This window comes from Cheilinus undulatus, linkage group 3 (genome assembly GCF_018320785.1).
Source record: "Cheilinus undulatus linkage group 3, ASM1832078v1, whole genome shotgun sequence".
Taxonomy (NCBI): Eukaryota; Metazoa; Chordata; class Actinopteri; order Labriformes; family Labridae; genus Cheilinus; species Cheilinus undulatus.
This window is the reverse complement of record NC_054867.1, coordinates 18,045,342-18,165,406: the sequence shown is the minus strand read 5'-3', so window position 1 is coordinate 18,165,406 and position 120,065 is coordinate 18,045,342. Positions and strand designations below refer to the sequence as shown.

Below are 120,065 nucleotides of genomic sequence, written 5' to 3'. Positions count from 1 at the left end.
TTTTAGAAAAAAAGGAAGGAAATTTGGCAAACACAGGATTTTTTTAATTTAAACTGTGACAGTAAGTCCTACTGGATGTATGAACAAGTTTCTTTTAAAGAAAAGCCACAAAAAGGACTAAATAACAAATAAAAGTGACTTAATAGATATTATTAATAGATAACTTAGGCATAGCGATTATAGACTGTGACAAGCACTCTGATTGGCTGAGGGTTTAGGCAATAAGGCAAAATGAATCAGCAGCGTTAGGAAAGTAGTTAGATATCACAATTTGGTAAAAAAAAATGACTTAGGCAGTTATGAGGCTAACGATATGTGTCTTTATCAGTGTTTTTAAAAAGCTGTTCACTGTCTGGTTGCATCAGAGACATGATTCTTTTAATACTGATTTAATATCAATTCTTAATACTGAATTTAAGATTAACCAAACTGAAGAGTTGGCAAGGTGGATATTAATATAATTCATACATTTAAAGAGGGACTAGTGTTAAAATAAGAATGTCAGCAAGCCCACAAACCAAAGAGACTAAGTGCTGACTGAACTCTAAATCTTCTTTTAAGTATGTAAGCTTGTGTCATAACAACACGATAGTTACTGATAGAGAGCAAATAAAGTTTGCTTAATATGCTTGTGCACATTATCTGAGGTAATTTCTTCATTTTGTCCTCTCCTGTAGATGGTGTAAGAATAATAATACGATCCTGTTTGAGTTATAAGAGACTACCTTTATATATTTTCATTTCAAAATCGCTCTAATTACCAGAATAAGCATTTCATTACCATGCAAAGTCCCAATTAGAGAGAAGTTTTTTTCTTTTTTAAATCCACAGAAACCAAAAAATTTGTATCCATTTGATTGAATTATCCTCCTCAGTCAAGTTAAATTGAAACACATCAGGAGTTCAGTTCTGGTTGCTTTTTTGATTGAATTTCAAACACATTTCTCTGTCATACATTTAACCATTTTATTGCAAAATGGATCTACAGTTTTACTTGAGAAAACTCTGCTCAAAAGATGCTCCCTGAGTTAGTCAGGTAGCATTCTTTGACTTTCCAGGGAGCAAACGGCTAGAAATCCCCAAATGAATAGATACATTTATGACAAAGCATAGTGAATACATTTAGTTCAAAAGCAAATAATCCATAGTAGCATGAATATGAATATGAGGGTGCAACAAGCTTTATGCCATAAAGGAGGAGGCTGGGGTGGAGGAGGTAAAGCTTTGCAAGCAACAGAGTGGTGCATCAGCATTAATGCAAGCAGGGATTAGTGGCAAGTACTTTGTATTTAAATACACCACTGTGTTGAGAGAAAGAGCTGTGATTGGTTGTGGGAGCTTGCAGGTGATAATTAAGAGCAGCTGGTTGTCAGCTGATCACGGCTGGGCGTATGACTACCATGTCCTGCATGATCTAACGCTGAGCTTAACTTACAAATTTTGAGAGATGGCAAAAATGCATACAAGCAGTTTATTACTGACAAGTTGGATAATACTACTGATATAATTAAATAGGTAATGGTGACTATTTAGTTCAAAGCTAAAATCCATCAATCTATTTCTTCTGTTCATCCGGGGCTGGGTCACGGTGGCAGCAAGTTAAGCAAGTGAGCCCAGACATTATACTCCCCAGCAACATTTTACAGCTTTTCTAAGGCGTTCAAAGGCCAGATTAGATATATAATCCCTCCAGCAGATCCTGGGTCTACCCTGGGGTCTCCTCACCATTGGACGCAACCAGAAGCCCTCCACATGCGGCCACCAGGAGTCATCCTAAACAGTAGACCAAACCACCTCAACTGGCTCTTTTCGATGTAAAGGAGCAGCTCTACTTCAAGATCCCTCTGGATGTCTGAACTCCTCACCCTATCTCTAAGGCTGAGCCCAGCTACTCTTCTGAGGAATCTCATTATGCCCGGCTGAAACTGCAATTTCATGACCATAGGTGAGGGTTGGAATAAAGAGTAACCACTAAATTCAGAGCTTTGCCTTCTGGGTAAGCTCCCTCTTCACTACAACGGTCTGGAACATTTGCAATGCTGTACTGATCTGACTGTAAGTGAACAAGACCACAAAATACTTGAATTCCTTCACTATGAGCAGGGACACCCTGCCCACCTGGATGGCGCAATCCACCGTTTTTCGACAGAAAGTCATGGCCTCAGATTGAAGGTGCTGGCCCTCATCCCAACCACATCACACTCAGTTACAAACCACCCTAGCGCATGCTGGAGGTCCCTGGCTAAAGAAGCCAACAGAACCACATCATCTTAAAAAAGCAGAGATGAAATTTTGAGGGCACTCAACCCAAAATCTGCCTCCCTTCGGCTGCACCTCAAGATCTTATCCATCAGAATCAGAGACAAGAAAAAGCCCTGGTAGAGGCCTGCATACACCTGGAACGTGTCCGACTTTGAGCCTAGGATGTGAACACAGCTCTCACTTTGGTTATAGGGACCTAATGGCTCACATTAGTGGCCTCGGGACCCCATGTTCCCACAGTACTCCCATGACTCCCTGTGGGACTTGGCGGTAGGCCTTCTCCAGGTCTATCAAACACATTTAGATTCAAGAAGCCCTAAAGAGCTGGTCCACTGTCCCATGACCAGGATGTAAGCTGCATTAAAAACTAAAATATTATTGCTTGAATTTGAAATTCAATTCATTTTTCATTCATTCATTTTTCTTAAACTCCATGGGCCCTTCAACAGGACTTGTTCCTGACAGCTTTCCCTTTCTCCCCTTTCATGGGCAGCCTTGCTCCTATGATTAGTCCATGTCCATTAACAGCTCTGCGCCATCCTTGGCTTGCAGAAAAAAAAATACAAAATCAATTCCAGATTACAGTTTAACAATAAGCCTACCGCATTCCATTTATGTTCTCCACCCTTAGTTACTCAAGGGATGCACTCTAGTTTTGGGTTAATTTAAGGTGACATATTTGTATTATCACAAGGGATTACACATCATTACCACAAACGGTCGCTTTCAAGCAGATGTCATTCGGCCAAATATAAAATACACATTCAGCTCTACTTCAAGTAGAGACCCTAATCAGGCCTTCTTTTCTCTGGGCCTTTCACCTCTCAGCCTCAGACAGAGTGCTGGGTAAGACGAGCCGCTGCAGATAAGTTAATTAGTCAGACTAAAGTACTCCAGAGAGGCAAAACAAGTCGACCATGGCTAGGGCAGAAACCGTTTTCATTAATATTTAAATTTTAAAAAACTGCACATAACAATGTCTTTTTTTATTTTTGATATTTGCAGCATTAATGGTGGTAAGTTAACTAAAGCAGTCCTGATGTAATGTCCTAATTAAGAAAAGAAAAAGGGTGATGCTTAATATTCAGGCTGTACTAGTCCTCTGAAATGGAAAACTGGCCTTTGATTATCTTGTTAATTATTGCAAAGGCAGTCAATAAACATTAAAAAAAGGAAAAGACAGCAGGGAGAGTTTGCTGAGGACTCTGTTACTCGATACAGGGGTCACAACCACAAGATCACTCCCAAATAGATGAGTTAAGATGAAGTGATTGCATTTCAGCCAGTCAGTAAGTAGGCAGAACAGAAAATAGGAGGATTGGGGTTGCTCTAGATACTTTATCCCAGGAGTGTCAATGACCCAATACTTACTTGAAATGACAAAAGGGAGAGAAGTGAGAGAGGGATTAGAAGCAGGGACAGTTATTTATTTCCATAAAGAAGAGAAAAGTTAAAGAAACCTTGTTCCACTTCTTTTCTTGATTGGAGCATGACCTCTGTCAATCACACTCATTCAGAAAACCTCACCTTTAGAAGCAGAGGTAAGAGGTGCTGAAAGTTTATCACATCCAAAAAGCCAATAAGGCAGACATTTATCTTAAAAAAACGCATTTTAATACTAGAAGTCTGCCATATTCATTTCAGGCCAATCAGAGCAACCAAAAAACAACATAGAAAGCATGCACAGTCCCAGGAAATAAACTGCATAACATGAGCTTGACAAGCAGTCATATCATTGCTCACTGTTAGTGGAGCCAGTCGGTAAATTAGACCCTCACTGAAGTTGGTTCAGATAAGAGCAAAATCCTCCAGACAGCTAAGTGGATATGGTAAAAGTCATCTGTACCTTGTGTTGTTAAATATTTTACTCTTTCTGTTCCTTTTTTTGGGTTCATTTCATGCCACAATCTTGGGTCAGTGCATCTTTTCTCCTCTCAGAATAAAAGCAGGTCTGTATTCAAACAGGACGTCAACACCCTACTTTAAGACTGAACAAAAAATCAGAACTGCAAATAAGAAATTAACATTTGACAGCCCTAGCTGTATCACACAGTACCATGTGTTTACCAAAGCCCTGCTTAATAGTGCAACAGCATTATAAACCAGAGACTAAGCAAACACTTGTAGATGTGCTTTTGGCATTCTTATCAGCACTTGAGAGGAAAAACACTTTGGCGGTTTCTAAAAGAGGAAAGTAAAGCAATCCTGTTTTCAGAGATAAGCAACGCTGTTTTACCAACATCATGTTTCCATTTATGGGCTGAATCATCTGTGTATGTTTGACAGAGGACGGGTCTGGTTTACCTCACAACCACTGAAATGAGGAACCTGATGCACTCCTCTTTGTATACAACCGAGCAGCTCTTAGCCTTTACATATGTAAGAATACAGAGGGGGCGAGATGACTGAGCAAGGAAGCTGAAGAGAGGGAAGGAAATGAGGACAGTTAGAGAAGGTAGATTTAGTGTTTTGTCTCTTGATGAAAGAACCATTTCTCCTTTTTTAGGGATTGTTTTTTCATCCCTCCCTCCCTCTGTCTGTTCCTCTCATTACTCACCCTGATGTTTGCCCTGGCACTGCTGGGATGGTAGAAATGGCCATCACAACAGGAACCGTCTGGGTCCCCTGCCCGCCTGGATACAGGCTGAACTCATACAGAAAAAAAGACACTTGTAGCTTAATAAAGTCTGCTTTGTCATGCATATTATCCCTTAAGACTGAGCAGTGGTATACAATACAAGGTGGCTTAACTGCGACTGGAATTCTTTTTGCAACAACTCCATGTATTAGGGAACAATGACAATTATTAGGCCTGCATTGAAGTCGTTCATGAGGTCAGGATACTGTATTGACCTTTGTTTTATATTTCTACAAACCGTGATGGCTAGATGGCAAGAAATTCTTGCTTCCCAAATCTGATGTGGTTACTGTTGAATGAGAGTGCTTAGCAAGGACAAAACACAGGAAGGACTCTCTCGAGTGTAAATCTGCTGGATATCAGCTTGCAGGATATCAGTTGGCAAAGGCAGAAGCTGGTTTATTAGGGAAGGGAGGGGCAGGCAGTGATTACTGATCAAAAGTCCTAGGTAGCTTTATCAGCTGGGGATTTCTATACTCTAGAACAAAATGAGGTCATCGACAAAGACGGATAGTTTTCCAGGAAGTCAAGCAATGGAAAAAGTCAAGTCATGGGATGGAAGTTTCAATTCTTTTTTGTATAAGTTAAATACTGAACACTGGACTAATTCAGTAGATCTAAGAAATATGGATTCACTGATCTCCAAATGATAGCCAATTTGAAATTCATGCTTGTTTGCAGGACTGTCCACTTCCTTACTCTTTTTGTGTTAAAATCAACTCTCATCGAGTTTTTGTGCCCAACATTTTTGTGGTTAGAATAGTTTCCTAACTTCATAGTCTCACTCTGCAGTCTTCATCAGTATCAGCCTTCGTCACCCTTCTCTTTGTGTCATTGTTATACCCTTTTTAGAGCTATTTTTAGCTCTGTGGGGCTGAGACAGTCTAAATATACAGGTCAGTTCTCTCTTATAGTCATGCAGTTTTTCGTGGGTGGGGGCTGATGACTAAGCACCACGTGGATCACTGTGCTTTGTGTAGGAGAGGAGGAGTGGGAATGTGAAAGAGCTGTGGGCAGGGCCCAGTATGGAAATGCATGGCTATTTGGATCAGCCCACAGAGTTTATCCTCACTAAACTGTGTGTGAGGAGGAGACAGATGGTAGAACAGACAGGCCAGGCCAGCTGTGAAGCCAGACATGCACACTGCATTGATTTTTGGTTTGCTTATTCAGCCAAATTCACATTTTTCTCATCAGAGGAAAAGGTTTGTTGGCAGACATTAACACTTAATGGGTTTCTGTGGGGCTCCAACCCAATCTCGTATGCTTCAGACACTTATGCATACCAATGCACTGTAAAACTGAACAAAATGTTGAAAATAATTACATCAAAGTTTCTTAGTAATGGAAATCTTTTTTGAGAATTCCTGATATGTCCATAAAGCTCAAAATATTAGAGGCAAACCATTGTTTTAAGTGACTGAAAAAAATGATATTTGTTGGGTAGCAGGTACTTGACCATTTTAAGTCACATCATCTCAGTTTTAGTTCTACATTTATGCTGACTTAATGTTTTATTTTTTATTTAACCTTTATTTAACTTTTATTCAACCAGTGTCTACTTCACTTGTTTAAGTTTAAACTACACTGTGGAAACTTTCCTACACTTAAAAATTTCATTTAAATCCAACTCAGAACTACATGTTTGAGCACTTTTCATAAAGCAACACATTCTTCATACACTGCAAGTTTCCCTTATTTCCATTTCATACTTTAATGTTGAACATTCATGCCACTCAACGGAGGCCAGCTGGCCAAGGTGATCACAGGTGACATCTAAAATGTGCACTGTCCTCCTCCATCATATTCTGTATTCCAGTCATTGTGTGTCGTTGTTCCCCTAAGTCGGGACTTATCTAACTGAGTTAGTAACTTCATTTGTGGTGCAAAGTGTCCAATGCCCAAAGGCATTGTGGGAAAACACTGCAGATTAGGAGATCAATAATGTCAAATAATTTGAGTACTTTTTCAAAAGCAATCAAACTAATTGAGATGGCTTTCTTAGAATTAAAAATGTGTTCTATCTACTCAGAAATATAGAGCTGAAGTACATTTTCTGGATTTTTAAGTCAACAAAATTATTTTTTAATAACCTTTAATTCACAATAAAAGACTGAAAGATGCATTTGATCCAGGCAGTATACTGTCACAGAGTTCAATACATCTTTCTTTCATTGTTCAAAATGGTCTCCACAGGGGGAGACTTGTTTAACTCAGCCAGTAACTTCATTCATGGTGCAAAAGTGTCCAATGTCCAAAGGAATTCTGGGAAAGCTCTGCAGATCATGATTGTAAAATAATTTGAGTACAATGAAAAAAATACTTAGAATTATTGATTACTGTTGAATTAAAACCTAAAATGTGTTCTATTAACTCGGGAAAAAAAGAGCTGATGTAGCTATTTTTGATTTTTAAGTTAACACAACTAATTTTTCTGAAAAAAAATCAGCTTTTTCTTCTTGAAGTGTGCCTGATGATACTAAAATGTGGGGTTTTAACAAAAGGCATAGGTAATTGTCTACTAGAAATAGTTATTCTGAATCAATTAATAAAATCATGTGTTTGAAATTATTTCGGGGGGGCAGTGGCTCACTATGTTTGAAGGACAGGAGTGAAAATAATACATGGGAAATCTGCTGCATGCAGTCGGGTGCCAGCATGTTAAAAGTTGTCCTGCATTTATGGTGAAATAGTTGGAAAACCCTAGTTAAGGATAAATGTTTTTTTTTTTCATTTTGATTATTAAATCTGTATTACCATAGAAAACTGAAGTGCACCAGTGGCTCAGTTATGCAAGTTTACAACTTTTTTTGATTCTCTAGTTTTAGATATGTTTATGCTGCGCTGTTCCTACAACATGCTAATTGCTAAGCTTCTCATGTTTGCATCTGGTGAATTGCTGGGAAAGCTCTGACAGGAAGGCTGTGGCTGTTTACTGAAGCAACTAGAGGCAGGAGGCGTCCTTACAGTTTAAAAGATCATTTGACAGGGATTTCAGGCCTGTGTATAAAAATAATAGTCATTAGATTTAACTGTCTTTTAAATCTTGCGCCAGCTAATTTGATATCTGAATTTAGCTGTTAGCCGGCTAGCTGTGTGCATCCCTGATTAAAACCATAAATTGGTTGATTACTATGTAGCAAAATGGCATGCATCAGATAAAGAAAAATGATTTATGGAGATAAAAACTGACTCTGCACAAATAGTGTGCTTTTTCTTACAAGCATTGGCCAATTGAGATATGATAAAATATTCTAATATTAGAAAATGCTCTTCTAAGAGCTGATGAGTGAGTGTTTTGGGGTATTCGGGTCTTTATGTTCCTGATTTAGGTATGTCCTGTAGTTCTCTGGCTTTCTTACTAAAAAGGTTTTGTTTTGTTTTATATGACTGCTTTTAGTTAAATTGGGAAAGGCATTATACTAGTATTTGGCCTCCAAATGACTGGAACCGCCCCTGGATTCAGTGTATAGGCAAGGCAATCTGTCAATCCAGTTCTGCAAGTCTAGAAAAGGAAAATAACTTAGTAAATACAGAGAAATAATTATACCCCCTTCTCTGTTGCTATAATGACGTGTGTTTGCTGCACGCGCAGGGCAGCCCTGTTATCTCTCTTCTTTGTGTGTTTGTGTCTGTCCCTGGGAATTTACCTGTTTGACGTCACACATTCACTCCTCTGCCCCGCGCTCTGCCATAGAGCCGCAGTACTGAGAGGGTCACACACAGAGGAACAGTGAGAGAGGAACAGAGAGAGCTTGAATTAACAGCAGCCGACTTGAACACTTCCTTAAACACCGTTGAAGATTTGTCAAAGCCGAAACTCCGGTAAACGCTTGGGTCAAGCACCTAACCGGTGCAAACTCTCGACTAAACGAGAACGTTTCCAGCTCAGCGGAAGAGGTAAGTCACAGTTTGCTGAGAGGCAGAGTTGTTCGAGGTTGGAAACATTTGAACTCGGTGTTGTTTGACAGTAGGGATAACAGAAGTTGGCTTGCTCTCTTGCATGCAGGGTCCCGGGTGTCAGCAGTCGCCTGTCTGGGCTTTAGCTCGGCTTTGATAAGTGTTTTATCTTACAAAAAAGTAAAACTTGCCAGCTAACCTCTGTTGACATCAGTGGTAGTAATAAATGACTGACCCAGCGGTGAGGGAGAGGACTGCTGTCGCGGAATGTCTCCCTCTCTCTCAGAGTACAGTTGTTATTGCGTAAGTATTGTTAAGCCATGTTTTACAGCTAGCAAGGTCGGTGAATGTACAGAAACTTTACCAGACTCCACTGAGACTGCAGAAACAGCATTAAAACATCACCGGCAGGGAAGTTTGTGTGCTTCATAAATTCCTCCAGCCGAGTGTGGTCTCCAATAGCAACAGAGGTCTGTGTTTCAGGGATGTAGTTATCCAACTCAGAGAAAGGGTTACAGGCTGACGTTTAGCACAATTGAACCACAATAATACACAGAAAAAACTGATATAACCTGAGCTGTTATCCCATTTAAGGACAGCTGTTCTTCAGCCCAAAGGGGGACAGCATTTCCGATGAAAGACCTCAGTCTCATGCCTTGAATGACCTTTCCTGGGTTAGTCTCAGTAAAATAGGCTATGACGTTTATAATATCTTTCAACTATGTGTACAAGTTTGGTCATCAGTGCTCTCAACCTTCATAGTAAATTAATTCAGTATGGTTTGTGGCAGTCTGCAAACTTTAGTAGGCCCATTTTGAGATCTGAAAATCTTCTGCGGCCCTCCAAAAAGCTGTGTATAACCATAACATAAGATTAAAATATTTGCCTTTTATTTATCATATTTTTGTTTCATAAACAGGGAGTTTCACTGCAAATGCCTTCTTCGCAGATACATTAACATTACTAGGAAAGTGTTTGTGTGGCCACAAAGTGCAATTGATGAGCCACTGACATTCATTTTGTTTTAATCTGGCATCTGCAAAGTCACTCAAATTTTCTTCTTTAATATTCAACTCTGGGAACGGACTTTGTGGAAGAGGAAACTCCTCCAAAGTAGCATTAATATCTCCAAAGACACTTAAAACTTCTTAAACTTGGGAGGCAAGCAGCATAGTAGAATGTTTAACAGAGGGTCACCAGCTAATCCAACACCAGTTAAACTGTGACATCAGTTCTGTGTCACACAAAATAAATGATACAAATGTGTCATGAGGTTTTTATGTTAAAATATCACCAAACTAAATACATGCCTCCATTTATGCCTGTCTGCTTAAATGATGAGGGACTAACATCATTCTGTAAAATTTTATGTTGCACAGTTTCAGCAATGTTGGTATCAGCATACCCGATACTAGCATCAGTATCACAACTACACTGTGTTAGATGTGCAGCTAACAGCTGTGAGATATATTAATATGTAGGCTATTTATAGGGATGCCCAATAATATAGGATGAACTGGCAGATAGCTAAAAATGTCATTGTGATGTTGGCAAAGCTGAAAAAATCTGCTGCTATTTATAGCTGATACATTAGCTGTAAATATTGGCAGGATGTATGAATGTACAATAATGCTTCACCTTATACTTAGTACCAAATACACACTTGGCCAAAAGCCTATTGAACATGCTGTCACAAAACCTGTATCCAGTCTGCATGTTGATAGGTTGGTTTTATTAGACTTGACTTGGAATGAATCCTGAGTTTCACCCTTTTCTTTCTGGTATGGTTCTACAGAAAGCTGCCAGTGTCACAATCATGACAAATGCAAAAAGTATGGTGCTCAGCAGCACTTGGCACATTGTGGTCTAACCTGTACTGGATCAGGTTTATGTTGTTCCACTGAGACTTAAGTCTACAACTTTGAATGTCAAAGGTTTGTCTCTCTTTGCACTCAGGTTTAGCAGCTGGACTTGCCATGAGGTGACTACCTCTTCACTCTTCATCACCTTTTGTGATTTTAGTCTATAGTTGAAAAATAGGTCACACATCAATACATGTTCCAGTAGAATGACTAAATAAGTGTCTGTGAGGAGATTAGCCTGCATTCTTGTGGCTATTCACAACGTTGGATCTTAAATCCACTGTAGCTGACATTACTTGTCAGCTACCCAACTACATCTCATGCATGATCCTATTTTGAAATCTTCCCCACAGCTTACACAAGTCTTGTGTCACACACTATATCACAATTCTGCATTAGGGGCAAGACTCTGTATCCTGCTGTTGTCTTATGGAGGCTTTGTGAGTGCAGGTAACTTTATCTGCCTGCAGTTACTGGTGTGTCAATATTGGTTTGTGGCTTCAGGAGCTGCTTGGAGGACACGCTTGGGACATCTGTTCAGTGCAGTTGCCCATGATGCACTGATCCCTCGATAGAACAGGCCATCACTGGCTCATTAACTTAAGCAATGATATTTGACTTTAGGAGTGTGTCTGAATAACTGATCTTTGAGGATGTTGTCTTCAGTATAGTAATGAGGAATGCCTTCCCGTCTAAATCTGACTTAGTCGTATTATTTGCGTGTGCCTAATCTTTGAAAATGCTCTCTTCTGTATTAAAAAATGCACACTTGGCTATTTTTGGATATTGAGTCACACCTGCAAATCCTTCTGAAGAATTTGTTTACATAATTAGTCTGGTAGCTAAGGTCACGTGGCAAGCCAACAATGCTGTTCTTACATGTTTGACATTATATAACAGACAAAAAAACACGAAGAAGCTGACCACAATTAACTTCAGCACCAATTCCAGTGGAGATTAAACAATACAGATACCTGTTTCAGTACCACAGGAGTATTGGTAGAATCTCAATAAATAATGGGCAATTTATTGGTTTTATTTGACTGAAACAGCATTTAAAATTCCTTCACACTGAATAGTTCAAAACTTTGTCTTGTAAATATGCAGTTTAGGCAGAGTGCAGGAGTTTGCTTGCAGTATTTGGTGGATACACTCACCTACACTGCAGCTGTCTTATGGAATATTTGTAGCTTAAGTTATTTTTGTTTGATTTAAAACACATTCATGAACTGAATGCACTCAGTGCATCAGTTACGTGGACATTCATCTCTGCAAATCCCAAGTGTTATTATGTATCTATTTTAGGGCTGTCAAGATTAATCGCCTTAGTTGCAATTAATTAAGGTCCAAAATTAGTGCAGTGATTATGCCAATTACACTAATTACATGCTCTATTGTCCCTTTTAACACAATGTTCTTAAGCCACGCCAGCGTATCCTTGCAGCTAAAATGATGAGTCCACCACCGCTTCTTAATATCTCTTTAAAATCTAAAAGGCTGCTTTGACAGCTCCTTGTCTTTTCAAACATTTACCTTTTTACTGTCCCCTTATTTCCATTTCATTCCATTACAAGTCAAGTAAAGTCAAATTTATTTATATAGCACATTTAAAAACAGCATGAGCTGACCAAAGTGCTTCACAGAGAAAGGCAAAATACAAATAACCACATATAAAATATAGAATGTCCCTTTTTCTGTGTTTGAATTCATGTTAAATTCTTCTACCCAAACAGGAAGTCGATACCCTTAGTTTGAGGCGGTCAAAAAAACTAAATTTTATAAAACCTTTTAAGATGCAAAAAATGAATGGGATTGATAAAGATTAACTACAGAAATTCTGAGATTAATTACAATTTATTTATTTATTTCATTACTTGATAAGTTTTGTGTGTGTGTGTGGGGGGGGGGGGTGTTACTTGACCAAGCTTAAATGGTGATATCATTTTTATCGCTGTTTGTAGCTATTTGAAGTGTGAACATGAGTAGATCTGATTTCATCATCTGTCGGTGAGACTTTTCAAAGAAACCTTTATGATATCTGTCAATAGTCTGTCTTGATGTCTCTCATACGGTGTCAGCTTTTAGGGTGTGCATGAACATCAGATTGTGAAGTTTAAACTAGGGCTGTTTAATCGTGGCAAAAATCCTTACCCCATCTAATTTATTGAGCTCATGATTATTCAGCACAGTTACTAATTGATTTTACAGCTGCACTACATGTTTTTATTGGACTGAATCATTCAAAAGCTTTGAAAAACAAGCAATGACTGAATAAAAATTAGTGAAATAACGCAATTATAACACACAATGAAAACAAATCAACAAAAATAATTACCTATATGGCAATATTACTACAAACACTGAAACATTTACCACATGACAAGGGACTGTAACATGACATTTGGTGCAGTAATTATTTAATCAATATTTGTTTTTGTGTTCTGAGAAGCTGAAATTGTTATTTAAATTAATTGCTTGATTAGTTGCCCAGCATTTGTGTGAGCAAGTAAAAATTGTGCCTGATTATAATGTGCCGTAAATAATTTAGGCCCACAGTGTGAGCTGATATTCCACCATGACTATTACAGAGTTGGCTTAAAATTGCACAGTGTGCACCTGGCTAAAGTACAGTATTAAACTGCTTTATTTAACATGTAACTCTGCTGTTATTAATCATATCTAGCAGGGATGTATCAGTATTAAAATCCCACAACACAATAAGATCTCTGTAACAAGTCTGTGGTATGGTATTTATTGCAGTATCTAAACCCCCAGAAAACACCAAATGAAGACTTAGAAAAAAAGTGACAGCATTTATTAAACATTAAGTGCACTTAAATATGAAAACATGTGCAAAAAAGTGCTGTAGGTATAAATTAGGCTTGAATATATGATTTGCCTTATGTTTCTTGAGTTCTTCATCAGTGGTGCCACTGCAGTCTGGCAGTATCTGAGTGGAGTGCAAAGGATGATGGGTATGCAAGGGCCGGTGGTACCTGTAGTTCCCACTTCCCTTTGCTCTGTTCCACTGAAAAAAAAACTATCCTTTGGAACCATCAAAAGCTCACGATAGAGCTGGGCAATTAGCCTAATTGAAAAATAATCGAAATCGACATTTAGAGCCTATAACCGACATACACCTGCCATGTCAATTTTTTCAATTTTTTCCTCTTTCCTTGGAAAAATTTGACTTTTTAAGAAAAAAATTTTCATTTCAGCTGATGTGTGTTTTGTTGTGACCTGTACATTCACCACGCTATGAAATAATAATGTATTATTATGTAACATTACGATGCATGAAGCAAATACTCTGAACTATTTCTTGAGTAAACCACTGGGCGGAGTGACACAGTGCAGCAACCATGTCTGGAGTGTAGTTTCGGCTTTGCATTTAGCTTTAAAAAATCTCAGTCTTGTAATGTTCCATGATTATTTCATAATGTGGTAAATGTACAGGTCACAAATTGTCCACGAGAGCGTTTTGGAGTTGTTGGATTGTGTATTTGATGAGTTTGATGAGGGAAAGCCGGAATACCGTCTGCTTACATTGAGTTGGCACAGCAGGTCCGAACTCGGCAGCGGCCATCTGAAAATAGCTTGCACAGACAACTGAAGGTAACAAACTTATTACTAAGACTATAGGGATTATGGCAATGGGCGAATTTGCCAAAATGTTGAAGTATCCCTTTAACACCAATATCAGAAAAAAAACAGACAATACCCAACCCTAATCATGCCACTGATTCCACTTAAATACCGCACAGGCAGGCACACGGATGACACACAATGCAGTTGCACCCACACACACACGCACCAGCATGCAGTGCAGCATAAGGAGCACGACTTTGCGAACTGTTAGCGAGGCAGAAATGGACACCACTTTTAATGCAGTTGAAGAGAAAAACAGCCTCTCTCTCTCTCACACAGTGACGGGATTATTCTGTGTGGGCATGGCAGGTTTGACACCAGGCCAAAGAGTTCGCTGATACTGGAAGGTGGGGAGAGAAAATCAGTAAAGCTTATCACACTAAAGGTTACACTAGGAATAAATGCCCATATGCAGTTATTTGCAGCGTGCAGCGATCAGGTGTTATGTTTATTTAAAGCTAAAAAGAAATGTCTCAGTGTCACTGGGAGAGAAGTATCACAACAGCAGCCAATTATCTGACTCCGACCTTGAACCAACAGCCTCACATCTGATCACATTCCTCCTCCAGTCTCACTCACTTTTCTCTCCTGTCCTGCTTTGACCTGATCCCCTTAGTGTGTGAGCAGGTGTGCCTGAGCATGGTAGAAAAAGAGAGACAAAGAGGTAAAAATGCAGGCTTTTATGCCTTTTTGCCTGTGGGTGCTGGTGTCTCCCCCGACGACTCCTGAAGTCAGCTGCGTGTTGACATAACCTCTGGTTGTGTGTTTGTTTGTGTTTCTGTGTGAATGTGTGCGTGGATGGGGAGGGGTTGTTAGAAATTAACCTTGGTGTGTGAAAGAAAGGCTTTGATTCTTTCCAGCCAGTCTCCGCTGAATTTCATTAAAGGCTGCTTTGTTCAAGGTTATTAGTGTGAGCGCGCCTAAGTACACGCTGTTACTGCTGTAATACACGCCACCTTATACCTCCATGAAAAACTTCAGGATTAAGGGCAGGGTTTGTTTCCTGAGAATTAGGTCTTTTTTTTTTTCCCTGGAAGAATTTTTAGTCATAGCTGGGAATGTGAAAGAAAATTACGAGATGGATGTGGCACAAAAGTGATTTCTGAAGGCACTGCATAGTTGTACTGTAATATTTTACATGTTTAAGATAACCTATAATGTTGAATCATACTAGCTAAAGTATTAAAGCTACTTTTTATTTTTAAACTCCATAGCTCAGTGGTCTTTACTTTGATTTACTTAAGATATTCTAAAAAAAAGCCTACCCAATGACATAATTTTCAAAAGATCTTTATAAACCTTCACCTTGCATATCTCAATGCAAAAGTAGATAGAAAACTACAAATAAGACAAATTAAGAGTACATACTTTTTACTGCCCTCCATATAAAAGACAGGAAGATAATACTTCAACACCTATCAACCATGATTTTGTACACAGCCTCTTTACATGATCTACTGTTTGATTTACAGAATCAGGATTTTTTTTATTTTGTTGAGTTTTCATAAGGAGTAGTTTTATGATTCAGTGCATGTTTACACAATACTATTAAAGCTCTTATTTAACAACATAATTAGTGTTACTGCAGGGTCTAATCATGCTTGTTTAGGATCAGTGTTATCCTGCAGAGTGATGGTTTCCAACCACTACCTCATAATAAGCAGTCACAAATCTAAAAAAAAAAAGTCAACCACTCAAATTTTTTAAAATGATTGATGTTGCAGTTTGGATCTTAGATGGAACAACAAAAGCACATCATAACAGAAAGACACTCAAGCGTACATTTTTATTTTATTTTATTCCATTTGAAAGCATAGAAATTTTGGACATTTCTCAAGGAATTACCTTGTTATCTTGAGGGAAAAAATGTGTTACCATGAGTGAAGGACAGAAATGATTTAAATCTCGAGGAAATAGACTATTTTTTATCACAGAAAACTAAATGAAATGTAGATGAATGTCTGCATAGGACTTTTTTACATCTTAGGCTTTTTCCTGCATTGTTTTTGCAGTCACACATTTGCTACATTTGACCAACAAGTTGAGAACCACTTTCATAGAGCATTTGTTTTGAGGTATTAACTTCCTGGTCAACAACTAGCTTCTTAAAACCAGACTGCTCTGGGTCTATTAAAGCCCTGTTTAACTTTTTACTCACTTGTGGTCTTTTTGTATCACTGCAGGTTGACTACAAATAGTGCTTTTCAATCAAAAGAAACCAGAACTTTTAGGCTCTTCCACATAGAGAAGAATTCAGGAGTATACACAAAAGTTTATGTCTGATCATCCACATGGAAACAGCGTTTCAGGAGGCCATAAACGGTACTATTTAAAATTGGGTCCCAGAGTGAACAAATCTGTATACGCCTTTGTCTCCGTGTGGACAGGCTACTGCGACTTTCTTGATTACGTCATACATAGCATAGCTTAAGCCACATGCGCGGGTCCAGCCAAAACAACAATTGTGGATTACAGGGTTGTGTTCATGCTGCAGAAGCTACTGATTATTATGGCTTTTACAGCAAAGGCTTTATAAGCACGCTCCATAATCTTCTTCTCTCTTTTTGGTGCATTTCAGTACAGTGGTTACAGCGCCACTCACAGGCTTGGCATATATACTACAGCATTTTCAGTGGTTCTGTGCTTTTGCAGACATTTCCTGAAACAATCCGATGTTTAAAAACGGTTTCAAAACAAAACGGAAATATATCGTTTTCGTCTTTGTTAGGACAAGGCCTTAGTTCTAGGAACTTCTCCTTAGGGTATTGAAATGAAGAATGCTTATCAGGCATTCTGATGCAGCCAGGTTTCAGGGAGGCAAAATAAACAATCAGTTCATTTACTTTTAATGATTTAGATGCAAGGGATCTAATCTCTAATGGTCAAAATGCAAATGTCATATTGTCTTTTTGCAAATTCTGGATTCATAGTTTGTATGAAACTTTTTATGATTTAAACCTTTTTTATTTTGGTGTATTGTAATGAAGGTTCTGAGTCAGGGACAGACACGGTCTCTATAATCTCTAATAAATAGCTAATGATAATCTTATCAGATGGCTGTGTTGTACCAGTCATCCAGGTCATGTTATGCCAAGCTTGATCCAAATGGGGTATCTGGACTTGGTTGTGGTTCTTAAAGACGTTTCGTCTCTCCTTTGAATATCATCTTCAGCTTTCAAACTGACTGTAGCCAGAGAGTAATGACAGCCTTAGTGGACTATTAAAACACTAATGATTTGGTGGTCACCTGAGAGTTGTTGGCAGAATCATTGACCTAGTCACCAATCAAAAACCTTCAGCACTGAAGCCCCCATAGTTCCTAGGCCTTTGGACAGTACTGCCTGCCAGAGCAGGGACTCTTTAAGGGGAATTTTTTTTTTTTTTTTTACCCAGAACTAAATCTAGAACCTGGTTGAAAAGCTCGGGGTTCCTCAAAAGGGTCCTAGTTTCTGGGGAAAGTGTCTACTCTTGACAAGCCTCTCAAAGTCACTGGAAAAGGAGCACAGAGTGGAATGACATGCACACCAACATGTTTTACCAATGTGTTTCCCACCTGGGGTTGGATTTCATATTTTTTCATCTTTATATAACTTTAGTATAGTGGATTTCTGCATACATTACAGTGAAGAGCAAGGGATTTGTCCCTACTGGTTTTTTGCATAACAGCTATAACAACTAGGCAGGCAGTGAGTCAGAAGATGTTTTGACGCTAACTCTAACACTGGTTGTATGATAACAACTGACAGCTCTATTATTGTTATGTAACTTTTCATTTTTAGGTTAAGGAAACAACAAAAGAATTTTCCCAGCAGATTTATCTGTCTCCTGCTTCTTACTGGTAGTCTTCAAAATTCTTTTTACTTCTTGCCTAACCAGTTTCTATCTCTTTGTTCTGCTTCCAACCCTTGGTGGGGGCATATGTTTGAAGTCCTGGTTAGTAAACAAACACCTGCTGATGTACCTGTATTAAATACTTGTTAAATCAGTCAGCCAGGTTAAAGATAGCAGAGTACAACCTCAAAGAACATTGAAATATTCTTTACATCAGCACCTGGGCTTGTAAAAAAAAAAAAAAAAACCTTGGTTCTGTGTTTTTTTAAATCAGATAATCAGTGATGCTGTCAACACTGATATCGCGTCATGGAGATTCAATGAAATAACATTATTTTATCTTATAACTGGTGCAAACACTGAGGCCTACATTAGATCACATCAGCATTGTGCATCAAACTGAACCAAAATGTGGTACCTCCAACAGTCAGACTGAATAAAAGTTGAGTTATGTACAATGTTATGGACAATGTGATCCTCATCTGCTTAGAACAGCACTGAAAAGTGCTCCAAAACTGTGCAGCATGCCCTGTTACTTGAAATATTAATCAACTGTTAAAATACAAAAACAGCTGTTGGACAACTGGAGTGTTGATATCACAGGGTTAAAAGTTCAGAGCTGATTTTAACTCTCAAAATATAATTTGTGTTAAAACATTTGCACTATGATTGAAGTTATCCATTGAGTTAGAGTTCACGTCTGTGGTTTTTGGTTGTCCCAAAAAAACACACAGAGCATAGTCTTCGTCAGTATGCATTGACTTCCTATGAAGATGACTCTCCACTCTCTGCTTTGTTCTTGCCACTGGAGGCCCGCCTTTCCACAGGTCGTCAACCGCAATTATGAAATTCACTTTGAACAAATTCATACCATTATTTGATAAAACCTTACCCAGCTCATATAGATTATACTTTTTAATAACAGCTCCACCCTCTACACCAAATTTTGTAATGACTTTTAAATGTGTGTTTGTAAGAGACTTTTAAATGTGTTAGTCCTTTATTTTTGTATTTTTAAGGAAATTTAAATCATAAAGGTAAATTTTATAATAAAACATGATGCTCTGTTTTTTTGTGCACACAAACTTCTTTTCCCTACTGCACAAATTAGGGCCCGGGCCCCCCAACCAAAAAGTCTAGATCCACCCCTGCTCTGAAACTAATGAATGCACGTTACGTGCGTCAGGTTAACAGTCAGCTGCAGGACAGAGAGGTCTGTTGATTGGACACAGAGGGCAACAAGAGCAACAATGGAGAAGTGTTGATTGGCTAGAACTCATGTGACATCTAGCCAATCAGACTGTGGTGTATATGGAACATTTGGTGAGACTATGGAGAGGGGGAAAAAAGGCAAGAGGGGAAGACATAATTTTCTGTGGATCCAAAGTAGAGCCCTTATTTATGTATTTATTTATTTTTTATTTTAAACATCAATAATTGGCCAGGCTGAATCGGTTGTCCCCTAATAATTATCAGTAACCATCTCTATTCCTAGTAGAATTCCAGTCTGGTAAGACTGGAATTCCAACTAATTTTAAGTATACAAGTCACAAGGGAGCTCTTAGAGCTTTTTTCTGTTTTGTTTGTTTTGTTTTTTTTTTTACATTTTTTTGTGGATTGCGATTTAAGAGGTGGTTTCCTGTTTTTCATTTTTGTTGTTAAAAAGATACAAGCAGATAAAATGGTGCCAAATGAAGAGCAATTTGAGAGCAGAAACACAGGCTCTTACTACTGAGCTGAACCAAATTATCTGGATCTCCAAAAAGAGCAGATCCCATCGCTCTAGTTACCACTTAGTCGAAATGCTCACAACAGATAAACATACTTGTTAATGAATTTTCTAAACATGTATACCAGAACCTGAACATGAATACAAATGAAGTCCAGCTGTCATAATTAATGGTTTATTAATTCAAACCACATGTTCAGCTTTTATTTCCATAAAGCAGAGGTGCAGTTGAGAACAAGATTGTCTGCTTTCCCTTTGAGTGAGACGTTTCAATCTGAGCTCACTGGAAAAACTTGTAGGGAGATTTGATGACATTCATTTCTGGAATGTATGTTTGTTTCCTGCTATGATGTGTCAAAATGTCATCTGTGAAAATTACTCGTTGCCCATATTTAGTGTACTTTGGGCTTTGTTTTGGTCTTTGTAAGTGTGCAGTATGCAAAAGCTGGGCTGGGTATTTACTAAATATCAGATAGGGATGCACGATATTATCGGCGGTATATCGTTATAGGCTGATTATAGCTTAAAACGTTAATTATCATATAGGCTGATAACAAAATATATCTGTACGATCTGTACGGCCGATAATGTGACATCATAATTAGGTGCTCATGATGACGCCAGACGTGCGTCAACAACAAACACAACATGTCTGCTGTGTGTGTGTGAAGTTTGAGGTGTGGGAACAAGACAGCAAAGTAGCTGTTTGCAACGCATGTAAAGTACATGTGATACGTGGAGGAGCATGACAGCAACATGCCTTTAACACCACCACTCTAATTTTGCATCTAAAAAACCATCACCCTGATGACTATAAGGACTTTCTTAAGATAAAGAATGACAAAACTTCGTGCCAGGGACAACTCCTCAACAGCCTCTACTTAAGTCATTCGACAAAGCTAAAGAATACAGCAGCGACTATCCAAAGGTAAGGAGCTGAACAGGAAAATCATTGAATTTATAGCTCTTGATAATCAGCCTTTCAGCGTGGTAGAAGAAACGGGCTTCAACGGGCTAATGATGCATTTAAAGCCCTGCTACGATATACCTAGCTGGCGTTTATAGCCTTACCTGAACTACAAAACTTTGTTTCCAGTCACGTAGAGAAGCTCCTCATTAAAGCTAAACATATTAGATTCACCACGGATATATGGACATGAAGTGTCTGTCCTGTTAGCATGTTGAGCCTCACTGCCTCAGTGGATATGAGGATTTCACTCTTAAAAAGCCCGTCCTACACTCACAGGAGTGCTCACTCAGCAGCCGCTTTTGATATAGAGAAAAAGAACGTGCATGTTGTACTACGTGACCGTGCGCAAAGCATTAGATTAATTTTAAGGTGTTTGCATTCATAACAAATTGAAGATATAGGAGATCTAGTGTGTTTTTTGGAAGAGTCACAGGGAATATTATTTGACAAATAACAATAGACATAGCTTACACGGGACTGTCTGAAGTGGTTATCAGAAATGCCTCAACAGGCCAGCAATGCAGGTAAACTCAAGTAACTTTTTGGAGGATATTTTCCCTTTAGCCTAGCAAATAAAACGCATGTTTTGATGAACTGAAGGTGGGAAAGAATTCTGCACAATCAAGATCATTTTGCTGTCTTCATTCTCAAAAGTAAAAAATATTATCATCAATGTCAAATAATCATCTTATGGGATTGTATTTAAATTTTTTCAAAATAATACTGAAATTTCTTACATTGCTTGGTTTTAAGCTCTAGTTGATTTGAATAAAACATCCTTTATAATTATGTTACAAAATAGTGGCCTTGTCTATAGCTGATCAAATGTGTCAAATAAGAATTATACCCCAGTAATGTCTTAAATTAGTTGTGAAGTTTCCACTAAAACTCTTCATGATGGGACAGTGGTATCCCAATATAAAACAGCACATGGCTCTTATGTATGATGTGAAGGAAACTCTGTTGTTCCTGCTCTCTCTGTAATTGCACCTGTCTTTGTTCAGACCTGCAGATAAAAGGCTGACAAACAGAAGGTCCCCAAACCTGCTCGACCTGTTGGATTACTTGTTACGCTAAATGACATCTTCACAGCATACCAAACCTTTGACTGGCTGGTGCTGCATTGATGAGTGCATGACTTTGATGACAGCTTATCAGTTTCAGACAGTCAGGCATCATCTTAATGCAAGTAATGGAAGATTGTTGTCATTATAAACGAAAGGTTATGTTTTTCTTGTATAATACTCTGTTTTTATGTCAATGCAAGTGGTATTCATGGCACGCTCCAGTAACGTGCATCTAATTTTTGTAGGTGTTTCCACATAGTCTGCCTTCTTTCAGTCAGAAGTCAATTAATAAATTCTTTAGAGTTATTTAAAATAAACTCTTATGTCACAAGCCGGTACCACAGCTTTACTGCTTGGAAGTCCCTACAGTCAGGACGGAAGCTACATGTTAATCTTTGTCATTTAAGAGAAACTTAAATCATCCTTAAGCCACATGTTCATGCACAAGTCAAACTCACTATGCCTCTATCATTTCTTGTCAAATCTGTTTCTGTCATTAAGTCTGATTCCTCCTCATAGCCGCCGGCCTGCCCTCCAGTGGGTTTTTTCCCCTCCATCTTGCTCTGTTCCTCTACCCACCCCTTCCCCAATTGCATGTGCTCATTTTTTCCACTTCCTCTGGGGAAACAAGGCTCTCTTTTCTATGTATTTCGGCTGGTGCATGTGTACATATAAAAAGTGCGTGTGTACAGTGTAGAGAAATTTGGAAACAGACTCTTAAAGAGTGCCTTTGTATGTGTGCATTTCGCTTTTGTTAAACTCCATTACTTTGATTTATGCTGCTTGTGTTTGTGAGTGCATGCGTGGGCTGTGTCATGAGAGCTCTGATAGTTTCTCGACCTTCTGGGCCTCCCTCAGACACAGTTGCTTGTTTAGCCTTCAGATCCCTGACGGAGCTCATAGGGTCAGTGAAAACAGCAGCAAAACAGAAAATGTGTCAATTTTATCCAAGTACGACACAGTCAAGGAGGACCACTTGAAATGCAGATTATCCAATATACACTCACTGAATTCTACTTTTGGAGTACTTGTTTAACTGCTCATTAATGCAAATATCTTATGAGAGAATCTCATATGGACAATTAATTATTTAGACTTGTAGACATGGTCAAGATGATCTGTTGAAGTTCAATCCGAGCACCAGCATGGAGAAGAGAGTTCGTTTAAGGGCTTTAAGAGTGCAATGGTTGTCTCAACTTCCCACAGTTATTTGAAAGAATAATTCCGATAAAAGATTACTGTTCCACATGTTGGTTATACTCATTTTATCCATAGATTTTGTCATGTGGTAAATTTTTCAGTGTTTGTTGTAATCAGCAGCATAAAGCAGGGTTTATGCAGGTCTGTGACGCATACTAGGGATGCACAATACTGGATTTTTGCCAATATCTGATATGCAGATATTTACAAATTAATTTTGGCCAAATTGGATATCGATGCCAATATTGAAATAAAGTTCAGTGACAGTCCCAAAATTTCAGTCCTTAAAGGAGGACATTTTTTGGGGACCTCTGAGACCAATATTAACATGTCTTAAAGGGTACAATATGTGACCATTAAGTAGTTTACTCCCTGGGGTGACACATGACTACATCATATGGCTTGTTTCTTTGATTGGCCTATAGTGAATTTGACAGACACAATGTTCATCCAATCACCCACAATTTTTTTGAAGACCATCTGTGGATTGTTTCCCAGATGGATATGATGCATATCCCATGCCATGGACATGTGACAAAAGAACTATATGATGTAAACACAGTTATTCTCCTACTTTTGTACAGTCCCATCAGCACAACAAAACAGTGGCAAATAGAGACAAAGTCTTTCTTTGAATCAAACATGATTTGCTCCTTGTGTAATGAAGAGTCGTGACCAAGTTGAGGAACTTAAAAGCTCACAAAAAGTCCTGTACCGAGGAAATTCAACAGCCTTGATAACATGAGAGCATGTTTCTTTTTAAAGGACACGAGGCCCGACTGGTAGCTATGTAAGTAAAGAAAGCTTCATCTTTTGTATTCGGTTTGGACAAGGTCCCCTTGAAGGGTTCAGCTGCTGAAGTTTAGTAAAAAAGAAAAAAAACCATTTTGTGAACACTGTGTCCCATAGCTGAAATAAACAGGCGTTTGATCTCTTGACACCTCAGGGCGCCTTCTGTTTTGTAACTATTGTGCTGAATGTTTTTTCAAGTCACATGCTTTTCTTGCTTATCACAAAATTTCATGTGTTACTTCCACAGTTAAATCACTTTATACCAAGACTCCACCACACTACACTGCTGAGTTAGAACATGTGGAACTAAGGCAGCTGGTGAAAAGTCTTGTTTCCCACTACAAGTAACACTGAAAGAGGAAGTGTCCGAGCACAAAAAGTTACAAATCTGTGAGTGGAGCAACACAGTTTCAATGAAGCAAGAGGAAGAACACTTTTCATACTGTGTTTTCTGTTTCAGTTTTAAACCTTGGTTTGTAAGCTTGAATAAACTCTTAGAATGAGAACCCCTTTACAAATGGCATAATGCATCTCTTTAAAATAGATCCAATAGTGCAGAGTTAGAAACAGCCTTCAGGCAGTTTGTGAATGTGGCAGAATGTGGCATGACACCTTTGCTGAGCACTGGTTTACCATCTGACTCCAGAAAATACTTACAACAAAGGGAAACACTTATACCTGACCAAACAAATCTGCAAATTGAGAGTGTTTATCTGCTCCCACATTTGCCTACACACAAGTCAACAAGACCGGTGCTTGTTACAAACAATATGCACTGTATAGGGCCCCAATTTTTCTTAAACGATAACATAGCTAAATATACAGCTAACCAAGTAGAGACATGGCAACAGGAGTATTCTACTGTGGCTTAAATGCACAATTTAAATAACCAAAATGTAGGCATTCAACTTGCAACAAGACACAAATGCTTTTCTTTTCAAATAAGACTTGTATTCTCTGCTTTTTGAGATATGATCCTATTAATTTTTCTTTTCTCTATCTCATATGCACAGTTTGAGATGACCACCCTTCTTTGTCCTCCTTATTTCTTACTGCCAGTTTCCAAAGTTGTGGCTTATTCTCTTCCTTCTTGTTTTAAGTGTAGGCCATGAGTATGAAAGTATAAGATGAGTGTTTGTGTGTTCACCTGTGTGATGTTCTAACAGGGAGTCTGTGTCCTTTTCCAGGTGGCTTATATGAGCGGTCACCATGGCGCCCTTCCTGCGTATCGCCTTCAATGCTTATGATGTTGGAGCACTGGGTCCTCTGTCCGACCCTCCAATCTGTGCCATCAAGATGAAGGAGTCTGTCAACACAGGTATGTACAGAAACACACATAAACGCACATTGTCATAATTCTGTCGAGACAGGAGAGTGGTGAGGAACAAAGTGTAACGAACCACGCTTGTCAACATCCACCATCTGCTGATCTCAAAAACCACACAACAATCCAAGCCTTTAACAGCTCATCACACTTTGTTCTGCATCTAGCCCCCTGCTGTGATTTTCTCAAGCATGATAAGTAAAAAATTTGCCCTCCACAGAGCGAGGAATGACCCTGGTCCAGAGGAAGCCAACCATGTATCCAGCCTGGAAATCCACTTTTGATGCTCACATCTATGAGGGGCGCGTCCTGGAGGTGGTCCTTATGCAGAGCACTGAGGAGCCACTGGCCAAAGCCACAGTCGGCGTGACTCTCCTGGCAGAGCGTTGTAAGAAATCAAAGACCAACAGTTCTGCTGAGTTCTGGGTGGACCTGCATCCTACAGGGAAGGTCCAGATGGCTGTACAGTTCTTCCTGGAGGACTGTGATGCAGGTAAAGCTTGCTGAAATTAAAGCACCTGAAAAAGGATCAGCATTTAATCTTTTGTATTTTCTAATTAAATTCAAATTGAAACGGATATGAAAACATGGAAACAAGAGAGCATATTAATCATATAGAAAAGAATCTTTCGCAGAATAGACAACACAGTACAGTGCAAGAATGTCTTTGATTGATTGATTGATTTGGTTTACATATCTGAAAAGGAGTGGGTGGTAGTGCTTGTTTATTAAATCCCTAAACTACTCCTTCTCCATAATTCATAGATCATTGCTATCCAGCTCTCTTATAATTATAAACCTCATCTTTTGGTATTTCCCTAACATACATATCTGTAGTCATAAATACCAATTTTCTTAGAGGTGCAAAATTTTTAACAGTACATTTTTAGCAACCACATAGCAACAGAAACATTTTATAGCAGTCAAACACCTTTTTCTTCATCCCTGTACCTTGTGAAAACAATTTCTTTATACCTCTTGAAACAAGGTTGTGTTTTGACATTGCTTTAGTTCCACATAGATATGTATAAACAAGCATGCTTTAAACTGACAGTCTTTGTTATTGTTAGGCGCTCCAAAATCAGCTCCTGATTCATCTGCTGTGATCTACCTCATTGGGACAATGGGAAGACTTAAGCGGTTGCTTAGCAACTTAAACAAGCAATCCAACAACAGTTATAATGAGCTTCAAATATTACTAAACACTGATTTGAAAAATGCGACATCACATCACATCACCTTACCTAACTTAACCCGACCTATTTTAAACAGCCACAACAGGAGATACAGAAAACTGTCTGTCCCAAAGCAGAAACTTTGTGTTCTTAAGAGCTCTTTTGCGTTAGGGCCTCGGTTCATAACTGGTGTGTCAGGACCTAAAAGTGGGTCTCAAGGTCATTTATAATAGGTCCCAGATTTGTGCCTTGAAAAAAACATTTGACAAAAAGTCTACAGATAATTTTTTCTTTTCTTTTTGAAGGATCTATCTTTATGTCTTAGATCCATCACATCTTTTGTTCCATCTCAGATCCAAAATGTCCCATTACTCGTTGAAAACATTTGGATATGATTGAAAATTTGAAGAAAATCTGGTTGTGATTTGTCTGTTAAAGAGGTGGTGGTAGGTCTTGACTCTAGACCACTGCTTTAGGAAAGAGATTTAGGGAATACTAATAAGACCTTTAAAAGTATGTTCCCTGACCGGGAATCGAACCCGGGCCGCGGCGGTGAGAGCGCCGAATCCTAACCACTAGACCACCAGGGAAAGCTGGGACAGTCCCTTGGAGATTATCTGCAAGACATGGCTGGCTTGAACAACACCCCCTCCTTTTTCTCCTTCTCCTCCCCCACTATTCTCATGCAGCCTTTCAGATGGTTCTCCCCCTTAGTGTTGATATGTGGTGCCCTCTACTGGCAGAAATGATTGCTCCTATGTTTTTTCTCTCGTTGTAGTTTGTTAGGACATTTACAGTACATCCTGTTAGTTTGGAGTCTATAAACTTTGGACCTACTGTTCCTGCAATAAACTGTCTTCTCGGGAACATTTCCCACAATGAGCATGTCCCATGAGGCCGATTACAATCTCACAGGATCAAGTAGAAACTTAGCCACAGGGCTAAGGGAAGTTTGAATAGCTTACTCCATTGATACAGTGTTCTTGTGTGTTCATCAGGGACAAAGCTGTACATTTACATACGGTACTTATTTTGTTTACGTTGCATTGCATCATAAGATATTTTTAATTGTGTGGGGTTTTTTTGTTTTAATGAACAGTATTACCTGTCTGGTTCATGCTATCACCAATACATGGAAACATTAAATTATTAGGGTATTTTTTGCCAAGATGACGCAATTCCAACATTTTTAGATCAACATTAGTGATCCTCCATAGCAAGATTTAGTTTAATATCATATTTCTGTCATTAAAAGCATAATTTTGTTTCATTTCTGCCTATAAGAGCAGAAGTTGCGTAGCCCATAGCTGCATATCTGCCCCATACCTGACAGTGATGTATTCAGCCATCAGCTCAGACAGGAAGTCTATGTTGGGCATCGCTGTCTGCTAGCATGAGGTGGGATGTTGTTGGGTTTATAAACTGGTTCTATTCAGGGAGAGTCTCTTTGCAGGGGGACTTAATCTTGGTGCAAAGTTCAGGGTTGTATTGGGACATGAGAGAGGGCTGTGTGTCTTGTTATGAAATCGTTCCATGCTCCATTAGTTGCCATCTACACTCTCCATAGGTTTCCTGAAAAGCAGCCCAAAGTATTCTTATGCATGTGTGAGCAGCCCTTAATGCTGTCTGACTCCCCCGTCTTCTTTCTCTCACCCTCTCACTCACTCCCACTGTCTTGGCTCGGCTCACTGAAGCGCTTTCCAAACATAAACATCTGTCAGTAGAATAGCTCAGAGGAAAGTAGTATATCTTCCCCACACATTACCGTTCTACATACTTTTCCTTGTCAGTCACTTGTCCCTTAAGGGCTACTTCTTTTTTTTCCAGTTGTCCCTCCCACCCTTACCCCAATCCTCCCTCCCATCTTCTCAGCTGTCTTCCTTATCTTCTAACTTCTTGTTTACCTCTCTCACACCTCTTTTGCTGCCATCCACAGGCGACTTTTGACCCCAGCCCATTGACTTGTTAGAGCTGTAACCAACCATTTAACAGCAGCTATACTGGTCTCCTACTAAAAAACCATTAAAGCTCAAGACTGAGCCCTATTCGCACAGGATTAGACTTACCAAGGGACCTTTGGTCATTTGTAATAATCTCTGAGGAGCCCTGTGCTTGTACTGTGCAAATTGGCCATGTTTGTAATTTGCAGGGCAAAAATTCCAGGGCAAATTACCTAACATATTTTAGCACAAACAGAGATCCACAGATAATAATAATCCCATGCAAATCAGCATCTCTGTAATTTAGAGGGGAAATTGTGGGTTTTTACGTTTTGAGCACCTTTTTCAGCTCCTTATTCTGATTGAAAATAAATGATAGAGGCTGGATAGGAGATTGTTAAAGTTTGACACATATAGCCTATTAATAGTGCTTTTCTGTCAGTTAATTATACCTTGTGATCAAAAATGACTTTATTCTATTTAATTATTCAAAATCTACTGTCCAGGTTCAGATGCTCTTACTCCTACAGCTTATTTTTTAATGTTATTATCAGCAGTAATATTTAGCCATATATTTTATGCATAACACAATTTACAATTTGAAATTTCTCAACATTCAGTGATTAGGCTTGAACACCTGACCTGTGTGAGGGCTGTTTTTTTGCATAATGATAAAAAAAAATATTAGAGTTCAGAATAATGAAATGAATAATTATACTTATTAGAATTAATAAGTATAACTTATTAGAATTGTTTTGTGTGTGAAATCTAAAAGTCTATTTGAACAGGGTGGATCAAAAGTTTGATTTATAAACTTATCTCTCCCCTTAGTACCAATTAAGCCATCATTGAAGACTTCTCTTGAGGATGGACTTACAACACTCAACAGAAGGAGAGGAGCATTCAAGCAGCCCAAGGTTCATGTCATCAAGAACCACGAGTTCACTGCCACCTTCTTTGGCCAACCCACCTTCTGCTCTGTCTGCAAAGAGTTCCTCTGGTGAGATGCCAACTCCCCCTGTTGATCACATTATGATAATAAATGACATGTTGATATGTTTATGTGTTCTTGAGCTTGTTAGCACATCAAAAACATCTTTCAAATTGAGCTTTTTGTGTCCAGTGAGTTTCACCCAAAGACTGTGGTGGTAATTTTCAGTACATTTGTGCCTGAGCATTACTGAGGCAGAGGCAGCCACAGTGTAATTTGCCTGTCTCCTCTTTTGGCTACATTATTATTACAATCAGTGTTGTTTTTTCGATGGCACTTGCAGACAGTTGCTAATTACAGGCCTCTTGTACTACTGTATGATCTCTGAATTTCCAGTGAGATGAAAACATTAGTTGTCCAATATGAAAAGTTAAGCCCCCAAAGAATGCTTACTGAAAGACTCATTAGTAGCGGTTCTAGTTTTCTAAATGAAGTATTTTGGGTGGTGGGTTAGGACTGGTAAGAGCAGCAGCATGACTGCTATTGTAAGAGTCTAGGGAAATGTTTGGCAAAATCCCAAAATGCTGTCATGCTGTGTTCCAACTGTGTTAGCAGCATTATTCGTGAGCCATGGTCCCCCTCTGTTCCCAAATCCCCTGTTAAGTTTCCCCTTTGGAGACAGGCAAGGGAAATCTGATGTTTTCGTTACTACATATAAGTGGCCACTTTATTTCAAGCATTAAAAACATCCTCACGATCTAATGTGGGAAAATATCTTCCCATTATGTGTATTACAAACACAACTTCCTTTTTTCCCATACAGGGGCCTCAACAAGCAGGGTTACAAGTGCAGACGTGAGTGTTTTCCTGAACCTTTTTTCTACATTTTTACCATATTTTATGCTTGGCTTTATACTCTTTATACTTTACAAATTATTTGCTGATTGACTTGACTTATTTCACACACTTTACATACTGTTTGCTTATTTCTCTCTCCCAGAATGCAATGCAGCAATCCACAGGAAATGCATCGAAAGCATCATTGGCAGGTGCACTGGGACCGCAACCAACAGTCGTGACACTATGGTGAGCAAAGTCAATTTGCTCCAACAGAAAACCACATTTTGTTTCACATTTTTCACCTACATTTCTCTTTTAGCATTCAAGATTATGCTTGTATTTTCTCTTGCTTTGTAGTATTTAATTTGGCCATTTCTTTTAAGGCTTAGTTTCTTCAGTTCAATCAAGAACTATTAATTATATAATAAATACGCTGGGATGTAGCTTAGCATTTGGCTTTAGATGTTCTTATTTTGACTCATACTTGCCACCCACAGCCTTACAATCCCATATTTATCTGACTATAATGTATTCCTGCGGGTTTTAGTTCCAGAAAGAGCGCTTCAAGATTGACATGCCGCATCGCTTTAAGTTCTATAACTACAAGAGCCCCACGTTCTGTGACCACTGTGGCAGTCTGCTGTGGGGTCTCTACAAACAGGGTCTGAAATGTGAAGGTGAGTCATGTGTTAAATTGTTTTGTCTCAAAAATATCTGACTATGATACAACCCTCTGCCTACTGACATTTTTCTCCTTTATTGTATTCTCTGTCTTCCTCCCTGCATGTGTCACACCTGTGACCAGACTGTGGCATGAATGTACACAGTTACTGTCAGAAGAAAGTGGCCAATCTGTGTGGAATCAACCAGAAACTCCTAGCAGAGGCCCTGTCTCAAGTCAGCCAGGTCTGCACAATTAAAAACTCTTTTTATTTAGGTGTGTGTGGACTGTGTGCACATTCGGTGCAAGTAAACCTTTTAAAAGTTAACAAGAACAAATTTTATTGTGAATAAATGTTTACAACAAGATTTCTTTATCGTTAGAAGTCAAGTGTGAGGAAATCTGACTCTGCTGGGACACCAGATATTGGGATCTACCAAGACATGAAAAGTGCAACAGTGGACCCTAGTGGTGAGTAAAGATTAGTACAAATTTTTTTATTTAAATGGAGGTTTATTTGTCAGAGTAGGTGTGGCATTGTTGCATAAATCTGTTTTTTTTTTGTTTTGAGTTTGCATGCAGCTTTGCATTGTGATTTGCATTTTTATTCACTCTTTTGATGCAAATGTGTTTTTAGCAGGTGGAGATAGCAAGGCACATGAGGATGTGAGCCCTGCTCCAGCTGCACCCACATCCCCACGGGTACGCCTTTCTCTCAACCAACTGGTTCTGCACAAGGTGCTTGGAAAAGGCAGCTTTGGCAAGGTATTCCCCATATTCCCCAGCTTCTATAGCCTTTCCCTTTCCCTAAATATAACATAAAATTGTTCTGTAGGAAAGTGGTTACCAACCATTTTTCCCCCTTGCTCTTATCTTGAAAAAGTCCCCCCGGGACCCACGAAAAATAACTCATACATTGCTGTCTTAAGCTGATATGAATTTTTGATTTTGTAGATAATATCTTAATAGAAATGGCCTCATAGCACTTGTTCCTAGCAAAAGATATTTGTTTAAACTATCCAGAAAGTGTTACTTGTATTTAACTCAAGAAAGCACCTTTCATACATGAAAGACAAGCAGCCCAAAGTGCTTTACAAAGAATAGACAGCAACTATCAATAAAAACACAAAAGAACAAAAGACACTTAGGTATGAAGTAGAAAATGAAATAAAACAAATAAAGAAAATAAAATGAATACAATAAAGTAACTATATTATTAAAAAGTCAGTAAAATACACATTGTAATAATAATGATAATAATAATGATAATTATAATAATAATTATAACAATAATAATAATAATAATAATTGGCAAAAGAATAAAACAAGGTAAAAAGCATAGATTAAATAATGATAATACTAAGGTAAAAATATAAAAAGAAAACGAAAAATACCTGATGTTAAAAGGCAAATTAAAAAAAGGTGTCTTCATTTTCTTTTAGGAACATCAGTGGAGCTGGTCAGTGTAATGTCTAGGGCAATTGAATTCCAAATTTTTTGGGCATAAAACAGAAACCTTCTCCCTTTTCTGTGGGTCACACGAGGGGCATTTAAAAATTTAGGAGGTAGGTATCATAATTTTTACATCATCGGAGTAGACAAAGCCTCCCACAAACATCTCCCATATCTTATTGAACTACTTTAAAAACACAAAGTGGGTATGGATTTTTTAAATATATATTTTTTTAGTTTTTTATGCCCCCATTTAAAGAGGAGGACAGGGGACAGAGTGGGAAACAGGGACGAGAGTTGGGTAGAGACATGCAGGAAAGTAGCCACAGGTCGGAGCGATCCCAGTCTTCCCCACACATGGGGTGCACCCCAAACCACGAGGCCATCTATGCCACAAGAATTGGTTTTGAGGTTTTTGGGGTTCATATCCTGGTCAGGGCACAATGAGTATCCAGTATTGGTTCCTGGGAAAGGTGTTTAATGCCAGGATAACCTGTCTTAGATGTACAGTCCTGTGGACAAAAGCATTTGTTAAATGACATTGTAACATTTTGAAAAGGTCCATTTTTATCCATCATCATCATTAGACTAAAACATGCTGTTCTCAAGGTTTACTATCTGAGGCAAAACTAAGGCTTAGTGAATATCTAGGACTGATGTAGGCGGGTAGCAGTGCTTCAAACGTCATGCATCCTCAAAATCAAGTCTATTAAAATGTGTGTGAGAAAGGGAGAAATATATAAATAATTCTGCACTGATTGTGCTACATAAAGTTGGTCTGATCACACTGATGAAATACTCCCTCAATGTGACTGTGACACCTCAGGTGCTGCTGGCAGAGCTGAAGGGACAGGGGCAGTACTTTGCCGTGAAAGTACTGAAGAAAGACGTGGTTCTCATGGACGATGATGTGGAGTGCACTATGGTGGAGAAGAGAGTCCTGGCCCTCGCCTGGGAGAACCCGTTCCTCACACACCTCTACTCCACATTCCAGTCTAAAGTAAGTCAGCAGATAGGGAACATCTCTACCACTGCAAATTTCATACAGACATACCCCCCAGCCCTCCTTTTTCTGAATTGCTCACATGCTTCTCATGTCTCATCTCGTGTGATAGTGAGCTGAAAATTATGTGTTGTTCTCACAGGAGCACCTGTTCTTTGTGATGGAGTACCTGAATGGAGGTGACTTGATGTTTCACATCCAAGTAAATGGCCGCTTTGATGTCATCAGATCCACGTAAGCAGCAGAGTCACTGTGTAAAGAACTGAGTTATGTAGCAAATGTAATATCTTAACCTAAGCTTTTAATTGTTGTTTTCAATGTTTTGAACCTCCAGGTTCTATGCAGCTGAGATAATTGTAGGACTGCAATTCCTCCACTCAAAAGGAATAATCTACAGGTAAGACCTAGAAGCCTCTCTGTGCTGACGGCTGCAGTCTCTTTAACCTCCTGCTGAAACAGAGAGGACTCCATGAATCTCTTTGGATTTTTAGACTTCAATACTTACAAAAAAATACATGAACAGAGGAGTGTTTCTAAGGCATATGCATTACTTTTCTGTCCCTCCAGAGATCTAAAGCTGGACAATGTGATGCTGGACAAAGATGGACACATAAAGATAGCAGACTTTGGCATGTGCAAAGAGAATGTGTTTGGAGATGCCAGAGCCACCACATTCTGTGGGACACCAGACTACATTGCACCAGAGGTAAGCCCCAGTAGCACTTTCATAACACTGTTTTTATTATAAAGCTCTCTGATATAGTTTTTAGATTTTTTTACTGCAGGAGTCTTTGTTTACCTGTTCCCTGCATTTATTTAGAGGGTGTGTCTGCCCTCCGGTGGTCATTAGTAGGCATGGCAATGTCTGCACAAGTTACCAAAATGTCTGTGTGGTCTTGTTCTTTTCAGTGACTAAAGATTAAGCTTATGAAACTGTCTCTCATCTCAGATCCTGCTAGGACAGAAGTACACCTTCTCAGTTGACTGGTGGTCTTTTGGTGTGTTGGTGTATGAAATGCTGATTGGTCAGTCACCTTTCCAAGGCGATGATGAGGATGAGTTGTTTGAGTCCATCAGGTCAGACACCCCTCACTACCCTCGATGGATCACCAAGGAGGCAAAGAGCCTGCTAGAGCTGGTAACAGAAGCCTTTTTACACCCAAACCTAGCGATTGCATTCTCACAATGCAGGATGTAAATGCACATCCTTGTCAAAATACAATATTACTTGACTTTGCATTTTTGGTCAATACAACCAGGTTTCTGTCTGTCAATTTTACAGTTGTTTGAGCGAGATCCATGTCGCAGGTTAGGTGTGGTTGGAGACATCCGTGCACACCCATTCTTCCGAAACATCAACTGGCCAGCACTGGAGAGGAGAGAGGTCACTCCTCCCTTCAAGCCCAAAGTGGTACGAGCCTGTCATTTAATGACTAAACAAATGAATGAACCTGGATTGCATATATGTAAAAATATAATTTCAGTATGCTTTATCCCATTAACCTAACTGACATTCCTGACCTGCCACCTACAGAAATCCCCTGGAGACTGCAGCAATTTTGACAGAGAGTTCCTGAGCGAGAAGCCGCGTCTCTCCCACGCCGACAAGAACCTCATCGACTCTATGGACCAGACAGCCTTCTCTGGCTTTTCCTTTGTCAACCCCAAACTGGAACACATGATAAGAAAATGAAAAGCAAAATGGCTCCCCTGGCAATATTGTTAAAATAGGCTCTAGGCCTAAAAACTTTGTCTACTTAGGGTCAACTGGATGAAAAGATTTGGACTTGACTGTACGGGAGGATAATATAATATAAAACCAGTGTTTGCTGATGTCTAAAGCAATAATTCTGTCCCAGCTGTCACACTGTATACAGTAGGTGTATTAAAGATTATAAAACTGCAGGAAATTGAGGGACATCTACTTTAATCGATGCTGCGGGGGCTCAGTGATTTCTTGTTTTTGTCAATACTGCTTGTGATCACTTTTTAAACCCATATGAATAATCTAATGTACTGTATCTAGAAATTGAATTCACAGGGACATATATGCCATTCTTTTTAAGTTATACAAGTATATAAACTAGACATTGCACACACTAGAGTTCAGCAGTACATTTGTACTCTTCCCTGTTTGCCCTGCCAATCCTATGCCTTCTATTATGCTCAACCTGTGTGTTATCAAACACAAATGTATAGGTATCCTTTAAGATGTATATGGTGCTACTGTAGTCAGTTTTGAATAAATCCTCTGCTGATCCCTCTGACTGACAGATAAAAGCATCAAAGAAAGAATTCTACTGTAAGAACAGGGGACATTTAAATCCCATGGAATTGGCATCATGATAATACAGAGCTGAATTGTTTCCTGTGCCCTGTCTTTAGAAATTTGAGGTGCATAAAGAGCACCTCACGTACTCTCAAAAGACTAATTTTTATGTTCTGCACAGAGTCTAAGTGGCAGTTTTCTACTCCCTTAGGTGCCGTTTCTGTCAAACCTCTTGCTGGACATCCAACTGAAACATAATGCAAAGAATCAACCCATGCATAATTTTTGTCTTGGCTATCATCAGACTTACTATTAAGTTGCAGCAGTAGTGCAGTACTCAAGCTGAACATCTCTGTATGTTGGAGGATGTGTTGTTTTGTATAGGAGAGCTGGGCATTTCACTGTAAGCATATGGTCTTTTATGTATTATACAACTTGAATGTAGGAATTTTAACATAAAAATAATAGATCTGTATATGGCAAATTTATGTCTTTATCCTGAGCTGTCTGTGAAGTATTGGTATACTTTTTTACTCTCCTCATCTTTTACATTTGATTATAAATAAATATGTTGTAAACCTTGTCAGCTCGTGTCACTTGACTTCAGTATGAATTGAATTGAAATGTGCTGAACACGTGTGCGTCTCAAGGCTTCTTATACAAAGGCTCTTAGAAAATCCTTTTGTAAAGACTTGCATACAGTAGAAATTGTGCTACTAATCACTGCATTCCTACTGTTGTACTGCAGTCTACCAGTCAGGGTTCGTTGAAAACATGGAGCGATTGTTTACTGCATTATATGATGCCAGTACTGGATACCATGGCATAGCTTTGACAGAAGGCTAAGAAAACAAGGCATCAGAACTCAAAGTAGAATACCTTTAGGGATTTTGATAGCATGAGACAAACGCCATCTAATGGCCAGGTGCTTTAACAGCAAACCCCCATATAATGTGTGGACGGCAGGCGAGGAGAAACATTCCTGCAGTGCGCACGGTTTATGACCTGTCCTCGTCCTCTGTCCCCAGCAGTAATCCTCTGCCTGCAGCAGGATGTGGAAGAAGAACAGATACGGTGATAAAACAGAAACCTGCGTTGGGAAATTTATCTTTTCAAGTTAATGAGAATCGGCACAATACACCGATGCAACATCAAAGTTGGAGACCCTTTAAAAACAACAAAATCAATACGCGGTTAACAGCTAAGAAAGCATGATCCAAATGGATAAATAACGACATACACAGATGAATATTTGTTTTAACTTATTCAATAATCCCAAAATGTCCAATTTCTATTGTAATCTTCCATTTGAAGCTCGCACCAATTCACTTAAACAAATGCCTGAATGAATTTGGGAGTGGATGTCTGCCCCCCTTTTGATTTATTCATGGCGCTCCAATTGTTTCGAGTGCTAAGGCAAGATCCGATCGCTTTTCTGAAGAGCACCTTTACTGTAATGTTTCCACCTCGGCGCATGCAAAACGCATTTTTTTTTTCTTTGTTGCAATAGGCAACCGAAGGACTCCGGCTCTGTGGATGATAGGCAGAAAGCCTATTAAGAGAGCAGTAAAACCTGTTTCAGGCGACAGTTGTGGCTTGAATGTTCATAGAAACGCCTGGGAAACGAGATGTACGGCGAATAAATATGGAAAGCTTTTTTTTTTAGATCACATATATGGACTTTGATCATTTTATTCATTGTGCCAAGGCGTATTTCCAGCAGTTTCTCCCGCCCTCTTCTCAAAAAAAGAAGAAAAAAAAAAAAAAACGACTTGAGATCTTTGTGCAGAAGTATCTACAAGGCAGGATTCATCAAAAGGCACTATTATTATTAAAAGTAGTCGCTTACTCGCCGTTTTATTGCGCATTATTCTTCATAATATTTACCAAATAGATAATATATTGAAGAAAACAAAGCATATTGGGGTCATTTTCAATAACACAATTTAATTCTGCTTGCTTAGAGAACGAAATGCTTTTTTTCGGAGCAAGAAACAATCCACTTATCGAAAGTGGGTCGATTTTACGTACAATTAATTCCAGCTCAACCTTAACTAAGTGTTGATTCCGTTGGGGATAACATCTTTAAACGACTGTTTAGTTAAACCCTCGTGTCTGTAACATAAAATGCTGTAACAGAGTAAATACTGGATTGTTTTCGTTTCTTTTTTAAACACGTATCAGATTTTGGGCTTGATTCTGGCAGTGTGATATTTTATTGTGTGTGTGAAGATGGAAGTCAGTGTGATGTAGCCGGGCTCAGAGGCATATAGGCGGCAGAACATGCGCAGTGGCCGTTTGTGCCATATTGGAATGAGGTCGTGCACGAGAACGGCGTCAAGCTAGCGAGACGCTGTGCGAGCAAAACCGGAAGTTTGGCGATTTAATCCTCAACGTAAATGCTCCGCTTGTTGCTTGGACAACGGTTGTGACTGTGCGTTATGTGGACGTTTTATTTTGAAATGCTAAGCCGGGGTTGCGGGTTTTCTTTAACGTTAGCTTGCCATTGCTGCGAGGGAGCAGGCGGAGAGGAACGGCATCTAAAAACCGACTTGGAAAAACTACTTAGCGGTAAGAGGCGTATTTTGCGACTAAATATTCACATACTTTGTGTTGTTTGTTACGATTTCCTAACGCTGTTTTGTATTGTGGTTGCGCATTCGTCTTTTTTCCCGTCTCTCAAAAAGATGAGTCGGCTTCGGTCGAGTGTAAGCGCCCTTATTGCTCGTCAGCCTGCTCTTATTGCTCAAGCCGTGACGTTCAGTAACTTGACTCGGACACAGGCGATTTTACCATGTGTTCAACGGGTCCCACACGGTCGTTATACATTTACAACCGCGTGTTTATTTATTAGACAGCATTTTAATTATTTTCTCAGTCGGTATTTTGCCATGTTCTCCTGTGTGTGAAAGTTAGACCGTCGGCGCTGTAGTCTCTCTCTGCAAAGCCGTTGCGTTAATGGCCCATCGCTGTCTCTGAATGCTGCTATGAGTCTGTGCAACCTTAAGCTAGTTTCACTTTAGGGTTTCTATGGAAAATTCCAGAAATTTACCCTAGGAGAACTCCCCTTAATTCTAATGTCAAAGTATTACATAATAAAGGTTGCACGACCTCAGTCCTTTCGTGTTTCAGAGTAGCTTTCTTACACCAAACAGCTGAATAAACTCACTAGTTCATATCTGTTATTCGCTTTATTTGAGGTTTTCAAGATGTCGCTCCTAACGTTTTTCCCCGTGTTGTCATACAGCACGTTGATTTATTGCTGCCTATTTTTCCTCTGGCTCTGAACTTCCTATTGTGCAACTCGGTTGATCCTTTGGCAGCTCTGCTCCGGCTGACGTGCCGCTATGTGATTGCAACGAACAGCAATGCAACTAAAAGATGCTGTCCTCTCTGTGTTTCAGAGAGTTAATGTTTTTTTTCCTGTATATGGAGTCACAGTAGGTCAACAAGCCAATAAAATGCCAGGCTGACAGAGCTCGTGGATGAACATTCATTGAGCATTCACCTTAAACATTGTTGGCATTGCACTATTTACTTTAGAAAAATGACAGGAATCTGGACTGGACTGTACAGTCATTCCTACAGTCAAGAGACGCATAGAGTGTACCTATGTCCACTTCACCTTTGGACCTTGTAGGGTCATTTCAACTCTTTCAGAAGGAAAAAATAGTGGAAAAGCGGTACAAACTGGAAAGCCCTGTAACCACTGGTGCTCATGGATGGGACAGATTCGTAAAGCTGTTGGGAACCTTATGAACAAAAAACATTGGCAAAGATAATCCATGTCCAGGTACTCAAGATGGTTTGAAAAATGTAAAAGGCCTTTAATTGATGGGGCTGGAAACATAAAAAGTACACCAAAAAAGTGAAGAAGGCGCAAGCCATTATGTGCTGGTGTATTTGAATATTTCTAGCCCTATGGATTACAGGCCTTTTAGATTTTTTCAAACCATCTTCCATGGACCTGGACCTGGATTGTTTTTTGGTCATAAGTTTCCAAGCCCTCCAGGGATAAAAAGTCTTAAAGTTTTTGTGGACAAACACGCCTAATGTTGTTGGGCTCTCCCATGTCAGTTTGTAATATTTTTGTTTCAACATGCATTTGTGGTAGCCTACTTATGGGGCTGACCTATCACATTTAAATGTTAACAGGGTTTATACAGGTGCTTGAAATGCTTGAATTTAAATTGATTGAAAAGGTGTTTGAAATTGAATATTGTTTGCCTCTTCATGGCATCTAATCAGGCAACATTATGCATCCCAAATGAACTAAGGCACAGTCTTTTTAAATAATAGCTATAGCAAAGAGTACAGTCGAGATTAGGGCTGGGCAATTAATCCAAATTAAGATTAAATCACAATATGGCTGGCTGCAATTTTCAAATTGCAGAAGGTGCACTATTTCTTGTAGTTAGTTAGTTTAAAACTGTTTTTGCAGGAGAGATGTTATGCTTCACACTTTATGCAATCATTCAAGTGTCTTAAAGAAAAACAAAGTTTAGAAAAAAATCATATTTTCCTAATTTTTGTATTTTTTTCTTAATGAAAATGAGAATGATGTAAAAATTATCACTCCATTCAATACAACAATTCATTTTGAATTAGAAACATGAGTTCACATAATTACAACTCAATGTTTTTATTCAAACTTCTTCAGCTCTAGTTTAATTAAAAAAAAAAAAAAAAAAAACAGAATCTTTATCAGTTGCAAGGTACCGGAAAATCTTTAGAATACACCTTGAAAGTGCTTGGATACATCAATTTGACTGGAAAAGATGTATGGACCTTGTGTTTGATGATGATCGTAGCCTTTGTTTCACATAATCTTTGTATTTTTTTAAAAACTGATCATCTACAGGTGTCACTGTCAGTAGTTTTCACTGAAACCTCTGCTGCCTAAAGCTGTGGTTCTCAGCTGGTCGGGCATCAGGACACACTATCACCTCATTGAGAGATACTGCTACTCTAGTTTTTGAAAATATTCAATAATTCATATTAATTCAATGAAAAAAACTCAATGGGGGAAAGCTCATATTGAACAAAGAGACAGTGAAAAAACAAACAGGAAAAATGCACATCATTACAGAAGGATGTGCATGCAATCATCTTGTTTTACTCTGTTTTCCAGAGACAGCCTGGGAATTTGTTATTTCCTTGAAGACTTTCCTCATTATCCTGGGAACATAAGCTGTGTTATCCAAAGAATAGGAGATAAATAAGGAGAGACCCTGAGACAAATACTGAAATGTACTCATTATCATAGAAAACCCTGAAAGATACATGACTGAGTGTACTGTATATCCACCTAGAGATTCTGTAGATTTTTTACACATTTTTTTTCTTGACACACTGGAAAGAGCTTTGTGACCCTCTTTTGGACCCTGACTTACAAGTTGAGAACCACTGGTCTGAAGCAAAAGTTGCTTTGAAAACTTCAAAAGCAACAACAGCAGATTATGTAAAGTAAGGTAGAAAAAATTACTCAAAAAAGGTACTGTAGCTGCACTTTTAAGTATATTTTTAAATGAATGGAGCACCAAAATTAACTTTCAACTTCTTGGTTGTATCTGGGTAGAGTCAGGATTCATTGAGATTTTTATGATACAGTTGGACACTGTGAAACCAAAACCATGTGGCCCAAAAGCACAACAAGGAAGTGAGTAGGCAGGGTTTTCTACATTGGTTAAAATTAACCTTTGAAGCTGATGGATTAAAGGTTGATCATATAGCATAAACAGTCAAGTGGAGCAGATGTATGTGTTTGGAGGTTAAGTTTATACCAAGGTATGGATATATAAACTAGAAGATTTCGTCTCTTTCCAGTACTTACTATGATCTATAGATGCTATTAAAAGCATGTTTGGAGAAATAATTTTTCTACCAGTTTTGTTTATTGAAAGGTGACTTTTACTTTACTTCCTTCTTAAGCTGTGTGATTTAGTCAGATTGCATTTCCTACCCAGGGATCTCAGAGGTCCAGCATGTCTTGTTCAAAAATACTTGATCTCCTTGTAAGTGCTGATGAGAATGTGATTCAATAAGTGCTTGTAAAGAGGATGTAGTTTGGACCTTTAGGTATCTGCAAGTGTGTTTATGTGGGTGTGTGCACAGTCAGTGCTTTCTCTTTCAGGTTCTCTCGGAGTCTGGTGTGGTACAGAGAGACTCCAGCAGACTGCCGCTAGCTGTGGTCCATACAGACCGCTTACTGTGTATGAAACAGGGGAAGTTGCAGTTTCTTCCTGTCTGCTCAAACAAGACTGCGTCATGCTGTTATACAAAGTGAAGTGCTGCAGAAAGCCAAAGCTAGACAGAGGTGGCAGAAACTCAACATTTTCTTCATCAGTTTTCTTAAAACAGTTCTTGTAAGTGTTGTATCGATATGTATTAGTAAGTGGGAAACAGATGCTCTAACCCAGTGATACTCAACGTGTGGCTCTTGAACCACATGTGAATCTTTTGTGATGATTTGTGGCTCTTTAATGTCTATATTTGAAATACCTCCCAGAAAACCTTGAAAAAGGGAAACTTTGACCTTAGAAATTATCCGTTGTCACATTAATTAGTTTGTTTCCCACACTTGTACAGTTGGCTTTAACTGTTAACCTTATTTTTTTGTCTGTATATTTCCATTGCCATGAATTGCAGTTGTTTGCCCTGTTTTCAATTTTGTGCCACTTTGAATCGATTTTTACTGCTTTAAGCCCACTTTTGCCACTTCTTTTTGCCACTTCTTTTTTGCCACTTTTATTCCATATTTGTCCTTTTTCACCAGGTTTTTACCTTTTTTATCCTGATTTGATTTTTTTCTCCCTTTTTCCACTTTCTTGCCATTTTTGTGAATTTAAGCTACCTTTTGCCATTAAATTTAAATTTAATAAAATTGAATTAAAATTTTTTGCCACTTTTTGCTGCTTTTTGCCAATTTCTTCCCACCTTTTTTCTGCTTTTTGCCCGTTTTAGTCACTTTCACTCTTTTTTTGACACTTTTTTGCCCCTTTTTGGCCATTTTTGCCACCCTTTACTCATTTTTTGTCACTTCTCACCCATTTTGACACTTTTCTCCCTGATTTAATAAGAAATAAATACTGCATGAAAAAATGTGCATTTTAGAGTGTATCATACGCATGTGCATTTTAGTGTATCATATTTATAATGGATCAAGTGTGTTGTCATTTTGTGTGTTGGTAAAAAAAAGTCAGTACAATTGCCATTTTTTGTTCATTTTTGTTCATTTAAGCTGCCTAATGCCATTAAATGCCACTTTCCCCCTTTTTTGCCATTCTTTGCTGCTTTTTGCCCATTTTTACCACCTTTTTCTGCTTTTTGCCCATGTTAGTCACTTTTCACTTGTGTTTTTGCCACTTTTTGACCATTTTTTCCACCTGTAACTAATTTTTGTCAGTTTTCACCCATTATTGCTACTTTTCACCCAGATTTTGCAATTTTATGCATAATTTTCGCCTACTTTTACCCAGTTTTTAGACATTTTTGCCACCTTAATATATTTTTAGTGCCACTTTAACCCATTTTTGCCACTTCTCACCATTTACATTGTGGCTCTTACAAAGGTATTTTTCAATACTTTGACTCTTGGGTTGAGCAGGGTTGAGTAACACTGCTCTAACCTTTTGAGAATAACTGATTTAGTTTAATCTTCTTTCAGTCGCTTTGAAAAGCTATAAAAATGTTTGTTAAAGACCGTTCTTAGGAGTTTTCAGGTCCAGATGTGTCAAAACCAAGTCAATAAGCCCCACTATGAATCCAAAAACCAGCTCATCATCAGGTGTTTAGATATGGCCTCCTAACTTTGGCTCTGTTTTCCTCCTCCTGTCTCCGCTGCTCTTTTTTTTCCCACTCTTATGTCAGGAGTGTGACCCTCGGGGACAATGAGGCCCTCTGGTGTGTGTTTTCCATGGAGGGGGAGAAAGACAGAAGGAGTCTGGGGCAGGGTCGCGGGTGAAAGGTGGCGCTGATCCCGGAGCAGCACGGGGGTTGCGGTGGCAGTTGGGTCGACGGGAGGGGGTTGTTGCGGGTGCTGGCCCCGGTTTTAATAGAGACGTCAGACTTGACAAAGACGGGCCTGACAGGCCGACTGAATGGAGCTGACGTGACTGAGCTGCTCTCCTCAGCATCTCACACTCTGTGCTCTCTGCCGCCGTCACGCCCTGCGCTCCCTTCTTTCTCATTCATGCCATCTTTCTTGTTGCGTTAACTTATTTCATCTGCTTTTGCACAATGCTGTGGGTCAGTTTGATATGTCAAAGCCTGATGTGTGTGTCCACATACATGTCAAGGGTGTCTTTGAAACCTTCATAAAGGAGCAGGGAAATCTGATGACAACAGTTTGAAAACATGAGTTTGAGGTAGAGATATGCAGCATCTAACCTGTAATGTTACTCTCAAGTTGTTGTTGTTTTTGAACTGATTATTGATTTCCTAACATCAAGGACTTTGTGCTTGAAAATCTTATTATGAAGCTTGGAGAGTCCTTGATTCAAGTGCCTCAAAAAATACAATCTAGTTTGATGTTGTTCTAAATGCAGGGTTTGTTAGCTGTTTAATTTAGTGTGCCTTTAGCCTAAACCTTTGTTGCTGTTATATTCATGTGTCTGAAAGCTGACTGATAATACTAGTATTATCTTTAGCCGTTGGCTGACACATTGTTCCCTGATAAAGGCCATGTGTCATGCTGCTGCACTGTACTAAAAGTAGCAAGCCAGAGTTAGTCTTGATCGCTGTTTCCAGCTCTGTTTTACTTTTTGCTGATCCAGTTTGGCTTGTGAACTGCTGAGTGGGCGCTTACAAACCAGCCGTATCACCTGTCTCATTAATCTTACAGTTGCTTCAAACAGGAGGGAGCTCAGAGATCACTAAGATCCACTGATAGAGATTTGATGAAGCTTAGCATAGCATGGCAAGGTTTTCTTCCCTCTGTCTTTAGAGTTCTGGACCATTGCTTATTCATTTACTCTGGCTGGATAATAATCCTTCTCTTCTGTTCCTCCTCAGAGCTCCTGTCTTGGCCTTGAGGGGGCACCAGCATGAAACAGGAGTCACCAGAGTCTGGTAAGAATCGCATTTTGAACAGCTGTGTGAAACGAATGAGGTGATAGCAAAGCAGCTTGGTGAAAATGACAAATGTGTTGTTTTCTTTCCAGATGGAGACTCCGCTCAGGATGTCTCCGACTTCAGTTGGGATGACTACCTGGAGGAGACTGGATCCATGTCTGTGCCCCATCACGCTTTCAAACACGTGGGTGTAGACAGCCTTCACAGCTAACAAACAACACTGGATTAGCTTGTACCAGCTATTCGTTATCATCAGCTAAACATCTATGCACAGACCTCTCTGAGTTTCAACTACTAGTCTGTTCAAGCAGTATTTAGATTTAAAGAATGGCTCAAAGTTGTGGAATGTGTCGGCTAGTAAAGCCCAGAGTCACGTGTTACTCGGGTCCTGAGGAAAGCTCTGAAAGCATCCAGTCATAAAGAAATCAACAGAAAAAACACAGAAGTCAGTGTCAAACCGTGGCAATAAAGCTTCTATACATGACAGTTTTACACATGATGCTTTAACAGAATATAACAGAATAAAAGTTATCTTTTCCTTTCTTTTTTGTTCATTTCTGTGCATGATTTTCTGTTGCCACCTACAGAAAACATTTCAAACAGTGATTAAACTGTTAATAAAATTATCTCTTCTTCTGTGCTTGTCTCAGGTGGACCAGGGCTTGCAGACTGGGCTTACTCCAGGCATGAAGCTGGAGGTGTGTGTACGCACAGAGGCCGACAGTCCTTACTGGGTGGCCAGTATCATCACCACATGTGGCCAGCTGCTGCTGCTACGCTACGAGGGTTACCAGGACGACCGGCGTGCCGATTTCTGGTGTGACATCATGACGGCAGATCTCCACCCACTGGGCTGGAGCCGCCAGCATGGGAAGACCATGAGGGCCCCTGAGGGTGAGACATCGCTTTTTATAAAATTCATTTTAGGAGTGAAGTGAAAACTGTAATCAGTCTCTTGATACTCCAAAAAAAGTTTCCAAGTTTCTAATCGAGGAACTAAGTGAGTGTGTAAAAGAATTGCGTGCAGGTGATTGAGTTCAATCATGAGAAGTTGAAGTACTGAAAAATATCAGTCATCTTTTTAAATTAAATCCTCTTTCACTTAGTTTTTTATAGGGCTGTCAACATTAATTGCATTTATCACGATTGATTAAGTTAAACAATTAGAGCCCTGTTTCTTTTCATTTGTGATTAATCACATGATTTATTGTCCCTTTAATCACACTTAGATTAAGCCACTGCAGCATCTCTCTGCACCCTCCACAATGATGTACAGTGCCTATAAAAGTATTCACCCCCTTGGATGTTTTACCCTTTTACTGATTTAATAAATCAACCAAAGTCAATACCATTTGGTGTTTTTGACAAGAAAGAAAAACTCTTTAATATCATAAGGAAAACATAATTCTTCAAAGTAATGCCAGTTAAATTAAGGTATGTAATTTAAGATAAGTGACTGCATTAATGTCTTGTGTAAGCAGATTTACACATGTTCATCATCCTTCTATTTCTTGATGATGGATTTTCTGAACTTCAGGGAGATGCTCAGTGCCTTGGAATTTTTTTTGCATCCTTCCTCTGACTTTTCCATAACAGTTTGAGCTGCTTGAAGTGTTCTTTTGTCTTCATGGTGTAATGGTAGCCAGAAATATTGATTAACCAGTGACTGGACCTCCCAGACACAGGGGAATTTATACTACAGTCACTTGAGGCACATTCACTGCACTCAGGTGATCCCCTTTCACTGATTATGAGGCTACTAGCACCAAATGGCTGGACCTCTATTAAATTAAGCCAGTCATTTTAAAGGGGGTGAATATTTATGCAGTCACTTAGTTTATCTTACATATTTTTTATAAAAATCAACATTGCTTTGCATTGCTTAATGAGTTTTGTTATATTTTTTGTCAAAGAAAGCCAAATTAAATTGACCAGGATTGACTTATAAAATAAAAAAAGGGTAAAACACCCAAGAGGGTGAATACTTTTTATAAGCACTGTAAAATAATGCCGGTTTCAGACACAACATGTCCTGATTTTCAGTTTGTCTGCATGTTAACAAGTCAGGGCTTTCAGACTGCCTGGATGACTGTGCATCTCGAGCATCTGATACACATGACTTATGTGCAGAGAATCTAGAGAAAAGAGGGCTTGCCTTTTTTTCTGCATGCAGTTATTGGCCAGAACAGACAGGAAAACAATGAAACTGCAAGCTAAAATGCACCTATTAAGTAAAGTTGTTCTCTAAACTTCTACTATTTGTAAAACTTTCTTTGTATACACCAACACAATATGTTAGAGGTAAGATAAAAACTACCAGCACACTTCTGGATTGTGCTTTTCAAAGTAAAAGCCTGTTTTAGGTTTTTTTTTTTTTTTTTTGCAAAACTCACTTTATTTGTACAGAATGGCTTTACCTTGAAATTCTCCTGGCGTGGTTTTGTTATACACTGAATCAAGTCACTTGTAGGAAGATTTATTTGGGTAAATCTTATGAAGAAAGACATGGCTGTGACACTGGGGAAATGCGTCCAGCACAAAGCAAAACATGCTTCCAGACTGAAACGGGCAGAAGTCTACCACTGCTCCTTAATGTCCTAATTTCTGTTCACAAACTTACAGAGAGCTCAGTGGGCAAGTCATCTGCACCTCCCGTTATCAAACATTTAATATTTTACTGCACCCTTATTTCCTTTCAATTTATAGTCCTTTTTTTGGGGGGGGGGTCATTTTAGAAATAATTTTGATCTATGTATAAAAGCAGATCTGTATCCAAGCAGGAAGTCAATTACAGGTGTTAGGGTTGCTTACCTTTTGAGAGATTTAAGCTTTTACTTTAGTTTTCTGTGAGTTCTGGACAGGCCCTGCAGAGAGGAGGGTGCACATGTCTTTGTAGTCAAATATTGTCAGAGTATTTGATTATGAACGCAACAGAAAATTTTCATTTTCATTCAGCAAGGATTGATGGATATTTCTGTTTTTGTAATATGCAGCTGCCACAGTGTTTTTTGCTGAAAGTAAAAGCTTTGTTTGAAAAATAGGCAGCAGCTCCACAGTGAGCAGTGCAAAATTGTGAAGCAGCCTTGTAACTTTCTTGCATTTATTTCTGAATTTCTAGGATTTTATTTGCACTCAATCCCTAATCATTTAACTAAATGACAAAAAATGATGGATTCTGACGGATACCAGAGCAAATGTATTATGCAGTGTGCCCATTCAAACAGAAGAACATGTTGTTTGAGACATGAGATAACATAGCTGACATCTCTTCACAATATAAAAGTCATATAAAGTCAATCCCTGCTTATTTCCAGTTGTTACCTTAATTATTTGTCATATGACTGGATTTAGAAGAAATCAGGGTGTAAGGACTGAGCAGTACTTTTAAAGTGACAGTGCATTATTTTTTACTTCCTGTGGTGTATTTTGGGACATGAAAAGGACAGGAGATCATTTAAAATACATACAGTGGGTTTCTGTAGGCTTAGATATATAGGTGATTTACATTTAAATATTACAATCATACCTTAATTTTCAAGTCTATTTCATAGCCTTCAGCTATGGCTGTTACATCCTCTTTCCTTTGATTTCAAAATAAATCAGGGATTTTGTTCCTGCTAAATTTTCAACAGTCTTTCTGAGAATAGCTGAGAGCTCACTTAAGCTTCATGTAAAAGCATGGAAATTGTGTGAAAGCATGTAAAATAAAGACAAACAGCACTGCTTGTTTACATTAAATGTTTTTTCTTACTGATTGCAATAAATTCAGACTTTTGTGATGTGTCTGTTACTCAAGCTTATATTGCACTAAAGATAAGATTGGGGCTAATTGTGCAGTACTTTCATAGAGACAGTCCTGAGTCCACCTGTGTTTCTGGTTTTTAAAGAAAGACTGCGTGTTTTTATGTGTGGTCGGCCTCAGGTGTGCGTGAGAAGCATCAGGACTGGGAGGCTGTTCTGGAGAAGGCCCTGGCAGAGGAGTGCAGCGCGCCTGCCAACCTGCTGGAATTGGTAAGGCAGAGAAACAGAGCAGCTGTCCTGTCAGAAAACCCTCACGCCCAGGGTGGGGCAGGTCTCTTACTGCGCCAAGAACAATCTCCTCTACATGAACTAATTTATAAACAAGTAAAAGACTCTTTATCTGGTAAACTGCCAGAGCTTAAAGATAGTGGTGTGGCAACTTTGAAGATTACAACTAAAAAATGGCAAATTGACAGTTTAGACCCTCAGGTGATCAGTAAGTGTGCTGGCTTTGTACACATGCAAACGCTGTTCAACTGTCATGTTTTGTTTAAGCAAAGACTTAGTGACAGTTTTGTGCCCATTTTAACATGTCAGAAAAGCAGACCATAAACATGACACTTTAAACATATTTCGTAATGAATGTGAAGTGAACCAAATATGATTTTACTTCTATTCCTGTTTGTTCATCAAGCGTGAAATCCCAAGTCTGCAAAAACAAGACTCTGATCTTTTGTGTACAGCACAGGCTCTGCTGCTGAAAGCAAATTGGCCTGTGAAATTCTTCAGAGCCATTAGTTAGCTTTCTGTGACTGTGCTTCGGTTCTGCCACTTAGTCATGCAGTGCCTTCTCTCCCTTTACAAATTCCTTGCCTTGCCTAGGCGTGTGTCCATTTGTGTTTGTAGTGTGTGTGCTATTTGCTTCTAATTTACCACTTCTCGACCCCTGCCCACTCCTGTAGCCGCAGCGTGGTAGAGACCCGGTGGAGCTCCTGACTGCTGGCTGCTACGTGGAGCTGCAGGACGATGTGGACCCAGAGCTGGCCTGGGCTGCTGAAGTGGAGGAGAACGTTGGAGGAAGGTTGAAGCTGCGTCTTGTAGGCACAGAGGGCCTCCCGGACAAACCAGCAACCCTTTGGCTTTTTTACCTCCACCCACGCCTCCACCCACCAGGCTGGGCTGAAGAACATGGCTGCACCCTCAGGCCTCCCTCAGGTCAGTGGCAAAGGTCAAATTGTATTTTTAGAAACAAAAGGAGAAACCAATTTCTAGATCTTAAGACAAACTTACAAAGCAGGCAAGCGTTAAAGCACCAGATGGAATGATGCTTGCAGAATTCACAGGGTCGTCATCTGTAGAGGATCACTGAAAAGTCCCATAACCCTATGTTTATTGTGTCATTTTTGTCACACTACTTAAAAAATAAACTTTTTTGATGCATTAAAATGAAATGAATAAATACTGAAACTGTGATAGTATCTCACTAGACCTTGAAATTGATTTTCCATGCAGGATGAGATAGATCATTGTTTTCAGAGGAATGCTGCACTAATGCTGTTTAAGTGAATCCAAGTCGTTAATATGTGAGACACAAGACACACTGGGGGCTGCATCTTTCTCCTGACACAGCTGATCTACCTTCTGGTTCCACTACAGCTACACATATTTATCATGCGGCTGTGTGTGTGTTAATGTTTAGGAGTTTAACTTGAAACATTACTTTTGCAAGTTAAAAGTAGGTTGTACTGAACACTTGAGATGCAGAAACTGATGATGAATCTATATAGTGTTTGAAGGTATTGTCTTTCCTAAAAAATATGTAAGATACACTTTTAAGGTGTTAAAAGGAGGAAAACGAAAGACCTGACTTAAAGTATGTATTCTGCACAGTATCATTCCTATTAGGTTTACTGGAACCTGTGAAGTAAATGTCTTGTGTTTGCAAAAAAAAAGAGGAACAAAAGAAAAAAAGGAAGAGATGAAGGAAGAAGGGACATAACGAAAAACAGAGAGGGAGAAGGAGAGGAAAGAAAAGAATGCTTTATTGCCCCTTGGGGAATTTGCTTTGCACCAAGGGCATGAAAACAACAAAGCCATCAACATTTATACAGGACAGCACATAACATGAAACAGAATCAGTAAAATCCATTACTCATGCTCATGATTACAGCATTGCGTGATTACATGTAAATGTCAAGCAGGAAGTACAGTAAAGTACAGAGTGCTCGTTCAAATGTATGTATCTTATTCACATGTCTCCATAATAATTGAATCATACCCCAGTTATTAGGAAGTGAGTAACAGCTCTGCAACAGCTGATTTTGTGTATTTGTTCGATTCAGGTCTGATGGCGCTGCGGTCAGAGGAAGAATGGGAGGAGGTGAAACAGAGGATCAAGGACCTGCCTCAGGATGAAGCTCTATCTGCAGAGTTCAATAAGGTACCACCAACCATGCTCTTATTTTTTCTCAACAACCCCAGCAGTGAAGCTTTGGTTATAAAGCTTTAATCAAAAGAGTGAGGGATTGACCAAACTGAGTACTGAAATATTTATAAAAGACAAGCATCTGAAGTTGACTCTGTTTTTGAGTGTGGCTTTGTTTGTGTGTGTGCATTGTCTAAGGATCAGCCTGCCATCACTGCTCATTGTTTCAAGGAAGGTATGAAACTGGAGGCTGTTAACCCTGCTGCTCCTGTTTCCATCAGGCCTGCCACTGTCACCAAGGTAACAGACTTTCATATCAAATCTGTCTTCTGCTGTGCTGCAATGTTATTCCCTGTTTTCTCCCTATTCCTTATGTTTTCTTTCCTTGTTAGCCACCCCGTCTTCACTTTGTAAATCCTTGCTGAAACTCTAGCCTACTAAACTAAATTTCATTTTGTGATATCGTATATTTCAGTTCTTCACCTTTCGCCAACACTGTCTTTATTTTGACTGAACCAGATGGTAAACATTGTATGACTGGCATTTAGGGACATCTTGAAGTGTAAAAAATGAACCTCCTCTCTATTTCAGGTGTTCAATGAGCAGTACTTCTTGGTGACCATGGATGACCTCTGTGGTATTAAGGAGTCCGAGAGTGAGAGTGCTGGAACGTCGTTTCTGTGCCACAAAGACAGTCCAGGGATTTTCCCTGCTCAGTGGAGCCTCAAAAATGGACTTCCTCTCAGCCCCCCACAAGGTCTGCTCATTGTCTTGTCCTTTTATTAAGACTTACTTAATCAGATATTAGTGATTGGATCACTGTAGCTTTCTTTTCTATCTCTCTTTGGCCTAAGTTCTGTCCTTTATCTTCTTCTGCTCTTCTCTTTCTTGTCATGCTTTATTTATCCATACAGGATACCAGGGTTCAGACTTTGACTGGGCAGATTACCTGAAACAGTGTGAGGCAGAGGCGGCTCCTCAACATTGCTTCCCAGCTGTAAGTCCACCTTCTTTACCCCGTTTTTCACTAATTTCACTCTCATCTGAAAGCAGAGCTTCCTCATGTCCAGCAACTCATGCCCAACTGCTGCTTGGACCCACATGTGATTCATCAATAAAGCCTAGCTCATGTGAGATTTCTGAACGTTTTGTGCTCTCTATTTGTCATAAAGATGCAATTTGTCGCTGTTTAGGATTAGGATTTTGGACCACTCTTCCCAAAATGAGCTAACAAGTGAGCCCTTTAGATAACCAGATATTTCTAGAAAGATTGCATTTTCAGTCTTATTTATCACATCCTCTTGTGAGACGTAACACGAAGGGGGAAAATAGATTTTTTTTTTTTTTTTTTTAACCATTTTACCAATAGTGTAATCAAATGCCACTGAAGCACCGGGTGCCTACTGCATAAACAGGTGGCTCCCTTTAAATGGATAAAAATCACACAAACATCCTTTGCTGTGAAAAAAGCCCTTGCATGATTCTCTGTCTTTTCCCTGCTAGGAGCAGTCTGATCACTGCTTCAAAGAAGCCATGAAACTGGAGGCTGTGAACCCTCTGTCACCCGAGAACATTCACGTGGCAACTGTCACCAGGGTCAAAGGGCAGCACATTTGGGTCAGCCTGGAAGGTAAGATAAAGCGTTGAAGAATTTGTTTCAAGCGATCAAACTAACGTGGAAAATTTTCATGCAGTCACATAACAAAGCACACTGTAGAAGCTCTGTGGATTTAATGTGGATTTTTGGGCTCTGCCACTTTTACAGGACTTTGAGAGATCCCTGGTATAATATTTACACCAGTTCATTCATCAAATGTCTGCTTTGGTGATTGCATCTGCTTTAGTTTCAAGTTTACTTAGAAATTAGTGTTGAAAATCTCAGACAAAACAGTGAAACATTTACGTAAGAGGATTAGGGCATCTGGAAAAAAAAAAATTTAGACGCAAATATCTTTTTTTAAATTAGAGTTCGGGCTGCAGCCATAGTCACTGTAAATGTTTGTGACTTCCGCCTTGAAAAAAGAAAGATTGACCCAACCCTCCAGTCTTGACTTGAATGTCTGAAACTTCACAGCAGCAGTGAAGAGTTTTTAAAGACTTTTGGGTTCTATTTAATCACTCACTTTTCGGCTGGGTTTTTTTAGGCAAGAAATTGATGTTGATTTTTAGTATTTACAGTGTCATGAAATTTTCCGTCAAATTGGAAATATGCTCTGTTGTTTTCAGAGCTGAGAAGCTCCAGTCTCAGCCTGGCAGAGTAGGCAAGCAAGCCTGTCAGACAGAAGGCGTATTTTCCTGGTTTTTTAACTGTAAAAGCATCAGTGCTTTTGTTGCTTAAACTTTGAAATTCTATTGAAGTATTGGTATTAAAACTTCATCCAAGGTGGGCATTTCTTATCTATAAATGTCTATAAAACTGTAAATACTAATAGTGTCAAACATAAATTTCCCACATATAAAATCAACAAATGTCTGAGTAATGAAATAATAACCAAGCATAAATACACTTCGATATAACATGTTGTAAATGATAAATGTCCAACTCACAAAACTATAAGTTGTGAATGATAAAAAGTGATTATTCAATTACTGGATTATCACTATTATTTTCACATCACAAACATTTTCATCACTTAATATATTATTTGCATTCATTTTTGATGCTTTATTATTCAAATCACCTGCATTTTCATCATCTTAGTTTTTATCATCCTTTTTGTGACTTCTATTCTTGAGACCTCTTCCCTTAAATGATAATGAATGACGAATATAAAAAAACAATCACTATGATACAATTTGCCAGTTTTCATCAAATTGCAACAGTTTTATCAAATCAACCTCAAATTAATCAAACCAATGCATAATTTATTACTTCATTTTTTCAATTCAAATGCAATTTCATCACTTCATATTTCAATTCACATGGGGAGTGGGTGGCATAGTGGTTAAGGCGCACCCCATGTATGCGGTTGGCATGGGTTCACATCCGGCCTATGGCATTTTCTCGCATGTCTCTCCCCAGCTCTCTCATCCCTGTTTCTGATTCTGTCCACTGTCCTCCTCTGTCAACAAATGCATGAAAAGCCAAAAAAAAAATTCAGTTCACATGAGTTTTTATCACCTCTCCTTTTATCGTTTAATTTTTGTTACTTTCGCCTTTCAAAAGTAGCAAGGTCACAAGCTAAGAACTCAAAAGTGTAAAAGAAAGCGTTTCCTTGGCAACACTTATATATTTAGAAGCTGATTAAAAATGGTTTGCAAGGTTTATATGTGGGTGTATTGACATTTTTACTTTATTTCTATTTATGATGTGTTGTTCTTGCATGATTATAAAATGCAAATTTGTCTATTCACATAAAATAATTCAATATTTATAAAAAATTATCTGTGTCTATCATCGGGAACTGATTTAAACAGGCATGCTGTTATAGCTCTATTGCTGTTTGTCTTTCTTAAACACATCAAAATATAAAGGAGCAAGGAATTATGTTAATGATGATCTTATCCTCACTACATGCATAATTGTAGACTAAAATATCTTTATCTTTTTTGCTGTTTATTAAAAGCATCATATGTGAATGTTTGAATAGGACTGAAGCAGCAGATGCCAGAGCTGATAGTTCATATGGACTCACTGGACATCTTCCCTGTCAGCTGGTGTGAGACGAATGGTTATCCACTCCTCTACCCCATCAAACCCTCAGGTAATGAGGGTGATGCTTCATTATTATGAACTCTATTTGCCTTCTGCACATCTTTTCAAATAAAATCCTACTTAGGCTTTTACATAATACAGGGTCATTACTCTGACCTCCAAAGCAGTCTGTTGTATGGAAATGGGCTCACAATAATGACAGACATAAGAAAACATTTGTGCTTTCTTGCTTTTTCATCCAGTGGAAAAAGAGAGGAAGATTGCAGTGGTTCAACCTGAAAAACAGTGAGTATACGAATGAGGGTGCTGGCAAATTCACTTGCTTATTGATTGAAATGAATTGACTGGGGTAACTTTTATATATTTTATTTTATTTTTTTATTTTTACCATCAACTCACAGTCGAACTCCACCTAAGTCATCGTCACCAGATGCTGTCAAGCAGCAGATGGCCACTCCGTCAGAGACAGGTGAGTGTTATGTCTCAAGTCTAAATGAAGGACTCCATGGTGTGATATGTCTCGAGTCCCTGTGTACTCTGTGGTTGCGACTTCATTTGTTTTTTCCATGTATAGGACAGGGGAATGGAAAGTACTGCTGTCCTAAAATCTACTTCAATCATCGCTGCTTCTCTGGGCCTTACCTTAACAAGGGACGCATTGCAGAGCTTCCTCAGTTCATCGGCCCAGGAAACTGTGTCCTTGTTCTCAAAGAGGTGAGAGTCCAGCGTTGTTCTTAGATATGAACTTAGTTTTATAATTCTTCAAGAGCGATATGGGTGGCTAGTTCTCTCAAGAAGGAATGGATTGGCATACAAGTTGGTACAGATGGTCAGACTTACTAGAAGATGAAGTGAACTGTCAATTAGCAGTAAAGCATCAACTCAGGTTTTTAGTTTCATAGTCAAATGCCATTCCCATCAGCCTGGGCTGTACTTTTTTGTTAGTGCTTTTTCCTTTAGCTGATAAGACAGCTGAATAGGAACATGGAATATGGGGAGAGCATGGGGGAAGACATAGCCCAGACAGTGCATGGATTGGAATCTGATCCTGCTACTTGTGTGTTGAGGACCGTAATCTATGGGTGCCTGCTTTACCATCTGAGCTAAACCGGCACCCAGCCTGAGTTGTACTTAGTATTAGGTGCTAATTAGCCAACACTAGAGTCCTGCATGGGACTTTTCTTAATCCTGCTTCCCCCACTGCATGCCGTCCACTCCCGCCTGCACCACTGACATGTTTATCAAATCCCAACTGCATCTGCACGAATTCTGACAACCCATGTTAAAGACCCTGTAAATTGAAATCCTAACACACTAGATATGTTGGAATAAGATTGCTGTAAACATGTGAAAACACTGAGATCTACATGCGACTGAATTTTGGATTGACCGTTAGGCATTTTTTTACCTTTTCCTGGCTATGTTTAATTTGGGCAGGGCAAACATGTGGGCTGGTGATGTCACCAATCCACTTCCATCAGCTCTTGCAGACAGTAGGCTAATCTTTATTCTATTTATGCTGACCTGTTACTGTTCTCATCATTAGATGTTTAATACGATAAGGCGGATTTGCATGGAAAGTGGTATTTTTCCCCAAATAAGCATAACATTTAGGGATTTTTTTAGAAAATATATACATATTTATGATTTTTTCATGACCAGTTTCAAACCCGTAGACTACTCCTAAAAGGTCTAAGAGGTATTAAGGACAAATGGAGCAAAAGTGTGGCATAAAAATTGAGAGAAGCAAACAGACACACGTACACAGACATGCTGCCAGTCATAGTAGTAAGACTGAGAAAAACTGAGATGGTGAGCATGCAAAAGATTATACCTGCAAAACAACAGTGGGCTTGTTTTGTCACTGGGAGCATGTTTGCATAATAGAGTTTGCATTTGTTTCAGTTAATTAAAGCACTGGTATGACTGTCAGAGCTGCTAGCAGCCTTTTAGCAGGCTAACTCTGTCTTTAAAGTGTTCAACTATAAATCATTTATTATTGAACAGGACTATCTTCTGTCTTATATGATGGGGTTCAGAGCTCACCATAAAAACGCAGTGGATGACAGTACAGATTGCGTCTGATTGACTGCCATCAACACACACATGCTAAATATGATGAAAAACTTGTTTCAGAATGATTTTGGTTTGATGGTGGATTGACATCATACCCTTTCAAAATCAAAGACTCCAACCCTCCAACCTGTATGTGTTGCAATTCTTCTGCTTATCTTTAATCCAGGTACTGACTCTGCTGATAAACTCGGCATACAAACCCAGCCGTGTGCTGAGGGAGCTGCAGCTGGACCAGGAGAGCCGCTGGCAAGGCCATGGAGAGACACTCAAAGCCAAGTGAGGGGAAACGTGATTAAATCCTCAGCTCAAAATGTTCTGCTCTTTAGAAACCTGCAGGAATAGTAGTGTGTTAACAGCTGGCATATTTCAGGACACATATTGGAATAAACAAGTACTTGAAGGTGTGAATGGAAGTTAATATCACTCAGCAAATATCATCCTGGTACTCCATTAAAGCAGTGATTTGGCAGACATCCTCTGGCATACTATTTAGATAGACCTTGCTGTAGACCTTGATAAATCAAACATGAACATATTAGGATGAATAGTCAGTTAGTATAGTTGGATACTTTTTATTCTTAGAATCTTCCTACTGCATTTTAAATTACAAATAATGTGCAGATATTTTTATAAGTTTTTAACATTCTTTGTTAGGTACAAGGGAAAGAGTTACCGTGCCACAGTGGAAATAGTCCGCACCGCAGACCGTGTGGCAGATTTTTGCAGGAAAACCTGCATCAAACTGGAGTGCTGCCCCAATCTTTTTGGACCTCGTATGGTTCTGGACCGCTGTTCAGAGAACTGCTCTGTCCTCACCAAGACCAAATACAGTAAGTGGTTTGCAGCAAATGAATGAATTTATCTTGTAAAAACTTGGAAATTTTTACACTTGATGTCAGATGTGACCTTAAATCTAAGCAATATTCAAACTTGCTTTCTTTGACCAAAAATTTTTATCCATGTCCTCTTTTTTTTTCAGAGACTGTAGTTTTTATTTGTGTTGAGCTGAATAGAAACAGTCAGTGAATACTTGGTGTTCTCTTATTGAATAGTTTTCAAGAAGCAAAGAGTAGAGTTTATTGGTTTCTACAGAAGTGTGAAAGCAAAACTGTATTCACAACAAAAATCACAGATTTGTTGATATGTTTACTTGCTGCTGCTCTACACTTTGAGGTACAGAAACTGATGCAATTTGATAGCAACAGCTAACTGATTACACGTTCTCTTTCATCTCTTATGTGTTCAAATCACTCAGGACATCCCATATCCTCCTCACACTCGATGTTCAAGTCCATTTATTGATTCTTTCCTCCTGTGCAGTAGTATAAATCTATATTTACTGAATATCATCCATCTCAATCAGGTATAAAGTTTTTTCAGACATGTTGAGTTCAACATTACTTAATTAGCCTTTTGTCTTGTCCCCAGCATATTACTATGGAAAAAAGAAGAGTAAACGTGTTGGCCGTCCACCTGGTGGTCACTCAAACCTAGAAGGCGGAGTGAAGAGAAGAGGGAGGAAGAGGAAGAGGAGGAAGCAGCTCTTTGTGCATAAGAAGAGGCGATCTTCAGCTTCAGTGGACAACACACCAGCAGGATCTCCCCAGGTAACATATTCTCTTTTTTCTCTAACAAGGACCACGCTAGTTAGAAATGGGTTTGAATAGATTATTATTGAGATAGTGAAATGGAGGGATGAGGGTAAGTGTCGAGGGATGAAGGTAATGGTTGTGGGATGGAGGGATGAGGGGATGAAGGCAAGAGTCAAGGAATGGAGGGATGAGGGGATTTACAAGGAACCCAGCCGATGGGTTCAGAGATGATGTCGGCCTATCTTGAGCTGGTCCAATCCAAGGAAAGCTGAAGATTCGGGACTTGAGTTGGTGGCATTGGTTATGGTCTAAAATGGATGATGTTCTGGTTTGAGCTTGCAATGGTGCAGCGAAAGGAACTGGTGTCCGCTGCTGTGAGTGCGATACCTGGGAGTCAGAGGCATATGGATGAATGAGGCATGCTTATATACGATGGGCTGGGGAAATGGGATTAGGTAAAGACGTGGTCTTTGTTCTTTAACCGAGTTTATGGAAATACATTCAACTATTCTATCAGTCTCTACTGAATGTTTGCTGACAGAGGTTGTTGTTGTGGCTCACAGGGCAGTGGAGAGGAAGAAGATCTGGATGAAGATGACTCGCTTAGCGAGGACTCTGGCTCTGAGCTGCAGGACGATCTCCAGGATGATTCTGAGCAATCGTTCGGGAAGTCTCAGCCCACAACTCCATCCCCCTCCCCTCCAGCAACACCCAGGCCCACTCGTCGACGTCGCAAACCTCGCTCACCCTCATTTTCTGATGATGAGAACAGACCTCCGTCACCAAAGGTAAGAAAATTTTCACAGTTGGTATCCATTATAAGATCTGTTTCAAAAAAATAATAACAAAAAATAAACCCTCAAACTCTGGGAATTTTATGGCTAGGTTTTACAATTAGTTAATATTTTCATAATCTTAGCCTGCTGTCTCTCTGTCCAATCCGGCTCAGTAAGATTTTAAACATGTTCACTGTTACCTGTAAACAGCTTAATAGGGAACAAAATTATTTAACTAACCAGTGTTTCTTTTGTGAAATTGTTTATTTCTTATACCTCTCTTGCTCAGCATCAATTCAGCATGTTTGAATGAGTTGTAAGCCTTCCTTCCTCAGCTCTGAGTTCTGACATAGACTCTGTCTGACCCTCCCTGTCTGTGTGTTTGTAGACCTCAAAGACTGAGCCCCCTCAGAAGTTGTGTTTGGACACCAGCCCCCTGGAGTGGAGCGTTACTGATGTGGTTCGCTTCATCAGGACCACCGACTGTGCGCCTCTTGCACGGATTTTCTTGGATCAAGTAAGAAATACTCAGATGCTTGATAACCACTCAGGATGAGGGCTCACCATCATGTAATAAGGGCATGACACTTGTATTTTATCCACAGTCACAAATAGAAAATATCTGTTCATACTGAATCATAGAGTCTTTGTCTCACATTAATTTATATTTTATAGGAGATTGACGGACAGGCTCTGCTACTGCTGAACCTCCCTACAGTGCAGGAGTGCATGGACCTGAAGCTGGGACCAGCCATCAAGCTCTGCCACCACATTGAGAGAGTTAAGCTGGCATTTTATCAACAGTTTGCCACGTAGCTGATGAGGAAGTAACACGAACTAGACCACATCCTGCACTGTTTATCAATCCTGTGAAAAACAATGCATTTTCCCCGATTGTCTTTTCCAACACTGGAGCTCCTTAAGAATCGTGCATACACCACATCATGTTGGGGAAGAAAAGACTATTTCTCAATTTGAAAGTTAACAAAGAAAACAGAAGACCTACACCGGAACAAACAGTTCTGGTGGCCTTCAAAAAGGTACAAGAGTGGACTGACAGGCAAAACAATTCCTGATTTAATGCAACGTACATAGTGCGCTACATTAACTCCAGCACGTTTTAAAGAACAGAATTAAGGAACAAAAGCTTCCATCACGGCCTTGCTTTCAGTTGAAACATTTTGGTTTCTGACATGGGTGTAAAAGAAAAAAAAGGGTATTTTTAATTATTTATGGCCACTGGGTGTTTTGGATAAATCTCATTTTTCTAATAGGATAATTATTATCCTGTTTCTTTATGGGGAAAGTAACTAAGCATCAGTTCTAAACTTCATCATAATATTCCGTCTTTATCATTTTCAGCCTGCACTGCTGTCTTTAATAATTAATACATCTAAACAGATTTTATCATCATATTGAGACGTATAAAATTTGATAGCTTGCAAACATTTGCTTTATCTTCTACAGTCGAAACTGAAACAGTCTTGCATAAAAATTTGTTTTTTTTTCACCCAAAAACATTTCCCCAGTTGTAGTGCGGACGAGGATACACACAGTGTATAAGAACTAACCTTAAGTGAAGCACTTAAAAACATTATTTTACAGTATTGAATTCACTGTACAAGCTCAAAGATACATGTGCAGGACTTAACAGATGAGGAGTAATCATCTTATAGATTTCTTAGATAAAAGACAGTCAATTCTGTTCTTAAACAACACCAAAACGAAAAGTGAAAACTGTTATTTGTAACATGCATTTTAAATGACCATTTCAATTGAGTTTATGCAGTTTCTTTTAACCCTGGAGTTATATTAAACTTGATAAACTGTTAAGATATTCTAGGAGTCATAGAGAGTTGTTGCATGCAAAGAAATTTTAATTTGAACGCTTGATGTGTACACTGTAGTCCTACCATTTCCAAAAATTATCCTGCTGAATTAAGGTACAGTTTCATGAACAAAATACTTAGGGGGCCATTTTCTGAAAAGATCAAGTTTCTATCTTGTCCAAGCTTCTACCACATGTAAGAGCTGTTTACAGTTTATGATTATTCTGTAGGAAAGCACAAGAAAACCATGTACTTTATGGTTTTATGCAAATGACTGTGCATGTTTGTATATAGTGTATATAATCCAGTGTCTTCAAGTGCAACAGGGTGATCAGAAAAAATATTGAGCAATTAACTTTCAGCATAAGCAATGTGTAAATCTTAAATATACAGTATATTTGCACAAAATAGACCTAAACTATTCCATAATATTTGTCATATGTATAGTTTGAGCAAATTCAGCTGCAGTAGATTACTTGGGACATTTCTTATCATTTGATAGTTATTTTTAACATTTATCATAATAATAAATCACAGTTTAAAACAAAATTTTCTCTGAATGTTTTTTTCCCTGTAAAGCAGTCTTTTCTCCTTTTGTTTACCAGTTCCTGTAACTTAAGTGTGATTTTCTGTGTTGTGCTTTATTTTGTGAGTAAAACCTCCATGTTTGTTTGTAAGCTCATATGCTTGTGATTCCTGCTGTACTCAAAGCAATGGAAAAGCTTTTTTATTTCATATTTGTTGGTCATAACAGCTATTGAAACAAAGAATTCAAATTAAAACTTTGAACAATTCGATGTCTTGTTATTGTCATACATTTCCCGGCATGCCGTTCGTTGTTACGCAGGTCACATGACACAGCGTCTGTCAACATGAGTGGGCACTGCTGGGCAGGGAAGCAGCTGGATGAACGAGAGCGGTGACCTGCAATTCCTTCTCCTACATTTTTAAATGCACGGACGAGCCATCTTTACGTGCTTAATAATTGAGACATAATACTGCAGACACTTTTTAACGGTTAGGGGCAATTTTGAGTTTTTTAAGCGCAGCATTAACCTGATCTACTGACGAGTTAGCTTGGGTGCTAGCTAGGTAAATAGCATCTCAGCCGCTGGATCGCTTAACTGTGAACGTCCGACTGTCGGAAGAATTTAACTTCTCACTGGTTTGCCTGCACTGTACAAGCTATCTAAATGAGTAGGAACACTGTTTTTTGGCTTTAGAGGAGCCTTCACATTTTTAACTGGTATATTCATTATTAATGTTAGCTTTCAGGTCGAGCCAGAGATGTTTTTCTCCTGCACGGACCTTCTTAGCCAGATATTGATTTTTTAAATTCTACAGCCCGGCTTTAAAGTGTGCAGACGAGTCGGATCAGCTGCGCAGCACGCTAATAAAACTTCTTGTAACCCTCTTACACGAACACTTCACTTCTGTATGGTAAAACAGAAATGGCTGTGTGGATGCCTGAAGCAGGAGAATGAGTTCACGTTTGCAGGAGAGACGATGCCTCCATCCTTCACTGAAGACTGTCCAGCTTAACATATCGATTAGCTGACCAATAACTGCCGGGGAGGACTAGAGAAGAGCACAAGTCCGTGTGAGAACCCACGGCTAAAGGCGTTATTAGTTTGTCTTGTTCTGCTTCTGTCCGATGGCTGCTGTTAGCGGTGTCAACATGCCGTCCCAGCTCGGAGACATGACACTGGCGGGTCCAGGAGGAGCAGGACTGCCCGCTGTGCCCTTCACCAACACGTCGGCTTCTTCCAGCAAGACGCCAGATACCGATACCCGAGGGTGCGAGAATGGCGCCTTGATGGACTCATTTGGGATTTTCCTGCAAGGTCTCCTGGCTGTAATGGCTTTCAGCACGCTAATGTGTGAGTATGACCAGAGGTCTGCTGCGTGTCTGATATCTGACCCTAGCTGTAGCTGGAGCCAGACAGTTATCCAATAGCAACACAGGGTTAATCAGATGTGATATTGATCCCAGCTGGGAGACTCACCTCTTAGACAAAAAAAAGTTGTAAAAAGAAATACAAATGAAGGTGCATCAGTTTGTAGTAACAGCACACCTATTGACTTCTTTTCTTAAAGTTATTGTTGGTTTTCAACCATAGCAGCTTGCATGTTAATTTCCTTGCAAACACAGAGTCATAAAGACAGGGTTTAAATAGTAGGAAAAGACCGTTTACCTTAATTATGTTTTATGTTTTTGCAGCCCCAATTCAAAATTAAGAGATAAGTTTGCAACACTTTATCTGTCTCGTTGTATTTACTGCAATCTAGACTCAGATTCAAGGTTTGGGGCAAATACAGGTCAAGTTTCAAGCTGCATTAGTGACATAAGTTCAAGACTGCTCAGACAAGGAGCTATCAGGAAATGGAGTAGGCCTAGATATTAAGATCAATCTCTGGATTACGTGAATGATATGATCATTAAAAAATGAGATCTGAATCGGAGAATCGAGTTTTTGAACCCAGTCCTACCAGGGATGCTTAATATTGGATTTTTGATAAAATCAAATGTGCTAATATTTACAATTTCAGCGCCGACACCTATATTTAGCTAAATACGTTTTGATATCTCGGGGTTTTTCTAATGCCGATGTTAAATCGATACTTTTTATATACTCTGCTGATGCCTTAATGGTGCCTGAATCAATACTTTTGAGGGAAAAAATGTGTTGAAAGTCAGTGGGAGAATCAAAGCTGTCTGGGTATTACACATGATTTGCAGAAATATCTTTATAAGATGCCAGTTGAACATGGGATAAGAAAAGGACACTGGTGTAACTTAACACATATATCACACATATTTCCTCCATTTGGGTTGGCAGGATATCGAAATGGAGAATCGATTTCTGTGTAGCAATACGGTTCAGTAGGTATCAGATTTGTTGTTAGCAGTACCATGTCAGTACCGGGTGACGATAATCATTCATTCCTCATTCCTCAGACCTAAAACTTTAGTCATTAAACACTGTAAAGCCTTAGGCTGAATAAAGAAACAAACTTCTGTCCTTAAACACACTCTAAAGTTTAAGGAGTGAAGATGATATAAGAAAAAACACAGCTGACATAGGTCTGTTGGTCCTGCCTATAACGCCACGGTCTTATTCATAAATATAGCTGAGATTTACAGCCAATCTAGGCTGATGTTAAAAGCCAGTATTTAAGTTGTATGTATCAGCAGAAATGTTAATATCTGAATATACCAATAATTAACATTATAAGCTATTATCTGCTGATACCGATATGATGCAGATAATAATTTGATTTTTTTTAAAGTAGAACAGAAAAAGGGGATATAGTTTAGATATGTGCAGGAGAGTTATGGTAATTGAGAGGGCTTATCTGAGGAACTGTCCCATAGAAAGAGAAAATCAAAAGGACAATAGCTTTTAAAGTTTGTTTACATATCTGGCTGAGGTGTTTTTTGTGCAGCCAAATTTAGACACATGGGAAACACTGGCAAAGGTTAAGCCATGGTTCCATTCAGTCAGTGTCTGGCTCAGCACGGACGACTGTGTGACCTAATGAGAGTAGCCTCTGTTTTGTTTGTCCCAGCAGCCTCGAAGCAGTGAGGAATGTTCAGCATTTTAGTGCTTTTTTCTGCTAGAGGCGGCTCTTTGGGCAGAAGGAGCAGGCCGAGGCCTACGCCTGCATTCACATCACACCCAGCTGTAAGCAGGGTGTGTTTAGTCTGAAGTCACACTTGAGCTCGGAGCAGAAACTGAGGTCACAGCCCACAGAATAACTCGCCTCCATGAATACACATAAAGCTTGGAAAATGTTTGTGCACTATACAGGTTTTACAAGGGTATGATATGTGCTATGTAAACATATGTGTTTATACAGCTTTGAAAATGTATGTACAGTCTGTGAAATCACTGAAATCAGGATAAGACTGCTCTCAGACTGCTCTGTGTCAAAAGAAGACAGTGGGAACAAGTCACTTATTGTAGAGAACAGCAAGAGCTTTATTGGTATTGGACATGTATCTGGAGTCAATGTGTAGCTTTCATGCATAACACATTAATGTCTTCTAAACACAAATTAAATGAAGAAATGACCCCTTTGAAGCATAACTTAGACACCTCAGAGAAACAGTCACATTTACATGCAACTTTAATGTTAGTTTCCTGAGGATCAGATTTTGCCAGGAATGTCATCATTTATGTAAATCAGGTTAATTGTTCACAAACAGCTTAATCTTTGGCACAACTTTTTAACAGGGTGTTTAGAACCTGTTCCACTTTTTGCTTTTGGCCATGCTGAAATGAAACTTGCAATGCTACCTGTCAACTAAGCAATGAGCTGATAGATAAAGCTATCTATTTAATTATTCTCAGCTTCTTCATGTGGCCTTAGCACGTTTGAACAAGTTTTAGTTCACAGTTTTAACTACTACATCTGCTTCCTCCTGAACCAGCATGTTGCCTTAGCTGATCTTGTTCTTGTTAAGTCATTCAAACACAGATTCTGACTTTTTGTTATTTATATTTCTTATCTTTATCACTTCTTGCCTTTTTGAGGTGTTTATTTTGTGAGCGCACTCTTGTAATGTTTTATGACTAAAAAGGGAGAGTGCTATATCTTTATGGAGAAAATATTCTAACTTATTTTTAAACTACAGCTCACTGAAAGGATATAACTGGGCTAAATGAAAATGGAGAGGTGCTTGTTTGGTCGTTTCTGTTTTCCTCTATGTTCATGTGAGTGTTCTGTATTGAAATCTCACCATCTTTGTTGCTCACTCATTCCTCCACAGTGAAACGCTTCAGGGAGCCGAAACATGAAAGGAGACCCTGGAAGATCTGGTAAGGCAGCTGAGCCAGCTTAAATTCATATCTCTGCAAAGGCATCAAATGAATCCCTCTGGAGTGTTTCGGGAACATATCAGCTGTCCTGTCTCTGCAGGTTCTTGGATACCTCGAAACAGGCCATCGGGATGCTTTTCATCCACTTTGCTAACGTCTACCTGTCGGACCTCACAGAGGAGGATCCCTGCTCATTGTGAGTCAGTCTTCTGTTCAGCTCTTTTCCTCCCCTCTGATGCTGCATATTAGTGATGGATTACCAAGAAATTGTGTGAATATCAGCACATTTACATGCAGAAAGAAAACATTGAATAATTTTTATAGCTGGCCTAAAACTAGACTTTTAAAATGCATGTAGCATGTCAGATTACACATTTTTAGGTTATTGCCTAACCTGAGTGTTTCATAAAGGTCTTTCAGACTGGCAGGGCACCATGCTGGTTCCTGATAATAATTTTGAACTGGCTGGTGCTTTCAACCCGAAAAAAATTGGATCGAACCCTCAAAAGTAAACTCAAGAAATTGCCTGAGTAACACGGAGTAACCTTCTCCCAGTTTGGTTCTGCTTAAACTGGTGTGTATGCAGGCTGGTTTGCCAGAAGGCACCAAGGTTCTGAGACTCTAAAACGGCGCCAGAGCCAGTATGAGAACTGTGTCTGTCTGAGAGCACTAATAAGTTGTTTTCAGACCTTGATTGCTCGATCGTGCTACTTTAACCTCCATAAAATCAATTTGATCAAACCCTACCTGACAGAGCATGCAACACAGCTCCTGGGACAGGCTCTTGAAATATCACGCTGATTCATGCATTGACTACTGCATGTAATTACTGGCAGGCCCCTGCATGCACATTTTAACTTCTGCAGGTGATCCAGAATGCAGCAGCACTTCTGGTCTTCAACCAGCCTAAGACTGCACATGTCACTCCACTGTTCATCTCTCTTTACTGGCTTTAAGTTAATGGCAGAATGAATTACCCTACTCCAATTAATCAGCAGAGTTCCTTTCTTTCAGACTCCTTTCTGTTGTTGCCCTCAGTGGTAGAATGCGTCTCCCAAGAAAGGTAGCTTGCACTGTCCCACTCTACTCCTGAAGGTTTTAGGCCTTGCTCTTTGTGAACGACCCAGCACTTGGTACTTTGGTCATTATTTGTTGATGAAGACAATTTAACTGATGATGATGAGAGGTCTCATTTTGATGACTTGTTGCTTTGTTACTGATGTTTATAATTTTAGTAGGGGGAAACATTTCTGTACATCATGTGCATTGCCTCGAGCTCTACACGACAGCCCCTGTGTCCGATCAGACTTGAGTCACTTTGTTGCACTTACTGATGTTATTTCCCACGTCTAGATCTTTGTTTAAGTTGTACTTATTCTCAGATGCACATTTCTTTGGGCAAAAGTGTCTGCAGAATGACATTGTAACTCAGTGGTTTCCAAAGGTTTTCTGCTGGGCCCCCCCTTTGGAAGATGAAGATGTTTTCAGGCCTCCCTCAACGTACAAATCAACATGTAAAATTATGTAAATGTGCCATAAACACACTTTCAGACACAGTTTTTGCCAATAAATTCCTTCTTTTTAAAATTTTCCCCAACACACAAGCTTACATTTTTGTTGAAATAGCAACAACCTTCATGGTGCGCAGGGGTCAGTGCTGGTGCCTCACAGCGAGAAGGTTCCTGGTTCACCTACTGATCAGGACCTCTCTGTGTGGAGTTTTCATGTTCCCTCCAGGTATTCCGGCTTCCTCCCACCACCAAAAACATGCTTGTTAGGTTAAATTGGCCGTAGGTGTGGATGTGAGTGTGCCTGGTTGTCTGGCTCTATATGTCACCCCTGTGATTGACTGGCGACCAGTTCAGGGTGTACCCCACCTCTCGTCCAATGACAACTGGGACAGGCTCAAGCCCCCACAACCCCTTACAGGATAAGCGGTGTAGGAAATGGATGGATAACAACAAACATCGCCTTTAACAGAGCTTTAAAAGTCTAATTCTCTAAAACATGAACAATTCCCTGAAAATAAAAACTTTGTAAACATATTTTAAGGATTTGTAATTAAAGTTCTGCAATAATTTCAATGACTACTGTCAGCTTGTTTTATGCTACAGATCTTCTCGGGGCCTGGGTGCAGCTGTGAGACCGCCACTCTCAGTTAATTTTCAGTATCTAGCTTTGATCTATATTTTGTCTTGATTGAGGCAACACAGCCCACTTTGGGAACCACTGTTGTAACAGATAAACATCTGCAACTTCCTGAGCTTTAAAATGTGTCTATATTTTCACCATTTGATATTCAACCAATTTACAGCATGCCTACTTGTTAACAAGGTCAACTGAAAGCATTTCCATAATAACTAGCTGAAAGGGGCAGACATGCTCCTGTCATTTAATCGATTCTCCTGCTGTACATTTATGCTGGGACAAGAACATTAGTCCATTTATATTGCCTAATTAAGCTCTAACTGTAGCTCAACTTACTTACATGTAAACTAAGTGAGTGAAAGGAAACACTAAGTGTAGTTTTAAATAACATCCTCTTATTTCTCTGTGTCTCAGATACCTCATTAACTTCCTGTTGGATGCTTCTCTGGGCATGCTGATCATCTATGCTGGAGTGAGAGCAGTCAGTGCGATTGTCGAGTGGAGGCAGTGGGAGTCTCTGCGTTTTGGAGAATACGGTGAGGACTTTGTGTGTGAGTTGACTTGTGTTGTCCAATGGAGGGCAGTAACTGCCTTTAGTAATCTGCAGTGTCATTTCTAACATTACGAGTTTGTTTTCCACCATCAGTACAGTTTGGGTTTTACTGAGGCAGTGAAAACTAACACTGATCTGTGTCACATATCTGAATACCTAAGCAGTTTTATTTTAAGAGTAATCAGTCGCTCATTGTCTGTGTTTGTTTGTCCAGGAGAGCCAGTCCAGTGTGCGGCATGGTTGGGCCAGTGTATCCTCTACATCCTCATCATGATGTTTGAGAAGGTCCTTATCATGCTCGTCCTCCTCATCCCACAGTGGAAGAAGGTCAGAAAAGCCTTTGAAATAATTGCCTGATTTAGTTACAACTGTTTTTTTTATTCTTAACATTTGAAAATGTTACAGAAGCCTTTGTAGCAAATTTTAACCTAATTTAAAAAAAATATTAAGAAAGAAGAAAGTAGCCTGCACCTTTCTCAACACGAGTCTTTTCTCATTCTTGTGCATGTCTTGCGTTCTATGCTGTCCTGCTGTAGATGGAGAGCATTGTCATACATTTAATTGAATAAGATGTCAATATTTATGATCATTATTTTTAAGCTTTTTAGATGTATTAGATAGGTTAGCTGAAAAGACAAAAGAAATGTGGGGAACAGAGAGTGGGGATGACATGCTCCAAAAGGTTGCAGGTCAGGTTCCTATAAGCAAACAGGGTAAACAGGGTGCCTGCTTTCCTGACTGAGCTAAACTAGAGTCCCTTGGAGCCTGCGATACTTTGTACATAAAGGGAAATGCAAGTGGATATTATATTTGTGCTATTGATGAAAGCTGCCAATTGAAACACTGAATGTTTTAAAGCTATAGTTGGCAAAAAAAACCCAACAAGGATTCTTTGCTCATGGACATGCTCAGTCTCTATATGTGCATTGATGCATAATTTAAATGAGCAGCATCACATATGGCCTCCAATATCCAAGTCATGCCAATACACTTTTAAGTGATTTCTTATCCAAAGTATTTCTTATCTTTTATTTAGGGAGTGTTATTTATCTGCTGTCAGTATATTTGTATAGTGTGTCATTCAAATATCTGGAGTTAAAAAAAGGATTCTTTATTTGTCCTTCACATCTGACAGGTTTTTGCCTAACTAAGGCTGGCCTTATACCAGAGGACTTTGCTAAAACTTTAAAAGACTCTAAAAAGACTGACATCTGAGACCCTCTCACATCTAAAGACAATTTGTCCGCAAGTCACTGAGTTTTTAGTCTCAGACTAAGATTTGCAAAGACTGGGGGTTATTAAGTATAAAACTAGAATACTATTCCTTTTGAGACTATTTCCATCATGCATCTGGTGGAAATTCACAACAACAATTTTGGGCGGAGAACAAGCTGTGGAAGGAGATGAAGATCGCATATACGTTGATATCTCTTTTAATCCAGTGTTTTTACATCATTTACAACAAGTAGAAACAAAAGGAAACTTTGCAACTTTGCATGCTACTGCAACAAACAAAGAAGAAACACTTTGGAATAAAAGTACCGATGCCCCACCACTGCTGTATACCTAACTTTGATTAATCAGAAGACAAAATTTGTAGAATTTCCCTTAGGGCTGGGCAATATGGCCAATAAATTGAATATCAGGTTTTTCCACCCCAAACTTGATTCACAATTTTATTCGATTTCCTGTCCTGTTTAAAAAAAAAACAAACCTGCAAATAAAAAAAGAGATGAATCAAAAAAAGTTTTGCTTTTATTTTATACTTAACATTTAGCAAAGGGTAAACTGAACTGTCCTTTAGAGGTTAAATAATAAAATGTAAGCTGTAAACTTGTCTTTTAAAGGACACTTTAGTTTCATGAAGTTTTCATGAATACTCGGCCTCTAAAGTTTTTCATCTGCCTAGGAAACGGACTGAAATTAATGCTGATGTCTCTTTGTGATCCACAAAACGAACAAGAACATCAGGAAATTGATTATGTCTTTGTGTATTTGATTAGTTGTTTCATCCAAGTCTGATGAAAATGTAAACACTCAGACCAAAAGTGTATTTTATTCTGAAATCTATGAAAAGATTCCGAGTGAATGATATGAAAAGGTCAGCAGGATGTTTTTCACTTTCACAGGATGTGTGAATAAAAGATGTATCTTTCTGATTACAGGGTTCAACAGAATTAACTTAACACTAAGTTTCTGACAGTAGTTTTATCTTTTAGTGTTATTGCATTGAATTAAACAAAAATATCAATTTCCAATTTTCAGAAGCTTAATTTTCTAAAAACTGAAGATATCGATAAAATCCTTTTCTTGGGTGCCGGTTTAGCTCAGTTGGTAGAACAGTCATCCATGAAGTGAGGCTTCAGTCCTCAACACACTGGTTGTGGGATCAATTCCCAGGCTTGGTGCATGTCTTCCCTGCCTTCTCTCCCAATGTTTCCTGCCTCTCTTTGGCTGTCATATCAGTTAAAGGCAAAAAAATCTCAAAAGAATTGATTTATTGTACAGCCCAAAAAAGGGTCCCATAAAAAGATCTTTTTTTCAGCATGGCTCTGAGAGTGTGGTGACAGAACTCTATGAAAAAAATAATAATGACGCTGTTTTATGAATATGAATATTTTGAACAATAATTTCAACCAATTGAATAACTAATCTTTATAATAAAGATGATTTCTCACCTGAATTGTGTAGGGGGGAGGGATACTGGAAACTGCAGACCAGCCTGAATATTTGAGCATTAAACTAGATCAGTTTTATGATAGTTTTATCACTTAAATGTTTCCTTAAACTGCTGTGAGTATTTTGCAACATTAAGAATAATTCTAAGTTAAACACTAATGTACTAATATGATCTACGAAAGCAAATTTTGCCACAAGCTAGAAGATAAACATATCTAGTTCAGTTCAGTATCTTAGACATAAAAAGGGGCAGATCCTTCCCTTTGCTTTTTCCTGTCAGGGTTATGTAGCGGGCTGGATGGTAGCCAGTTCTACGGATGCATGTACAAGAAAGATTAGCAGAGAGATGAGAACTACTTTGTCCAGGGGGTATGTGAAGCTGACACAGAGTAAAAGTTCCTCACAGCTGCTTTAACTTGTTCAGACTTTGTTCCACTCTATTTCCCAGAGAACAGGGAAGCTTTACAGCTGATCCAGTCCTCAATTCAGGACAGCACTAAGAACACATGTTCCTCTTTTTTTTGTTAACACAGACAGAGCGAATGATAGTGGTCTTGAAGCAATATTATACAGGAGCTGCAGGTGATATAGTGTTTAAAATGGTCACGGTCATGCTAATGGTCATGGTCTAAATAGCTACTTCTTTTTACTGTGTGTTAAGCTGGAAGGTACATGGTGTCTTGCAGATATTTTTTAAGCAATAACAAAGGAGTTGATTCACTTCTTTTTGTTACCCAGTAAACAAATGGAGAACAATTTCTTTCAGTATAAAAAAATCATACATTGTTTACATCAATGCTTTTCTGCTAAGTGCTGCCTTTGTCGGCACATGAATGTTTTGCCTACACTTGTAAATCAGTGGAACTGGGACAGCTTTAGCAGGAATGTGTATCATGTCACACAGAAAAATTGTGTGCTTATGCATCACTGTTTGCCATCCAGTAAAGTAAAACTGACCTAAACAGGTGTTCCCTGACCGGGAATCGAACCCGGGCCGCGGCGGTGAGAGCGCCGAATCCTAACCACTAGACCACCAGGGATGTGTCTCTCAAGGCATGACAGGCACTCTCTCACGAATTCCTGTAGTGTTGCACTGTCTTTATGTTTTTTAACACTGGGACCGTGCTATAAAAGTTAATTAATCTTCCACCACACAAAAATCTACAAGTAGTTCTTATTATCATGATCCTCAACATCAAAGTGAAACCACTAAGGTTGTTTAAGAAATAATGAAGTAAGAGTAGTGCCCTGTCTTCTTAGTTGTCACGTCTTTAAATACTTGAGCTGTGCTTATTCTATGAGAGAATTTTTGTTTTTTTTTACAAAAACAGTTTTGAACCTTGCATGCAACTCTAAATTGTCTAGTGTCCAGTCCTTTCATACACTGAAAAAATGATGTTGCTTGACCAGGAATTGAACCTGGGTTGCGATTATGAGGGCATTGAATCCTAACCACTAAACCACCAGGGATGGGTTTCCCAGGGAAGAAAAGACATCGACCACCCAATCCCTGTAGTGTTGCACTGTCATTAAATTTTTCAACCTTGGGGCCCTTCAATAAGAGTTAACCAATGTCCCACCACACATAAATCTACAAGTTGTTCTTATCGTTGTGATCCTCAACATCAGATAGATAAAGAGGCTTTTAAATGAGCAGGCACCGGTGCTAAAAACCTGTCTGTGAAATTCTCTGTCAATAAAATTAATTGGTTCTTCTTATTGTGGTTAATTTTGTAAAATAGAGCAAAGGAGCAGAATGTATTATGTAAATAAAAGAGGTTCCTAGGTTGGGCCTTGAGGGATGCCAGATTAAATTAGAGCATCTCACTGAATGCTCATAGACCATTTAAAACATAAAGTACTTCAGAATCATTTGTGTTCATTTTTGGACCCCTGTGGACAAAGTAGAATCTCTTATTTCTTTGAGGATTTTATCCTGTAGTGCTTTTAACAACTAATCTGATCCTGCTTTGATTAAACAGGCATTGAAAGTTTCCCTTCTTGAAAAGGTAATATGCTTTTATGGCTCACTGTGGTTAATCTGGCATCAACAGTTTAAGTCATAATGTTATCTGTGAAGTTTTTAAAGAATGTGTGCTCCAAAATGTCTTATTATTGAAGTGTGATCATTTGATGAAACAAGGACTGAGCTGAAATACATGCTTTGATCAGCTGTGTCTCATTGGTAGAGTCAGTCCTCTCTCAGTCAGAAGAGATTCGATGCTGAGCTCTTGCAGTCACATGTCAACATCTCCCCAGATTTGAAATTGCAGTGGGCAGCGTTTAGATAAGTTGACTAACAAGGGTAATGTACTCAAGTAAAAGTACAGTTACTTTAGTTAAAACTTACTTAAGTAGAAGTAAAAGCACTGATTTCAAAATGTACTCAAAAATGTACAAGTACCCCAAAAACTGCTCGATTACAGTAAATTAAGTTAATGTAACTACTTACTTTCCTCCCTTGGTCCTTGGGCAGGAAAATAACCCAGATTGCCCCCACCGCTGCACTTGCGGTGTGTGTTTATGAGTGGAATTGGCATCAATGGCCCTTTACATAGCAGCCTCTGTCATCAGGGTGTGACTGGGTACGTGTGAACTGCTGTGTAAAAAGCCTCAGAATATTAACACACCTCGAAAAGCGACATGTAGGCTCAAGTCAATTTACAACTTATTTAATTGTTGTAGCATCCTAAAACATATGTGTACCGTATTAATAGCACGTTAAGGGTACATGTAGGATAATAACAATAGATTTAACCTTCTCTGAACTGGGCTGAATTTAATTTTAAAGCCCTATTTTTCAATTTCTGTCATGGGATATCTTTGACACCAAAACATCATAAATTACTTCATATTCATAAAATGTAGTGTGTAGATGTTGTGATGGATTATGGATGCTACCGTAGCACGCGCACTGCGCACACTCTTTACAGGGAAACTGAAAGTCATTAAAACTAAGCTAGCTTGTTGCCTGAGAATTGACGATAGTTGTTCATAGCAGCAACATAACGGTTTCTCAACGCAAGTATTTTTCCACAAGGCAAGTACCTGGTATTAAATCATGCTGAACACGTTTCACGTTGAATGAGGTTCGCATACAGTAGGAACGAGAATTAGATTCATATTTACATTTAAGGCACGCTTAAAGCAGATTACGTGTAATCTCTGCTATTAGCCAGAAAGCTAACGCTAGGTTAGCATGATTCAAATTCAGTTACATTTGTTAACAAGTAGGAAACAAACAAATTTAGCATTCTTATTATAACAAGGCTAATTTTTTTTTACATGCCATTAAATTACCTCGTGTTCTTTCGATTTTGACATTACTTAAAAAACTGTGTGTAAGGATATGAAAGCTAATTTAGGTGTTGAAGGGACAAAGGACTCAAGGGATTGTTATGTAGCAGAGGTGTACCAATAATATGATCTTTTGTCAAGGTTAAAGAATATTTTCAGAACAGGTTTTTGTATTTGTAATCAACTGGTTAAACAGCTGTCTTATTTTCATCATAAAATAATTTTTTTACTCTATATCGTTTTTTTCTCTGTATGTCTATATGTACAGTTGAGGCTGTACCATCATCATCAGCGTACTCCAGTTTTTGTCTCTTCATGTTCTGTGATTTTTTCTGGAGCAAATAGATGCATCTATATGAGATATTATAGCCATATAGTTACCAGAACAATGTTTCATGTAATTGTTGTCGTTATTGTAGAGGCTGTTTATTTGTCCAATGTGCTGTGCAGTGTTTAAACATTTTGGTCACTGTTTATCTAATGATAGTGAATATGGTTTGGTTTTGGGTAATATTGCTGCACTTTGATGAGAAACTTGAAGGAATTTTTATTACTTAATGAACATTGTGTTTGCAATGTCAGTTCTGCAGGCAGTAATGTAAAAATCACTTTGAAAAATAATCAAGACTCAAGTGTTTATTTTATAAACTCAGTTGATATACATGAAGAGAGCACAAATGACTACTGTTTCTGAAGTTGCTTGAAAATATCTGGTAGATTGTCCCCTTTTTCCTGTAAAAGTTGATTCCCCATAACATCTTTGAAACTTCTAGCCTACAGGGTGTGCTGTGTGTGTCGCTCCCATGTATGCTTATGTTTGTTCTTGTGTTTATGTGTTGTATATGTTTGTGTGTGTCACAGCTGGCACTCCTCAACCCCATACAGAATCCTGACCTGGAACTGGCCATCGTTATGCTCATCGTCCCGTTCTTCGTCAACGTAAGTCTGCCGTTACTCTGTGTTTGTTCTGTGCCCCCTGATTTCATGTATTCAGTGAGATCCTGTCTTTCATAAATCATCCTTGTCCATACATGTCGTAGTCATGTATTTTGTATGTATATAAAATAAAAAGACCTCCTTGATTTAAGTTGAATCCTATCTCTTGATTCCATATGGAAAATAAACTTGTGTCTCTTGTGTTTCTTGCAGGCCCTTATGTTCTGGGTGGTAGATAATTTTCTAATGAAGAAGCACAGGACAAAAGCAAAGCTAGAGGAGAGGGAGGAGGACGCACGGGGGAACAGCAAGGTGCGCTACAGACGAGCTATGTCCCATGATGACTCAGAGTCGGAGGTAAGATTCACTGCTGTTACACAGCTGTGAGATACACATGGTTTGAAAATGGAACAACCACTAAACGTCAGATCTTGTCACATTTGTTTATCTACTTCTCATTTATTTTACTACAAGAGTTAAGTCAATGCACAGGGTAATTTTGAAAACTGAAGGGTGAATTAGTCAGTGGTTGAAGCTCCAATATTCAGAAAGTGTTGCTTAAAGTGAAAGCGTACTATCCTTGAATTGTAAAATGTAAACATATGTAATTAATAAAAGTCCAGAAAGCTAAAGTGATCTGGGGCTATTTTTGAACTTCATCATTGCTGGCAAACGGCCCAACAACAACAACAATTACAGGAACTCGTTTCTTGTGTGCAAACCCTTGACAGACAGTAACCTTAATCTTTGATAAAGATGACTTTGATAAAGATGACTCCACAAACTAAAACTATTCAAGAACATCTTTTGTCTCTCATTGGCTGCCACATATTCCTCAAATCCAGTTCAGATTGGCAGCTTGTTATGTAGTCATGCACCCACATCACATGAAGTCATTACAGAAATCTAGGAAAAATGTTTTTACAACCCATGTTCCAGAAAACCCGCTTAAAGCACCAGAGCCTTGGCGTCTAGCTTACAGTAATTTGGTTTGTTGTTTACATGTCATTCAGTATTGCCACTCATAATGTCTGAACCACTATGGTGTGTCTGACAATGAATTGCCACAGAGAATGGTGTTTCATGACCAGGAATCGAACCCAGGCCATGGCAGTGAGAGTACCAAATCCTAACCGCTAGACCACCAGGGGCAGCTGTTAAACATGATCCCTGCGGTGTTAGTAGAAGAGTCCAGAAAAGATAATTATGCTGATCTGATATCTGATGGTGTTATACCTTTCATTTAGAACGTACAGTTTGTTCTGTTTGTCCTGAATTTCTAACAAATAAAAGCAAATGCAGGAATTCTCTGAAGCTGCAACAACAGGCAAAGGTTGAGAGATGCATCTCACTGACTTACATTTTATTTCATGTGAGCAATTTATTACTAACAGGTTATTTTTTGTTAATTAATGTCCTGTTTTTTCTTATTCTGTACTTAATCTTATTTATTCAAAAATGGCTCAAGATTTGTTCAAACATTGTCTTTTTTGTACAGCAACCGCAGTAACTGAATCACTGTGCTTATTCTAAACACATTTTCTTTCCCCCATCTCCTAGAAAAAAATCTCTTATTTTATAATCACTTGTTTAAACATGACCCTTTTTTTAGCAACAGCCCTTGCTGCATTTGCTGTTGCTCTTTTGATCTCTCTGGTTTCACTTTTATCCAGCAAAAGAAGCAAATCCCAGCCATTTGGGATTTGAGCATTTGAACATTTGCCTGTAAATTTTTATGTTGTACATATAGCTGTTCAGAAGTTTTAACCATTCAAACATACACCTAAAATACACACTGAGTGTGTAAAGCCCTACAGTTACCTAACAAATACTGAAAATAAACACAGACTTCACCCAGAATTTTCCATCCTGGCCTCCTAGTATTTTCCCCTCCCCCGCCCCCCTTGCCTGACAGTCAAACTACAGGGTAATTTAGTGTTGTGAGGTGCATGTATAAATGAGAGACAGATATTTTCTGATTAGTTAACCACAATCTGTGAATATAGTTTAGGAAAGCATGTATGGAAAGAGCTTGACAGGATTTGAACTCTGACCTGTGACTGTGCTGGTTCCTGAGCACCAAACCATGAGGAAACTGTGACATCTAGTGGCAGAGATTTGAAATGACACATTTAGAGTAGGCTTCTCATGCCATGCTTATTTATTATAAACTGAAACAGGATAAAATAGCCAAGAGGCCTGGTTTTATGAATATTTGTATAAAACTATACATCAGTATTACTCAACCCTAGTCACCCAAAGAGACAAATTGTTGAAAAATACCTTTGCAAGAGCCACAATATAAGTGGTGAAATTTGGCAAAAAAAAAAATAAGTTACAGGTGGCAAAAATAATAACTTTATTTATTTGTTTATTTAAAAAATGATCAAAAAGCGGTACAAAAATGGCAGCAGATGAGTGTAAAGTGACTAAAAGCAGACAAAAAGCAGCAACAAGGTGGGACAGTGGGCAAAATTTTGCAAAGAGTGGCAAAAATGAGGGGAAAAGTGGCATTTAATGGCAAAAGGCAGCTTTAATGGGTGATAAGAAGCAAAACAAGGGGAAAAAATGCAGAAAATCAGGATAAAACTGGTTAAAAAAGGGGGTTAAAAGTGTCAAACATGGGCAAAAAGTGACAAAAAGAAGTGGCAAAAGTGGGCTTAAAGCAGTAAAATTGATTAAAAATGGCATAACATTTCAAATTAGGCCAATGAAAATATACAGACACAGTTTTCTGCCATTTTGCTAAACAAGGTACAGACTTTTATAGATGTTTGTTTAAGTGGAAAGTAATTGTCAATTCTAAAATTTAAAAAAAAACAATTAAAATTATTCTGTAAACTGGTAGGAAGTACAGAAATATCCAGTCATATTTCTATTAAAGTCAGGAGCAGCTGGTCATGGATTGTCTCCTCATTTGTTTGTTATGTTTATTTATAACTGAAACATTCCTCACACCCTTATTTTCACTGCAAAAATAGCTGATCACATGGGATTTTGGCCTTTCTGCAGAGGAATAATAAAACAGAGAGGAGAAGTTCTGGCAAGACAGAAATAAAAGGAAATAATCAGATATGCCGGTTTGGGTTTTGGCAGCTTGTCTGTTTTTCAAGAGGGGCAAACTGCTGCAGTCACATAAATGACTGGAAAACTAAAGATGTTAGTGTTGCCTTCAGGTTGCTGGCTTCTTCATACTGCTGTTTGTCCATCCATTGAGCTGATCACCTGTTCACTTAGCCTGACCTTGAAAAGTGGACCTGTCACTTTCTATATTTGCTGTTCTTCTTATTTGTTCAGACAATTTTAAAACAGCTTTTTTTGTTACCAGAAAAAGCACTAAAACTCATCTGTGCAGCTTCTCCCCCTTCCCCACATTTTCTGTGTAAATCTCCTGTAATCCAGTTTCTAAGGATTTAGGCTGTACCTATGATTTGTGTTACATCAGTCACCCATTTACTAGAGAACTGTAAATTTCTGCAAACTTTCCACACGGGTGGGGGACAGAATATACTAGCTTCATGTTGAATCAGTTCAGGACAGCGGTGATCATTCGGTTGTGAGCACTAGTTGGTTCTCCTGTCAGAGAGCTGGCTGCACGTTGAGAAGTTTTTAGATCTCTTCAAATAAAGCTGCTTTTCAGGGAATTTTAACATTTGAATAGTCAAAGCATTGCAGACAAAAGCCAGCTTCATGGTTGGTTTCACTTTCTGCCAGCAGGCTGCAGCTTGCCTCAGCGCATGCGTGCAGCGGAGCGCTGAGCTGTGGGGGATGGGCTGAGCTGTGCTCAAAGACATAATAGACTCAGCTGCAGAGAGGTTTCACAGCGGGCCAGTGGCGCAATGGATAACGCGTCTGACTACGGATCAGAAGATTCTAGGTTCGACTCCTGGCTGGCTCGTGTCTCCTTTTCAGGTTTTACTGAGTACAGTGTGTTGTACTGCAGTATTACTGGATGTAGAAAATCACTGATTACCACTCTGTCAGCTGTAGATCAAAATAAACAATCATGTTATTTTTACAGACTGACTGAACAAGGGGTAGTTTTACCTAAAAAAAAAAATGCACAACTGTGACCATCAGCCTTCATATTTAAATAAGTGTTAACTGTATTTTGTGTTTTATTGTATGATTATTTTTAATCTGAGGATTAGACCCCGCAGAATAGCAGTTTTTGTATAGTTTACGCTGGGAGAATCTGTGATTTACTAGACAGTTATTTGCTCCACAGTTGTCAGCCGCTGCATCACAGCAGCTAGATTTCATAGGTTAAAAGATAATTAGGGCTATCAGCATTAATGCAATAAATTTGGTTAATTAAGGTCCACATCCTACATCCATGCACTCGATATATGAAACAGTCTGTCCAACATTTAACCAGGCATCCTAGATAGTTGCGGTCAGCCACTAGGTTTTAAGCCGGTCTTGTTTCATACTTAGATGTTTTGTTTAAGGTCTGTCTTGTTCTGTAATTTTGCTGCAAAAGAAAATATTATTGCTGAAAATAAAAACTACCAGTAACAACAGTGCTGAAAAGTTTAACTTAAGGCTCAGTTATGCTCAGTGTTTATAAAGCATATGAACACAGACAGAGGTTTCTGTCCGTACTTTGCATTTATTTTGTCCATATTTACTGCCCATTCTCTCAAATCTTCCAAATATGGAGCCAACATTGCAATACAGCCTGTAACCATGGGGCAGTGTTGTGCATGTAGCCCAACTCTACCAACCATCTGACCAGTCGAATGAAAGTTGTCAGTCCTACTACAAACATATTTATGATGTTAGCTCACCCTTGAACAAAGAGACAACAACAGAATAGCCACAGAGTTGTGGAGGTCTGTGAGAGACAGCGACCTCTAGTGGGCTGATTTTTTAACATCCACCCCAACAAAACAGACATGTCAGAGTATGTGGGCAGTGCCAAGTGTATTGTTTAAAACTCAGTTATCTATTTTTTGTATGTAAAGAGAGAGAGAAAATTCCTGACAGTTGAACCATGAGCCTGCCTTCTAATCATCTAGAACAGCCTAATATGTCTATTCCTCTGGACTGTTTTCAGATCCTTTTCTCAGCAGATGATGAAATGGACGAGTCTGATGAGGACGACGTTCGTCGACTCACTGGCCTGAAGACAGTAAAGAAGAAGAAGCTTCGAATGGGGATCCCTGTTTGACCTGTGTGCCTAGCTTAACTGCTACAACTAAACTTCCTCTGGTAGCTTGTCACAGACCAGCACATGTTCCCCGTACCTCCACAGATTCTGTCTATCAAACTAAGGATGCTGCTTGGAGACAGAAAAGCAAACTCTTATTAAATTCCCTTTACTTCTGACTCCTGGAGGACTCCTGCTTGAACTGTATCCAGCCTGACATTTTATGTAACACACTGGGAGATTTTTGTCTTTTTTTCTTTTTGTTGCAGTTCACCAGGTACTTCGATCACCGTTGGATATCAACATGGCACTCCTGAGGCTAATGTTGTGTTCAAAGACAATAGGAAATCTAGTCCTACCAATATCAAACATAATATTCTTAAATACTTATGCACGTGTAATAGGAGAACCCTAACACTGGTTTAATATGGTTTGGACTGGGCAGTGTGGGTGCACCGGCCACACCTGTACCAAACATGCAAACAAAAAAACAGTTCAAGGAGTCAGTTAGGTCAGTTACTCCTAATGTCTTTTTGAAGTGATTGTATCCCCACTTTAGGTTCCATGTGAACTTTTCCTTTGTTTCCTCTTTTAGAAGTAGACGTGTGTACGTGTTTGTAAGGGTGTGTTCAGTCGGACACGCCTAAAATTTAGAGCATTACATCAGGGTTGATTCAACTCTCAACACTTTCCAGCACAGTTACACGTTTCTACTGCATATCTTGTATGTGATGTTACTCATGTCTATGGGAGCACAGTAATGCTTGCTGCAACCTTCCATTTTTATCTTCTGGCAGTGGTGACAACGTTCAAACCTGTAGGACTGCAAAATCGCACTGCTTCAACCTCTGATTGCAGCTCAGCCAGGGTTGTCTCTGTTGATATAAGACTTCAGTTTCTTTGTAATGGTTTACCGAGGTCTTCAGACTGTGTTCTTTCCGTTATTGTTTTCTGTCTTGATTTATGTTGTTAGATTTTTTTATTTAAGTTTTGAGTGTTGTTTTCGGGCCAAAAAGGTGACTATGCTTGTTCCAAAAGTGTTCTTTACTCCTTTAGTCCAAGAGGAGAGTAGATATGAGAACCATTTCTTGCACAATTTCTCATTTATCACTACTTTTGTCTTTCCTTTTTGTGTTTGTGTATTAATAATTTTTGTTAAAATAACGTGCCTGAGTTGAATTACCAGCAGGTGTTTGTTTCACTGGGTTCATTATGTTTTTTTGATATCTTTTTCCCAGAGCTCCAGAATTTCAGCCATGAAGCAGCATTCAGCCGGCTCTGATGTTAAGAATGTGACATGCATAGACCTCTAAACTGTTAAGTGACTGTGGACCAGATGGTTAGGTAAAAGTGTGAGCGTGTCTGTGTGTGCGTGTGTGAACAGCACACATGTATGTGCTGTCGTGTGATAGAGGTGTGCATCTAAGTATGATCATTTGTTGAGACTGTAGGTCCTCTTCAGAGTAAGTGGGGAGTGACACAAACTGTGACTGTTGATTATGGACCTGGTGATGAATTTATGATGATGTTTTTGGCATGTAAGCAGGGAATAAATGACTGCGCATTTTAAGGGAGGGAAGTATATTTGGCCTCAGACCTTCTGTTAAAACTCAGCTCATCCAGGACAAAGAGGGCTTTTAGTATTTTGCAAAGTTAAACTACTAGATGATTACAAGTGATGGAAATAAATTATGAACGCTTTTCCAATAAAGGATGTGATACAATAGCACGTGTGATGTAATTGTTTCTGAACGACGTCTTCCATGAAAAGCACACAAAAAAAAAAAAAAAAAAAGAAAATTCATGTTCCCTGACCGGGAATCGAACCCGGGCCGCGGCGGTGAGAGCGCCGAATCCTAACCACTAGACCACCAGGGATTATGACGTCGCTTCCCTAACATGCAATTATCAATAAGGTCTCAGATAAGTCGTAGTTTGATTATGGAGAAATTTATTAATGCTCTTTTCTTTTGAATAGAATGTTTATTAAATACATTTCTTTCAACATCATCTTAAGCGCTTTTGAAAGCTGTGGTTGCCGTTTGGAGTCTCGGTCATGATTGAGCGACCAGTTATAGATTAGAATAATAACTAAGCAAGCTTTATGTTTTTATCTGCCTTAGAAAATATATGATTTTAGGCTTAAGCTTCATCTTGACTCATTTACTTTAATCAGTTGAAACACAAACGCCAATTTTCCAAGCATGACTCAGCAGCATGTTTTGTTTGTCTTTCTCCCTTGTGTCATCGAAAAGCCACTGATGAAGCTCAAAGAACTGGTCGTTGATATCCAAAGAGTGATACTTAACCAGCCAGAAAAGGTAAGCATACACTCATAAACATGCTGTGCTCATAAACAACAGCCTGAATTTTTAGGGACCTAATTAGCACATGTACAATCATATTGTGAAACAGTAACCAGCACAATAACACATGAAGAGGGGGATGCTTGTTTTTCCTGTTTTTAATTCAGCTGTACCTATTAAAGCAGGGGTGTCCCCAGCCACAAACGGAAATATATAAGGCTGGTGGGGCCACTTTCATATACAACACCCCAAGGTTAAAGTAAAACCAATCTAATATTGGTCAAGACATTTTTAATGACTGAGTATGCTCAAATGGCTAGCTAATGGCCGACAAGGCAAATGGCCAACTATTTTAAGTGTTTTGGGGATGTCAGTCAGATTTCAGGGGCCCCTGGTTGACCTGAGCTGGCTTTGTCCCTTTTGTTACTATTTGCTGTTGTAATCAATCAGGACATTTTAAATCAAGTAGGGCTGTTAACGTGTTAATAATCATGATTAATCTGGAAATGTTAAAAAAATAGCACAAATTAATCATAAAAATCCATGAATTCTTATTGTCAAAATGTTTGTTTGCAGAATTATAGCCCCGCCTTGTGCTGAAACTAAGAAGCACAATACACGCAAGTGTTATGTTCTAATCTAGGGCATATTTGCTTTTATTTTTTTCAAATCTGCTGTGGATCAACCAAAAATGAACCACATGCCATATCCGGCCCCTGTATCCCTGTATTAAAGTCTAATGGTAGTCTAAGTGATAGCTATGGATAAGCTTGTCATTTAAAGTAGCCTAATGAGTCAGTTTATCCAACATCACACATTTAACACCTCAATTTACAATCTGATGACTACTTTCCACTTCAGTCTGATGACTTGTCTAAGCCCAAAATAGGTCTATACTGTGCCATCTGGATAACTTCAATGAGTAAAAACAAAATGTGACATCAAGACATCCTGAAATGGATGTCATAGGCTTGCATAAATAAGACCAGCATATTATCAAGTACCTCCTGTATGACTGTCATTTGTACTGTTTTTGTGTAGACTACTTTGGTCATCTTAAGAGTGGTTTAGGACATGTAATTAATAAGAGTTTAAGTTGTGCTTCATTTGAACTCATAACCTGTTAATCTGTTTTTTTGTTTGTTTGTTTTTTGTTTGTTTTTTTTCTTGTTCTTATTGGATATTCTAGTACTGTGATCAGTGCTGTAAATTTAGGACTTCTTGGATGTATCCTAAACTACCAGTAGTCACCTTTTTGGGTTTATGTTGTCTGACTTGACCCCAAAACTCCCTGTTGCTTTTGTATCAAAGCACCAATTACTTTACTGTATCTCAGGCTGGATGGCATGTCAGTCTTTAGCTCTTCAATCAGAACTCATTCTGTTGTGTCATGTATTCACTGTCTGGAAATGCTTTTACAACACCCAAAAGAGAAACTCTACTAGACCTAAATCACGTTTGCACTCACCACTGGAGGAAGTGATGCCAGGTGACAGACACTCTCGATTCCTCATTCAAGGCCAGGTCCCACGCCAACATTTATAAGGGAGGGTATCTCTACCAGCCTCGGCAAAAGACACACTTCTGCTGGAATTATCAGCTGTTGGCCTGTAAGCTAATAGTAAAAGATGAGAGACCCATTCCAGCTGTACCACCCCTAACGTCACACCTAATAATACACACTGACAACAGGCAGAGTGGAACAGAGGGTAGGGGTCTGACTGACTCACTGGGTCTTGATCAGGACTATATATAACGCCACACTTGCTGGGACACAAAGACAAACAACAAGAACTGATCAGACCGGACGTGTTTGTGGGTTAAAGACACAAACTTCAATAGTCATGTCACAGGTAGGTTACATCCGCCTAAATATGCTGTTTGGTTATTTACAGGGATTTAACACAGTGCTAAGAGTTTTTATTTCCCTGCTTTTCACCCCTAACATTCATATACATCCTTGTCCACTGTGCTTTATTACAGCCAGGCGAGGTAAAGAAGAAGAAGCGTCCCCCAATGAAGGAGGAGGACCTGAAAGGGGCCCGCAGTAAACTGGGACTGAAGGGCGAAGTCAAGAGTAAGACCTATGAGGTCATGGTGGAGTGTGGTGAGTAAAAGCTTTATTAATGTTTCCTCTGACACTGAAACACAAGCAAAGTGTGTAAAATGTCAAACAGATGTGAAGTTTGCTTTCACTTCATCCACCTTATTACAAACAAACCCTTTCTGGATTGAAAAAAATATATTTTTTCTCCTGCTTGGCATGTAGATTTAAAAACATTAAATATGTTAAACCCAACAATCTAAAAAAACAACTTGAATATATGAGACTGGGGGGACGGGGTGTTCTTCATGCACTTTTGACTTTACTAACGACAACAATAACAGACAGGGAAATGTGCACATAAATAAATGGTATTAAATATAATGAAAAAATAATTTTGTATCTAAGGAAAACTGAATTGAGTTAATGGGTTAATTTTCATGAAAAGGCCTACTGAAATGATCTTAGCTTAAGCAATCCCTCCAAACGACAGGCTACTTGTGTGTGTCAGAATTACAGTGTGGTTCATGTTTCTGTTTAGGTCACTGTTGTGGGGCTTAACTGTTTACCCTTTCGTGCTGTATGTTTAAGCTAAAGTCAGCAGGTCACTGGCGGGGTTTTGTATCGCATCTCAGGTTTTTCGGCTGCTACGACACGAAAAGGTGTTCCCTGACCGGGAATCGAACCCGGGCCGCGGCGGTGAGAGCGCCGAATCCTAACCACTAGACCACCAGGGAAAGCTACTGACACTTTACGATTTACATGATTCAATTACAACAGCCGAATGATTGAGTTTTGTTTTATATCAACTATATATTTGAACATTTTATAAAATAGATGTACATTAGCAAAACACTTTTACAAATGATAAACAAATTCACAATTCATAAAGCAAATTTACATAAAGCCAGATTCTAAAACACCTTTACAAAACTTGAAATAAATTTACTAGGTCTGATACAAAATTGCAAGGTCAGAGACATTTTTTTAAATTTCTGTAAGCTATTGTTTTATAAATAGTAACATAAAGTTACATATAGGTAACACCTAAAGACAGTGCTATAATGCGTTTTATGATGACAATGCTAATTATGTTGCTGGATTTTTCTTGTCAGGGGTGTACACGCAACTGTTGTGGTCACACAACTTTGTGATTTATTTGTTTCCCACTTCTAATGGCTGAGATACATTAAAAAAAAACCTGCAGCTGCAATTTTTTTGTAGTGTTGCTCTTGCTTACAGAAACTTTCACCTGCTGTCTTTGTTTACTCCCACCCACTATGTATTTGGCAGAAGAAACTGTAAGGCCAAACTTCACTTCACCAACCCATACAAATGTTTACCCTAGAATATTTAATCTGTGTTGCAAGAATCCACTTTTAAAGCCATATTTTTTTTTTCTATTTTTAACAGGTAATCAGACTAGAGCCAGCTGAGTGTGTTGTATACTGGATTTATGATGACAAGAGCATTAAAATAAGCATGATTCAGAGTCAGATTCTCTTTTTTTTTTTTGTCCCCCAGGGGGAATGAGTTTTTCAGCATAGCATACAAAAAGACAACATATACAAGTCAGTCATAATAAGAATAACACAATATAAAAAAACAACATACACAAAATCAACAATAAAAAATCAGTTCAGAGCTCAAAGTGAAATGGAAAATTACTACCGAGTGATGCAAAGTGCAATGTGAAGCATTATGAGCATTATGAGCAATAATAGCGCAAGAAGAAGAGCAACCTAAGCGCTCATGACCACTAGTAAATGAATTGCACTGAAGTTAAATGGGACCTGGAGTCTTTCAGTCTTCCTCACAGGAGATCTAAAATGACGACATTAGAAAAAAAAACACTGATTGCTCTGATATGGACAATCCAGTATAGCATTTGCCCTCCTCAGACACATGTAGGCTGCCATATGCCACACGATCTCGATAGGGATTGTTCTTCCTGTCTTATGTTTTCCTATTGAGTTCATTTTGAAACACCTCAGGGGAGTCCCTCAATTCTTCAGAAATGCAGTCACCTGGTTTTGAGCATCCTTTCCCTAATGGTAAATATGTGTTTCTTTTTTGTGTTCAGAGCGTATGGGCAAAACAGCTCCGTCTGTGTTCAGCGGAGTGAGGACGGGGGCAGAGACGGCCCTGAGCCATCCTGCTCCTCCTAAAGCTCCTGGTGCCAGTGTGTTCAGCAAGTAGGCAAGCCAAAGAAAGAAGCAACACAGAAGTCTTGATGTGTCTCAGTAAGAGCTGAATCTGCATAATATGGATTACAAAAATGTTTTTTAAGAAGTAATGTGTAATAGAGATAAGTGAGCTAGTTTTGTAGCAGCACTGTGACATCAGTGCTTTGTCAGTAGTTAGTGGGCTAAACAAATTGCACTGTCAGTCATAACTGAATTATGGTTTATTTTAGGATTATGTGGCTGTTACAATCCAAATAAACCGAGACAATTATGTGTCTGTATAGTCAAAGATTATTTAGTCAATTGATGGTTTTCTGTTTTTTGTACAATTTTTTTGAATAAACAAATTAATTTCCATTGTTGTCAACTGTTGTCATTTGTCAGTTCATACAAAATGGGCCTCTTGCTGTGGACCATATTTAGGTTTAAAACACCTGGCCGTATGCTGGTAAACAGTGTTTTTGGATTGTAACCTCACCAAGAAAACTAGAAGACTGTCAATTAACAGCACAGTCACAGCGGCTAACACATGTTCACAACAACACTACAGCTTTAAAGCACAAACCCTCGGCTGCGTGCATGTAATGTTTATGTGTGCAATGGTGTCAACAAGTATGCTACAAATTTTTAAAACAAGTTTTGGGTAATTTTGCATCACGAATAAGATCTGATTATGCAGGGTTACTTTTAAAAATGCCAGAATACCCCTTTTAGGCTTTTGCCACTGAGTATACTTTTTTTATCCAGCATTTGAAGATAAACACTTTTGCCCTTCATTATTTTTTGCAGAACAGGCTCAAGCTGTGTATTTATTACATCCTTCCAATTTATTTTAGAAGGTTGACTGAGTATTTCGAGAGGAGTCCATACTGTTTTGCACCCATGTATTCTTGGATTTCAACCATGGAGCATGATAGATTAAGGCAAACATTTCTTCACACAGCCATGTTTCAAGATAGACTGAGCTGATTGTATCTGCTCAGTCACTCCAATTTAGCACATTGTCTTTTGAGATGATAGACTATCAGTGAAGAGGAGATTAGCCTACTAATAATGAAACTGATGACAGGAGATATGAAAGAGAAGGCTTCTTTTAGCTGATAGCTGTTGTTGAGTCGGGGTAAAGCCACCACCACAGTTAACAACAGCTACGACAGTAACAAGTGACTGTTACTACAGACCCCTGAAGAGATCTCTCATGCATGGTGTCATATTTTACAGTTAGATAGTTTGTCTCAGAGTAGTGTTTTGTGTGTAGAGGAGTTGATAGTGTTGGCCAAACAACGTTTGGACTGTCTGGTCCATACTAAGGAGCATCATGTGGATGTTTACTTTATAGTTATAAGGTTAATAACCACAAGTTACATTATCATCTCCTATTTTATTCAGAACTTAACTCAATGTAACATTTCCTGCTCTGTCTCATACTGTAAGAAGGCTCCCTGTGGTAAAATACGTCACCTCATATGGACATTTGTACTAACGTGAAATATCTCAAATTGTCGTATCTACCTCACGTAAATCTGCCAACATCCTTGCACATTTTAATACTACTTAGTATTTGCCCCTTTCTGATTCTTGTTTTTTTTTTTTTTTGTTTTTTGTTTTTTTGCATATTCTTCACACTTAAATGTTTCGGACCATCAAACCAACTTTAATATCCCACAAAGACGACCCAAGTAAATAGAAAATTCAGTTTCTAAATGATGATTTTGTTTATTGAGGGAAAAAATAATCCAAACAGATCTGACCCTATGTGAAAAAGTATTTACGCCCCTAAAGCTAATAACTGGTTGTGCCACCCTTGGCAGCAATAACTGAAATCAAGTGTTTGCGATAACTGGTGATGACTCTTTCTCATCGCTATGGAGGAATTTTGACCCACTCTTCTTCACAGAATTGTTTTAACTCAGCCATATTGGAGGGTTTTCGAGAAATGTCTATCTATTCTTACTTTTTGTCAGTTTTCAAGTTATTTCAGTGACCATGATTGGTTTTTCTCTCTTTACCGGAAGGCTACCAACAATTTCGTCCACATGTAGAGCCAAAGAAACACAATGAAAAATAATGGGTTCACTTTTTAGCACATGTGCCGAACATGATCTCACACATTGGAGATGACTCTTTAAATGATTAACCGAGTAGAGTTTGCTCAAGTAGGAGGATAAAATGTTTGTTCACAAGGTCCACAAGGCGACTGGCAAATATCCACCTTTGCGTGGTGATAGAGATTTTTAGCTCTTGATGATTTACTGTCAAAGACACCTTGTAGTCAAGCCAGTTCACCCCAGTATCACATCACAACAGCCTGACTTATCTACATGTACCAGGCCAAATCTAGCACCAATCAGTGTTTTTTTTTCTCCATGTTTGTGTGGACTATTTAACTTTAGGATGCATACAGTGGTCCCTCTGATTTTCTCACACTGCTGTACTGTTTGCTTCCTGGCAAGAGGTAAATGACGTGAACACACACGTTAAGTGAAGCAGTGCAGAGTGAGAGTGAAAGTGCAGCAAAAAAGAAAGAAAAACAGTAAGTAAGTAAGGGGGGAACGAGGCAATGTGTGTCCACCAACATGTGCTAACCACAGAACTACTTCATCATCAATACTGTTTACTGTTCATTTCTAATCAAAAAGTACTGGGGAGACATCAACTTGCTGCAATATTAACTGAATGGCTTAGCTTATTGCATTATGGGAATTGATTTACATCCTTCTTATAATGGTTCATTCTTTTTTTATATTTTTATCCTGACTCCAAGCTCTCTATGCTGATAAATGAGTTTAATTAGTGAAAGCTCAGTGTCAGATTCAACATAATCCCCACTCTCAAAGCACCAACATGTACCTCCAGGACTTCGGCACGTTGATGTCAGGTCTGTTGGTCAATACTCCAGGAACACACAGACACAGATTTTGTCCCTCCCCCTGGGCAGAGAGCTTTTTCTCAGCGGTGAAGTCAGACACTATTCAGTGGAAGTTTGGTCATGTCTGGACTGCTGGGTGTTCGACTGCTGCTGCTGTGGGCCAGCGCCTGCCTCACACTGGCCAGCCTGGCCCGGGGCGCTGTGGTCATCTCCAGAGGCAATGAGGCTCTGCAGGTAATTACTCACAATGCCCTTTTGATGCAAAGATCTTGAAAATTTGTTAAAGTTGTATTCCAGCATCCATCCATGGTGAATCCTGGTTTGAATTCCAGTCTGTTTTTATACAGCTCTGCAGCACAGGCTGTGCTCTTTAGTCTGAGACTGTCCATCTACTGTGTTATTTTATATCTCTTCTTCTTATGTTTGTCTTCTAATATTGTGCCTCCCTAATGATTTAATCTGTTGCGTATTTGTATTTTAGGAGACAGGAGCTGCCAGACCACTACAGGTATTTTACTTTTGGATCTTTTCATGTTACAATAAAAATAATGTTTGAATCTTTCACGTCATCTAATCTAGTAGTCACAGATAGGCGTCAGTACTAAATCATATCTAATTTCTGACCCTTTAAATACTTATTTTATAAGGAGAACATTTTTGCATATATTTCTAGTTTTATGAGGTAATTTAGTAAACAATCTGCATTTGATTTCTCCTTTTTGTTTGTTTCTTTTCAGAAAAGAAGCACAAACAATGCCATGGTAAGAAAATAATTCATTTCTTTATTGATAATAATAAATACTTAAAATTTGGTCTCACAGAACTTATTGTATTTTTCTCAGAGCAAGGATCATTTCATACAAGCTCAGACTAATATGCTTAACAAATGCTCGATAAAGGAAAAACTGCAAAAACAAACAAACAAAAAAAAATAAAAAGCCTTTAAGTTTAAAACTTAACACTGAGCTCAAGGCCAACCATTATAAAGAGGGATAGGGGGAGAGTTTTCTGGGGCCCAGCCAAATGGGGGGCTCATGGAGGTCAGTAAAATCATAGTCCAGTGTAAAGTTAATCTGTGAGCCAGATTTTATCTTTGACTTGAACAATGACCACTCCCATCAAAACAACAACAAACAAACAAAAAATAGATTATTTATGCTGTAGTACAATCATTTTCAAAAAGTAAACCCATTTTCTAAAAACAGAATTATCTTTTATTTGTCATGTTAACAGTGTGGATGGGCATACTGACTAAACCATTTGGAAAGTAAAGTCAACAAACCTCCTTTAAATCCTTAAAATCTTAAAATCTTACAATCCTGATTTTACTCCTGATCAGGATGCTTTCATGATCTCAGAATCATGACCGACACCAGATGATCACACTCTCAACCTCATCCTACTCCATGTCATTGTTTTTAAACCAGCCTACACTAACAGATAGGCATGCTGCTGTTACACTATCACTTTATTTGCTTTTGAATCATTACCTTTTATGTTCAAAGAAACATCTCTATTCTTGTGCTTGATAAAAAAAAAAAAAAGCCCACTCAGATAAGATCCCTTTGACCACAAATTTATTTAAAGCTCCAGTGAGGATTTTTGATCTTGTTACAGCCCAGATTCAGATTAACACTGATGCCTCTATGCCAGAGGTTCTCCACTGGTTCAGCCTTAGGACTCACTTCCAACCCCTTAATGAGCAATCTAGACCCAAATTTCTGATTTTTTCCCCCAACTAGATTTATAAAATGAAACATAGTGCTGTTTGGACCTCAGACAGGACAGAACATGACAAAACAAAGAGACAGAACAAAATACCCAAATGTTTTCAGGAAAAGTCATATAAGATTTACAAGAGTTTCTGAACAAATTCCAGATTAAATTCACTAAAGTTTCCTCGAAGGTTTCCCAGAACTCCTGGTGTGTTTTCAGTGAAAATTCCTAATATCTTCCTGGAAACCTCCTGGAAACCACAGCTGAAAGGTTCTGTGAAAAATCCTAATAATTACTGCTCAGTTCCAAAAAGTCCCTGGTTCTTTGTTACGTTTCTTTTAGATTTTCAGGAAAAGTCCCATAAAATATTACCAAATGTTTCAAGGAAAATGCTCACAGAAAAGTCACAAGAATTTTGAGACCTTACTCTTAAGTTTCCTAAAGAAACTTACAGGGAAATTCACAGTGTAAATTTCTTATTCAGAAAAAATCTGTCAAGCATTTTCACCTTTCTGATATCAAAAAATCTAACAACAGAAATATAAAATTTAAAAAAACACCTCAGAGCCTCCCTTGACATTTTTTGTTCCTGGCACAATTTCACAACCCAAATAGAAACCTACTTTTGGGTGCCGACCCACCAGTGTGAGCCACTGCTTTATGTGACATAGAAAGATTTATTGTTTCTATGTTTTTTTTTTTTTTTTTTCGAGGATATGCCGGGAAAGGTAAGATGTCAGACAATCTGATTAAGATCATGCTGCATAAACAGCCGTTGTTTCTATTTCCTCCAGGAAAGATTTATGGTGTGCAGTTAAAAGGCAAAAGGACCAGACTTTCCATCAGAAAACTTGACTTCTACACGTACACATGACAAGATCAGCAAGGAGATTAAAATTTATATCTTTGTCCACAGGGGGGCGCCAAGATCAGTGCAAACTGGAAGTATTTCAAATAAGCTTTAACTTTGGTCTTCATGATTGTGTCAGTTTCATGATGTGCTGATCCTTTCAGTCATTGACTTTATTCTCAATGACTGAAAACAACCTTTAAAGACAGCAATAATCAAAGCTGTAAAAAATGAGTGTTTGACAGCAATACAAATGCAAAAGGAAAGCTGAAAATGACCATACATGAAGTTTCAAACCCAAGCCTTCAATCAGACATAATGAAGAGGGGAGACACAACAGATTTCTGCAGATTTAATCACCTGGATCAAGGCAGAACACACTGAATTACATGTCCAAAAATCAGGGGAAACTGTCATGAGAAAATGTGATGCAAGGCAAAAGGCCACTATAGAGATACATCTTACAATGATGGAATAATGAAATATTACCATGGCCAAGAAAGCTATCAATTGCATAAAAACATCTGTCTAACAGCAAGGGAAAAAAACATAGCCTTGATATACAAACCTCAATCCCAAAAAGGTTGGGATATTGGTAAAATGTTAATAGAATCAGAACACAGTGGTTTTCAAATCTTTTTCAATATAATTCAACAGAATACAGAACAGATAAAATATAGTCAATGTAACTAACATTCAAACCAATGAACTCTATTTTTTTTTATGGGAAACATACACACATTCTGAATTTGACGCCTGTAACATGTTCCAAAAAACTTGGACAGGGGCAAGAAAAGACTGGGAAAGCTGTGGAATGCTCAAAAACACCTGGAACATTCCACAGGTAAAGAGGTTACTAGGCGACGGGACATAGTACCATGATTTGGTATAAAAAGAGCACTCTTGAAAGTTGAAGTTGTCTCCAATCAATGACGGTGCAAGGTTCTCTACTTTTCTTCTTAGTCCAACACTTTATGAACAAAATTCCTCGACATGCAGTTGCAAGGAATTTGGAAATTTCACAATCTACAGCCCACAATATCACAGCAAGATTCAGAGAGTCTGGAGAAATCGCTGCATGTAAGAGACAAGGGTGAAAACTAATCCTAAATGCCTGCAACCTCCTCAGATGGCACCTTTTTGTGATGGATATTACAACAGAGTTCTTCATTTTAGAAAACCATTGTCAGTTATACAGTATGTTGATGCATCTACAAATGTGAATTAAGACTCTACCATGCTAAGTCAGTGCTATTTATTAACAATATCTAAAAGTTGTGCCGACTTGCAATTGTCCCAGCTTTTTTGGGTTGTGTGGCAGGTGTCAAAAGAATGTGCGTATATATTTTTAAGGAAAAATACAGGAATAATACTATCCTGTTTGAGTTGTACTGTAAGAGATGACATTTACATATTTTAATCTCCAAATCATTCTAATTATCAGGATTAGCATCTCGTTACTGTGCAAAGTCCACCTTTGATAGAAAAGAGCAGAAGTCACACCCACATTTCACGTAAAGAATCATAGGAGCTAGGACGAAGGTGGATAAGCTGAGTAAACAGTCCAAAAGCTTTTGCTGCATGAAAACACTCTAACACCGCTAATGTAGCTAAGGCTAATGCTAATAAAGCTACATTAGCTATGCAAGCTATGTAAGAAAGGTACAACCATGAAGCTGAAGACTGCACACCTTGGGCACTTTTGCAAATCTTATAAACCCATATTTTATCTACTTAAAATAGCTACGTATGCTTTGTATGCAAAAGCTAACTTAGCTATGTTGATTTGTATCTAACTTATCTATGTAAGAATTACCTTCATTTATGATTGATTTCTATTCATAGCCACAGCTGAACTAACTTGGCAACGTTGGCTTAGGTAGTAACGCTAACTACGTAGCTAGCATTGACGAAGCTAAAGTGTGCTGCTGTTTGCGTAACTACTTTTAAAATGGGTCTATACAAAATTTACTCCCTCCTTAAGACCTCCCACTTCTATTTTGTTTTATTTATGAAAGGTTGCTTAGCCTGACATGTTTGTGATATGGTTATTTCATGAGTGTAACTGCCAGACTTTTTATGAATAAAGTTGAGTTTAAAAAAAAACTTCTCATCCTAACAAGTGCCATCTTTTATGGATGATCAAGCTGTCCAATTATTCTGACTGTTTCTCAGAGTCCCATATGGATGAAAACAACTGAAGATGTTCTAAATGCACAGTTCAACAGGAACTCTATAAGTCTCCATTTAAGATTTTCTTTAAGCACGTTAGACATATTAGGTTAATACATTAAGAAAATCACATGGGGAAAAAAGACATAGATAATAATATTGTTAGCTGTGTCACTGTTCTTCCTCTCAGACAAATCTTAGATGCCACCTTGGAAAATATTCCTCATTTCCTTTAGTCTTTACCCAGAAGATCTCAACGAGGACAGAGAGCATGCAGAGGGAGTTAAGGCAGGAAGGAATAGCGTCACTGTGACTGAAGAAAACAGGATTCACAAAAAGGCCCTCAACTCAGGCACACATGCTCAGTGTGTTGGTAGCTTTCATAAAAAGGAAAATGACTCCCTATAAATGGCTGATAGCAATTTTCAAGAGTTTGGGGACAATATGAATGGACAAAATAGAGCTTTTAATGTGCTCTAACATGTCACACCCCAGGGTGATTCACTGCAACACTCCCAGTGACTGAATCATCTTTTAGAACTTGTTTCTAAGCTATCATTTTTCTTTGACTTTTTTCTAGACGGATAGCACAAAAAAGTTTTTCTAGTTATTCATAAAGGTGTACATGTAAAGATGCCTGTGAAACATAACCTCTCTTTGTGTCTCAGGTGGAGGTACACAGTGTGAAGGTGGACTGCACTGTGACGTCTCGTTTCGCCCACACCGTCATGACCTCTACGGCTCTGAACAAAGCAAACACCTCACAGGAAATCTTCTTCGAAGTGGAGCTACCAAAGACTGCCTTTATCACCAACTTCAGCATGTCAGTCAAATCTCGGTAGCAGGTAGCAAGCATAATTCTGTTCTGTACCTTTGACGATCGTTTTGTGTTTGCAGGGAAATTGAAGGTCAGGTGTATGTTGGGGAAGTGAAGGAGAAAGAGAAAGCCAAGAAACAGTATGAGAAAGCTGTTTCCACTGGACAAACTGCTGGACTGGTCAAGTGAGTCAATGAGGATGAAAAATTCATAAAGCTAACACTGAAAAGATCAAGTGGCTCCTCAGATCACAACTCCAAAAAATTTAGGATGCTGTGTAAAATGACAGTGAATGCAATGATTTGTAAATCCTTTTCCACCTATATTCATTACGATACAGCACAGAGACAAAATATGAAAAGTTCAAACTGAAAACTTGGTTTTTGAGAATAAACTCACTTTCTGAATTTGAGGTCTTCAACATGTTCCAAAAAAAGTACGAATGAGACAAGAAAAAACGAGAGGGGTCTGGCTGCAGACCTTAAATCTCTGGTGCTGTATAATTCAGAAAGAAAGTGCAGAATTTGCAGGTACAACGTAGTTCAAGTTTTAGATTTTTTTTCATAAATTCAACTTTGTTTATAAATAAAGTCTGGCAGATCAGAGGTCTAACACTGGACTAAATTATTTATAGACCCTGTTTGGAAGTAGTAGCACAGACAGTGACTTTCTTGAGCTTTGTTGGCTTTAGTTAATACTAACATAGCTTAGCTGGCTGGGTAATAAGCATTACTACATAAGCCAATGTAGCTAAGTTAGCTTTAGCATTGTGAGCTTTAGCATAAGTAGCTAAAGCTAATGTAGCTACATAGATGACTTGCCCTCTAGCTTACATAGCTGCTTTGAGAGCTTAGCTTTAGCTACGAGAGCTACATAGCTCTGTTATCTAGTCTATAGCTAAGTTAGCTTTATCAACTTGAGCTTCAGCGAACATAGCTAAAGCTAACTCCGCTAAGTAGATCATGCAGTTTATGTAGCTGCTTCGTGAGCTTAGCTTAAGCTTTATTAGCTAACGGAGCTACATAAGCTACATTTGCTGCATTATAATGTTTTCATGGAGGACAAGCTTTTATTCTGTAAGTAGACTGTTGACTTTGCTTTATCCATCCATCCATTTTCTATACCCCTTAGTCCATTCCAGGTTGGGGGTGGGCTGGAGCCTATCCCAGCTGTCATTGGGCAAGAGGCAGGGTACACCCTGGACTGGTCGCCAGTCAATCGCAGGGCTGACATATAGAGACAGACAACCAAATTTCACACCTACGGCCAAGTTAGGGTGATCAATTAACCTAATGAGCATGTTTTGGTGGTGGGAGGAAGCTGGAGTATCCAGAGAGAACATGGGAAGAACATGCAAACTCCGCACAGAAAGGCCCTGTTCGGGAAGCGAACCAGCAATCTTTGCTTTATTAAATGTGAAATCAGGTTTTACAAGTCAGGTGTTTTTCACTTTAACTTTTGGTATCCTAACCCTTTCCTTACCCCTTACCCTAAACCTAATTAGAAGTTTAATCCGAGTTTATCTAGAAAGTTTTAGCATGTATTTCTGTTCTGAGATATATAACAGGTGAAGGTACTATGGTTGGATGCTGGTTACATACTGGATACATTTGATACTGGATACATGGTTCGAGAACTCCTGAAAGATTGTCTGTTCATAATTAACAATGGCATGAGGTTTTCCACTTTGCTCCTCAATTGCAAGAAATTCAGGGATGTTAGCATCTACAGTCCGTAATATCACCAAAAGATTCATACAATCAGGAAAAACAAAATCTGCTTGTAAGGGGCATGGCAAGGCTTGTAAGGTGAATGCTAATGACCTTTAACCCCTCAGGTTTCACTATATTTAAAACCTGCATCATTCTATGATGGATATCTGTGAACACTGAAGAAAACTATCAGTTAACACAGTATGTTGCTGCATCTACAAATGTAAGAATTAACCACGTAAAGCAAAGGCCATTTCAAGAATTGCCACTGACTTCTCTGGGCCTGAGCTCATCTGAGATGGAAAGTGGAAAAGTCTGCTGTGGTCTGACAAGTCCATATTTTACATTGTCTTTGAAAATAATGGCTATTGAGTCATCTGGGCTGAAAAGAAAAATGAGCATTCAGATTGTTATCAACACAAAGTTCAAAAGCTAACATCTGTGGGGTGTATTAGTGCCCATGGCATGGGTTACTTGCACATCTTTGCTGCTGAGAGATACAGGTTTGGGGCGACACATGTCTCCATTCAGATGGCATCTTTTTCAGTGACAACCCTGCTTATTTCAGCAAGAGGATGCCAAGCCATGTTCAGCACTGATTACAATAGGATGGCTTTACAGCAAAAGAATGTGGGTTCTAGACTGGCCTGTATAAGGTCCAGACCTCTTTCTGATTTAATTTGTCTGGAACATTATGAAGTACAAAATATGGCAACAGAAACCCTGCACTGCTGAGCAACTGAAGATGTACATAAAGCAAGAATGTGAAATAATTCAACTTTCAGTGCTTCAGCAAACAGTGTCTTTAGTCTCCAGGTGCTAATAGAGTGTTGCTAGAAGTAAAGTGTCAGAGTGGTAAACATTCCCAAGTCCCAACTTTTTTGGAAAGGTTTGATGGCCTCATTTTCAGAATTCACATTGTGTACATAAAAAAATAAGAAATCCTATTAATTTGAAAATTAAATATCTTTCCTTTTATTTGAATATGGATTGAAAAGGATTTGCAAATCAATGTGTTCTGTTTTTATTCACATTTTTCACAATGTATGGGCTCTTTTGGAATCAGGAGTTTTACAATTTGTTCATATTTTCTGTCTGTGTTTTCTTGTAGAGCTTCTGGGAGAAAGATGGAGAAGTTTTCTGTGTCCGTCAACATTGCAGCCCAAAGTAATGTGACTTTTTCTCTGACTTATGAGGAGCTCCTTCAGAGGAAACTGGGCAAATATGAGCTTCTGACACGAGTTAAACCCAAACAGCGGGTCCAGGAGTTTGAGGTAAGTCTTTTTTTCTAATCTGTACAAATTATGTCAATTGTTTATAAATAGACTGTTTACATATGGTATCGGTGCCTTGGTGTCTTTTATTTTTCTGCATGGGTTACAGATTGTGACAAACATCTATGAGCCACAGGGCATTGCTTTTGTTGATGCCCATGCAAGCTTCCTCACCAACGACCTGCTCCCCCTGGTGGAAAAAACTGTCACAGACAAAAAGGTATTGGACCCCTGGAGGAAGCTGTCTCTCATCCTGATTTCACACTGTTTTTCCCTCCTTTGCAGCCAAAAATGTAATCTCCACTAACTGTGTCATTGTCAGGCACACATCTCTTTCTCACCAACGATGGAGCAGCAGAGGAGCTGTTCTGACTGTGATGGGACGCTCATTGATGGAGATTTTATCATCAAGTATGACGTGAAACGAGCAGCCAGCATTGGGGACATTCAGGTCTGCTGTCATGTTTACTTTAACAACTAAAAAACACACAGATTCACTTAGAAAAAAAACATGAAACTGCCACTTCATTATGTGCAACTTGCATTGAGATGGATTCTTTATGCCTTTGATTGTTCATGGCATAGATTCAACCAGGTGTAGTAGAGGCTGTATATATGTAATATAATATTATGTCACTGACACCAGTTTGGTGTTCATAAGTCTACCCCTTGGGCCATTGCTGCTTTGCTTTTACATTTTTTTTCCCATTGTTCTTCTGACTTGTTTAAGATCTGTTGTTACCAAATGGTCGTAGTTATTTGACCATTCGAATTCCATCTGCAGCTTCATTCATAAGCAAGCAGGCCCAAATGTTAACTGGTTCTTTCCCCTGGACCAGCAAGTAGTTGGTGCCACACTGAAACTTCCCAGACCATCCCATCTGGCACCAACAATTATGTGGTTTAAAGTTAGACTGGGTATTTCTTGCAGCCTCATGATACACAATGCATCACAATACAGACCCTATGGTATGATATGTATCGTGATACACATTGATTTGGGATAATAAATGTATGCTAATAAATGCAGGATTTACTCTTGCAGCTGTTCTTTTGTGTAGAGGAGAACAGCAAAGAGATAACTTAATGGATTCTACACTTTAAAAACTTCGTTGAAGGTTGTCAGAGACCCAAGAAATTAATTAAAATATTCCCCTTATAACCACTGAGCTTTCAGTAAATGCAAATACAATAATATTTCATTTTGTAAATATTTTTTTGTCTTTATTTGATAGGACAGCTGAAGAGAGACTTTACTGATTTAATTTTATCATAAGCCCACTTGTAATTGCAAGAATGTCTTTGTGCTTTACATCTTACATCTGCATAAAACATAGGCACTGCAGTTTTGGCAACAAACTGAAGAGTGAGGATTAAACAGCATTACTTACATTAAATAAGCAGCTGCCTGAAGCCTTTCTAATCAGCGCCATGAGCATTGTGAATGGCCTGTTGTAGCGAGCTGAGCTGTTGATGCTAACTGCTAATTATCTTGGTGTTTCTGCAACCCCCAGTTCCAAAACAATAAGAGAATTGTGTAAATTTTAACCCCTTAAAGCCTGTTGTCATATATTTGATCAATACCTTTATGATACCTTTATCTAATCAATATGATCATAAATTACTAAAAAAAACTTCTAAATACAATCTGAAAAATGATAAAAATGTCCTCAAGTGGATTATAAGTTACCAAAAACACCTAATATTAAATGATATACCAAAAAATATAAATGTTAAATTTTATCGAAATTTGGATTTTTTTGGATTTCAGTAGAGAGTCAAATAAACATTTAATTTCCAAAAAAATAAAAGTTTCTGGCTATAATTTGTATTTTCAGGCTTTAAGGGGTTAAATTAAAAACAATGGAATCATTTGCAAAATTCAGAAACCTGCTTTTTAGTCACAGTAGAACATAAACAACATATCAGATGTTTAAACTGAGACATTTTATCGTTAAAAAAAATGTAGCTCATTTAAATTTGATGGCAGCAGCCCATCTCAACAACGGAGACAGGGCAAGAAAAGTAAGTGCTACTAATCAAAAACATCAGTTTTGAACAACTGAGGTTAACTAGCAACAGGTCAGTTACATGGCTGGGTGTGAAAGGAGCATTATAGAGGCCTGGGCTCTCAGGAGTAAAGATGGGCAGGGATTGACCAATCTGAGTAAAACTGTGTCTAAAATTATGGACAACATAAAATTGCAAAGTTTTTGAATATCCTACTATCTACAGTACATAATGTCTTCAAATGATTCAGAGCATTTGGAGAAATCTCAGTGCACAAGTGACAAGGTCGAAGGTCAGTGTTGGAAGTTCATGATCTTTGTGCCCTCAGGTGGCACTGCATCAAAAACAGGCATGATTCTGTACTAGAAATCACTAGTATCAGGATCACTTACAGATTTCTGTAAGGATCACTTACAGGAATCACTATCTGACAAGACAGTCCACTGTACCATCCACAAATGCAAGTTAAAGCTGTATTATGCAAAGACGCCATTTGTGGACAGCCGTCTTCTCTGGGCCTATGCTCATTTAAAATGGACTGAGGCGAAATGGAAAACTGTTCTGTGGTCAGTTGAATCAAAATTTGAAATAGTTTTTGGAAACCACAGAATTCATGTCCTGTGGACTACTGAGGAGAAGGACCATCCAGCTTGTTATCAGTGCTCAGTTCAAATGCCCTTAATGGTTTGGGGTTGCATTTGTGCCAGTGCTGAGGGGCAGCAGCATATACGACATACAACTCTTTTAGGAAAGGCCTTGCATATTCCAGCAAGACAATGTTAACCACAAACTGCATTCATCACAACAGCATGGCTTCACAGTAGAAGAGTCCAGGTGTTTAAGTGACCTGCCTGAAGTCCAGATCCTTCAACAATAGAGAATATTTATTGCATCATAAAATGTAAAATCGAGCAAAGAAGACCCAGGGCTGTTGAGCAGCTAGAATACTACAAGAGACAAGAATGGGACAACATACCTCTTCCAAGCAACTGGCTTGAGATGTGTTGCTGCCATCAAATTCAAAATTAGCTAATATTTTTCATGATATGGTAGAATGTCTCAGTTTCAACATATGTTATGCTGTTTATGCTCTATTGTGAACAAAATTTAGGTTAATGCGATTTGCAAATATATTGCATAATATATTGCATTCTGTTTTGTACATTTTCAAAACACTCCATCTTTTTTGGAATCCAGGTTGTACCTTGTTTTTGCATGGCTCAGGTCTAACTCCTAACTTTCTGGTGTTTGAAGACTCATGATCCATCAATCTTTGCTTTCAGTCTTGCTGACAGTAAATAGACTTTCTATCCATGATAACCGGTAACTTCTTTTGGTTTGAGGCATGTGCTGTATCATGTAATTTAGTATCTGTGGACATCTGTTGGCTTTTTTGGTCACTGCACCACGTATTTTCAAACTGCCATCACAGCATTTAAAGCTATATCGATTCTGTAACATCTGTATTGATATATCAGCAGACAATATATTGCCATATTGATCTTTTTGGGTACAGACCTACTTCAGACTTACTTAAAGTTCACTTTGAAATTCAGCAGATTATCTTGACCATGTCTACATGCCTAATTGCACTGATTGCTGTCATGTGTGATTGGCTGATTAGATATCTGCTTTAGCAGTACAAGAGCTGTAACTTATAAAGCATCTAGTGCAGTGCTATTCAATTACAAATCTACTGGGCCAAATTTTAAAATCAGGAAATGTAGCCAAGACAGACATGTTCAGTGCCCAGTAAGCAGCTTGTAATGTCAAATTTGGAACCAATACAGATTTATTTGATGAAGAATATGCACTTTTTACTCATAGTCTCCCTTATAAATTTGGCAACATGACAAAGGCACATCAAAAAGTAAATAAAAACACAACAGAGCTTTATTTGAACATAACCTGAGGTAGTACAAATGTTTTGCACTTGAATAAAAATAAAATAAGTAGAATGAAAAAATAAAATGATATTCTGTAAATAATAATGTTGTTCATATCTTACTCAGGCATATCTTAAAGTGCATAAAATCTATATTTGCACAGTTGTAGCTACAGTTGAAAAGGACATGATTTATACTCGGTTTTTGGGGCTACCTCTGTCGGCATCGCTAGCCACGCTTGGAACAACGCAGTGCATTGGAGATAGACTGTTGCTAGGCTACGTAGAGTGTTGCATTTATGGTCTGAAATATTGTGGGAGTTTATGAAAACTTGCAAAACAGGTTGCCGTCTGTATCTCTGACCACAGGCTGTGCCACTTGGGGGATGGTTCTGGGCCAATGTGGCCCCCGGGCCTCTAATTGAATAGGCCTGGTCTAGTGAGTGTATGTCACTTCTCTTTCCTCTTCAGATTGTGAACGGGTACTTTGTACACTTTTTTGCTCCGCCTGACCTGACCAGAGTCCCGAAGAACGTGGTGTTTGTGATTGACAGGAGTGGATCAATGTCTGGAAGAAAGATGCAACAGGTGGGGGACTGTTCTGATTACCAGTATGATTATAAAATATTGATGCCCACACTGACGCATACAGTACCTTTGAAAAGTATTCACCGCCTTGGATGTTTTACCCTTTTATTGATTTTATAAATCAATTATGATCAGTATTATTGAGGTTTTTTTTGATAAATAAATTACAAAAAAATCTTTTATATCAAAGTAAAAAACAGATTTCTACAAAGTAATGTCATTGAAACTAATGGGATCATCTGATTGCAGTAAATGTGTCTCAGTTGATTGTAGTATAAAGACATCTGTGTCTTTGACCATTGTTAAGAATTCTTCATGTTTACAGACATTTGGTTTAGAGACTTTTATTTTGAAATTTTACTTTGAAAGAGCGATTATTTCCGCTTCCTGTTTTACCGTAATTTCGCGCTGTTTTCTATTCTTCATGCAGTCTCCATCGGTGCAGAAGTCATTAAGGATGTGAGTTATCTTGTACCATAAGATTAACACAAGAAATATAAGATTATACTCTGTTTTCCTGATGTTATCTTAACCGCTTAAGATTTCTATTCTGATGTTATTTGCAGAATATGTTTAGTAAGTAACTTTGGAGTGCTAAGCTAACTAACTAGCTTGCTAATTTCTCTGTACTAATGACTAGCCGTGTGAGTCCATGCAGAAGTGAGTTTATTGACAAGTTAGAACTGTTTATGTCTTAATATTTCTTTAGAAAGCATTTAATGCTTAAGTTAATGTTATTATAAGTGAAGGAACAAATCAGGCATATTTATTTGTGTCTTATGTTTATTTTAGTCACTAAAGAAAAGCACCGATCTGTACAAACCTGATTGCTTCAGTAAAAGGTTAAATCCATCTGATGACTCTGTGTTCTCTGATCCCCCTGTAGTGGTCAATAATCCCACACACCAGTTTCAGGATATAATATCCAGCAAACGTCCTTCGAGCCAGATTTAATTGGCTGCTACAGATATGTCATCAGAAGATAAGTCAGTTTCTCTGCCCCATCCTGATGTGCGAGAGCGCTCTGTGAGGCTTCACCGTACACCCAGTCATCTTGAAGACTATGTCCTTGCCTACCACCCTCAGCAGCATGTCTTTCCCTCCCGCTCTACAGAAATGGAGTCAGAGGAGCAGCAGCCCTGGTGCACAGTAGCCAAGCAGATGCAGCCTGTCATAAAGGTGAACATACAGCCTCACGAAGCCCCACTTCAGGTGACCTGCTGAGCACTTCCTCACTTAAGAGACTTATTGAATCAATTGCCAGGGATGAGAGAGAGGAGAATGCAGAAGTTGCCCAGCTCACCAACAAACTCCTCCTTTCTATCTGAGGAAGAAGCAGATGACAATAATAATATAAATCGAGCTGCTTCATCTCTCTCAGCCCAGTCACCTGCAGCTGTTTGCTCCCATACGACTCCAGCCTCATCTCGCCAATCTCCTTCATCAGTAGTGAAGCTGCTACATGCCTTGGAGCCACAAGTTGATAGACACACAACAGCAAGTGTGCCTTTACTACCACAGGGTGATGACAAGAGGGGAGATTTTGCTCAAACAACTGTACATGAGGGATTGACTTCTGCCTTTACGTCAATACACCCTGCTTCATCCCAGTGCCCAGGCTCTCCCTCATCTACTATTTCATCTGGTATTGCATCACCGATTCCACGCCGGCAGGAACACCTGATGCAGGACCCTTCATTCCCACAGGCCACTCAGCCTCCACCCCATCCTCTAATAACTCCTACAGTCTCAGTCAGTAAGCCTGCACTTGCATCATACAGTCATCCAACTACACTGCCTCATTCTCAGTCACATGCGATCCCTCAGGCTCCCTCAAGCTACAGCATGACACAGCATACTCCTATGATTGGGCATCCACTACAGGAGCACTTCAGTATACATCATGTGCTCCTGTAGTGGATGACCTTTCTCCAGGTGTGCAGCCACAGCTATTGTCAAGCCAAACTGTGCCCCCACTCAGTGCTAGCTTGTCACACCGATCGCTATATGGTGTGCCACAACCCAAGATCCTAGACTTCACCTCTGACAGTGAAAGGGAGTTTGCTAACCTAAAGCTAGCCTTAGATAACCTGCTAGAACCACACCAGGAACTGACTGAGAAGTACAAATATCATGTGCTACTTGAACACCTCAAGCTACCTGAGGCGCAGATGATTGGTCAGTCCTGCCGCCACCACCCATATCCATGCACAGCTACTATGCAAGCTTTACAGCTTCAGTATGGGCAGCCACACCAGCTTGCTCAAAGCGAAATAGCAGCCATTCTGACCACAGCTGATGTGAAGCCTGGAGATACACGCACTTTTCAGAGCTTTGCCTTACGGGTCCACCTTCTGGTGAGCATGTTGCTGTCCTTAGAGGGGCCTCGGGGAATGGAACTCAACTGCTGCTCACATGTCGACCGTTTGCTCTGCAAGCTTCCGAAGTATCACCGGGATGGCTTCACTGAGTATCTACAACTGCAGGGTAAGCTCAACAGCACCAGTCTCAACCCTTACAACCTGCAGGTTTTAAATGGCTGGCTCCAAGGTAAAGCTCAGCAACAGCGTCTGTCCAGCAGATTAGTGCAGTACTTCAGAACACAAACCTGGATGAAATCCACCCTATTGTGCTGGACCTGAAGCATCCTGCAACAAAACTCATCAAGGATTTTGATGAACGCCTTTTGCACACAGGCACAGAGTGGGTGTATGCAGAACTTCGGAGGCAGTACTGGATTTTATGCAGACGGGAGGCTGTTAGACATCATCAGCATGATTGCCCATCCTGCCAGCACTGGAGAGCTCAGCCAAAGGTCCCGCTGATGGCTGACCTACCACCACAGCGCCTCAGACTCCAGTGTCCACCTTTCTTCTTGACAGGTGTAGACTGCTTTGGACCGTGATGACAAAAAAACACTCCAAACAACTTTATTGAAAAGTGTAAATAAGGGGATGGATACAAAAAAGAATTCTGATGCATTGAATATTCCCCAGAGTTCAGTTAAATCCGTCATCAAGAAATGGAATAAATATGGCACAAGTGCAAATCTACCTAGATCAGGCTGTTGTCACAAACTGTTTGGCCAAGCAAGAAGGAGACTAGTGAGAGAGACCACCAAGACACCTATGACTACTCTGAAGGAGTTAAAAGCTTCAGCAGCTGAGATGGGAAAGCCCATGTTAAGAAAACTCATATTAAATCTCTGATAGAGTTCACCAAAAGGCATGTCGGAGACTCCATGGTCGAGTGGAAAAAAGTTCTTTGGTCTGATGGCCAAAATGCACTATTTTGGCCATCAGACAAGACGCTATGTTTGGAAGACACCAAACAATGTACACCACCACAAACACACCATCCCCACTGTTAAGCACAGTGGTGGCCTTATCATGCTGTGGGGATGCTTCTTAGCAGTCTACCCTGGAAGGCTTGTAGAGGTCGTGGGTAAACGGATTGCAGAAAAATATAGAAAAATCCTGGAGGACAGTCTTATTTAGTCTGCAAGAAAACTATGGCTTGGGAGAAGATATATTTTTCAGGGGGACAATGACCCAACGCATACAGGGAAAGCTACACAGAAATGGTTTGAAGACAGTAAGGTGAATGTTCTGGAGAGGCCAAGTCAAAGCCCAGACCTCAATCCAATAAAGAATTTGTGGCTGGACTTGAAAGGGTTGTTCACTCTTGATCCCCATGAAACCTGACAGAGCTTGAGCAGATTTGCAAAGAAGAATGGGGTAAAATTGGAGTGTTCAGATGTGCAAGCCTGATTGAGACCTATCCCCACAGACTCAGTGCTGTGATTGCAGCCAAAGATGCATCTACTAAATGCTGACTTGAGGAGGATGAATATTTATGCAGTCACTTATTATACATTACATATTTTTATTTGACATTTCTTTGTGGAAATTTGTTTTCATTTTGGAATTAAAGACAGTTTTTTGGTCATTCTCTTGGTCAAAAATTCCTGATTACATTGACCATGACTGATTGATAAAATCAATAAAATGGGGAAACATCCAAGGGGGTGAATAGTTTTTATAGGCACTGTGTATCTTGTGACCTCTGCACAGACACGACAGGCGATGCAGGCCATCCTTAAAGACATCCATGAGGAGGACTACTTTGCCTTGGTGCCGTTTGATCACAATGTCGAGCCGTGGAGAGAAACGCTTTCCAAAGCAACACCAGAAAACCTGAAGGAAGCCGAGGCCTTCGTCAGTGGAATAGAAAGCCGCGGATGTAATGATGAAAATACACAAATTTTCATGCAAAATGTTGTCCTCACTCTGGAAATAAAAGAGAAAACTCACCCTTGTGCAATAGAAATGAAAGTTTCTTGTGTGTTTACCATCTAGCAACCAACATGAGAGATGCAATGATAAAAGGTGTGGAAATACTGATCACAGACAGACGAGAGAAAAGGATCCCAGAGAGGAGCGTCGATATGATTATTGCACTGACTGATGGAATGCCAGATGGGGGTAAGTGTTGTTATACGGCATAAGTTAGAATGTTGTGGAAGTCATGTTTGATTGTCACTTTGTCCAAAAGGTAGGAGTAGCCTTGGTGTGATCCAGGAGAATGTGCGCTCTGCTTCTGGAGGAAACATTTCTGTGTACTGTCTTGGATTTGGAAATGATGTGGATTACTCCTTCCTGGATCAGTTGAGCAAACAAAATAAAGGACTGGCCCGTAGAATTTATGAAGGATCAGATGCTGTACTTCAACTTCAGGTGAAGTTTTAAGCTGTGATGACATTTTCAGCATGATAATTAGATTTTAGTACATTGTGACTGATTGTTTGACTGAAACTGAAATAAAAACATCACATGCATCCAATTTATACTAACTAAGGTAATACAATGTCTATGTGCATTTGTTCCAGGGTTTCTATGAGGAGGTTGCTAGCCCTCTTCTCATGGAGGTGGACCTGCGTTATCCTGACAACGCTGTAGACTTTCTTACCACCAACCACTTCGACCAGCTGTATAACGGTTCAGAGATCGTGGTGGCCGGTCGACTGGTGGACAATGACCTCAACAACTTCCTGGTGGAAGTGTTTGGCCAGGGGGTGAGGAAAAAAATAAAAACAGTATACAGACAATAGAGTGATAGCCGCCATGTGATTCACATGGGTCAAACTGGGGGGCAGGAAGTGAAAATTCCAATTTCGGAATCGTTGAGAATTAAGGAATGTTAGTACACTGATGTTCTAGACCAGTGATCATCAACTGGCATCCTGATCGGTCCATTCTTGGTTAAGGGTTTTTCGTGTCAGCTCTCAGCTTCAGCCTCTTTAAGTAGACGACTTTGCTCATCTGAGAATCCAAACAAAAGACCTGTTTCCTCACTAGAGTCAACCTCAGTGTTAGATAACATGAAATTGGTAGCTAAAATATCTCGATTTTCCTCTGGTGGCTGGCTGCAGTTTGAAAAATTTCTAAAATGTTTATGTTTTCTGTTTTTTTTATGACAGGTGGTCTAATAAATGTGTTTAGCACTGTATATACTTGGGAATATATGGGAAAGAATTAGAATATTAATGATGTGAAACGGCTCTCACTCTGGATCAGGATCTTAACGTTCACATAAAAGAACTGGCGCTTTGACTGGCCAGTTAACTACTGACACATCAGTACTGCATATACAATGGCTGCTGGTGGAGCGATAAAATTCGATGTAACTTTAGTATGGCAGCATTTTTATCAGAACTGAGCAACATTTCTTCATTAGAATAAGGGCAAAGGCCACACTGAAAGATTTTCATGACAAAAAAGATGTTTCTGTTCTTTGTTTGCATGAGTTTGCAATGGTTACAGGGGGGTGAAGATGAACTGTAAGCTGGCATATACAGTAGCTGCTACCGCAGCTCAGATGTAGCTGTAGGGAAGCTGCTGTTGGCACAGCCATAAAAGCACAAAACTTTGATATTTGATTGCACTTTCCCCTTTATAGGAACAATCTGGAGCTCTTTGTGATGACATGATTTACTGACAAACAGCTTAACATGATTGAAGAGTTGTGCTGAGTGATCTGTGTTTGTATTTTCACCGCTCTCTCTTCCTCCCCTGTAGCTTGAAGAGGACTTTAAGGTGCAGGGACAGGCTGGTACTGTGGACTGGGATGTGATATACCCAGATGAGGAGTACATCTTTGGAGATTATACAGAGCGTCTGTGGGCCTATCTCACCATCCAGCAGCTACTGGAGAAAAGGTTTGTTTGAGTAATTCTGAGACCTGAAACCCTTTTTGAGGTGATCTGTATTCCTGCTCTTCTCAGTGAAACCTTAATCATACACTTTCACCTGTCAGCTGAGATGAATGGTATAATGCTAACGTATGGACTCTAGACCAAACAACTTATCTGTCCTACTTGCAGTAAGACAGGTTCCGACGATGATAAACAAAATGCCACAGCAAAGGCCCTGGACATGTCCTTACAATACAGCTTTGTCACCCCTCTCACCTCCATGGTGGTCACCAAGCCTGAAACTGAGGACGGAACGGACAGCCCACTCATTGCTGACAAACTTACTGAGGGTAAGAGAAGGTTTTTTAAAGCGATACTAGACAGGCTGGAGTCAAGCCTTTCACAAAGCAAAATCTATAGAGGCCCATTTCTGCCAGTACAACAAAAAGATATGAAAGCTAAGTATTGACAATAAAAACTCTTAGATTTTGGTGATATTATGAGGTTAAAATTGGGATTCTTAAGTTTGTACTGTAATAACTGCCACAAATAGTATTATTACAAAGTTGCTGTGCAACTTTCAAAATCACATTCAAGATTTTTTGCAACCTATTAAAGACACGAAAAGGAAAAAATCAGAGTTTTTCAACTCCTGGCTTTGATGCTTTTTTGTTATTGTGGGACACAACAAATAAAACCCCCATAATCCAAAGCCTAAACTAACACTACATGATTAATTTTTAACATCTTCTAATTTTGTAATTTTCTCTAATAACTGATTTGTATTTCATAACATTAACTTTTATCTGACCCTCTTTACTTTTTTATTTCATATTCATGACCTTTAAGATAAGCGTTTTTATTTGTGATCAACGGTTTCATGTTTTCTTTTTGACTGGCAGTAATGAGCTTCTATAAAACCTGCGTTTACCTGGCATTCACACATTTTTCTGTTTGTTTCTGGCAGAGCAAAGACAAGAGGCAGAAAGAAGGAGTAAGACATTAAAAAAGCAATTATACATTTCTGGGACAGAATTCATTTACTGTATTGATTGAACTTGTTTTAATTTTATCATTCTAGACCGTTATTCTGCTCCTCCTCCTCCAAGTTATCTACACTATGCTCAAATACCACCCTCCTATTTTGGTAAGAAATCTCTCTGAAGTTCAGCTGGGTAGTTCCAGGAACAATAGTGCTCATTTTTTTTCAGTGAACTGGTTCGTCTGTATTTGTCAACTTTGATAAATACACTCATAATCCATAATACTCTGTTGTCACCTGCAGTGGATGGAGATCCTCATTTCATGATCGAGCTCCCAGACAGAGACGACGCCCTGTGCTTTAACATCAACGACAAACCAGGAACCATTTTCAACCTGGTCAGAGACCTAAAACAAGGTCAGCCATGCATCTACATTATCAATACTTTACACAAATCAAAACCAGTGTCTTTAAAGTGTCTTGTCAATGATACTCCCTGTTTGAACTCTAAGCATTTGTACATTTCCCTTTCATGTGGCAGGAAATCATACCCAACTGTTAAACATAGGGGAACTGAATTTTGTGTTGTTTTATCAGGTATTTTGGTCAATGGTCAGATCATAGGTGACAAGATGTTGCCGCCAGATGGGAAAATCAATACCTACTTTTGGCGTTTTGGGATCATCCACCAGACTCTGGGGGTGAGGCTGATGGTGAGCACTCAGGACATCTCAGTGTTCCAGGACGGCCAGCTGGTCAAACTGCAGTGGTCGGATTCATCTTCACTCAAAGGACAGAAGTGAGTGGCTGCATGAGGGGCTGGGCAATATACAGCAAGCTTAAAAGATAGATCAATTTACTCTGAAAACCCTCTTTCGCTGTTTTTAAGAAGATTCTGACATCCTTTCAAGGTTTTTTAACTGGTTTGTTCTTAGCAAAGAACAAACTCTGAAGGTGCCGGTTTAGCTCAGTGGGTGGAGCAGGCACCCGGGTGCAGAGGCTGTAGTTCTCATCACACTGGTTGCAGGATCGACTCCTGGTCTCTGCTGTTTCATGCATGTCTCCACATATTGCTTTTCTATGGAGGTCTATGAGCCAGTTGTCCTTTGCATACAAGAAATGCATTTGGCTCAAGGAGCTCCAAGAATGCAGTTTAGCGATAGCCGACTTCTGGTGTTGTGACAACCTTTGTTATTTCTGCCCAAAAAAATATAGATATACATTGTGTAGCTGAAAAACATCAAGACATGATTTTTGGTCCACATCACCCATCCCTAGCTGCATGGCACATTTCTGTTTTATATAGTGGGAGAAAACTGTTCCTCTGCTTGAGCAAAGCAATATACGATCCAGTGAGAATAAATGCTGATTATTTTCTCACTCTCACTCTTCTCCTCCTCCAGTGTGGATATTCTCTTGACCAAGGATCGCAGCCTCACAGTGACTCTAAAAGATTCTGTCAAATTCGTCATCCTGCTGCACAAAGTGTGGGAAAAGCACCCATACCACCGGAACTACCTGGGTTTCTACACCCTGGACACTCACCTCCTGTCCCCTTCTGTTCACGGCCTGCTAGGTATGACACGTGTGAGGTTTGAAAATCCATGAGAGAAAAAGGCAAACTTAAACCTCTTTTTACATACATGTACTCCTGAAAATTTTGAGAAAATTTCAGGTAAGTTGCCTCTGAAATCTTGCTTGGTTTTATGTTCAAACATATCCCGGAGGGGGGCTGTCTCGGTCAGGATAGGAAGTGGCGACTGGAGCTACAGAGTCTGATGTATTGGTGACAGTTTTTGCTTTCAAATCAATGCTATGTGTAGGTCCGTCTATTCATTACATTGCTGGAAGAACAGAAACATAAGACAGTTTGATTAGACACACTGAGATTGATCCATGTCATCGCCCTTTTCTGGAGAATTCTCCTGCTAGACTTCACGTGGAAAATTTACATGATGGCTGGTGAGGAAAATGGGCAGGTAAAAAATTTCTGTTTCTGTCCACATAAAGACCTTGAACCAAAAACTTCAGGATGTTTGTGCATGTGTGAATTGAATAAACATTATTTTGGGGGCTGCATACATAAAAACAAAAACAGACCCCCCCCCAAAAAAACAAACAAAAAAAAAACTAAATTTGGTCCATATGTAATGGTTAAAAGAGCCTTAGTAACACTGGCCCACAGTTTCTTCGAGAAATTTGATAAATGTACCATAAATCAGACAAGTTCAGTTGTTAAAGAGAATGAAATCCCTGTGACTGATAATGTGGCTGTGCTTAAATTTCCTTCAATTTTCTCGCCTTCTCCAGTCAGGTCCCAAAACTGGTTAAGCCCCTAAAATCGCAGAGAATAGAACCAAAGAGCCACATTCAGTGTAAGCTCCTAAAGTCACGTACTCACTCTGTCAATACTCTGGACACCAGCCAAGGCCACAAATTGGTTTAACTTGATTTCATGGCTTTTTGGTCTTTGTACCAGAGAGTTGGCAGGATAATGTCAGTTTAAAGTCTCAATCATCTGGCTCAGACAATAATGTTTGCTCTGTCTGGACATGTTGAGCAGAACAGGTCATGAGTGAAAAGAGTTTAAGGTTACCTCCTTTGTTGTTCTTTGTCAAACAACTGGTGCAAACAGGTGGAGGACTCTGCTCTTATGGTTCATTTTTCAATGAAAAATGAATGTATACAGTAACAAAAGAAATGAAATAAACACTTTTATTTACTTTAGTTAGCATTTATCATTACTGGACATCAACATGACTGGATTTACTGGCCTTCAAAGTTATTTACTTTAATAACGCGTTGTCCTCCAGGTCAGTTTTACCATGGCGTTGAATTTGAGGTGTCCAGCCTGCGACCAGGGGAAGTTCCAGAGAAGCCAGATGCCACCATGTTTGTGAAAGGACAGGAGCTGAACGTGACCAGGTACACGCCTGAAATTACAGTTTCTTTAACATACAGTGCTTTCAGAAAGTATTCAGACCCCCTTCACTTCTGTCAATGTTGTTCTATTGCATACTGGTGCTATAGTCGTTTAGATTCATTTTTATTCTCAGTATCTACACTCAGTGCCACAAAATGACAAAGTGAAAACAGAATTTTATAAATTTTCACAAATACATTAAAAGTAAAAACAGAAATATGACATTGACATAAATATTCAGACCAACACTTGAAATCACACTTGCAATTTAGCTCAGGTTCCTCCCATTTCTCTGGATTGTTGCTGAGCTGTTTCTGCACTTTGGTTGAAGTCCACCTGTGGTAAACAGATTGATTAGACATGATTTGGAAAGACACACACCTCTCTGTAGAAGGCCTCACAGCTGACAATGCATATCAGAGCAAAAACCAAGCCAGGAGGTCAAGGAACTGCCTGCAGAGCTCAGAGACAGGATTGTTACAAGGCACAGATCTGGGGAAGGCTACAAAACCTTTCTGCTGCACTGAAGGTTCCCAAGAGCTCACTGGCCTTCATAATTCTCAATTCGAATAAGTTTGGCGCAACAAGGACTTTGTCAAGAGCTGGTCTTTGTCCATACTGAGCAAGTGGGGGAGAGAGGTGACTAAGACCCTGATGATCCCTCTGGCTGAGCTCCAGAGATCCTGTCCTGAGATGGGACAAAGTTCCAGAAGAACAAACATCACTGCACCAATCTGGGCATTATGGCAGAATGGCTAGATGGAAGCCTCTTTGAAGGGGGTCAGAATACTTTCTGATTTAACTGTGTATCTTAATTAATAAATACTTTGTGTGCACATGAAATAGCCATCAGTGTGTCTGACGTTAGTGTTTGGGCCCACAGAGGCTGGCAGAGAGACTTCAGGAGGGATGTGAAGAATGGAGACAATGTCCCCTGCTGGTTCATTCACAATAATGGGACAGGACTCATCGATGGACAAGTGTCAGACTACATTGTGTCAGGCCTTTTTAAAACAATTTAAACACATCAGTGTCTACAACAGAAATAATCTGAATCACTTATGGATCAATAGTCTTTATTTCTGCCTATGCTTAAAAGCTCTAACATCATGAACCCAAAGACAAAGGTATTGTAACCACAGCACTGTGTGCACTATTTCACAGTCAATCAGTATGAGTGCTGCACTTGTGAGAACGGAAAGTAGTAATGCTGTCATAAAATGTGGAAGCAACCTCAGCAACCACTTGAGCTGAAATAAAGAAGACACAGTTTCTCAATATGGACTACAACTGGATTTTGTTATATGAAAAAATATTTTTTATTTGAAAAGTATTATTATAATATTGTGTAATATTCCCTAAGGATTATCAAAGTACCCACCCACCCACCTACTTACCCACCTACCTACTTACCTACCTACCTACCTACCTACCTACCTATTTTCTCTTATCGAGATAACTTCAGGATTAACCCTGGATTTTCTGTACGACGAAGCTTGTTCACTTCTTACCGGGATAAATCACCACGGTAACTTACGCTGAACGGCTAACCTGCTCTGGAGCAGGTTATGTTCTGGATAAGAGATCAGCCAGTATAAAAGCACCGCCTCCTGACCAATCAGTTCTCTGGAAAATGGCCTGCCCATTCTTAGAAGATCCTGGTTGGTGCAAGGAAAAAGAGAAGAGTGCTTAGGAGAGAAAGAATCTTTAGGGATAGATGATAATTAATTCTGGTGATTTCATCCATACAGCAGAGACAGTGTGAAGAAATAAAGCCTTGTCACCCGCCGCTATGTTTTTGTATAGTCACCAACCACATCTGAAATATGAAAATTGTATTTTACTTTTATTTTTATGGTTTACCTCTATACAGGAGAGAGTTCGTGTGGGTGGGGGCAGCAGTGTGATTGTTAAAGTCTCACTATCAACTGTAGAGAAAATGCATATTAGCCTGGCCTACTTACTCCTACAGTAAATGGTATATAGGATATTTGTATTTCATAAGCAAGCTGTGATTTAACATGGACTCACTGAAACATACCCTGAAAGAATGAGGTGCTCTGACTGCTGCTACCTCCGCCAGGGTCTGATGTCACTCCCCCCTCCACACCCTCCATCAAAGGCCGACCCTCATTATTGGCCAGGGCAAGCTCCTCTGCAGGAGTATACTCCTGTGAAGGAGCCCCCCCGCCCCGTTTTCTTTAAATTACATTTTTTCCTGTGGGCTGCAAACAATATCAAATAAATTCCGGTGATTTCATCCATACAACAGAGACAGTGTGGAGAAATAAAGCCTTGTCACTCACCGCTTTGAAGAATGTTTTTATATTTGTTCTTCACTTGTTCCCAAGTTCTTTTTGCTCCACTAGGGTTGCATCTGAAATAACGGGGTTAATAGTAATGGTCACACATGGCATAACTGCAGAAACATGGATTAATGGAATGCACCACTACTCGTGCCATCACGGTGAGGAATTAACATTAGAACACAAAATTGGCTGAGGAAGCTCTGCCCCAAACATCTGTGCCATGATAAAGTGAAACTGAGTGATCAGAGTACTGTCCGTTTATATTGTCCTATGAATTAAAATTGTAGAATCTGGCAAACTTACACATTAACAGAGTCAGCAATTTTCTGCCAGCATTCCTTCCTGGCTTTGGCTGAAGCGACAGTGTTGCTTCTAGCTTGGATCATAGACTTATATTCCTCGTATTTTTGAAGAATTATATTTTGCTCCTCCATGGAAAAATACGCTGCTCTGCTTTTCTCCATGTTTGCGATTGGTCAGATGCTGCAAACTCCACCCCTTTTATGTGGGCGCGCACTGATCTAGATTGGAAAACCCTGGCTGCAGTTGATAACCAGCTTCGTGGTACAGCTGATCCAGATGTCTCCAAATACTGCGGTCAAGCAAGAATGTCTTGATAAGTCAACCCAGCTAGCGGAGAGATATCCCGGACTTGTTAATCCAGCTTCGTCGTACAGGCCTCAGGTCAGCTATAACTATGCCTTTGCCCCAGCATTACAGGACAACACAACAATTTTCTATATGGTATGCTAAATGGCAGAGGTGCATAGGGAATTTTTATTTAGACAGCAATTTTGCATCATTTGGCAGTAATGCTACAAATATGACATACCTCATTCCAGTTTCTTTCACTATAAGAAGCTTGGGCACTTTGTGCAAGAAAACATCCCACACTTTGAGTCAAACTGTGAAAGACATTTCTGGAACTGTTTACTCCTTCACTAAAGAACAGGGCGGACGTCCATCACTAAATCTGTGATTTCTTTCAGAGGATTCAGTGCCAGCTGTATTAAGAAGGCTTGGGAAAGAGGAAATTAACGTGGTTAGGTTCAAAAATGAATTTTTTTCTCTGGTGTTTATAAGAGGACTCATTCTCCTGACAGAAACTTTCATCTGTTTGGAGCCTCAGAAGATCCATCAGAGCTCCCAGCACATTCTTTAACAGCTATGTTAATGGGAATGGTGTTAGAAACTCCACCTGGCTTCAGAGATCGGTAACATGAACTTGTTTCGGTTATCTATACTAGTGGGTCTCTTTCCTTGATTCTGGATTTCTGACCATTACTGCCTGCTCCTGCAGTGCGTGCCAACTTATCCTGCCTGCACCTGTAACAGGTCTTTTCAGTCCTGCCTGCATCCTGCACAGATTCTGACAGTCCATGTTAAATAATCACAACAACAGACATACATTTAATTAAAGGAATGGAGGAATTAAAGGAATAATTTTAATGTGTTCACTGAAGTTCCACCTTGATGAAGTTTCCACCCTAAATAGAGAAAACTCTGGGAAACCAACCTCATCACTCATCCTTGTCATGCATAAAGGTGCCACACATGGTTAAAAAAAAAAAAAAAGCTGAGAGTCTCAGACTGATTTAACTCCAGCTCAAAGTTTTATTTACCAACTCTATTTACATCATTTATCATTTGTTTTAAAGTCTTACAGAGGTGGAATTGTTTCCCGGTCTATGGAAAGTTTTTGCATCATATGCGTCTTTCCAGTGTGCGAAATACCTGGCCTTTATCGGGGGGGTCCACCCTAACTAGTGCTCCAGTATCAGGCTGAAGTCTTACACAACATGCAGTATACAGGACCACAAGTAATGCATACACGCACATTAAACACACATCACCCAGTCTAGCATCATTATCAACAAAGCTGCACACAGCTGAAGGTAAGGACCACAGAACAACTCTGCTCTGTGACCAAATAGGACACTCGCATGTTCTTCTCGTACGGGCGCACGCTCACACATACACACGCATACGTGCACATATGAACCCAGCCAACCGACGTATGGCAAAATATATATTTCAATCTGAAGCACAGCAGGTCTATCACAATCAGTTAATTAAGTCTGGGCTTAATACATTTTTTCTGGAGACCCCATCTCACCGGTAGATGTGCTAGCAGCTGCCTTGCCAGAATTAGCTTGGTATGTCTCTGCTCCATCTTCATCACTGTTTCGGTTTAGTCTTTTAGATGTGAATCCAAAGTTTTCAAGCAAAGAACTTTGCTTTCTCTTTGACATATTTCGCTGAGTTTAAGCACACTGAGTCCACAATTTCAGGAGAGTAACCAAAGCGGTAAGAAATACACAAGCTGTATGGCAGGGTTACACAAGGTCATTGTTGCGGAGCATTTGAAACAGCGCCCCCCACGTTTGGAAGCTTTATCAGAGACATTATTCTTCTGTATTCTTATATGTGAATAAATTCTTTACAATGAAATTAATCAAGACAAACATGATGTGCTTTCAAATGGCATTTGTAGTGACAATAGCAAGTGAAAAAATGACGTTATAAATACTTCTCAAGAGACCCCCCAAAATTTTGCAGTTGAGGGTTTCAAGGGGTCCCTTGTGTCAATTAAGGGGTCTCAGACCCCCCAAGATCCCCCGTATTTTGCACAGTGCTTCTTTTATATGCTATCTTATGCTTTAACTAACCTCATCATTAGATGTTTAATGCAGTAAGGCCAATTTCCATGGAAAGGGATGTTTTTTCCAAAATAACTGTGTAATAACTCAGTATCTCCATGTGCCAGTGCGTATGTGTGGTTATTGGCCTACAACATGATAAGGGCAGCATTAAAGCTGTGCCTTTTGACCTATTAACAAAGTTTAGATCATGCACTTAATAGTGGAGCTTTAACTAAGCATCACACTATTTGGCTGCACGGAGACAGACACATATTCAAACATGTTTAAGCAGCATGACCAACTACAACCGAAAGTAACAGCAATAAACCACAATTTGTAACACCAACCTGTGACACATCTTCTGTGTTATCTTGTTTAGTATGAGCAAGGACAAGGGCTTTATTTATTTAACCTTTATTTAACCTGATAAAGACCCACTGAAATTGAGGTCTCTTTCACAAGGGTGACCTGGCCAAGAGGTCAGCAGCACACATCATAATAAACAGTGTTGTTACTAAGTAACATACTAAGTAACGCGTTACAGTAACTCATTTACTTTTTATGGTACTTAGTAGTGTAACGCGTTTCTTTTTTAAGTCATTAACACCGTTACAATTACTGAGAATTTAAATCACATGTTACTCATTACTTTTACAGCCGAAAACTTGTTGATGAAGGTTAGAAAACATCCGGTTTGGCGGACGACGTAACAGGACCATAAGAACATCAGCATCCTGTGACAGAGCCTCTGCGGACACACACAAACAAACACAGGCACTGGAGCGCACACATACATCATGGCTGAGCACTCAAGCGTGAGCTGTCTGTCTTGGAAACACCAGCATCCCTCCTCAGAATAGGATGAAAAAGAACAGGGAAGTAAACTTTCCCACCCCCAAGAACAGTTATTCCAACTCATGAAGTACTGAGTTAAACACAAGCTACAGCTAAGCCAGTTTCCAGAGAGCAGGATGCTACAAACTAACCCAGCTAACCCAGGTACAGCTCATGTTAGCCCGGCAGACCAAGGAGGAGCCACTCCATGTAAACAACCACAGCTGGATTTTAAATCACCGCCAGCTGCACAGTGTACTGCTTCCCATACAGTGTGTCACCAAGGCAGCACTAACGGACTAATAGCAAAGTATGCTGTTAAAGACACGCTGATATAAGCTGTAGAGTCCGCTGCCTTCAGAGAAATAACGAGAGAAAAGGTCTTGCGTTGTCTGTCATTTAAGATAGAATGAAAGTTCCAGTTTGATGATTTTAGACAGTTTCAAATCAGACTGGAGAGTATTCCAAGCAGAGGGGGCAGCAAAACTGATTGCTCTTTTCCCCTGTTCAGTCCTGACACAAGGAACAAGCAGATGGAAAATATCACAAGAACACAAGACATAATGCCTTTTAGTTCTTTGAAGAAGAATACATAAATAAGAAGGAACCAAGCCAAGAAGAGCCTTGTAAATTGGAGTCAGCCAGTGAGTGTATCTGCGAGCACTCAGAGAAGGTCAGCCAGATTTAGCATAGAAATCACAGTGATGCGTGAGGCGACTACAAACAGTGACAAACCCCAGCGCACAGTACTTTTGTGCATTTGTACTTGTGTTTTGCACTTCAGTGCAACTGTACAGAGCATCTCACTGTGATTTAAAGGGGATATATTATGCAAAAATCACTTTTTCAGGCTTTTCTAACAAAACTATGTAGCCCTGGCCTCTGCACAATCCCCTCAAGTACCAGACACCCCCCCCAACTTTCAGAAAGTGTGTGCTGAAACAAGCCGTTCTCCGATTTTCCCCCCATGATGTCATGTGGAGTTAGCACTGCCCCCAGGTTTGGTTGGCCCTCCCCGCTGATTTCCTACCAGCTGAGCCATATCCATTCCCTCGGGGGTGGGGTGTCAGGGGCTTAACTAGTGTTTATTCAGCAACAAACTTCACAGGCATGTTTTGGGGACCTCTGACACCAATATTAACTTGTCTTAAAAGGATAAAATATGTGACCTTTAAAGTGTTTCAAACAGTGCAGCCCTAATAAGAAGATGTTTGTTCTGTTACTTCATGTAGTGCTGCTAATACAGATGATAATAAATATTGAATAGTGGTGACAAATTAGTAGAGTATTTGCTGTTAGTCACAGTTCAAATTGAAAAAAGCTCAGATTATTGTTTAAATACAGAAATATGATCACTTTATTAATCCGTGTTGATGTAATTGCTGGTTAACATTTTGCTGGCTATAATTAACCAGTTCATCTCAGCTGGTTAAAGAGTAATTGATACATTCATGAAGGGGAAAATCCAGGTGTTTATATAACCTTAAAAATATGCACTCATGCAT

General features: G+C 39.2%; 4 protein-coding genes and 5 non-coding genes across 13 annotated transcripts; 5 read left to right on the top strand and 4 right to left on the bottom strand.

Moving 5' to 3' along the window:
* Window positions 1-8,623: 8,623 nt before the first annotated feature.
* LOC121506638 (protein kinase C delta type-like) lies at window positions 8,624-36,066 on the top strand. 4 transcript variants are annotated; one of them, XM_041782487.1, is made up of 17 exons: window positions 8,624-8,800; window positions 25,087-25,217; window positions 25,444-25,716; window positions 29,170-29,338; window positions 30,093-30,124; window positions 30,270-30,355; window positions 30,657-30,786; window positions 30,915-31,015; window positions 31,157-31,241; window positions 31,411-31,535; window positions 33,049-33,222; window positions 33,368-33,459; window positions 33,560-33,622; window positions 33,793-33,931; window positions 34,175-34,363; window positions 34,508-34,636; window positions 34,760-36,066. In XM_041782487.1, exons 2-17 carry the CDS (start codon window positions 25,109-25,111, stop codon window positions 34,916-34,918), a joined length of 2,055 nt encoding a protein of 684 aa, XP_041638421.1. In that variant the 5' UTR covers window positions 8,624-8,800; window positions 25,087-25,108; the 3' UTR covers window positions 34,919-36,066. The 4 variants fall into 4 exon arrangements, with proteins under 4 accessions (XP_041638421.1, XP_041638405.1, XP_041638413.1 ...); XM_041782471.1 differs by having other exon boundaries at window positions 31,408-31,535; XM_041782479.1 differs by having other exon boundaries at window positions 31,154-31,241.
* On the bottom strand, window positions 26,917-26,988 carry trnae-cuc. The gene has a single exon. It is a non-coding gene; the product is annotated as a tRNA-Glu (tRNA).
* A 1,864-nt stretch (window positions 36,067-37,930) lies between the features above and the next one.
* Window positions 37,931-61,454, top strand: sfmbt1 (Scm like with four mbt domains 1). Of its 2 annotated transcripts, none has more exons than XM_041782423.1 (21): window positions 37,931-38,065; window positions 44,507-44,563; window positions 44,656-44,750; window positions 45,217-45,460; window positions 48,489-48,577; window positions 49,270-49,522; window positions 50,650-50,747; window positions 50,937-51,032; window positions 51,324-51,489; window positions 51,647-51,729; window positions 52,236-52,362; window positions 54,323-54,436; window positions 54,630-54,672; window positions 54,789-54,856; window positions 54,962-55,101; window positions 56,630-56,739; window positions 57,118-57,293; window positions 57,892-58,070; window positions 58,619-58,843; window positions 59,220-59,348; window positions 59,507-61,454. In XM_041782423.1, the coding sequence occupies exons 2-21, from the start codon at window positions 44,539-44,541 to the stop codon at window positions 59,645-59,647; spliced, it is 2,601 nt and encodes an 866-aa protein (XP_041638357.1). In that variant the 5' UTR covers window positions 37,931-38,065; window positions 44,507-44,538; the 3' UTR covers window positions 59,648-61,454. The 2 variants fall into 2 exon arrangements, with proteins under 2 accessions (XP_041638357.1, XP_041638348.1); XM_041782414.1 differs by having other exon boundaries at window positions 50,931-51,032.
* A 17-nt stretch (window positions 61,455-61,471) lies between these two features.
* Window positions 61,472-87,083, top strand: stimate (STIM activating enhance). The gene is made up of 10 exons (XM_041782541.1): window positions 61,472-62,540; window positions 65,435-65,483; window positions 65,584-65,679; window positions 68,046-68,167; window positions 68,399-68,511; window positions 75,022-75,099; window positions 75,310-75,453; window positions 80,156-80,263; window positions 84,538-84,661; window positions 86,682-87,083. Exons 1-10 carry the CDS (start codon window positions 62,315-62,317, stop codon window positions 86,795-86,797), a joined length of 1,176 nt encoding a protein of 391 aa, XP_041638475.1. The 5' UTR covers window positions 61,472-62,314; the 3' UTR covers window positions 86,798-87,083.
* Window positions 71,832-71,903, bottom strand: trnae-cuc. Its single transcript has one exon. It is a non-coding gene; the product is annotated as a tRNA-Glu (tRNA).
* On the top strand, window positions 78,922-78,994 carry trnar-acg. The gene has a single exon. It is a non-coding gene; the product is annotated as a tRNA-Arg (tRNA).
* Window positions 82,055-82,126, bottom strand: trnae-cuc. Its single transcript has one exon. It is a non-coding gene; the product is annotated as a tRNA-Glu (tRNA).
* On the bottom strand, window positions 85,264-85,335 carry trnae-cuc. The gene has a single exon. It is a non-coding gene; the product is annotated as a tRNA-Glu (tRNA).
* A 2,648-nt stretch (window positions 87,084-89,731) lies between the features above and the next one.
* LOC121506595 (inter-alpha-trypsin inhibitor heavy chain H3-like) lies at window positions 89,732-114,053 on the top strand. Its single transcript, XM_041782404.1, has 22 exons — window positions 89,732-89,887; window positions 90,135-90,161; window positions 90,391-90,414; window positions 95,060-95,214; window positions 95,289-95,393; window positions 98,032-98,194; window positions 98,304-98,414; window positions 98,517-98,645; window positions 102,561-102,677; window positions 106,751-106,919; window positions 107,036-107,161; window positions 107,232-107,413; window positions 107,566-107,751; window positions 108,755-108,894; window positions 109,060-109,220; window positions 109,838-109,864; window positions 109,952-110,017; window positions 110,156-110,269; window positions 110,450-110,651; window positions 111,256-111,428; window positions 112,666-112,777; window positions 113,659-114,053. The coding sequence occupies exons 1-22, from the start codon at window positions 89,774-89,776 to the stop codon at window positions 113,795-113,797; spliced, it is 2,742 nt and encodes a 913-aa protein (XP_041638338.1). The 5' UTR covers window positions 89,732-89,773; the 3' UTR covers window positions 113,798-114,053.
* The last annotated feature ends 6,012 nt before the right edge of the window (window positions 114,054-120,065 follow it).

Bases quoted from the DNA above. Each gene is read 5' to 3' on its own strand.
- stimate (XM_041782541.1), top strand. From the start codon at position 62,315: ATGGCTGCTGTTAGCGGTGTCAACATGCCGTCCCAGCTCGGAGACATG. The intron at 62,541-65,434 runs GTGAGTATGACC...ATTCCTCCACAG, and splicing joins GGCTTTCAGCACGCTAATGT to TGAAACGCTTCAGGGAGCCG. The intron at 75,454-80,155 runs GTAAGATTCACT...GACTGTTTTCAG, and splicing joins ATGATGACTCAGAGTCGGAG to ATCCTTTTCTCAGCAGATGA.
- sfmbt1 (XM_041782414.1), top strand. From the start codon at position 44,539: ATGAAACAGGAGTCACCAGAGTCTG. The intron at 44,564-44,655 runs GTAAGAATCGCA...TTTTCTTTCCAG, and splicing joins ACAGGAGTCACCAGAGTCTG to ATGGAGACTCCGCTCAGGAT. The intron at 59,349-59,506 runs GTAAGAAATACT...TATATTTTATAG, and splicing joins CACGGATTTTCTTGGATCAA to GAGATTGACGGACAGGCTCT.
- LOC121506595 (XM_041782404.1), top strand. From the start codon at position 89,774: ATGTCTGGACTGCTGGGTGTTCGACTGCTGCTGCTGTGGGCCAGCGCC. The intron at 90,415-95,059 runs GTAAGAAAATAA...TTTGTGTCTCAG, and splicing joins GAAGCACAAACAATGCCATG to GTGGAGGTACACAGTGTGAA. The intron at 112,778-113,658 runs GTACACGCCTGA...TTGGGCCCACAG, and splicing joins CAGGAGCTGAACGTGACCAG to AGGCTGGCAGAGAGACTTCA.
- LOC121506638 (XM_041782463.1), top strand. From the start codon at position 25,109: ATGGCGCCCTTCCTGCGTATCGCCTTCAATGCTTATGATGTTGGAGCA. The intron at 34,364-34,507 runs GTAACAGAAGCC...TCAATTTTACAG, and splicing joins CAAAGAGCCTGCTAGAGCTG to TTGTTTGAGCGAGATCCATG. The intron at 34,637-34,759 runs GTACGAGCCTGT...TGCCACCTACAG, and splicing joins CTCCCTTCAAGCCCAAAGTG to AAATCCCCTGGAGACTGCAG.